This window comes from Quercus lobata, chromosome 2, assembly GCF_001633185.2.
Source record: "Quercus lobata isolate SW786 chromosome 2, ValleyOak3.0 Primary Assembly, whole genome shotgun sequence".
NCBI classification, from domain to species: Eukaryota; Viridiplantae; Streptophyta; class Magnoliopsida; order Fagales; family Fagaceae; genus Quercus; species Quercus lobata.
Genome location: NC_044905.1, coordinates 39,444,861 through 39,589,039, shown reverse-complemented (window position 1 = coordinate 39,589,039; position 144,179 = coordinate 39,444,861). Strand labels below are relative to the sequence as shown.

Genomic DNA, 144,179 nt, shown 5'->3' with positions numbered 1-144,179 from the left:
AAGAGATATATCACTATCCAAATTCATCCACAAGTCACCTGCAAAAAAAAAACAAGAAAAGATACTTTAATCAGTAGCCCAGCACAATTTTTTTACAGGTTAAACAGGATTACACTGCATCACAACACAAAACTCACCTTCTAAACCAAAATATGGTTCCTTAAAAGGCAATTTTCCACTTCAAGATCAGACAAAAAAACAAATTCGAACTCTCCTACTTGTTTCCCAACCCTACTACATACAAACAAGTTTTAAAGAGTAAAACAAAATTACAAGATTATTTTCCCATATTGCTATGTAGCATTAAATTACCAGCATCAAGTTGTTAAACTTAAACTTACCATTCCATAATTGATGGATGAAGAGTTCAATTGGCCAACATTACATTCAATTCATCATAAAACAAAATCAAAGGTAAAGGCGACTGTTTGCAAGAGTCCAAAGATGTATTCAAGAGTTCCAAAGCCTCTTCATAGTTTGACTTCTGTGCAAAATGATGTTAAAGAATGGTGAATGCACAATCTAGAATATATTGGTAAGATATAGAACATGTCAAAACCAAAGAAACTAATGCTAATTGCATCTCAAAGAAATCATTCACAAACAGAAACATTAAGGTATCATTAGCTCATTGGAATATTTTAGCACTGAAAACAACATCAATTGGATGCAAACACTCTCTATATCTCTAATTGAATTACTACTAGGTCCAACTTGAGATGCAAATGCACGGCAAACACTATTTTCATTTCCAAAGCAGGAAACTATCTGTAGAGTTCCGATTAAGCCCATCTTCTTGTACTTCAGATTTGGATTGCTAACCTACCCAGTGGGAGGGGCAGAACAATGAATTTATCTTAACACATAACAGTAACAGTATAAAGACAATGAATACAACCAAAACAAAGATACCAAAATTCAACAAAATGATCAAAAAAATTAGTGTATACATTCCATACCAAAAAGGATTTTACAGTACCTGCTTCCTTATTATCATCAATAGTTTATTTGCAATGGAAGATCCATATGAATCTGCACTTGATCGAACATACAACAAGCCAAATGGCTAAAAGCCTCATAAACCTGCACAAACAGGAAAGCCAGTGAGACAATGTCATGTAGACCACTTATATAAGAAAGTACACAATACTATAAAATACCTACTGCAGATTTTCAACACTAAATCCACCCAAGTAATTCAAAATACCTAAATTTCAGAACAAAGAAGACATCAAGAAATCTTGGAAACAGATCACTTCAGAAAATGCACAAGAATCTAGAAAAAACAAGGCACTAGTTATATGAGAAGAAAAAGGAATCAAATCTTGTGCAAATTTGGAGGCCAGCAGAGTCATAGTCTCCAAAGCAGACTAAACTTTGGAAGTAACACCAGATCCAACATGAGTAACTAGTGCACCTAAAACCTTCAAAGAAACCACAACAAACAATTCTCAGAATCTTTTTCATCATTTACAAACAAAGTAGTTTATTTTAAAATTGCTTACTTCCTGTCTTGAGTAAATATCTATGAACTCTTCAAATAATTGCTGTATTGTCCCCTCCACAACAGTCCCCTGGACCAACAAGGCAAGGATTAAAAGAGCGAAATAAACATAAATGTTTATGGCAGAACTTGTTAAACCTCATATACCTTCATTTTGTCTTCAAGCTTTTCACACAGGACTCTATTAAGTTCTTGCACATCTGTTGCATGAAAGAATCATATGTATCCCATCCAAAAGACTTGGTCAATTCTTTAGTTGCAACACTACTATCATTATATTGAAGCTTATAGAATAAACTCAATAACGCCAAAGGAATGCTTCCTGAGGGCATGTCATTTTCAGTTGTTGGCATATGGTACATAGCCTAATGTCAACATTCCAAAAATAAAGTATTTCTATCTATATAAAATTGACATAATTCACAATGACTTAGGGAAATATGAAACACATTTTGACCTTTCTAAAGTAAGGAATATGGTAGAGAGTCTGAAGAAGAGAGTTCATGTAACATGTTGCTCCTTGGTTCTTAAGTCCAACATAACCAGTCTCCTTCTTTAAGTCATAAGACCAATAATCCAAAACCTTGTGAACAGCAATCTCAGCTTCAATGACGCATGTGTCATTGACAAGGTACCCTTTAGCAGCAACAATATCCTTGTTGGAATAGCTACCTCCAACTAATGTCCCAACTATATCATTCACCTAGTTCCAATAATGTGCGTTAAAACCATATTGAAAACAAAAATAATATCATGAAGTATTCAACAGCAGATTGAAATATAAAAAAGGAATAAGGTATCATTTGAGTTATCTTTTTTGAACCTTACGCTATCTCGTATAATGAGGAGGAGGTATTGCATGTCCTTTGTTAGATGCCTCAAGCCCAGCTTTGTGCCCATGTTTGTGCCCCCTGTCCCACAAGGAGGTGCCTTTGATATGCGTTTCGGCCGACCTTCTGCCACTGTAGGTAACCCAACAGCTTACTCAGCTTGAACATGGGGTGGGTCGATGCCCGAAGAAAGGCTAGTAGACGTACTGTGGGAGGGTGGCTCCTGCTGCATGTCAAGAGGGGTTGGATCAATACCTAGGTCAAAGGATGAAATGGGTGACAGCTCAGGAAAGGACCGTGGGGTGGGTGGATGGATGTCAAACCCAAGACATGAATGTGGGGTGGGTGGAGGGATGGTGGGGCTAAGGGGTGGATGTGGGGTGGGTGAAGGGATGGTGGGGCTAAGGGATAGGTGTGGGGAGGATGGAGAGAGATCGGGGGTAGGGACCACCCAAGGGGTAGCAACAGGTAGACGTTCGGTAGGAGTTGTGCTCGTGCTTGGGCTCTCAGTAGTGCTTGGCATCTGAGTAGCCGCTGCTGTAGGAGTAGCTGCCTCCTCATTCGAGGCCTCAGGGTTTGGAGATTGTACATGGCCAATCTCCTGTACTGCCTTCAGCACATCAGTAATGTCCTTGTGGTCCTCCATGCCCACTGGGTGACACCTCAACAAACGTACGTATCCTTCAATCTGCACATGGAAAAACCAAGTATATTAGTAATGCAATACCAAATCAACAATGCCAATCAATAATAAAATAAATGTTGGTTCTGAATTGGTTCTGCTAGTAATAATTGTTGAGTTATAAGGAGACCAAGTGTTACCTTTGACTAAATTTAAATTATCTTTTCTATTAAATATGTAGCTAGCGGATAGTGTAGACAAAAATGCTAATTAAAAATTCAAATGAGTAGAAAATTAAAAATAATAAAAATGGAAAGAAGAATGTGTACCATAACTCTAAAGGCTGAAATAGGAAATATAACCTTAGAGCATCTCAAATTAGATTTTTAAATCAACAAAGTTCTCTATAAGGTAAATCAACAAAATTCTCTATAAGGAATCTTAAGCAGACAACAGCTTTAAAAGGGAGGTTTGATGCTAAGCAAACATTGGACCACATATATCATGTTCTCTAAATAGTGGTTTCATGCTAAGAAGTACGGTAAGATGTAGAAGACATGGAGAAGTTACCATTAGAATCATTCTAGCATCGGGGACATCGATGAATCTCCGAGTTACCCTTCTGAACCAGTCGAAGTACTCATGCTGTGGAGGCATATCACCAAGCACTGCTTCACAACTCCGTTGAAGGCAATTACCCCACTCCATGATATACACAACATGTTTCCGCATCCAATCAACACCGACCTTCCCCCTCAAATCAATGGCATGAAGCACTGTGTCAGTGTCAACATTGCGGGGAATTTCTTGGATCATCCCAAATTGACGAATGACACGATCCGGTATATATTTCTCTACTAGGTGGAAACTTACAAGCGACACCATTACTGTCCACACGACCCTCCTTGCAACACACCATGTCAGAAGGTCCTCTAATTCAACTTCATATGGCTGCCACACCACCTATAACAGCCCAAAAACAAATACGCAACACATTAGGCAACTATGTATATATTTCAAAGTTCACCAAACGTATATCTTGTTCCTAAACATGTTAAACAAGGCATTTTCATACCTAGCCTGACAATATTGAAGCTATTTGCTCGTGATACCTGTCCCTGAAGATGTGGGCGGGCCTGTTTTTCTTGTTTGGGACCCACAACCACCTACAACAATCAAGAACAAGGGATCAATATTTAGAACTTTCCTACTAAGATAATGTTATGATTAAAATTATAATGTAATCACATATAACTATTAAGATAATCTTATAGATATTTACTCAATTAATAATATCACTAAAATAAGAAATAGTCCTTATAAAAAACAGAGCACATACAAGCCACATGACAGTCACAAAATTAGAGTATATTAACGTAATTATATATATTGAACCTCTGTTTAAAATTTTTTAATGTTGACATAAATAATTCCTAGAAGCCTTTAAAATAAATAAATAGAATCAAGTTACATGATTGTGGGCTTCCATACTGATCACATAATGTATATGACGTGTATAAGGTAGAGACTTTCTTCAGGGACAATGGACCACACACTGGAGGACCATAAGCACCCATTGGCGGGCCACGCTCAACTATCGAGCATAAATAGGGGAACCTAGCACCCACCAATCTGACTGACATCCTTATCGCTTGCCTTGCATAACTCTTGATACAACCATGCAAGGCAAGCATTTCCCCAACTGTACCTTCGTGGGTGGTGAAGGTCTTCCAATTGCTGCACCCACATTAGATGCACCCTATCGTTGAATTTGTCCATGAATATTGTGTCCCCCAGTAGCGCTAGGATGTAGCATCATGCGTACTTATGCAGCTGATCCTCTTCAGCATTAGGCGGCAATGGATCAACAACTTGCTCCAAAAGCCATTTGATGAGAAACCTCTGGCCAGTAAGTTGCCTATGCTCTTGATTTATAAGTTGAAAGCCAAGGAACTCCTGGCACACATTCGCCCAAACTTTTTGCGTGCTCCCTATTATAGCGTCACCATTAACAGGAAGCCCGAGAAGAACCTCCACATCCTGCAATGTGATGGTGACCTCACCATGTGGCATGTGGAAGGTGTGAGTCTCGGGCCACCATCACTCCACTAAGGCCGTTATCAGGCCATGGTCAATCTCTCTACCCGGGGTCCTGAGGAGTCCTTCCAAACCAAGTGCCTTAATGATGTCAACAACTCGATCATCCACCATTAGCTCTCGATTGGACAACTCTTCACTACAGCTACGACAGGTAAGGGACCCTGGATCCTGCACAAAACAGAACCATGGATTAACATAAGACAGCAAGTGCATGTACATTGTATGAATTAAATGCGTGTACATTCGTTAAATCTTTAGTGCTGTGTTTTACCTGCCCATTCCAAATAGCTTTTGACCGATGCTTGGCCTATAAGGTCAACACCGACTGGTCAATAGGGCCAAGCTGTGCGTGGTCAATCTGTCTAGCATTTGGAGCAACCATATTGCTCAAGAATGATAAGCAATTAGCGCGTAATAGACATTATTGAAAACAAAAACAAAAACAATTTAAGAAATATTCTCAAAAAACCGCGTTGTATCCAATGGTTATCAAAGTAGAGACAATTGATGGCAAAATGAGGCAAGAGTTATTCAAAGAGTTTCTAGGTAGTTATTCTTCTGAACATGATAAAGTTCCACAAGATAATCATTCTGGGATTCCTTTCTAATTTAAATAAGAATTTGTTTTTGGAAATCTAAGTGTCAAGAGTTTAATTACAAATTTACAAGGCTAAAAAAGACATTTCAATAAGACTTTGCAAATCATAAATTTACTGCCAATTTTTGAAGCACTCTCAATGGATCCAAGTAAATGATCATGGCTAATTAGTAAATTATGCTGATTAAAATCTACCATTTGATTCTCCTTTGCAAGAAGGCTAGTGTTTCAAAGTAAGGAGTATAAAGGCAAAAACACCGCAGCTCTCTTTTGTCAAAAATCTACTTTCAATGATCCAAGAGTGCAACTAAGATTAGTACAAATGACATTGAAGCCAAAATTTGAACAATTGTCAACCACAGGTTAGAATACTTTTTAAAGGCCTTAAAACTAAGAAAGCCAACTTAACAAAGAAACATTAATAGAAATAACTTTTGAATGATAACACCTATAGAGATGGTAATATTGTTCTGCTCACACCAAACAGAAGAACAAGACAACTTCCAAACTTTTAAAAACACCTTGCTCAAGGTTAAAATGGACAATCATTTGTTCTGGGGAAGGGAAAAACCACCAGAAAGGAAAGAAAACTAATTTTTTTTGTAGCTTTTTTGACAATGAGGAGAGAAGTTTGAAGCAACTTGTAGTAGCTACCATGTAAATGTGGCTTACATAATGAGTGAGCCAAATGAAAGATGAGTACTTCACAACTTTAAATAAATACTAATCCTTTTTCACTTTGAATGAAGGCCTAATTTGCACTTAGAGAGCTTACACAACAGAAAAGCAAAGCACAAACTTGAACCATCAATATTTGCATTCAATAGGTGGCAAAGAAAAAGAAAATTCATTAATCTAGTTTACATACAATCATTTATCATATTAGAATTGATCATACTGTGAAAATTCATGGAGGAAAGGCTTGGTCAGAGGATGAGATCATTTATGCTAATACTTGAGATGTTAGATATAGATTGTTCTTGTGTAAGAATGTAAGAGATAGTATTAAAAACAGAGTGTTGTGTAGTTTGTGGGGGAGTTCCTTTGTCTTTATTTTTTATTTTTTATAAGATGTAGTTTTGTTGTAGCTTTGTTGTTTGGTCTTACTTATTCAACAAAACAAAACAAAACCATAAAAAAGAAAGTTCTAGTTGCAGTATGTGGTGATGCAAACTCAATAAGAGGGACTAATTCTCAGTGACCTATACTTCCATGTGAGAGTTAGTTAGATACATAACATCTAGTAGTTAATGATAAGTGCTTAATGGTTCAAAATCCAAAAACACCAATACAATTCGGGACTCCTAATCATTTTACCAGGTAAAAGTCTTGTTGGCCATTGGTGCATTAATGCAATATAACAATACAAGGGATATGCATAGTTTTGATATATTATATTACTAAAGTGAATGTTAAGGCATCGCTATTAAAGATCGGCATGGCAGTGTCTATAATCCATGCATAAGACTTGGTAAACTCCTAGACTTCGTTAAGGCATTTACTTCACTTGCTCCCACTAGAAGAAATTTTCAAAAAACCAAACAATAAGGAAGGCTTCAGGTTGAGGTTGCTAAAATATGTTCTAACAGAATAAAGAATTAAGAGTAGTTGAGACAATTGATGACTAAAGACACACATTAAGTATATAAAACTACAACCATTGACCATTTCTATTTCCTTTTTTTCTCTCTGGGATACATTCATTGGCCCTACTTCCTCAAAGATTCGAGCTCAGGTGTGGTTGGGTCAAAAACAGATACAAAATTATTATCCCTTTTGGTCTTATCTGTATTAGTTGTACAAACTACAAACGTAACCTTCACAAAATGTACTTTGTCTTTCTGCTGTTTAAATTAAGTTTATTTTCATTATTCTTGACTAATAATCCTTTATCTGTATAGTTGTACTACAAATTAAGTTCACCTTTTTTTTTTTTTTTCGTTCAGCTGAACATGACATGATTTACATTCATGTTAGACAATAATGATTTTAGAAAGAAAGTATATATATTACCTAACATCTCTAAAATCACTAAATCAAAGTATATTTTCTCCAACAAAGGACTAAAATTAAATCCTTAGTAACCTAGCAGGGCAATGTTACTGTAATTGTTAAAAAAAAAAAAAAAAAAAAAGGAAACCAAAGCACACAGGTAGTGTACTAAGGGATTAAAAAAAACAGAAAAAACCATAAAGCAAAGAAATTACAACTATTTAACAAAGAATTAAAAGTAAAAACACCCAAAGCATTTTGTCCACTCTAGCAAAGTTTAGAGAAAGAGCACTAAATCAGAGTAAATTTTTTCCAAAAAACAACTAAAAATTAAATCCTCAGCAACCCAACAAGTATATATATATATATATATTTATATATCCAATTTCTCCATTCTTAGTAACAATTTACCATAACTGGCCAAATCAAACTTAGATCAAAGTAAATTTTGATCAACAAAGCACTAAAATTAAATCCTCGGCAAATATAAACAAACCCAGAAACATAATTTGATTCCACAAACCAATTCAATCTCAAAAAATAATAAAGCTTCGATCTTTTTTAACAGTTCTATTAGAAATTCAATACAGAAACCAAAATAGAAAAAAACGAATTGAAACCAAAGTTTCTTTGATTTTTCCCACTGTTTCTCGGCAACCAAACGGTGAAACACACTTTGCATAAAGCGACTCACCTTTTTTTTTTTTTTATAGTTTTGAGAGACTGCGTAAATTGAAGGAACTCAAAGCTCTGTGAGTGAGAGTGGAGACTTTTATCAAAGCTCTGTACACCTCACTGTGATGAATGTGATGATGAATGTGAAATAGTGGAGACTAAGAGTGGAGATTGAGTGAGAGAAGAGGGTGAGTGTGAGTGGAGAGGGTGAGTGAGAGAGGCGCTCAGAGGTTCTGTGTGAGAGTGAGAGGGTGAGTGAGAGCGTGAGACGACGTGTGAGAGAAAGGGTGAGTGAGAGTGGAGAGTTAGGGTGAGAGGCATTAATTTTGAAAAAACCCCTATTTGAAATCAAGTTTTAGAGACTCGGTTTCCAGGTCTTCCATGTGAATCAACCATGTCACACCCAGATCACCACGTCACATACAAATCAATGCTTAAAGGGTCCGCTTATAAATTGAGTTTTAGAGACTCAATTTTCAGGTGGACGCTACGTGGGGAAAATGCCACATCAAATCTAATTAGATCATAAAAAACCGAGTCTTTGAGACTCGGTTTATAAACCCAAAATTGAGTCTTTTAGGGGCCGTTTGGATTGAGTTTTTTGATAACTCAATTCTCAGTTTCCATAACTCATAACTCAAAAATGGTGGGACCCATAGCAAAAAGGTTGTTTGGCCAAACGATAACTCTATTTCCATAACTCTGTTTCCATCACTCAATTCTCTGATTTTTGAGTTATGAGTTATGGAAACTGAAAACAACAAAAGGCTGTTTTCAGTTTCCATAACTCATAACTCAATGGCATTTCTGTAAATAAACACACATGAGGGACCCACAGCCGCAACTTTTGACCACCTTTTGACTTTTTTTTTTTCTGGGTTGGCGTTGGCTGTGTTTTTTTTTTTTTTCCTTTTTCTTTTTCTTTTCTGGCTTGGCATTGGCTGTTTTTTTTTTTTTTTCTGGGTTGGCGTTGGCTTTTTTTTTTTTTTTTTTGGTTGGCGTTGGCTGTCTCTTTTTTTTTCTTTTCTTTTCTGGGTTGGCGTGGCTTTTTTTTTTTTTTTTTTTTTTTTTTTTTTTTTTTTTTTTTTTTTTTTTTTCTGGTTGGCGTTGGCTTTTTTTTTTTTTTTTTTTTTTTTTTTTTTTTGTTTTAAGTACCTAGACTCACCAAACTTAGTGAAAAAAAAAAAAAAAAAAAAAAAAAAACCCAGACCGAACAGCCAACCCAGGGGGGAAAAAAAAAAAAAAAGCTGCTAGTGAAAAAAAAAAAAAACACTATACCGTGACAGGTGTGGGCCCTCCAAATAGTGTGAAAAATAGTGAGTGATGAAAACTGAGTGATGAAGGCAAACGGATGTGAAAAATTGAGTGATGAGTGATGAGTGATGAGTGATGGAAATTGAGTGACGAAAATTCCTTACCCAAACAGGCCCTTTAGAGTCAAGATATTAGTAAGTAATATACTTTTAAAACCATGCCTACTAACTAAATAGTTGGAAAATCATGGTTAAATTCCAATTCTGACCCTAATTTTCAAGTTTCAAACTTTGATCTCACTGTCGACTTTAATGTCCTTTTTTATCCTATTTCAAATGCCTGACCCACTAGCGTGATTTCATTGCATTCTTCTTTATGCGTTCACTCCCTCGCTACTAGCACTGCTTCTCCTTCTTCACCTCATCTTTCATCTTCTTTCTTCTTTGTTTTTAATCTCACCGAGCCAAGCGGTGCGGCCGGTGGCTCATTAAATTTATTGTTTCATCGTCAAAGATCAGATCACCGGAATGGCGGTTTAGGCCGGCACTGGAGCGATACGGAACAAAGAGTTCTGTTGTACCGGAACGGAATTCAAAACTTTGATTCTATCATTTTTAAAGTTAAAGTGGCTCATAATCATAATTTGAATTGATGAATGGCACATGACATCTCAAGCTCTCTCAAAAACCAAACACCTTCTCACTATTACCGCAGCAGCCCAGTGCGAGTCACTCTTGCGAAGCTATGCGGCCATTCGCTCACTCACAAAAACCAAACAACTCCATGCCCACACCATCACCTCTGGCCTACTCTCCACCCACCTTCGCTCAAACCTCTCCACAGCCTATGCTCTATGTGGCCACGTCCCCCATGCGCGTAAACTGTTCGACGAAATGCCTCACCGAACCTCATTTTTGTATAACATCTTCATAAGAATGTACATAAAAAAAGGTGTTCCCTTTGATGCACTTAGCGTGTTTGTTGAAATGCTCAGCTCGGGGCAGTGCCGGCCTGATAACTTTACGTACCCTTTTGTTATCAAGGCTTGCGGTGACTTGTTGTTGCTTAATGTGGGGCTTGTAGTTCACGGGAAAACACTGATGGCTGGGCTTGATTTGGACACGTTTGTGCAGAACTCTTTGCTGGCAATGTATATGAATTGTGGTGAGAAGGAGGAGGCGAGACAGGTTTTCGATGCAATGTGGGAACGGAGCGTTGTGTCTTGGAATACAATGATTAATGGGTATGTTCGGAATGGGTGTGCAAAGGAGGCTATGATGGTTTTTAGTTGGATGATGGATGTGGGTGTTGAGCCTGATTGTGCCACCATGGTTTCAGTGTTACCAGCTTGTGGTTACTTGAAGGATTTGGTATCGGGAAGAAAGGTTCACGCGTTAGTAGAAGAGAAGGGTTTGGGGAAGAAGATAGCGGCGAAGAATGCGTTGGTAGACATGTATGCTAAGTGTGGTAGTATGGATGAAGCACAATTAGTTGTTGATAAGATGGGTGAGAGGGATGTGGTCACATGGACAACCATGATCAATGGGTACATTTTGAATGGTGATGCAAGAAGTGCTTTGGCACTTTGTCAGCTGATGCAGTTTGATGGGGTAAGACCCAATTCAGTGAGTATAGCTTCTCTTCTTTCGGCATGTGGTAGTTTGTGTTCTCTGGAGTATGGTAGGTGCTTCCACGGGTGGGCAATAAGGCAAAGAGTTGAGTCTGATGTTATTGTGGAAACTGCATTGATTAACATGTACGCAAAATGCAAAAAAATTTACCTCAGCCTTCGAGTGTTTGCTAAAACTACTAAAAAACGAACAGTCCCTTGGAATGCAATTCTTTCTGGGTGTGTTCACAATGGGCTTGCAAGAGAAGCAATAGAATATTTCAAACAAATGCTAATGGAAGCATTACGACCCAATGATGCAACCTTGAATAGTCTCCTTCCTGCATATTCTATTCTTGCAGATTTGCAGCAAGCAACAAACATACACTGTTACCTAGTAATATCTGGGTTTCTTTCAAGCACCGAAGTTGCTACTGGTTTGATAGATATATACTCAAAATGTGGAAGTTTAGAATCTGCTCACAAAGTTTTTAGTGGAGTTCCTGAAAAGGAAAAGGACATTATCCTATGGAGTGTAATAATAGCTTGTTACGGAGTTCATGGTCATGGTGAGATTGCTGTTTCACTTTTCAATCAGATGGTTCAATCTGGGGTGAAACCAAACGAAGTCACTTTCACCTCTGTTTTGCACGCATGCAGCCATGCTGGTTTGGTGGATAAGGGTTTTAATTTGTTCAAATTCATGCTTGAAAATCACAAAATGAGTCCTCGTCCAGATCACTACACTTGCCTAGTCGATCTTCTTGGTCGTGCTGGTCGACTGGATGAAGCTTATGATCTAATCAAGACAATGCCATTTAAGCCTAACTATGCTGTTTGGGGTGCACTGCTTGGTGCTTGTGTGATACATGAGAATGTTGAGCTAGGAAAAGTGGCTGCAAAGTGGCTTTTTGAGCTTGAACCAGAGAACACAGGAAATTACATATTGATGGCAAAAATTTATGCTACAGCAGGAAGGTGGAAAGATGCCGAGAATGTGAGACATATGATGAATGAGATAGGATTAAGAAAAACAGCTGCTCACAGTTTGGTTGAGGTCAGAAATGTGTGATATGGGTACAGATTTTTCGGTTTGAATGGATAAAATATCTCTGCTATGACCTATACCTAAGTAGAGGTTCCAATCAAAAGCCAAGGTGCTTGCCCAAATGGAAGTGTTTGATTATGATGACTGATTGATACCCTTAATTGGAAGATTTTGTTTGATTGACAGAAGGGAATCTGTTTTAGAGACTAGGGAATGCCTTCATATATCACTGCAATCTAACTTATGTTGCAATCAGTTCTAACCAGCGTTGCCATCGTATCAATTACAGTTGGCATGCAGGTTAATTTTGTAAGTTTTTGACTGAAGAGGCAACTTCTTGGTCAAACAGAATGTGCAACTGTCATTATTATGCATGGACCAGTTTGCCATTCCATTTATCTGCATTGTATGGATACTATAGGTAGGCATTTGTATGTATCATGTTAGCCTGCTGGAGGATCAGGTATATTGAATTATATTACTCTTCAAGTGGGATCGAACTGTAGAGTGATGAGAATGTTGGGGATGAGATCTCTCATGACAGCGAGCAGTCTTCATTAGATCACAGGATATGTCTATGTAAAATGGAGTTTGATATGGTTCTTTATAAAAAAAAATTACTTTAGGCTTTGCATGTTAACTTATAATGTTCTTTATCATTTACTATAATTTATTTGTCTTCTTGAGTTTCCTCTCGTCACCACAGATTATTGCATTCCCCCATCTTCAAGAAATGATCAAACATCCTATTTCAGTACTTTGTCAGAATCACATACTCAATTTGAGACCTCAACGTTATCATTAGATTTTAGAGGTTTTGGTTTGTTTTTGAGCTTTTTAATAAATTTCTTTTTTATGATTGAAAATAGGAATGGTTTGGGTTTAATTTTTTATTACAATTATAGTCTGAATTAATCACTTGTAGAGGTTGCCTATTTCTTTTTCCCAATTTTTGCCTTTTTATCTACTTTTTTATTTTTATTATTATTATTATTATTTTTTTTTTTTTTATTTAGCATAGAGTATGTTATGTACTACTTAATCATGGGATTTTATACACATCTTCAAGCATTTAGCATTGTGTATCAAGTATAAGAGGTGAAATGGGTAAAAAGCAAAATTTTACCTATGCTCATACACAATTTTCAATATTTTTTGTACTAACACCTGAAAAAAAAGTTTAAAATGTCTTATATTAATATTGCTTAATATTTATTTTTATTGGTAAGTTATACATGCATTCAACAAGTCTTGAACTCAAAACCTCACACTATTCTATGCCACCAGTTATGGTTTTATAGGAACAAATTGCTCAAGACTCAAGAGTTCCCCTCCCACCACCACATCCATCTCCTTCATTTCACCACCACCTTCTATGCTTGTTCATAAAATAAATGGATTTTTATTTATTTTTCTTTGTTTCACCAACAAGCTTGGGAGTTCACTAACCAACACTACATCCTCCTTTCACCCCAACCTGATCCCCCCTCCATGTGCTTGGTTCAAGATTAATTTTGATGTTGTTGTGAAGCCCAACAATATTTACTTTGTTGTTGTTTGTCGAAATCATTTGGAAAAGAGCACACATGCTTGGATAATGGATTGGTGTTGACGTTCACGGCGATCCTTTATGGGTTGAAGTTGGAGCCGGACTTCTAGATGTTACCTCTACACAGGCTTTGGGATTAAGCTATATTATCTTTGAAAGTAATTCATACAATATTAGATAATGTCTCTTACACATATTTTGTTGCACATACCATACACAAATTATTTTTTAAACTTAAAAAAAAAAAAAAAAAAAAATCATGTTTTGAAGTCACGATTTCAGTTCAAAAACTAAATTGTGTAATACAATAACATACACTACCCTACAATATTATCCTCCATCATTGGTAATTAATGTAGCTGACAAATCATTTCATTTTTGTTAATTTTCACATGTAATTAGATTTACAAATTGTTTAGCCTTTGGGGCTCTGTCCATCGTCAATCTTCCAGCCCATGTTTTACTACTGGAGAAGGTAGATGGGATGTGCCTCTAGCTCTTTTTTTTTTTCAATCTATACTTATTCAGCCAAAAAAAAAACACTACTCTATGTTCATATATTTGAGCCTCTATATATGTGAAGAGGAAGGAATTTAGAGGTGACGGATCCATTTGGATGGGCTTGACAGATTAGGATAAGTGGGCCGAAAGTGAACAGATCGGGGTGTACGGACCAAAAGGTCACGTGATGCTAAATTGGTCATTATGTGGTCTCCAAGAAATCCTAAATGGAAACGACTTGTGTCTCACGATTAACCCTAACCCATAGAATCCCAATATGAATAGAATTCGAATACGAAGAAGATTCTGGAAGATATGCCCATTAATGAAGATCTTCCCTATATGGAAAAGACTTATTGTGTAAACATAGGAGTTTGATTCTACACTACTATAAAAACCCAAAGACCCTCAGAAAACAAGTACGCATAATTCACCCCAGCTTTGACACTCTAGAGTTGTGAAAAGTTCTAACTTGACCTTCGGAGGTTATTTGGCTGACACCACACCGTGCTCTCTGTTAAGTCTTCTCTTTTTATTTTGTAGGTATCGTTTCGAGCGTGCAAGGACTGTGTAGCTCATTGGTGATTTTTCGGCATCATCAGTTGGCGCCGTCTGTGGGGAAAACTGCGACTTGTAAGCCATACAAACGCTTCTCGGACAAAGAGTTGCATGATTCTTACTCGCTCGATGGCGACCACCAACAACGTTCAAGGAGACGAGCCGTGACCCACTGCCCTGGAGAGGCAGGTCCAAACCCTTACAGCAGTAGTGGAACGCCTCACCAAACAAAACTAAGACCTAGAGGAACAGCTACAACAAAAGAACGCAGCGATGGGTACCCAAGAGGACGACCAAGAAGGTGCCAGTGCTGAACGAAGAAACCAAGAGAGGCCGGAGGGTAGTAACGCCCCAAGCAGACCGGAATGACAAGACATGAGCCGTTCATCCATCACTAATACAGCCCAACCCCACATTGTCGTAGAGATGTAGATGATGAAAGAACGGACGGACTTTATGATGAACGCGCTTAGGGGGAGAGTGTCTAGTGACCTCGACGATCTAGTCCATCGAACCGATTCACCATTCATCGTGCTCAACTCCTTTTCCCTACCACAGAAGTTTCGTATACCACAGATAGAAAGCTACAACGGAGACAAGGACCCTCTAAATCACTTGGAATCCTTCAAGACCCTAATGCACCTTCAAGGAGTAGCGGACGAGATCATGTGTAGGGCCTTCCCTACCACACTAAGGGGTCCCGCGAGAATTTGGTTCAGTAGGTTGACGCCCAACTCCATTAGCACTTTTAAGGACTTAAGCGCCCAGTTTGCTTCACACTTTATCGGGGGGCATAGATATAAGAAGTCAAGCGCATGCCTAATGAGCATTAGGCAACGAGAGGATGAGACGCTGAGGTCTTACAAAGCTCGCTTCAACAAGGAAGCACTCTAGATTGACGAGGCTGACGACAAGATCCTCGAAGCAACCTTCACAAACGGGTTACAAAAGGGTAAGTTTTTATTCTCCTTGTACAAGAATGATCTGAAAACCATGTCGGATGTACTTTACAGGGCCACCAAGTACATGAATGCTAAAAATGCGCTACTAGCTCGCGAGGAGAAACCTAAGAAAAAAGAGAGGCAGGAGGAAGCCCGACAGGATAGAGGTAGAAAGATGGCCAGAACAGGAGACAAAAGAGATGATCGACGATCCAAGCCCTCGACAAGAAGGTTCACAAACTTCATCCCCCTGAATACACTGATTGATTAGGTCCTGATGCAGATCAAAAATGAAGGAGCCTTGATATTCCCAAGCAAATTGAAGGGTGATCCCAGCAAGAGGCCTAGGGATAAATATTGTCATTTTCACCGAGACCACGGTCACGACACATTTAATTGTTATGACTTGAAGCAGCAAATAGAGGCCCTCATCAGGCAAGGGAAGCTACAAAAATTCGTCAGTAAGGAAGGAACAGAACAAAACCAAGGAGCACCAGCCCGAAGAGAAAACGAGCGACCCAGGCCACCCATGCGAGACATAAGGATGATCACAGGGGGCAATACTTCTAGTTCCTCTAAGAAGGCACTTAAGGCATACCTACATATGGTTCAAAATATTCAACTAATAGGGTATGCCCCGAAGATGGCGCAGGTTGACAATCCCGTAATTGGGTTCACGGAGGAAGATGCAAGACGTCTCCACCACCCACATGATGTCGCACTCGTAGTCAGTATATGGGTAGGAGACTATAACACCTACAGGGTGCTAGTAGACAACGAAAGCTTCGCTGATATCTTGTACTATCTAGCCTTTCAGCAGATGAGAATAGAGAAAGAACAACTGATCCCAACCAATGCCCTCGCTCGTAGGATTTGGAGGAACAAGGGTGTATCCACTAGGCGCGATCACCCTACCAGTAACAGTCGGAGATTACCCTTAGCAAATCACGAAGGACGTAACCTTCCTAGTCCTTGATTGTTCTTCTGCGTATAACACCATATTGGGACGTCCGACTTTGAATTCATGGAAGGCTGTAACATCCACCTACCATTTGATGATCAAGTTCCCCACTGAAAACGGGATAAAAGAAGTAAGAGGGGATCAAGTGGCAGCGCGTGAATGCTATATTGCCATGCTAGAGATGGATGATCACCAGCAGACCATGTGCATCGAAGAACAACAAACAACAGCAGAGCCGGTGGAAGAACTAGAAGAAGTGACCCTTGATGACTCAAGGCCCCAAGCGGATGACTAGAGTGGGTACGTTGGCTAGTCAGCCAGTACATCAAGCACTCACAACGTTTCTAAGAGAAAATCAGGATGTATTTACCTAGAGTCACGAGGACATGCCAGGTATAGACTCCTTGGTCATAGTTCACAAATTGAATGTATCTCCCTCATGCTTTCTCGTCCGACAGAAAAGATGAGTATTCGCCCTAAAGCGAGACAAAGCCATAGCTGAGGAGGTTGGGAAGTTGTTGGAAGCAGATTTCATTTGAGAAGTGTACTACCCTGACTGGTTGGCAAACGTGGTTATGGTCAAAAAGGCCAATGGAAAGTGGAGGATGTGCGTAGATTTCACGGACCTCAATAGAGCCTGCCCCAAGGACAGTTACCCACTCCCATGGATAGATACCTTGGTAGACTCAACTGCGAGGCATCAGCTTCTGAGCTTCATGGATGCATTCTTAGGATACAACCAGATTAGAATGGAGGAGGCCGATTAAGAAAAGACTTCTTTTGTTACCAGCCAAGGACTCTTCTGCTACAAAGTGATGCCATTCGGACTCAAGAACGCAGGGGCAACATACCAGAGATTAATGAACAAGATGTTTACACACCAGATTGGGAGGAATGTGCAAGTTTATGTAGACGACATGCTAGTGAAAAGTTTACGAGAAGACGAACACTTGAGTGACCTCCAAGAGACATTTGACACCCTCCAGGTGTACAACATGAAATTAAATCCGAACAAGTGTGTGTTCAGGGTTACTGCGGGAAAATTTCTGGGATTCATGGTATCCCAAAGGGGATTGAGGTCAATCTAGAGAAAATACGAGCTATCATGGAGCTGGCCCCACTAAGGACGGTCAAGGAGGTGCAAAGCCTAAATGGCAAAATAACAGCACTAAACAGGTTCGTCTCTAGGGCGACGGAAAAATGCCTACCCTTCTTCCGCGTATTGAAGAAATCGTTTGAGTGGACGGACGAGTGCCAACAGGCGTTCGAAAATCTAAAGATGTATCTTTCGCCTCCTCCATTACTCAGTCCATCCAAGCCAGGGGAAGAGCTCTATCTGTACTTAGCCGTCTTGCAAGTCGCTGTTAGCGCAGCTTTGGTTAAAAAAGAGGATGGGTTGTAGAAACTCGTTTACTTTACAAGCCGAGGGTTTCGAGGAGCAGAAGAGAGGTATCCCAGATAGAGAAGCTGGCGTTCGCATTGGTAACCGCAGCACAAAAACTCAAGCCATATTTCCAAGCACATACTATTGTTGTCTTGACCGATAAGCCTCTAAGAAGAGCTATGAGTAGCCCCGAAGCTGCAGGATGGATGGCGTTATGGGCGGTCGAGCTGAGTGAGTTTGATATACGGTATCGTCCACGTACTGCTATAAAGGGACAGGTGATGACTGACTTCATTGCTGAATTCACTATCATGGAAGGCCAGGGGGTAGAATTAGTTCCGCAGTGGAGCATCCATAAAGATGGATCTTCAAATAAGCAAGTAGGAGGGGCCGGTGTGGTACTCCACACCCCGGAAGGAGATAAGATTAAGTGCATGATCCGCCTGGACTTTCTTACGATCAATAATGAAGCAGAATATGAAGCTTTAGTGGCAAGATTAGACCTTGCGAAAGCAACAGGAGCTGAAAACATGGTCGTATATTGCGACTCTCAAGTCGTAACCAGTCAGATTAATGGTAACTATGAATGCAAGAACGAAAGAATGAAGAAGTACCTTGAGAAAGTGAAGGGTCGAATTAGCGGGCCCCAAATCAAATTTGTCCAAATCCAAGGGAGGAGAACGAGTGCGTCGATCGTCTAGCTAAGGCTACGTCAGCAGAATACATGCTCGTCCCCAATCAGGTACTATCCTTCGTCCAAATCTCTTCACTTATAAATGAGATTACGAGAGTGCAGGAGATAGGTGCTGAATGCAACTAGACCACGCCATCAGTCTCCTACCTAAGGAACGGCGTACTACCAGACGGGAAGAACGCTGCCAGAAAATTGAAGGTCTAAGCATTGCAATTTGGGCCCTGAGGAGGCAGATTTCGTGATGAAAGAGATCCACGAGGGGATTTGTGGAAACCACTTAAGGGCACAATCGTTGGTAAACAAGCTGATTCGAGCAGGATACTATTGGCCTACTATGCAGAAGGAAGCGCAAACTTATGTCAAAGCTTGCAACAAATGCCAAAGATTCAGCAATATCATCAGACAACCGTCCGAAGAACTCACCTCTATGACGACCCCGTGGTCATTCGCTTAGTAGGGAATAGATATCATGGGCCATTTCCTAATAGTAGTCATGCAGCTAAAATTCCTAGTAGTTGGTATTGACTACTTCACCAAATAGGTGGAAGCAGAAGCGTGAGCCACTATCACGGAAAAGAATATTCAGAGTTTTGTCTAGAAGAATATCATTTGTAGATACGGGATACCCAGGGTGCTTGTTTCGGATAACAAAAAGCAGTTCGATAATAGTGCATTCAGAGACTTCTGTTCGGAACTAGGGATCAAGAACCACTACTCATTACCTACCCACCCATAAGCCAATGGACAAGTTGAAGTTACGAACCGATCCTTGCTCAAGATTATTAAGACTCGGCTCGAGGGGGCAAAGGGCATATGGCCGGATGAACTACCAAGTGTTTTATGGGCATACCAGACAACAATAAGGACACCTACGGGAGAAACACCATTTCGACTAGCATACGGAAGCGAGGCAGTCATCCCAACAGAAATAGGGCTCACAAGTTACTGAGTGGAGAACTATGACAAGAGTAAGAATGATGAAGCCATACGTCTGTAGCTTGACCTAGTAGACGAGGTCTGGGCAATAGCTGAGCAAAGGTTGGCATGATACCAGAACCTCATGGCGAAACACTACAACTCCAAAGTCAGACACAAAGACTTCCAGGTCGGAGACCTTATTTTGAGGAAGGTAATGGGAGTAGCTAAGGATCCTACCCAAGGAAAGCTCGGCTCCAATTAGGAAGGACCTTATAGAGTTACGTCATGGCAAAGAAAAGGCACCTACTACCTTGAGACGCTAGACGGGCGAGAATTGCAACACCCATGAAACGCTGAGCACCTACGAAAGTACTACCAGTAGAGATGACGATGTGAAAAGCAACATTCACCAGATCTCCAGTTTACTTTTTTAGTTTAATTTTTGCTACATGTTTCCCGTTTTTCAGTTCCCTATTTAGACAATTTATTTTGTTACTATGATTTTTAAGTATCTTTTTAAGCTTCTCTTACGAATAAACGATTATAATAAGAGGAATATTCAAATATGACTAGTGTGTTTTTTCTACTAAATTTTATCAAGTCCATATAACATGGACGAACCTTAGAGGGTGAAAATAGTAGCCCAACAAGTGGACGGAGCTATCACGAAGTCCATACAAGGGTGGACGGAATCATCCCAATGGATGATAACTACAAAGTCCATACAATTGACGGATCCAACTTAGGACGGATCAATATTGCTAGTCCATAAATGGACGGGTTCTGATTAATATTCAAGTCCCCAATTGGACGAGCTCATCCCAAGGGATGATAACTAAAAAGTCCATACGACGGACGAATCCAATCGAAGGAGGGATCAATGTTGCTAGTCCATGTGACGAAAGGATCCAAATGAAGGTTGGATTAATATTGCTAGTCCAATAAGTGGGTGGATTCCGATTAGTATTCCCAGCCCACAAGTGGACGGACTCATCCTAAAAGGGATGATAACTACCAAGTCCATATAATTGACAAGTTGGAAGAATATCCATAGGAGGACGGAGTCCCATTAATATTGGTCGTCAATGTAATGGACGGGTTCAACTTGAGGTTTGATTAAAGCTTAAAGTCCACAACTGGATGGACTCATCTTATCAGGTGAATATAAAATCCATATAATGGACGGGTACAACCTAAGGTTAGGTAATAACATTAGTACGTGAATAAACGGACTCATCCTAAAGGATGGAAATTGTAAGGTCCATTTAGTGGACTTACCCAACGTAAAATTGATTCACATCAATCCACAATTGAACCCAATAGAGGATGGATCCCACTCATAGTTGAATTAATATTAGTCACTGTGTGGACGGGCTCATCTTAAAGGACGGACCCCCTGTGAAGACAGGTATAAGATCCTTATAACGGGCTCAACGTAAAATTAAAATTGACACTACACATTCACCAGAGGACGGATCCATCTAAAAAGATGGTTTTTAAATCACCAACTACATGTTTAAAGTCATAAAAATAGATAGGCAATAGAGAAGGAATGTTTTTACATGCCACAAGTGACGGATAAAAAGTTAAAAGATTGTTCCCAAAATAGTTACATTTCAAAAAAAAAAAAAATTACTGCTGAGGGGAGGTGTTTTCAACATTCATGGGCTGACGGACATCACCATCAACGGGCTGGGCTTGGTTCTCAATAGGAGCTGACTCCCTGTCGCCAGGAGCTGCATCGTCAGCAAATAAGTCCTCTGTACTCTTAGAGGTGACATGTTGAGCAGTAGCTTGGGCTTGTGTGTCAATATTGAGTTGAGAAAAGTCAAGATCAGGATAAGCTTTCTTGGCCTGACGGACAGCGTCATCAAAGCCGTCCTCATAAGAGGTCCAGAGCTCCTCCAGGAGGGCGTTAGAGTCACGATATTCACGGATTGCTGCCTCCTTTGCCTGACGAAGCTGGTCCTTGGCATCTTTTACCTCTTTTTCCTTGTCCTCCAAGACTTTTCTCAACGTCTCCTATGCTCCTCAAGCTCTTTCCTGACTTTCTTTGCCATAGCAAATTCTTTCTCCATGCCAACCTTCCAGGCCTTGAGACCATTCAGCTCATCCTCCGTCTCGTTGGCCCTTGCCCTAACACGGTCCAACACCATCTCATGGTTCAAACATCGTCCCATCAGCCCTTTCATTATCACCATTGCCTGAAAACAAAGGTTATTAGTGACAGAGTTAAGTGAACGGGAAAAATAGAAAGTGGACGGCATGACTTACCTGGGCAATACAAAAAAGCCCCGTCTCCCTCATGGCCTCCGTGGCATGATTGCTTAAGTCCTCATAGTCGTCGGACAATATGATGGACAAAAGTTTCTCTAGAGCGTATTTGGAATCCTTACGGAGGAGGATGGGTGGCTTTTCTTGGGTGGTAGACGGGCCCTTCATTAAACCCTTTCTAGCTCCATGCTTGGCAAGAGTAACCGTCTTCTTGCCCTCGGCCTCTAATCCCACGATGAGCTCTAGAATTGTTTTGGGTTTCTTGGGGAGGCGACCTTGTTTCTCTGGTAGCTTTCTTTTTGTGGACGAGTTGGATGAACCTGTCTCCTTAGGTTGTTGTCCTTCAACCTCTTTCTTTTTTGCTGCCTGTTGTTTGATGATGGCTCTTCTCTTGGCAGCATCCATTTCTACATAAGGGAAGACAAATGGTTAGAGCTCACAAACAAAGAAACCCAAGGATAGGGTGACGAACTTACGTTGGCAAACTTGGGCATCGTATCGACGGGCGGCTAAAGTTGGCTCTAGTCCGTCGCAATACCAGTGGATAGTGTCTAATGTGACCAACTTTGCTCACGTCCTCTCCTCTAGCTTGGACTTGTTGAAAATTCTCTCGAGAAAACTCCACTTTTCAAGAGAAACTTGTGGACGTTCACGAACTGCAAAAGAAGATGGTTAAAGTGACATGGCAAAATGAAAACTAAGCCAAATATAGACATATACATACCAGATGGTGGCAATATGCCCTTTGTGGTGTCAATGGGCATAAATTCATTGTCACCAGGACGACACATCCATCCGTCACCTTCCATGAAAAAATACCGACTCTTCCAGTTCCTATTGGAGTCGGGGGTCTCACACACAAGCCTCAGCAAAGGGCTCCTAGGTACAAAACTATACATACCCTTTGACTAGGCAATCTCATCAGGACGGTAACAATGTAGGAATTCCCACATCGTCAACCTCCTGGCACCGTCGGACATTGCCCCGTACAATACCTCCACGCCTAGGAAAACCCTCCAGGCGTTTGGGGAAATTTGGTTGACAGATAGGCCTAAGTGTTGAAGGAGTTGATGGTGGAGTGAACTTAAGGGGAATCTAAGCCCTGCCTTTAGCATTTGCTCATAAACCCCGACACCTTCAATACCGTCATAATAACATTTCTCCGACTTGTAAGGTAGACGGAAAGGTATGTTGTCAGGGATTTGGAACTTGTCCCTAAGTGTTTTTAAATGGGTTTCTTTAATTGTGGAAGTAAAGTCATTAACCGTTCATATGGGTAATATGATAAATTTCCTATGTCCATCAGGACCCACAACAGATTGAACTGGGGGTTGAGTGTCATCCAGGTCTTGAATGAAGTCATCCTCTGGCCCTTTCGTCTCTAAACCTTCATCTCTTGAGGAAGGAGAACTAGCCGACGGACTCCTTTCTCCACTCGGAATGTCAAGGTCTTTGTGACCCGACGGATACACTTCATCGTAGCTTGCCCCGTCACGGACAAACGAATGATTACTCGACGCACTAGACATGACCTACACATGATGGTAAATCCTAAGACTCTGACGAGTCTATAATGGATGACGGTAGCATACGAAGTCTACAGAAATGAAAAAGTGCATAAAAAACTTTAAAGGAAAAGAGTGTTTACCTGGTTGAAGCTGGACGATAAAAAGGCGTTGATAACAGATGTAATAGTTAGACGGTATGGTCTGACAACGATGACGGGTGCACTCTGATTGTAGATTTCAGTAGAAAGTAAAAAATGAGAGGAAGAGAGATTAGTTTATATAGAGGGAACGACACGAAAAACGAAGGGGCGCTTCGATCCAAGTGAGCGATCATTTAGCTAATGACACGTGTCCTTCGTCATTAATGATCCTAAGCCAGCCTGTCAAGGCTGGAGGTGTTCCTCAAAAGGTTGGATTGAACCGTCACCCCACGGGTCCTTCCACTTGATGATCCCGAACCCATGGGGTGAGGGGGCAACTGAAAAGGAAGGAATTTAGAGGTGATGGATCCATTTGGATGGGCTTGACAGATCAGGATAAGTGGGTCGAAAGTGAATGAATCCGATGTGAACGGACCAGGGTGTACGGACCAAAAGGCCATATGGTGCTAAATTGGTCATTATGTGGTTTCCAAGAAATCCTAAATGGAAATGACTTGCGTCTCACAATTAACCCTAGCTCATTGAATTCCAATATGAATAGAATTCTAATACGAAGAAGATTCTAAAAGATATGTCCATTAATGAAGATCTTCCCTATATGGAAAAGACTTGTTGCACAAGCATAGGAGTTTGATTCTACACTACTATAAAAACCCAAAGACCCTTAGAAAATAGATACGCATAATTCACCCCAGCTCTGGCACTCTAGAGTTATGAAAAGTTCTAACTTGACCATCGGAGGGTATTTGACCGACATCACACCGGTGCTCTCTGTTAGGTCTTCTCTTTTTATTATGTAGGTATCGTTTTAAGCGTGGCTCACTGGTGATTTTTCAACATCATCAATATGTATAGCCAAAATTCATTAGCATCAATCTCGCGGAAAATGTCTTGAAAAATACCGTGAATCGAATACTTGAAATTGGTTTTGGTCATCAGAAAAGGACAAAGGAACATGAATGAATGATGTAAATTGTAATTAGAAAATGGTGACCGAGGGCTTGAAAAGGAGAACGAAAGTAGCTCACCCAATAGGCATGCATGCAGGGTTCATTCAAAGCACAGTAAAATTTCCTCCCACTCGTCTGGTCTAGTTTGACAACAAATTTTTATTTTTTGGTTCTAGCTAGCATCTTGTTCACTCATGACTCAATTTTAAATGGTACTTTGATCAAATTGTAACACGAATAAAGAGTTGGAAACTTAATTAATGAAATAAGTATGTTTCTAAAACTGAAAGTTGCTTGTTGCTATTTGAACTTCAAGCATTAAAACCGTGTGCTAGATGGTCTCTAGACAGAAACAATAATGGCAAAATATCAGCTGGGTTTGAAAGAGAAACAAATAGAACTGTTGCTGTTGCCAATTGCTGCCATGCACTGGGCAACTGATGGGAATTTTTGACCTCATAGCTTTTTTTTTTTTTTTTTTTTTGACGAACTCCTCATAGCTTTTAGTCTTTTAGAAAAGAAAAGAAAGCATCCATACGTCACCTAGTTATACTTTCAAACCATTGTCTCCAATACACTGCTACATGTCATGTGCTATTACTTTTTTCAATTAAAGATCTGCTCTTGGATGGGCCCGTCCCATGAATATTTCTATTCTAGTGTGCGCATGAATGAGAGAGAGATCATCAGCTCAGCAAAGATGGACACTGCTCGTCTAAGTACATTTACCCTATATGGCTAAAACTAATGCCAATTACGTACTTATATGCTATAAATATGCTAATCTCATTTTTTGTCTCAAATTGTTTACAGAACCAAATGCCTGTGCAACACTGCAAAATATATACATACATACATATATATATATATATATATATATATAAAATAATATCCACTAATTACCACACCATGTAATATTACAGGTAGATAATTGAATATCCTTGGCTCTAATTGGCCAAAAGATATACCTACCTATGGGAAGTGTGACTGGAATCATTTACTTCTATGATATGATGCTAATGCCATTTCTTTCCCTGCCTGTACAGTATAAGGGCCTCATGTCATTGTAATGCAACAAAATCTGTTCATCAGAGATTTATGATTAATTATATTGCATTTGCAGGGCATTATAACATTCACAAATTCTAAGCCTATTATTACCAGTCAGCTGCAATTAAGCATAGACTTGATCATCCAATTAATCACTTTGTACATTTCATGTAATGGAAGCAGTGAAGTTTTTGCAATTTGCAACAAGCCAATAAAGTAGAGACGATTATTAGGCACAACAACATATCAAAAAAGTCGAATGGCCCACAAGTAACCTTTGTTTATTTTTGGTAATCACCTGCTCTCTCCAGCATGCATGTTACCTTCTTGTGCAGTGGCATTAAGAATCAAACTTCTCCCATGTGGAGGTTGCATCATGTAACTAGCTACTTGCATTCCAAATCACTTCAATTACTTTTTACTCTCTGCTCTATAATAGCTCCATTTTTAACTTATTTTTCTTGCATTGTTCTCTTACAGTCTTAAGCGTGCATTTGGATTGACTTACTACTCAAACTAGGTGATAGTCTTTTTCTTTTGAAAAAAAAAAAGCTAAACCAAACGCACCAAACGCACACATATCCCCATTGCCTAAATTCATGGTGCAGGGGAAAGGTGAGCAGATCACATGAAGTACCTTAATCACATGTGCCTCATAATGCAATTGTTGTGTGGATTCCAAGTTCCAAACAAGAAAGGTTTGTACTTTGAATTTCAGAAGACTAGAACACCCACCATAGGCCGGTAGGATTAACACAAGGCATAATTAACTCTATAAATGATGTTAATCCTGGTAAGCTTTTCCTTTAGTTGAACAAAATTAATACTACTGTCTTATTGCTTGTGTATGTTTGATTTTTGAGGGTCATCTGAATATAAATGTATACTTTATGTGGAACAACAAAGGCCATATACCATTTAATAGGTCTTAGTCAATGTTTTCAGTTCCTTGTTGAAATGCTTATAATTTTGAGTAGGGAAGTCCAACTAGATGCATTGCACCAATGCCTCGGTTCAGAAACAAAGCTGATTAAATTCCTGGCAAAGGAGGTAGACAGAGACGATTTGAATGGTCCATTTGGGTCTTGAATCCTGATTCTCTACCTACCAACAAACCTCCCCAACCCCCCCCCCCTCAAAAAAAAAAAAAAAAAGAAGAAGAGGAAAAAATGAAAAGACAATCAGTATGGTTATAACGTTATTGTGAATAGATAATATGATATTATCATATAAGAAAGCCATGGTTGTGAATTGAATATTGAAGATTGCTTTCCTAATCAATCTCATATAATGAATAAAACCTTGATTGTCCCTCCACCTCCCGTGATTATTTGAAACAAGTTCTTAAATGGCTCTTGCTAACCATAACAATAATTATGAGGCCCACAATAGTTAATTAGAATCATAAAACAAGCATATCCTTCATTATCTAACAACAAAGGGCTATATTTCAATATTTATTTTCTTTTCCTTGCTCCAAGTATTTCAGGCATTGTTTGAGCGTCATCCGTTTCTTTTTAAAATCCATTTATTTTAAAAATATAGATATTGTAAGAGTTCAAATGATAATTTAGTGGTAATAACATTAATTGCGATGCCTTCATATTTATGATTTGAACCTCATCTCTTCCTCTCTCACTATTTACCTATTAAAAAAAAAAAAAAACAAACAAAGATTATTTTACTATAAAGATTTTGTTTTTCACGAATCTAAAGCCATGCTTTTATTTTTATTATTATAGGATCATCTAAAAACATGTATGATATCACCTCATTTAAAGTTTTAAACTCAATTCTCATTAATTATTTACTATAAGATAGTTGTTCTTAGAGAGGATCATGATATTTTCCATGGGCTTAATTTGACCATTATCAGCTCATTATTAACAGTCACCACTACGCAATCGCTTACAATAAAAAAACAAAAAAAAAAAACACTACGCAATCAGAAACATTTGAGAAGTTCAACTCAAAATAATATATAAGTCAGCCCAATTAGCCTTGGCCTTAGCCCAACGTTTTCACCTTTTACAGCCCACAAGGTTAAAAAACAAATCCCTGTCAAAGCAATAGTCCATAGCCTATTAATTATTTATTATTCATCCTAGAACCTGTAGTGGAAGTGGTATTCCAAAAATAGTAAAAATGTTTAGCTCAAAAAGTGAAATAGTTTTACAGTGTTACCCCTGAAAAATTTACCTCCCTTCAACTTAAGCTCACCCAGACCCAGGACAGCAACAGCAAGCAAAAAAGTATAACTAAAATTAATAAGCAGCTCTCTTATCCACATAAAATCCCCCAAAGCTTGGGCATAACAATAGGAGAGCTCCCAAATTAGCTCCCAAGCCAAAAATCACACAGCCCTCCCTGACCCCCCCAGCTTTCCTTGTTCCCAAACCCTTCAAGGTCAAACACCCCCACCACAAGTTTCTCTTTCTCTCTCTTTCTACTCTCTCTCCAAACCCAACACGGTTTTGACTCCACAAAGATTTGAAATTTATTACTATTATATAATATTTTTTTTGAAGCCATTACTATTTATTACTATTATATAATTAATATTATATAATTAATAAATTAGTAATTATAACTTACCAAAAAAAGTGTATTTATTAATGGAATTTATGATTATTTTTTAAATATAAAGAATAATTTTAGATCGGACGGCGATCCACCAATGGAAAAGCAATTCACAAACTAAGAAAGAAAGAAAGAAAAGAAAAACACCCCAAAAAAAAGAAGAAAAAACCATATTTTTATTATTATTATTATCATTTTTTTATTTTCTCTCTCTTCCCCTGTTTCTCTCATTCTCTCTCTGTGTGGGGCTTCCTGTGTGTGAAAGCAGTCTCTTTGATCCATGGGAATAAAAATCTGTTCAAAACCCAGATACCAAAATAGGATTTTGTATTGAAATCAGTGATAGGGAGGCCTAAATTTGATTTGGGTCAATCTCCAATGCGGTCTTATAGAAGACCAATAAAAAACAGAGACAACAGCTATTGTTATTATTGCAACAGCGGAAAAACACGGAGAAATAGATCTGAATTGGGTGGTGGGTGTTATAGAGGGAGTGGGCGTGAGCTCGGATCTGATGGTGGAGATTGTTTTGGAAGTGGGTTCAGAGAGTCGGGTTGGGTCATCAAGTATTGAATTTGGCATTAATAATAATATTAATAGAATAATAATAATAGAGGAGGAGTTGGAGGTGGTGGTGGTGGTGGTGGAGGAGGTGGTGGGGCTGCATAGACGACGATGCAGCTTCACTTCTCGCCCAGCATGAGAAGCATAACTATCTCTAGCAGCAGCAGCAATGGGTTTATTGACTTGATGAAGATCAAGGTCGCAGCTCGCCATATCTCTTATAGGACTCTCTTCCATACCATTCTAATCCTTGCTTTCTTGTTGCCCTTTGTCTTCATTCTCACTGCTGTTGTTACCCTTGAAGGTGTCAACAAGTGCTCCTCATTTGGTACTTCATATTTTTCATCTCTTATTTTTATTTATTTATTTATTTTTGTGTGTTATAGATCTTGGTTTCAATTGGCTTGTTTTGTTATGCCCATCTGTGGATTCTTTGTCAGGTTGATTTGTGTAGCTGAATCTTATTGTTTTCTCGATTGATTTATTGGGTTCAGTTTTGGGTTTTGTTGTGATTGGTGTAGCTGAATCTGATGGTTTTGTTAAATGATTTAGCTGGATTTGGTTTAGGATGTATGCCCATTTGGTAATTATTTGTCATTTTGATTTGTGTGGCGATTTTGGTGTAATGCTCATTTGGTGATTATTTGTCATGTTGATTTGTAAAGCTGAACCTGATTGGTGTATTAATTCGGTTGGATTGGCTTTTTGTTCTAATGCTTTTGTGGTGGATTTTTTTTGTCATTTTGGTATTTAAATGGGTTGCATTGGTTTTAAATTGAATTCTATATATTCTGGTATGGTGTAATTGATAATGGTTCATCTCATAAGTTTGATATTTGTTGGTACTTTATGTTGGTTTACTAAGGACTTGTTGGAGTGTTTATATTGTTGAACATGTGAAATGAATAGACTCTTATCAGAAATTCAATTGTTTTGTTTGATTGAATTTGAATATGAATTGAGAATTGATATTTTTTTTAATGATATATGCAAAAAATTGTGATCAGATGATCATTGCATGTTCTTTTTTCTTTTTTTTTTCCAAATCCATAGATTATTTACACATGTTCCAGCATCATGTGATTTTAATATTTGAATTCCATTGTTGGTTCTGTTTTTCTGAATATATTATAATTCTCTGTATTGATATTGAGCTTCAACTTTAGTATTTGCAGAATTTTGAAGAGAAAAAATTGGTTCTTTATTATTATTTTTTATGCATCTTGCTTATCTTCCTACTTGTTCATGATTACTACATAAAGTATAAATTTGGCTGTATTATAGTCTACAATTTCTTATTCAGTACCCTCGTGTTTGCTTTCTCTGGCCTGCTTTTTTCATTCATATGCTAGTTAGATCAGGCTTTAGAATTTTTTCTTAATGATATCATAGTGTTTATGGCAGACTCATAAATTTATCCCTGCTCTTCTGTGCTTCAGATTGTTTAGGTAGGCGGTTAGGACCAAGGTTTCTTGGTAGGGGTGATGATTCAGGGGTAAGTAATACTTCCTTGATACTTTAATTTTGTATTAATTATCAGCAATGAAATTCAGTTGTTCTTTTAAGTCTACAATGCTTGTTATTAACTTATGATGGATCCTTGTGGTGGTGGTGGTGGTGATGGTGCAGCAGAGACAGGTTAGAGACTTGTACAAGATTCTTCACCAGGTGAACACTGAGGAAATCCCACATGGTCTAAAGGTGCCAGATTCATTTAGTCATCTTGTTTCCGATATGAAGAACAACCAGTATGACGCAAGGACCTTTGCTTTCGTGTTAAGGGCAATGGTATGTTGCATGTGAAAGAAATATAAAGCTGTTTAGATAGTATTTTAATACTAGAAGATAGGGTTTTTGAAAACTGAGGTTTCCTCTTTTTTTTTTTCCCCATCGTCTTGCAATTTGTCAAGATATCAATTTTGAGCCTTCTAAATCACTTTAGATCTTTGGTAATATTTTTAACATTTGTAGCTCTGTTGGGAGATTGTATGTTCTTTTGGGATAGTTTGCTCTAAACCATTCAGTCTCCTCATTAATGAAATTACCTAAAGAAAGAAAAAATGTAGTGAAGGAGATGAAAAGTTTCCCTGTTATATGCCCCAAAATTATGACCATCTGGTTCTAATTTTAGTAGACATCCAAAGCATTACAAAACATAATTTAAGTTTCTCCTATCGAAAGTAAGATTGATTGTCATTTTTCCTTTTTAGTGTGACTCTTGTAGTCTTACGAGTTAATTGCAAAAGGTATGTACTAGTGAACATGCTTTATGTTGGATGACTAGATGCCTATAGGTCAACAACAATAACAACTAAGCCTTAATCCCTAAGTTTTAGAGTTGGCTATAGATCCTCAGCAAATTAGCCAAGGTTAAACACATGTATTCTTGTTCTCCATTCTATTCTATTAAAAGTCATACCTTCTCTTACCTTCTTAATTGACATGTAATTACTTCTAATGTTATTTTAGGTTGTCCTCAACTTTTTTTCATTCCCTAGACTCTAATCAACTCACTCTTTCTCATAGGTTCCTTAATTTCTCTCCTTTGCACATGCCAAACCATGTCAATCGATTTTCTCGTCCTTTTATCAATAGGGGTCACCCCTATTATTAAGTGAATGTCCTCATTTCGATACATGTTGATAGGTCGCATGTATAAATTTAAACTTACCACATGACTTCTTTGATTCAAATAAAAGTAGACAGGGTTGTGTTGTGCATACATGATTGAATTATTCTCGGGGATTAATTTGTATGTTTGGCTTTTTGTTCAATTTTGTGGTTCAAGACTCGAGTTCTATGCTTTGGGTCAAAATAGAATAGAAAGGAAAGGAGAGAGAAGGGGGGGGGGGGGTTTGAAAGATATAGATCTCATCAAACTATGGTACTTTACCTTTTGACTTTCTTTGCTTTTGACAAAAATACACATCTTGATGATTAAGAGTAATATGAAAGGCACTAATTTGATGGTCGTTATTTATCAAAAAAGCTAATTTGATGGTCGTTAAACTCTTTAATGGTACCATAGCGTATATTTCTGGGCAACTTGATTTGTTGCGAACAATTCAATGCGGGCATTTGAAAAGTTGTTATGTCAAGAGCCTTGAAGCTCAACTGGTTGGTACCTCTTGGTGTTTCCAATAGAGACATTTAAGGTTCAAATCCCCCCACCTCCATTTTAACTATAAAAAAAAGGAAGCTGTTATGGAAAGTAGGGGATAAATTTAGATTGGTGAAGACATTTTTGAGAGAAGAGAGGAACCATTGGAGGATGTAGGGTGTTTCCATGTCTCAAGCTTTTTCTACAGTATTAAAGTTCAAACTTGCCTGTAAATATATGACTCTGAGCCTTACAAAGTTTAGTAGGAAGTATGATATTACTGTTTTATGGTGAAGATATCTTGAGTTCCTTGATTGGTCCTATCGTATGTGTCTAAAGCTATTTCACAGTTTTATAATTTGTCTGTCGCTCTACAAATCTGAGTTTTAAGTGTTTATTGAGTAGGAAACACAGTATTAGTTTTATAGCCTTATCAGTGGCTAAGGGGTTGTTTGGATTTTTAGTTTCCATCACCCATAACTCTGTTTCTATCACTCATAACTCAAAATTGGTGGGTCCCACGGCTGAGTAGTGTGTTTGGATGTGTTTCCAGTTTTTGTTTCCATCACTCAATTCTCTGATTTTTGAGTGATGAGTTATGGAAATTAAAAACACATTTTAGGTGTTTTCAAGTTATCAAAACTGAGTTTTCATGGCATTTTGGTAATTAAACACACATACATGTGACCCACAATCAAAGCAACATCACACCAGCGCACCTTTTGATACTACTTGCAACAACTCTCTTCATCAATGGGAACCAGATCACTCCTCCATCTTCACACCACCATCTTCTTTTTTTTTGGTAACCTATACCATCTTCATATCACCACCGATCGGAGCTCAAACCCATCATCTTCTTTTTTTTTTTGGTAAACTATACCACCATCTTCATACTACCACCGATCGGAGCTCAGACCCACCATCTTCTCCATCCTTCCAAAATCAAGAAACAAACTTTTCAATTCAAACAATACCCACAAAATTTTCAATTCAAACAATCTCCAAAACAAACCTCAACCCCAACTGCACAAAAAACAAACCGGGTAGGATGTTTGTGTGTGGGTATTGCTGTTTTTCTTCTCCGTTTCCACCATTAGCACCATCATCTCAGTCTTAGACCCATAAAAAAAAAAATCAAGAAACAAACTTTTCAAACAGAACAATACCCACAAAAAATCTTTACAAATTTCACCGATAAAACTTAAGGGATCAATGAAAAATCAAGCCTTGGTGACGGTGGGTTGAGAAGGTGGGAGATCGACACTGCCGCTACATGTTGGAGGAGATCAAGTGGCCCTGGTGACGGTGGAGATTAGCGCCGTAGGTCCGATGGGCTTCTATCTTAGCTAGGTTCGGGTTTTTGTTGGGAGAGTAACAGGGCAATGGTGACTGAAGGGGAAGAAAATGAAATGAAAAGAGTGAGGGTGAGGCGGGTAGGCTAACAGAACTTATGACATGGTGCTCAGGTATGGGTCCCACAAAAAGTAGAAAAAATTGAGTGATGAGAAGCTGAAAATAGTGTGCCAAATGGGTGGGGTTTAGGAAATTGGGGTATTTTTAAGTGATGAATGATGAGTGACGAAAATTCAGTGAAAAGTGATGAGTGATGAAATTTTAAAAACCAAATAGCCCATTAGTCTTGCAATTTAAGTTCTGCATTGCATTTTTTTTGTCACAATATGTTGACCTTTTGTTTGCTTCTATGTAGTTTAATTTCATTTCTATATATGCTCATGAGCATTTATACACCATTCCTCTAGGTTGAAGGTCTTGTGCTATAGTTTTAACTTGGCATTTGTGCTTGCTGAAGCCCCGAGTTTAGTCCTATGTTGTTGGTGAAGAACACAGTGCTTAACCTTTTTCCTTTTGAGCTCAGCTTGTTCATCTATGCCCAACTCTAAAATTTGGAGATGTGATCTTGATGCAGCGTTTGTTGCTGATGGAAACTAATTTTTTCACCTTCTAATGTTAGTTTTCTCTAGCATATGTCCAAAGTTTTTACTATATATATATATACGCACACTTTTGTCCTTCCTTATAATTTTGCTTTACCTGTTGTATATGCCCTGCATACATGGGTGGTGCTTTTGAGCTTTTTTAATGAACTTTACTTATAAAATAAAAAAATAAAAAATCCAGGTCCTTATATTCATTAGCTTGTTACTCAGGGATTCTGTTGTATTGTTACTTTTGTTATTAAAAAAACAACCACCACCAAGCCTTTATCACAAAACTTTGGGGGTGACTATGTTCGGCCACATATATTCTTTATCTTTTTTTTGTCCTATTGAAAGTGATACACTCTATAATCTCCTTAATTAACATGTCATTTTTACTACTTCGACTAATGTTATCTTAGGTTTTCATTTACCTTTTGCGTTCCCTTGACTTGAATAAGCTCACTTTTTTATTAGTGCATTAATTGGTATCCTCTTAACATGATCAAATCATCTCAAACAATTCTCCCTCGTCATCAGTAGGGGTCTCCCTTACCTTCAAGTGAATTTCCTCATTTCAAATCTCATCTTTCCTTATATTCCCACGTATCTATCTTAACGTTCTTATTTCAGCTACACACATTTTATGAAAATATTGCTTCTTAATAGCCCAACAATTAGTGCCATAGAGCATAGTTAGTTCTTATATTACTCTACGATCATACAGTACTCTTGATGCACTTCCACACTTTATCCACCTCATTCTTATCCTATTTTTTACATCCTCTTTAATTTCTCTATCCTTATGAATTATTGATTCTAGATATCGAAAGTATTTTATTGATCCAAGTGGAGGGAATGATAAAAGGTAAAGGAAGACCAACAATCACATTAGTAGAAGTAAGGAAGTAATAGAGCATATGACTTTAGATAAAATAAAATGGAGGAAATGAATACATGTGGCCAATCCTATTTAATTTGCTGAGGATCGATAACCGACCCCAAAATTTTGGGACCAAGGCTTTGTTGTTGTTATACAGACCTTTCTATGAAAAGCCTTTATTTCTCTTTGCATGGTTAGACCACAAGATATTGTCTTGTGTGAGATGCATCTGAGGAAATTTTAAAATGTTTCTTATATACAAAATTAGGAAATTTGAAATCTCTTTGCATAGGCATTATGGGAACTTTAAGTTGGTTGTGTCCTAAGTTCTTAACTACAAGCTTGACCTTTTTTTGAGCTGATAACTCCTGTATCCTATATATTTTGATTAAGATATTCTTGATATTACTTATCAAAAAAAGAAGAAGATATTCTTGATATTGACTAATGGTCCTTGTTTTTGGGTTTTGTCATGATGAGCATTTTAGTCCTTTTTGTTCCCTGATAAGGAGCATAATGAATTTTGGGGCCATGTAAGTAATGGTTCTTTTCATCTAGCTTAAATCAGATGATGCATATGTTTAGATTCTCCACTGAGAATAAAAATTGGACTCAGATGGTTGGAGTATTAAATGACTTTTATGAGGTTCCAAATTTGTTTGTATCCTCTAGGCGTCATGGTGGATAAATACTAATATGGCTGACGCTACTAGTGTCATGTTGGACCTTAGGAAGGGAAAAGTCTAGGACTTCTCTTAGAAATATTTGTGAAGTGATTTGGCTATTGCTATAACTTGGGGAGTACTAATTATTTGATCATGAAGACACGTTTAATGATTGGAGGAACTATCACTATATTTCCTCAACTATTTTTACCTTGGGTGGCATGTCTTGATTCTTTGGTGTTTTAGGGATTTCTTTCACATATTTGGTGTGTGTTTGGATGCCGCTTATTTTGCTGAAAACTTATTGCTAAAAACAATAAAAAAAATAATTTATGGTGGGTTACTGTTCACTGCAAAAACACTGTTCAGCACTGTAGCTTTGCCTTAATGCACTATTCATGTCCCATGAACAGTGCAAGAGGCGCTGGTCAAAAAAAAAAAAAAAAAAAAAAGGCAAAATGCAGAAACGCGAACGCCAAAACGTGATCCAAACGGAGCTTTGGTTTCACTTTTTTGCTTTAGCCCTTTTTTGTATCTTTTCCCACATTCCTCTAATTGTCTTGTTTCATCTGTCTTTTTATAGCTAACTTTTTTGTCTATATTTTTTCTTCACTATTTATACGCTTTATTTTTGTAAGAAATGTGTATAAGGAATCTTTTTTTATTCAAAATATTACTTGTTTGCTGGTGAATCTTGGGGTCTAAATTGACAGGAAGGATTGTAATTTTAAGGAGAATGACCTTTTTTTTTTTTTTTTTGGTAGTGAGAAGTGTTCAAATATTTATCCCTATAAAAATAAGATTACTTGTTTACATATCCTTAACTTGATACTAAATTGTTTATATATCTGTGCTGGAGCTTAATGATTGCATTTGCTGTACTAAAAGTATTGGATGTTGTCATAGGCAGTATGAAGGGATGTTTGTTTAGAGAGAGAGAGAGAGAAAGAGAGCACATTTACTCCTTCCTCTCATTCCCCCTCCCCAGATGGAAAATCTTAAGATAACTTCAGCATATTTTCAACAAATGTTTTGTTTATTTGCACAGATGGAGAAATTTGAAAGGGACCTTAGGGAGTCAAGATTTTCAGAGCTGATGAACAAACACTTTGCGGCAAGTTCCATTCCTAAAGGGATCCACTGTCTGTCTCTGCGTTTGACTGATGAATATTCCTCCAATGCCCATGCACGCAAACAATTGCCTCCTCCGGAATTACTCCCTTTGCTCTCTAACAATTCTTATCACCACTTTATTCTGTCTACTGATAACATTTTGGCTGCTTCTGTTGTTGTCACTTCTACTGTCCAGTCCTCTCTAAAACCTGAAAAAATTGTCTTCCATGTCATCACTGACAAGAAAACTTATGCGGGTATGCACTCATGGTTTGCATTAAATCCCGTCTCCCCAGCTATTGTTGAAGTGAAAGGCGTTCACCAGTTTGACTGGTTAACAAGAGAAAATGTTCCAGTACTTGAAGCTGTAGAGAACCAAAATGGAATTAGGGATTACTACCATGGGAATCATATTGCAGGGGCCAATCTTAGTGATACAACTCCACGGAGATTTGCTTCAAAATTGCAAGCTAGAAGTCCAAAGTATATATCCTTGCTGAATCATCTCCGCATTTATATACCTGAGGTAATTACATGCAATTTGAGACTGTTCTTTTCCCTTATTTAGTTTCTGGAAACCTATAATTTATGATGCTATTAGTTTATTCAAGAATACCCCACCCCCAAAAAAAAAAAAAAAAGCTGTTGCTTGATATTGTAGGCAGTTAATGCTTTGAATGTTTACTCTGCTCCTAGTTGGAAATGTAGGCCAAAATTTTCTCTCATCTCCTTCCCTGCATAACCCTGATGTTATGGAGAGCTGTAGACCCCTAAGTCACATTAGTGATGACAAACAAGTCTCATTAACAATGGTCAAGAATTTCATCAACTAGGATGAAAAAAAACTTGGCATACAACTGGGGCTGTTAGCTATCAGTTTCTTGTGAGTTAAATATATTTACTTAAATTGAGTGTAGTAAATTCTAAAAAAATATTGGATTGCTTTGGGTTGTTTATTGAATTTGTTTTGGGTGGCAATGATTATATAGTGTTTTGTTTTGGATAAATTTTCTTTATTTGTATGACCTTTTGCATTCATCCAAAATAAGTGTGCTGATTATTCCTTTCATGTGCTTTTCTCTGTACACAGCCTGTGCATTGGAGTTGCACCCGTTTTAGATTTTTATGAAATTATTTACTTATTTTTTTTGATAGGTAGAAATTATTTACTTATTATAAAAAAAAGTGTGCTGATCATGTATATTGAACAGCTCTTTCCAAACCTCGACAAGGTGGTCTTTTTAGATGATGATGTCGTGATTCAGCGTGATTTATCTCCACTTTGGGAAATTAACCTTGGGGGAAAGATTAATGGAGCTGTCGAAACTTGTAAAGGTGACGATGAATGGGTAATGTCTAAGCATTTCAGGAACTATTTCAACTTTTCCCATCCCCTCATAGCAAAGCATTTGGACCCTGATGAATGTGCATGGGCTTATGGGATGAATATTTTTGATCTCCGTGCCTGGAGGAAGACAAAGATAAGGGAAACATATCATTCTTGGCTGAAAGAGGTAAACCCAAGTATTCAGTTTTACTGGCAAACTCGTTATTTTTGTTTATCTACTTCAGGAAATAATGTGATTTTCTATCTGCAAGAGTGTCTATGCCAAATATTTTTCCTAACCTCTTTATACGTTCCTTTTAGGTGCTGGGTATGAAGTTTTATTTTGGGTACTTCTTATCAAAGATATTTAATTAATACAGTTTAGGGTCCATCATTCTCAGGCAATTTAAGTTCGTTACTAGTTTCTGGATTTCGAAAATGTCAATTTGTTTTGAAGTTTCTTAGATTATGCAAATTTCGTGCTTTTACCCTATTCTACCCCCTTGTGGAAAAATTCTAGTAAAATGACAGTATTTTTTGAACAATGATGTTTCAACATGGGCCAGAATTTTCAAATGTTGGTTCCTTTTCTGGTGGAGTTCACTGTTGATTGTATTTCACATGGGCAATTGTTCATCTAACTATAGCTAAAGAACAGATGCATTGCCACAATTTAACTTAGATTCTGGTTTTTTTTTGGTGGCAGAATCTGAAGTCAAACTTGACAATGTGGAAGCTTGGAACCTTACCACCAGCTTTGATTGCATTTAAAGGTCATCTTCATCCAATTGATCAATCGTGGCACATGCTCGGCTTGGGCTATCAGAGCAACACCAACATTGAGAGTGTGAAAAAGGCTGCAGTTATTCACTACAATGGCCAGTCAAAACCATGGTTGCAGATTGGCTTTGAGCATCTCCGGCCATTTTGGACCAAGTATGTCAATTACTCCAATGATTTTATAAGGAACTGTCACATATTGGAGTCGTAGTCTATCAGGTAGAGGTGGTTTAAACAACATAGATGGGCCTGGAAAAGACACGAGTGATACAGGTTTCATATAAGTTTTTTTGTGGCTCGGAATTCTTTTCGAGATTTATTTGAGAATGCAAGAAGAAAATTGGCCAAAGGGACAAACCTTGCAAGGTCCAGATTTGCTGTCATCCCCTGCACTGTTGCAGATGAGGACTAGCATCACTAGCACGGCATGAGATTCATTCTTTCAATCTGTAACATAGCAATCCGTCCTTTATTTTTTGGTTGAGAAAAGGATACTACTATTGGTTTTCCATCAGGGGAGTCCTGCCTGATTTCTTAGAGCATATTCTGAAATAAGGTGGAAATATACAAAGATAGAAGGTACTGTTGTTAATGTCATCATGTTGATTGGTGCAAGGAAGAGAAAGGCTAGGATAGACTCCCCCTTTAGCCCAGGAATGTTCTTTCCCTTCATTTCTTTTTGTTGCCTTCATTTTTGTTAGTACCCATTTTTTCCCCTTTCATTTGATATCATCATTTAGGGCAGATCATGAGATTGCTCTGTTACAGGTCCCATTCAAATGGAGAACTGTTCTTAGGTTATATATCGGTATTTGTTATGTACGATTCATGAGAGACATTGAAATGTGCAGAAAATTCTTTTTCCCAACTTTCTTTGTTCTTTCTGTTTCATGATAATTTCAAATTACTGAATTTATTTTATTTGGCACCCAGCCTTGTATTCATAATTTCATTCAAAAGAAACAAAAATAGAAGCTCATTCTTGCCCTAGTGGCCTCTTTTCTTTGATCGCCCCTTGGCAATTATAAATAAATACACTTAATAATAATATCATGAGCAATGGGGTTGGTATAATTTAGATTCTGACAGCTCATGATCATTCAAGGCATTCATTCCATTTATTGGAATTTGAGTTTTCCATTGTGTTTGGCATAACATTCCAAGGGAATCAATTATATATATTGATTATTAGTTTTGTATTTGTATTTTATGCACTGCAGTCTTTGGTCTCACACCATTCCCTTCAACTGCTCTAGGAAACATTGCGTCATTCTAATGTCATATCATGAGGTTGATGTCCAAAAACTTTCCCTTCAATATTTTCTTGCTGATTAGCTGGAGATTTTCTACCATAACAAATTTGATGGAAGATTCTTGTTCGTGGAATTTGGTGAGTCGATGATGACGAAGAAACCCATTTAGAATTGCTGTAATATTTTAACAATCCCCACAGCCGTATTTGGTAAATTCCGGTCTTTCCAGGTACATGGGGATGGGGCCACGTTTCATGATTCATCGACGAAATTGCCCATTTGATTGGACCCTTCGGCATTTTGATTTTCTAATATTTACTAAACCACTTTCATTTTTCAATAAACTATTTGCATGATTGGCACTAGATTGCATTATTCTTCCAAAATCTCAACGGAGAATCTGAATAGTTCTTGGACTGGTCAGTTGCCCATGCTATCAAACATGATGAAAGTACATATATAGTTTCAAAGACATCAGATATGCATGATGCATGCACCAATTTTACTGTCTATCACAACAGAGGGAATTGGTTAGATATTACATCTTGTTCTTTCATAGGATTTGCATTCTGCAAATGAATCATGTCTCTCACAACTTGTGGACTCTATACTACTTGTTTACGAGATAGAATACGTATGTTGGATACACAAGATACCTTTCCTTGGTCAAAATTCACTCACATTATCAACCTTATGACATTAACTTGGATATAGGTTGTTGTACCTTGGGGTATAATGGTATATTGTCCACAAGACTTGTGAATTGGTATAGTGATACCTTGTTTCTTAAAAAAAGAAAGAAAAAAAAGGTATAGTAATACCCGTATCTAAGGATTGATTGGCATCATAAATGCCCTTATCCTTTAGAAATTTAAATGCAAATCTTACATATTTCTTTGTTACAATTTAATGAAGGCTTTTATTCTTTTTACGGTTACTTGCTTTTTTGAGGTTTACCTTCACCTTTTTGCCTTTTCAATTTAATAAGAATATTAAAAAAAACTTAAACCAGGCAAAGTCAAGTCAATAACTTCAAAATTAGGTGGTTGTTAATTTGGTGTGTGTGAAACGGGAGAATTGTATACACTACAAAGAATAGTTAGATACTCGAAAAGATTTGAATATCCTTGTCTGTTAAAAAAAAAAGACAATCCAAATTGTATACCATATGTATATATTTTTATTTGACCATCAAAGGAAAATCATCCTTATACTTTAAATGTTTCAACTATAGTTTTTTTTTTTTTTTTTAATAGATGTTTCATTTTAGTTCTTATCCCTTAAAAATTATTTCAATTAGGTTTTAATGGATGAAAAATACTAACTTGACAAACACAATTTAACAAGGCCAAGAGTGTTATAACTCAAATAATCAATACATTTTAGCATTTTCAATGAAAATATTTAAAGTTTAAATCTTCTGTTCTCCAACTATTGAATTATAAATAAATAAATAAGACAAATTCATGTCATGTTGTAGGTCTCAAAGTGACTTTGAGGCCATCAATTTCGTTTACTATATCATTATTTTTCATATTAGATGACCACAAGGATTTTTTGAAATATTTTAAAATATTGGAAAGATTTTGAAACATATGTGAAAATTTGAGTACCCTATATATGCAATTTTTTTCCTTTTTTATAGATTTTTTTTTTAAAGAGAATGTATAAGACTTTTTTGGCTAAAGGTTTCGAGCTCAAAATCTTATAAATTCAAATTTTTTTTTTTAGGGAGTTGCAACAGTTAAGTTGTAACATGAATTTGTCTGGGACCATGACCATGACCATAAATAAGACCCTGACCATGACCATGACCATGAATGAATGAATGTGTAAAGATAGTGCAGCACGAGCACGTCTAATTTGTGAAAAAGTTACAAAATTTGGTGTTGTTACCGTTTGTAACCTTCCAAGTTAGGAAAAGTAGCAGACTTTAAAAATAAAAAGAGAGCAAAAGCTGTCCATTTCCATAGCCCTTTAGGCTTTTTAGGGGATTAGAAGGAGGCAAAAAGAATGGAGTCATTGACCTCGGATTTAGAAGACTTTTAAAACTCCGAACAGCCTCGTCCCTGGAAACTTATTTGATCTCTTCCTCTGACTCTGTCTTTTAGTATTAATTATTAGAACCTCCTCGACTTCTTCTTACTCTGCTTGGATTTCTTAACCAAAAGTTTTGGCAAAAGAGGAGGTCTCTGATCAGTTTCGGAGCCAAGTAAGACAACCCATTTAAGGTTTTTCAATTCTTTTTTTGATTGTTTCTTCTGGTTTTTGATTGATTTGGAGGTAACCCAGATGAAATTTTTTAGTTGATTTTTGTTTTGTTTTGTTTTTGTTTTTCATTACACACCAATTCGAAGATTTGATGTTCTCTTTTTTCTCTACTGAATACTAGCTGTTAGAGATTGTGTGTGTGGCTGTGGGTGTCACTGTGTCTTTTCTTGCTTTTCCTGGTTTCTGTGTCATACTTTCTATCAGGGTATTTGACTGTATTGGATTATATTTTGGAGATACACCAAACTAGGTAGGTTTGCTGCAGAATTTCATTGCTGGAAAATGGAAATCCCAATTCGGCATAATTATTATTATTGTCATTATTTTTAGAAGTTTCCTTTTTTGTATTAGTTTCCAATTCCAGAATGCTTGGACTTGTTTCTAATAAATATCCTGCACAAACAACACCTCTTTAATTCTTTGGTTTTTAACTCAGATTTGCAGAATACTCTACTGAGAATTTGATGAACTCTTCACGTGTGGAGGGCAATTTAAGTAATCAGTGGGCTATTGATTCCTAATAGCAATCCCAATTGACAAATTGATATTTTAAAGAAGGCCCAAGTGAGGATATTGGGTGTTGAAATTCTGTGTCTTGGATCTTTGAAGATGGCTGGGGTACAAGATCAATTAGAGATCAAGTTTAGGTTGACTGATGGATCAGATATTGGCCCGAAAAGCTTTCCTGTTGCGACAAGTGTTGCAACTTTAAAGGAAAGCATTCTTGCCCAATGGCCAAAAGGTTGGTTATCTTGTTTCTTCATGTTTTTTGTGTGTCTGATTTAATCCCACAAGCATCAGTATTGGCAAGCTTTTATCTTTTCATATTTCTTAATTGTGAAACATATTGTGGCAACTGTTTCATCATGAATTCTGGGGTAAGACTGTTGGATGAGATATTAATATCTATTGTTTCAATGACTAAGAAGTTCTCCTTTGCTTTTTTTTTGGTTCCATCTATGTAGTGCATTACATTTCCTTTTGAATTCACAAACCATTCATTGGAGTGGAACGGTTACAGACAAATTTAGCCATTGCCATGATGATGACAGACTACTATAGCGTCACCATGATATATCCTAGAAACAGACTCAGTAATGCTACAAACAAAATATTTTTCACAACAGTTGACAAGTTTTTTCTAGTTCTCATTTGGGCCCATGAAATTTTTGTGCCTCTAGACTTGTTGAAATGGATTGTATGTTATATCCTCTCAAAGCAACTGACAATAATCACTAGAGAGCCCATTATGGGAAAAAGAATGTAGGGTCCACCCCTACAAGAGATGGTAGTTACATATGCCAGTTACACCATTAACCCTCTCCCATTATGGACTATCTTAAATGCTCTGCGTGATAGGCAAGGGATAATTTCATTTGTATGTGACATTATATTGTCCAAGCGGTTATCAAAAGTATATAATAGCATAAACATGTTGCTGTGTTACTTAATATCATTGCATTGATGAAGGTCAAATTTATTGGAAAATTAGGTTATTGTTTTGGAGGAGCATGCATGGGGCTCTCTTTAGGGAACTTGAGTGGTGATATTAATGAATATAATGATATAAACCAACTTTCCCCGTATGAGAAAAGAAAAATTCATATGAGTTATACATGTCATCTCTCCCTATCTCAGACTTTTCATGGATTTTGTGTTTCTAATTAATCTCATGCTTGAGTTATTAGTTCCTCACTCAAAGAAATTAGGCTGTCTGACATAAAAGAACCAATGAGAGACAGCTAATTTTTTTTGTAATTGAATGAAGGTGGTCTGAAGTGCACTGGCAGTTCCCAAAAAATGCTGGGTTTATGCCCACAAGAGGCAAAGAGTAGCATGTAGCTGCCAATGCTACATTTGGTAATGGTCAAGGAGATTCAGATTTCCTGTTGACAGGCCTTATTTGATGGGCAATAATAAGACAGGTCATACTTGGTGAAAGTCAAGTACCTTATCTAAGTTTTTACTTTTAAGTTGCAGTTGATATCTAAGCATTTGGTAGCATTAGTGAGTGACACTAAAAATGACAGCCTTTAGGTCTTACATTCCATTTTTTTTTTTTTTCTATATTTTGTTCTTTCTTGTTTATTATGTATCCAAGGACCTTTTCTTTTTAAAATTTGTTTCTCTATGAGCTGGAAATTCCTCCATATTTAGCTATCCAAGATATATAAACGTGATATTATCTGATTTTTTTAGAGAAGGAGCATGGTCCGAGGACAGTGAAAGATGTCAAGTTAATAAGTGCAGGGAAAATATTGGAGAACAGCAGAACACTTGGAGAGTGCCGGAGCCCATTATGTGAGATCCCTGGTGGAGTTACAACCATGCATGTTGTTGTTCAGGCACCTTCTTTGGAGAAAGGTATAAGTGTGTTTTTGAGAAATTCCTCGAGTTTTTTTGCTGGTAGTTGACAATGAAGACAGATATTATTCCTGTCTCTTAGGTTAATTTGGTAGAGAGAATTATATTATTCTGTTTTGGTTCTTTTGATTATCACCTTAAGTAGTGATAACTGTGATATGGCTCCATTCTGCTGGCTTCAATAATGGCTACTTCTTAATAGGAAAAGCACTAAACCAGGGTCAAGTGGGCAACTATGTATATACATCTACCTTACTACAATTCTCAGAAAAAAAAATCTACCTAACTGCTCTGACCCGTTCCCCAACTTCTAGAGTTTATTCTATGTAGTGCTTCTACCTCATCTTTGATATAGTGAATCTCTTCCTCTAATCAACAGATAAGAAAGCGGCAAACCAAACAAAGAAGAACAGGTGCCTCTGTGTTATATTATGATTTGCAGTTTTAATAGTGGAGGTAACATAAAGTGAGTATGGATATTTCTATTTTGTTTTGTTTTGGGTATAATGGTGGAGATAATCTCACCAATTTGGGTGTATGTTTCTCATTTACAGGTGTTGGAGCTATTAAGGTAATGAAAGTTGGTGATTGAGGCAGAATTATGCACATTTGGTATATTTTTTACATTGTTAAAGTATACCGGACTCTGTTATGAAATCATATCTCCAATTTTTATCTTGAAATTTTGTGTCATGCCTTATCAAATTTTCCCAATCTTACATCACATGTAAAATTTGTCTCGCCTGGCTTTGTATTCCAATTTAATGTTTGAGGCCATATGTTGCCCAAGTGCAAGAGCCAGAGAATTACATCCCAGAATTTATGAGGATGACCTCCATCTACATTTCACTTTTTATGATTTTGATTATATATATTATCCTCAAATAAGCAAGTGATTTTATTTTTTTGGGTGCTGAATAACAAGTGAATGTTGTTGGAGGATAAAGAATGGTACCTCGTATAAAATTTCATAGTACACAACCTATAACTATCAACTATTTTTTTTTTTTTTTTTTATTGTTATTATAAATTGCGTGCGAATCTCTTGCCAAAATTTGTTGATATTGCAGAATACCAACATCAATGGTAGGCGGTTACACCTTAAGGGTCCGTTTAAATACAATTTATTTTTTCTGAAACGGAAAATTAAAAACACTGTAGCAAAATAATTTTTAAATGTATGAATAGTACCATGGGTCTCATTTTTAATATTTTTTTTGAATAAAGTGGTCATGGGTTTTATGAACAGTATATAAACAGTAAAACTTGTCTCTAAAAGCTGAAAAGCAGTAAAAAAATAATAATAATAAAAAATAAAAAAATAAAACACAAACGTCAATGCAATAATAATTCATATCCAAACACTCAGGAAGTAGAAGTACTTGACTGTCAAATTACATTACTATTGGTTCGGATTCCCAGAGCTGAAACTTGGTGCCAACTAAATTTTGGTGTCCTGAGAGAGTAATGTTGGGACTATTTCTTCCGTTAAATGTTGAGAGAAATTGGTGAAAAGACCACAAACCAAAATTGAGTACTATTCGGATTAGTTTAGTTGCATAACCAATTGGAACATCATCAAAATTTTCCTCTTTAATTATAGATATACTGAAGCCAGGAGACACTATTAGGCTAAAAGGATATATTGTCTAATAAGGCAAATATTAGAGCTGATCAAAATTGCCTCTTTGGAAATTTTTATCTTTGTGGTGCTGTCCCAATGGTATTTCTGTGTGCAAACTCCAAATCAGACAGGTTCATTACTATTTGAATCCCACGCTTTAGGGGTGATTCTAAATTAAAATCTATAATTTTAAAAGTTTCAAATTGAACCCTAGTTAACACTATTATATTTCAAACCTTTTTCTTCTCAAAAATAAATATTTCAAACCTTTTAGTTTTGTTAGTTTCAAATCAACACCTGAACTTCAACTCAACTTCTCTTGCAATAATTTTTGGGTTAATTACACCTTTTCTCCCTTAATTATTTTTCTCCCTTTAATTATAGTACAATTGTAATGTTTCAATAAACTTCTAAACCAAGACATGTCCTCCTGATCAATTGATAATTAATAAGCGTCTTATCACCATAAGTAATTAGAATTTCCATAAAATGTGACACTCCTTAGAATTTCTAAGTAATATGTTTGATTGATAATTAAATTATATTGTTTCTATAAATTTGACGAAAATCCTAAAAATAAGAGATAAAGTGTTTTTTTATTCATTTTATAAATTGATTAAAAAAAAAAAATACTAACATTAGTCTACTTAAAATGTAAGTATTTGTGGGTTCCAATTAGTTCAACTAGTTGTGAATGTCCTTTTTGGACAGTAACCAGGCCCAAGTAGAAACAAGGATCCTAGGCCCTTTAATAAGGATCCTGAGCCCTTTACTTGTTGTTTGGTGTATTGAGCTTGGTTCACCACAGCTAAATGGGGGCTGATTATGAATCAAGTTATGCGTAAGTCACATAAAGCTCCTCAAGGCAAAATGTGATTCCTACTAAGTAATAAAAAAATATCATTATAAGTGTTTTAGTGTCATAAAATGACCGTTTACTCTTACAAAATAAGTAAAATAAGTATTCATAATATTCACAGTGAGAAGAAGATTGAAATAGAATATTTAAGGCTTATTTTTTATTGTGTAAACATTTAAAAGAGTTCCTTCACTTGGTACCCCGGGCGTACTGTCGTAGTACCCTAGACATACTGGGCCTGTAAGAACCCAGAATGTTGATTCTCTGAACTATACGATCTTTCTCCATGCTTATTATGCAATGGAGTTTTGTCCTTTCCCTTACCTCTATAGGTCCTACATAAGAACACGCTATATAATACACATATCTTCAAATAATTGTTAGTTTCTTAGATTAGGATATACATTTTAATACATATACATATATGTAAACGAATTTCATAAGAATGATTCAACCACGAGGATCCTAACCCCAATTCTCACAAACTTAGTACTTTTACACAAGACTTGTGGGATTTGGAACTCAAGTCCAAGTGGCTTTGCTTGGGCATTGCCTTCCAAGATAGTTAGGTGAGAAGGAATTTTGTGGGAGAGAGTGATATCTAATGTGTGCATGCTTTGGCATATGTTTCTTTGGAGGCTAAGTATGTCTAAGGCCCAAGTTAAAGTGAGGACCCCGGTAAAAAGACTCAGCTTTTGGCTGAGTAAAAGGAAAACTAGCAAGTAAGAAAATATGTATTGAACAACCAGAAAGCAGCAAAGAAAAACAATGTTATAAAGAAACACACGAAATAATTGTTAAGGATCCTTAAGTCAATATGAAATATTTCATTATTTTTCTTAATTGTGAATTACAATGTGCTCACTAAGATGCGTTACAAAGTCCAAATAAGCTCAAAAATTACAGACTTAGATGGCTATCTAAGCCTCTAAGACCTGCAAATTTTGAATCCCTTTGAATCCAAGTTTATATTTTATAGTGGCTGTTCTGGGATACCGGGCGCTATTTTTCTACTTTCTTTAAGTTTTTGACAGAGTTTTCTCAACGATTCTTGTTTTGATTCCCTATTGCTGACTCCCTTTTCAATGTTGGCTATCTTCCCCTTTTATAGTGTCATTTTAGGGTTTAGTGTACCACTGATTCCCCTCCTTTGGCTCCCTGGGTACCAGAGCCCCTGGGTTGAAGGTTTTCCCAGCCACTTCCCCTTATAGTTCTTCATTCTGGGTTTCCCGAGATACCAACCTTTTGTTCATGAATTGTCACTCTCCAAGCTTTCTGGTTCTTTGTTGCACCACTGGATGCTTGAGAAGGACATATATGTTCTTCATTTCTTGTATTTCGTGGTACTCCTTTTGAGTTGTCTCAATCCCACTTCAGCTGTGCTACACGTCCTGAGGATCCCGAGCCTTTAGTAGCCTCTGGGTATCCCAACCCAGTTCTTTCATTGAATTTTGCTAGATTTTTAATGGCCTTTTTGCTGGAAATCTGAACATACATAGGGCCTTGATGTTGATTCTTAGCTTCATAAATTGGGCCTTCTTTTGTTAAGACCCATGGCCTTTCTTTACTTTTCATGGAATGAGCTTTTTTGTGAAATTTTGGTCCTCAACATTAGCCCCCCGAGCTCGTGGGTTACCTGTAGCCCACGCGCGAGAAAATAAATTTTTTTTTGGACGCTTTCCTGGTTTGTAGAACCAATGTGTAAATCAAATAATTCTTGAGGGAAACTCCAAAGGAATTGCTACACTTCCTTCATGGGATGAACTAACATGTTGTGAAAGATTAGAATTCACCTTCATGTTAGTATTAAGCTGTAGATTGGTATTCAATAAATTAACTTTGTCAAACTAACAATAATATATGCAAATATATATATATATGTATAACCAAATTATATTGGTATCGCATTTGAAGCAAAGAGTATATTTCTAGCACTAATGTTTTTATTAGCAATTTTAGGATTTGCTTTTTTGAAAGTAGCATACAAAAATCATGTTGAATGCATATTAAATCTTAATATAAGATAGCATAGCTTTGTCAACAAGATTTTGTTTGTTTTACAAAATAGGTTGAATGAGGGAAGCCCCCATGAACTTGAACAAAGATATTCTATGCATTGTAGTACATGCTTGCTATGGCTAAGGTGAATGACACCAAGATGTTTGCCACATGAGATTTTTAGTCCATGGATAGTGACTTACCAATGGGACCATGATATTATAAATCATTGAATCATATAAACATGTTGATTTAGAATCTAATCAAGGCTAGCTACTCTTCTAAAAATGATAGAAACTTCCCTGAGGACATGGCTTAGAAGGCTTAAGAACATCTCCACGCCTTGCTTTAGATAAAAACCTTGTTTTTCTAGTGGGTGCTCTTGATCTTTGCCTTATTCTTTTTCTAGAATGTGAGAGATTGTATAATATTTCAGATTGCAGCAAATTATTCACATACCATGCCACCAATTATATTGTTGTTGAATTGCTATATACCATATAGTTCATGAGCCAAAGAAAATAATAGTGGCTGAACTTATGTACAGTAAAGTTTGCACTAGACTTCTCAATTTTTATCAAGTGAAAGATATATCTAAGGAAAATTTTTAATCTTGTCTTAGCCCCCAGTGTATGCATTGGAAAAGCCAATTGCCAAATAAGATATAGCAATAAAAATTACTTCATGTATTTGAAACCATGTGAGGATTTCAACCACACAAGAATTCCAAATTTTGATTTTTGATAATTGGTCAAGTAAAAAGACCAAAATATTAGAATTTTCGTTTTAATCTACATGAATAAAATATTAGTGCATGGGTGATACCTCTTGCACAACATTTTGCAGTGTTTTGATATATTCAAACATGGTATTAATGAGTGGGCTTACCGAAAGGGTACCTTTCTTTTGTTGAGTCGAAGTACTTTCAGGCCTTTGGTGAGTTTGCACCTTGTAGGAGGAGGGAAATGTCGCTAGCTGGTTTGCAATGTCATTGACTAATCTCTTTGTATAGAGACTTGCAAAAGTATCCATGCTTTTGCGGCTTCGAGTGATGTACTCTTAGAATTTTTTTTTAAGTTACGCACTTCCTTGCTTCCTTAGGCTCCCTTGAACCAATTCCTTTCAAGGAGGTCAATCTTGTGCACTTTATACACCCACTTTTGGGTTTTCATACCCACTCGAGCCTCTTTCTCTTTGTACCCCTCATTGGGCCTTGCTTACAATTTGCACCATTTGCTGGGACGTGCTACGGCTTGTACCTATTGCTGGTACATGCTAAAGTTTGTACCCATTGCTGCTATGTGCTACAAGTTGTAGCCATGACTGGGATATGCTTACAATTTGCACTTTTACCTATTGCTGGTACATGCTACAGCTTGTACCCATAAACTTTTGCTTTTGACCATTTTCTTGGTCGTACTTGGAAAATTTTGCTCTTGGCCAATTTCTAGGCCATGTATTTAGAAAATTTGTTCTATGCCAAGTCTTGGGCCAGGTACATGGAAAGTTTGCTCTTCCCAAGTCCTAGGCCATGTCACTTGGAAAAATCTGTTTTGGTCAAGTTCTGGGCTAGGTACATGGAAAGTTTGCCCTTTCCCAAGTCCTAGGCCATGTCACTTGGAAGATTTCTATTATGATCAAGTCATGGGCTAGTTACATGGAAAATTTTCCCTTTCCCAAGTCCTAGGCCATGCCACTTGGAAAATTTCTGTTTTGATCAAGTCTTGGGCTAGGTACATGGAAAATTTTCCATTTCCCAAGTCCTAGGCCATGCCACTTGGAAAATTTCTGTTTTGATCAAGTCCTGGGTTAGGTACATGGAAAATTTTCCCTTTCCCAAGTCCTAGGCCATGCCACTTGGAAAATTTGTTCATGACCACTGAATTTTTCAATTTTCAGAAAAAGTTCCTTCGTAGCCCCTCATTCTCAAATGGGCTCATTGAACTGATTTCTTTTATTTTCTTCAAAGGGTTGAGGATTTGTTTCCTTTTCTAAGGATCTTCTAAAATATCCCCTCTTGGCTGTGAACAAATCCTTCATGGAAATACTCTTCTTTTATGAGTCATTTAAGGTTGCTATCACTGGTGAACTGGTGGCTAGGAAGAGCTCCACTAAGATGATTCTGTCATGGTGTTTTCTTCAAGTAGGGGATCCTCTTACGGGGATCCTGGAAGAGGAAGGCTTCCTTTAGGCATGCTCATTAGAGGCCGACTTCACATACCTCATAGTCTGTTTCTTTCCAGGGATCTCTACCATTACTACTTTTCTAGGGATCTTCTCACTCAATATGTACTCCTCTTCTTCTGGGAACTAGACCAGTAAGTTTGCTACAGCTTAGCTCTTGATAGCTTCTGGGGATCCTTTAGACCTATGTTGTGTTGGAAAATTAATATTAGCCACTGGGCCACTCTTCAAGATCTCAAGGGTTGATGGAGGAAGGCTTTTATTGGATGAGAGCTCATCACCAATAGGATTTGGTGGCATGAAATGAATGATTCAGTTGTTGAGATGCATAATTTCCATACATGCCCTTTCTATGTTGGGATACCTCATTTCGGTGTCCTTCAATACTTTGTATGTTTGGGATCAAGATCCCAGGTACAATAATAGTGATTTTGCCATGGACTAGTACCAATAAGGTAGGTAAATGACTTATGATCTGTTGAAATTTTATGAAAGACATTTGGTTGCTCAACTCCCCATATGAAAACATTCCCCTTTTTCAACAGTTTGAATAGTCCACTAGTGACCAAGGCCGGTCTTGGTATGAACTTCCTAATGTAAGAAACTCTTTCTAAGAAGTTCTTGAGTTCCCTGATCGCGGTATGCCTCTTCATGGTTGATATTGTTGTTGCCTTAGTTTGATTTATGAGGAGATCGATGTTAGGCAAAGGAAATTTATCCTTTGGACGTGTCTTATTTAATTTGAAGGAGTTCACGCCAATAAATTTTCATATTTTTTCAATACCTCCACCAGTTGCTCTTTTTTTTTTTTGGTACTGATAACTGACTGCTGATTAGGATGGGTCCCGGGTTCCATGGGTCAGCCTTCAAGTTCACCTCTTCTAGTTTTTCCTTTGGTAGGATTTATGCCTTCCTTTCCATATCTGTAAGTTTCTTCGGGATCTTCATAAGCAGTATATTAACCTTCCTCCTTCTGTCTTTTTTTGTCCATGGGTATTGCTTCCTTCTTCTGGGATGGGTGCTCCTCGGGATCCTGGAGATGGGATGTTCTGACTCATCGTATCCCCAGGTTCTTTCAGGATCTCTTCCTGTGCTATCATGTAAGATGGTGGTCCGAGATCCTCTTGTAGGCTACATTCAGGTCCCGCGTGCCTTCATAAGTAATATTCTGTCTTCCCTCCAGATTTCTTCTTCTTCTGGGATACGAGCCCCCGGGGATCCTAGAGATGGGAGCCCCCCAAGATCCTAACAATGGGATATTCTTCAGCTGGAGCCGATTTATCATAAAGTATATTTTCCACAAAGTTTACTTTTGTGCTGGATGAAAGGACTAAGATTGGCAGTGACTTTTGTGGGCTTCCCATCCAATCCCTCTTTCACGTGCTAGTGGTACATTGAGAGGATCAAGCAATATTTGTGATGTTGTGGTTGGCCTTTAGTACTAGTTGTAGGTGTCCTCTAGTGGTCTCTGTATCTCCTCCAAATCTTGTTATTTCCATGGGTGAGCCCAATTATTGAGCTGCAAGAAATGATAGATGCACTGTATATTTGTTGAGCTTTCAATAATGTTGATTTTGCTGCTGACTTGCAATATAGTGTTTCTTTTGATTTTTCTTCAAAATATATTCAAGGTCCACTGCACAATAGGCTTTAGCCCCCAAGACATGAGACGGTTGTTGAATCATGCTTGATCCACCTTCTCTTGATGCTATTGTGGAACTTCTATCCATTTTCCTGATGCCTTCATTTTTTTTTTTTTTTGAACCATTTTACTTTACTGGATCCGTGGGAATACTTTGCCTTTGTTGGAACCAATGATCTCCTAGGCTTTGCTAGAATTGAAGGTGTACTCAGCTTTGCTTTCCTGGAGCCAAGGATCTCCCAGGCTTTACTTCCTGGTGTCAAGGATCTTGTCCATTTTACTAACCTGCACCATGTGATATTATTATCAAGTTGCTGCAAAATTATTTTGCCCCAAAATATGCGACAATTGCTTTTGCTATGTAATTTACATTTCATCAAGCCTTTTTGATTCGCTTACTTCTCTTTCTTCTTTTTCTTTTTAAACAAATGAAATAATATCATGATTTTTTTTATAAAGAAAATACATTAGTCCCCAAATGTGGGGCCATTGCTTTATTATGTAGCTCATACAATCTTTATTTCATCAATCTCTATTTTTTTTTTCACTTCTCCATTTTTTTTTTAGCAATGACAATGTTATGATTATTTAAATATTACTACATGACTCCCTTTTTTTTAAAAAAAGTAGGGCAATGATCCGTTATGTTCAAATTGTAAAATGGAGATAATAATGACGTATAAAACTTATCTTGTATTGGGAAGTTCCCCAAAATTCCATATACAGTCTCTTGGTGGGACGTTCTTTGGAAGAAACCACACTTTTAGGATCTTGATGTTGAATGTACTAAGAGGAACTTTCCTTCCTCTTGGTGTTTCCTAGTTTTGGAGCCATGCTTGCGAAGGGACTGCTTCTTCCCTCTCCTTTTTCCCAGTTCCCAGTGAAGTCGCCAAAATGTGAGGGTCCTTTTTGGACAGTACCCAGGCCCAAGTAGAAACAAGGATCCTGGGCCCTTTAATAAGGATCCTGGACCCTTCACTTGTTATTTGGTGGACTGGGCTTGGTTCACTATAGCTAAATGGGGGCTAATTACGAACCAAGTTATGCGTAAGTCACATAAAGCTCATCAAGGCAAAATGCGATTCCTCCTAAGTAATAAAAAATATCATTATAAGTGTTTTAGTGTCATAAAGTGACCATTTACTCTTACAAAATAAGTAAAATAAGTATTCATAATATTCACAGTGAGAAGGAGATTGAAATAGAATATTTAAGGCTTATCTTTTATTGTGTAAACTTTTAAAAGAGTTCCTTCACTTGGTATCCCAGGCATACTATCGTGATACCCCGGGTGTACTGTCATGGTACCCCAGACGTATTGGACCTGTAAGAACCCAGAATGTTGATTCTCTGAACTATACGATCTTTCTCCATGCTTATTATGCAATGGAGTTATGTCCTTTCCCTTACCACTATAGGTCCTACATAAGAACACACTATATAATACACATATCTTCAAATAATTGTTAGCTTCTTAGATTAGGATATACATTTTAATACATATACATATATGTAAACGAATTTCATGAGAATGATTCAGCCACGAGGATCCTGGCCCTAATTCTCACAGACTTAGTGCTTTTGCACAAGACTTGTAGGATTTTGAACTCAAGTCCAAGTAGCTTTGCTTGGGCATTGCCTTCCAAGATAGTTAGGTGAGAATGATTTTTATGGAAGAGAGTGATATCTATTGTGTGCATGTTTTGGCATATGTTTCTTTGGAGGCTAAGTATGTCCAAGGCCCAAGTTGAAGTAAGGACCCCGGTAAAAAGACTCAGCTTTTGGCTGAGTAAAAGGAAAACCAGCAAGCAAGAAAATATGAATTGAACAACAAGAAAGCAACAAAGGAAAACATTGTTATAAAGAAACACACGAAATAATTGTTAAGGATCCTTAAGTCAATATGAAATATTTCATTATTTTTCTTAATTGTGAATTACAATGTGCTCACTAAGATGCGTTACAAGGTCCAAATAAGCTCAAAAATTACAGACTTAGATGGCTATCTAAGCCTCTAAGACCTGCAAATTTTGAATCCCTTTGAATCCAAGTTTATATTTTATAGTGGCTGTTCTGGGATACCGGACGCTATTTTTCTACTTTCTTTGAGTTTTTGACAGAGTTTTCTCAACGATTCTTATTCTGATTCCCTATTGCTGACTCCCTTTTCAATGTTGGTTGTCTTCCTCTTTTATAGTGCCATTTTAGGGTTCAGGGTACTACTGATTCCCCCCCTTTGGCTTCCTGGGTACTAGAGCTCCTGTTATGCCAACCATTTTGACAGTCGATTCTTTCTCTATTTCTCATAATTTTCCTTTTTTAGTACTGTTTTCCTAAAAGCCACTTGCTGACTTTCCATTCCAGGGTGTCCTTGGAGAGCCAACCTTCACCCTCTCTTCTTTCAAGGCATTTTACCTTTTAGACTCAACTTTTTGGCTGTCCTTCTTGCTGTCATTTTTCCCAAGTAAGTAGAATCCATTCCTGCTGCGTTGAAGGTTTTCTCAGCCACTTCCCCTTATAGTTTTTTATTCTGGATTTCCTGAGGTACCAGCCTTTTGTTTATGAATTGTCACTCTCCAAGTTTTCTGGTTCTTTACTGCACCACTAGGTGCTTGAGAAAGACATATCTGTTTTTCGTTTCTTATATTTCGTGGTACCCCTTTTGAGCTGCCTCAATCCCACTTTAGTTGTGCTACACATCCCGAGGATCCCGAGCCTTTAGCAGCCTCTAGGTATCCCGACTCAATTCTTTCACTGGATTTTGCTAGATTTTTAATGGCCTTTTTGCTGAAAATCTGAACATACATAGGGTCTTGATGTTGATTCTTAGTTTCGTGAATTGAGCCTTCTTTTGTTAAAACCCATGGCCTTTTTTTACTTTTCATGGAATGAGCTTTCTTGTGAAGCTTTGGTCCTTAACACTAGTAAAATTCTCTAATGGTTGAATAAGAGATTTGAGATTTGTGAGAGTTTTTTTTTGGACAGTGTTCAGGCCTAAGTTGAAGCAAGGACCCTGGGCCTTTGAGTTGTTGTTTAAAGGGACTAGGCTTAGTTCACCGCAACTAAATGAGTTGTTTGCAAAACCAAGTGGTGCACAGAGCAAAAATCCTACAATATGTATATACTAGCAAGAATATATATAGATATATATATATATATATATATATATTTATATATTTATATGTATTGAACAACAAGAAACATTAAAGGAATAATGTAATAAAGAGAAAAACAAATATATTGTTAAGGATCCTTAAAACACTATGAAATATTTCATTACTTTCTTTAGTTGTAAATCACAATGTGCTCACTAAGACGCGTTACAAGTATCAAATAAGTTCAAAAATTACAGACTTAAATAGCTATCTAAGCCTCTAAGACTTACAAAGTTTGAATCCTTTTGAATCCAAGTATGTTCTATAGTATTTGTTTTGGGATACCGGATCATATTTCTCTTTCTTTTACTATTTTCTTTAAGTTTTGACAGAGTTTTCTTAATAATTTTGTTATGATTCGCTATTGCTGAATGCCCTTTCAATGTTGGCTGCTTCTCCCTTTTATAGCATCATTCTAGGGTTCCGGGGTACCACTGATTCCCCTCCTTTGCTCCCTTAGGTACCAGAGCCCACGTTGTGCCAGCCACTCTAATGATTGATCATTTCCTTATTTCTCATAGTTTTCTTCTTTTGGTGTTATTTCCCTAAAAGTTTCTTACTAACTTTCCATTCTAGGGTGTCCTTAGAGGGCTGGCCTTCAATTTCTCTTCCCTCAAGGCTTCTAATCCTTACCTTTTTCAGACTCAGCTTTTTTTGCCATCCTTCTTTTGTCATTTTTCCCAGGTGAGCAAATCCATTCTTGCCAAGTTGAAAGTTTTCTCGGCTACTTCTCTTTATAGTTTTTCTTTCTGAGTTGCCTAAGATACCAACTCCTTATTCATGAATTGTTATTCTCCAAGCTTTCTGTTTTCTTTCTGCATCACTGGGTGACTGAGAAGGACGTATCTGTCCTTCGTTCTTTGTGTTTCTTGGTGCTCTTTTTGAACTGTCTCAATCTCATCCTAGCTGTGTTGCACGTTCCAAGGATCCCGAGCCCTTGGCAGCTTCTGGGTATCCCAGCCCAGTTCTGCCCACTGGACTTTCTTTGATTTTCTGATCTTAACGAGCTAGGCTTTTTCCTTTCTTCCCTTCGTTTCATGGGCCCTAAGGCCTGTCCTTTCGCGGGTTATGGGTTTCAAATCTTTCTTTTGATGGACTTGGGCCATCCTTTTCTCTTGTGGTGAGCTTAACCCTTTTATATGAGGTTCACCCACTGTGCTTTTTCTTTTAGGCCTTGGTGCTATAATTTTTTAGACCTCAACAAGGTTCAATCTCCGCTTACACCAAAAATCGACTTGTATTTTAATCTGATGATAAAAAGTTATCATCAGGAGCAGACACTACAAATTGAAACTTTCTAAAAATATATAAATATTTAAACAATTGGCGTGGTCACTACTCTCATACCACTTAAACCCTTTTATATTGCTATGTGGAATGAGATATTCAAGTACTAATAGGACTTACACAGCATGGTTTTAAAAATTGGATTAACTGGCTCGACTAATCAGGGCCGGCTGAAACTATAGGCCACTTAGGCAGTGGCCTAAGGCTCCCACTGATAAAGAGGCCCCCAAATAGTAGTAATATATTATATAATATTATATAATATCCCATCAAAAAATTGTATAGTTTGAAAAAAAATTGTCTTAATCTTGAATATTTTCTCACACATGAAACTTATTCTGATATTGATGGCTTAGATTTATTTTCAGAACTAAAAGTTTTAAAAGAAGTTTTGCAAATAAATGAAAACTCTCTAATTAATGTACTAAATTATATAAAGAGGTTAGAATCTTTTCCAATGCATGTATTGCTTTCAGAATATTACTAACTATACCTGTTACAGTTGCTTCCGCATAAATAAGTTTTTCAAAATTAAAATTAATAAAATCCTATTTAAGATCAACTATGTCACAAGAAAGATTAAGTGGATTAATCATATTACCAATTAAAAATGAAATGTTAGCGAAATTTGAATGCAAAAATTTAATTAGTAATTTTACCTCTCAAAAAGCAAGAAAAATAAATTTTAATTGAAAAAAATATATGAATTTATAATTAAATATAATAAAAGGCTTCATTTAAAGATTTCGCCTAAGATCCCTAAATTCATTGAGCCAGCCCTGCGACTAATTCATTGGAAAGTTGGGTATCAGTCTAATTCAGTAAAAACCTTCATCGGTAAAAATCAGTTAAAAACTGATAACTGAGGGTAAATTTTGTTTTTTTTTTTTTGTTTTTTTATCCATTTCGATTTTTAAAACCTTGTTCGTACTTATTGAACCTACAACTCTCGTACTACTCGTAAAGAGATGTGTACCACTAGAACACCTCACCATAGCGGTGAATGGGATGCCTATTTGTATAACAAGGACTCAGCCACATCACATCACATGGAGCTCTATCATATCCTTAGGCTTCCCACGTGTGTGAACCTCATTTCAATACAACTTAAGAAAGAGAGAGAGAGGCAGTAGGCAGCACAATATGCGGCTGGCCCCCGCGCGTTCCAACAAATTCGCGAGCTTTCGCGAACACTCTCAATCTCTCTCTCTCTCTGTGTACGGCAAAAGCTTTCACTTTATTTATGAAACCCAGAAGATAAACTCAAACTCAAACTCAAAACTCAAACCCAAAAACAAAAATAAAAACAAAAGCTAAATAAATTGAAGTCCCAGCCTTTGTCATATTCCCACGCAAAGCTCTTATCTTTCCATTCTACTCTTCACCATTGCATTCATTTCCTAACTATGGCCTCAACCTCAACAACGGCGTCGTTTTCGGGGCTCAGTCTGTGTCGGACCAACTGTGGCAGCAATAATATAAATACTCTGTTGGCTCATCCACCGCGTCTTTCCCTCCCCCTCACATCCAAATCCAAATCTGCAAAGCCCTTTAACTCGCTTCAACTCAACCGAAACGCTGCCTTTCCAAATGGGTTTCGCAGATTTCGCTCTCCACGCACACTCGTTGTTCGCTGCGATGCTTCATCTGGAACTGGAAGGGTAACTTTTTCTTTTTTAAGCAATGGGATTTTATGTTCATATTCTTTTGTTAATTGGGTCACTCTCTTTTCAGTCATTTTAATCTTTCCTTTTTGTTATTTGGCTATTATCAGCCTCAGTACAATAATTTAGCTTTTAACAACAATAATGTATTAGTAAGACAACTGTTCATGTTAGCTCAATTGGGTCGCCTTCTTTTACTGCTTTTTTGTTTGCTGAATGAGCATCACATCAAAATTAAACAACTTGTTCACATAATTTAGTATTTACTTTTGTTATTCATGTTTCACTAGTGTGGCTTGATTGAAGTTTAGAGAACTATAGTAGTAGTAAAAAAAAATGACATGTCAATCAAGGAGGTAATAGATAGCATGACTTTGGATAGAATAGAATAAATATGACCAATCCTGACCATTCTATTAAGGAATAAAGATCCATAGACGACTCCAAAATTTTGGGGCTAGGGGTTGTTTGTTGCAGCTGCTGGTTTTTTTAAAAAAAATTGGAACCAATTTGTGTTGTTTTCTAGTATTTGTTTTCTAAGTCCAATAAAACTTCTTTGTGGAGATTTCTTTGATTTATTTTATGTTACTTTGAGCTATACTTTGGTCCCAAGAATGCTAAATTGTGTACAATTGGAACATGAGCAAGTGAAGAGTTTGCTGTACTGAGTTTTCTAATATAATGTATAGATAACCCAACAAGAATTTACCGACATGGCATGGCAAGGGATTGTTTCGTCGCCAGAAGTGGCAAAAGAGAACAAGCATCAGATAGTGGAGACAGAGCATTTGATGAAGTCCCTCTTGGAGCAGAAGAATGGGCTCGCTCGCCGGATTTTCTCCAAGGTTGGAGTTGACAATACCAAACTTCTAGAAGCTACTGATAAGTTCATCCAACGCCAACCAAAGGTAATTACTTTAGCTTTGGTTTCTGATTGTGACTCCAGCTCATGAATTTGGTTAAGTTAAAATTTGGCATTAACATTGATTGGCAATAAATACTCTCACTAGTTTTGGGGCCTTTTTATGGGTGAAAGCTCCTTCATCTTGGAAGTAGCTGTACTTATTTTCTCACTTCTAAGTTCTGACTATCAAACCTTACTAGTAGATGCATTTAGTTCAATGGTAAAAGGATTGATCAAGCATTTAGAAATGTTGGCCTGCACTTGAGTGATAGCTAAGTTGCGAATGCTAGGAAGGCCTAGTTGAAGACTTTGGTATTTTTGGACTCCATGAAATTTCTGTTTCCTAGGTATAGGTGTGTTATACACGAGGGTCAGCAACTGTTAAGGGGCCCCTCAGCATCCATAGTGGAATGATATTGGTAGCATCCATTATATATTTGTGTTGTATGATTCTTTTAAGGATTGAGTTAATTGATTTAGACTTTCTATTGGTTTGTCAGTAAATATGTTCTTCAGTCCATCATCTTTATGCTGAGAAGCTATGAAGCTAACTTGTTCACCCCTATATCTGTCTGATTACATTAGGTTCTTGGTGAATCAGCTGGTTCAATGTTAGGACGTGATTTGGAAGCCTTGATTCAGCGAGCCAGGGAATTCAAGAAAGAGTATGGGGATTCATTTGTGTCTGTTGAGCATTTGGTTCTTGGTTTCATACAAGATCAACGATTCGGGAAGCAATTATTTAGAGATTTTCAAATATCACAGCAAACTTTGAAATCTGCAATAGAAGCCATAAGGGGACGCCAATCAGTTATTGACCAAGGTTACATTATATTCTTTCTTTCTTTTTTCTCCCCCTTTTCTTATTTTTATTTTTTTTAAATTACCTATTATATATTGCTCGCTTAGTCACATTTCCATAATTAATGTGGCTAAGTGTACTCTTTTTCTTTTTTCCTTATTATGGGTAGGCCTTTTGGGAGTTTAAAAGAGCATTTTTAAAACCCAAAACTCTAATTTGCAACTACAACTTCTTATAGCTTTTTTACAAATGCTCATTTTAAACTCAAAACACAGTTTTCCAACCGCTTATACAAACACTCCCTAAAAAAAAATTTACACCTACTCACATTTTTTATGGAAAAAAGGAAAAAAATATTGTGTGCTTAATTCTTAAGTGGGCAACAAATTGTGTTTATTACAGATCCTGAAGGGAAGTATGAAGCACTTGAAAAATATGGAAAAGATTTGACAGCCATGGCAAAAGCAGGAAAGCTTGACCCAGTAATAGGAAGAGATGATGAAATACGCAGGTGCATCCAGATTCTCTCCAGGAGAACAAAGAACAATCCTGTTCTAATTGGTGAGCCTGGTGTAGGGAAAACTGCAATTTCTGAAGGGTAAGCACTTAGTTGGAGCTAGAGTCTATTTTGGTCTTTTTTGAAGGCTTGCTATGCCAGACTGGGCACTTATCTTGGAAATTTCTTGTGTGTGTGAATCTAACTTACCTCCTTTAACAGGCTTGCTCAAAGAATTGTGCAAGGAGATGTGCCTCAAGCTCTAATGAATCGTAAGGTGTGTGCTATATCTAAATGTTTGAGCCAATGTCTTGGAGTCTCTGCTCTCTCTCTCCTACCCTTCTTCTTTTTTTTGGGAGGGGGGGTTCAGCACAAGGTGCATACCAGTAGTAAAGTCTAAATATTGGTCTGACCTACTCTCTTTCTCTCTCTCTCTCTCTCTCTTTGCAGCTAATATCACTTGACATGGGTGCACTCATTGCTGGGGCAAAATATCGGGGAGAATTTGAGGATAGGCTAAAGGCTGTACTCAAGGAAGTTACAGATTCAGATGGCCAAATTATCCTCTTCATTGATGAGATCCATACAGTTGTTGGAGCAGGTAAGATGCTTGTTAAATTATGTTCAGATGCCTGATTCTCAAACTTTGGGAAAGCTAGCTGAAACAGCTTTCATGACCTTTTTCATTTAACTTTTAGGAAGCTCTGTTATTGCAAGTTATAGTATCTGTATTTCAGGTTTTATGTTTTTGGTCTTAAATGAGTTCATTCTAACTTACCAGAATTAACCCCTTATACTCTGTAAATTGTGATTAACTTTATGTAAGAAATTTCCTTTCTTGTCCATTGTCCACATCAATTTTGACAGCAGGTAGTCGATTTACATACTAACTTACCAGAATTAACCCCTTATACTCCATTTAAATTGTGATTTAACTTTATGTAAAAAAATTCTATTCTTGTCCATTGTCCACAACAATTTTGACAGCAGATAGTCGATTTCCAATAGTTTGAAATAAAATATAGTTGAAGAATGACAATGCCAATTGTGACAATAAGCTTTGATTTCTCTTTCAGGTGCTACGAATGGCGCAATGGATGCAGGCAATCTCTTGAAGCCCATGCTTGGTCGGGGAGAGTTGCGTTGTATTGGTGCAACAACTCTGGATGAATATCGGAAATATATTGAGAAAGATCCAGCATTGGAGCGCCGTTTTCAGCAAGTTTATGTTGATCAACCTTCAGTGGAAGACACCATTTCTATACTGCGGGGTCTGCGTGAAAGATATGAGCTGCATCATGGAGTCCGCATTTCTGATGGTGCACTTGTGGAAGCTGCTATTCTTTCAGACCGTTACATCAGTGGCCGATTTTTACCTGACAAAGGTAAATATCAAATCATACAACACATGTAACATTTGAAAGGGTCTTGTTTTATTGAAAAACTAATCTATTCATGGTGACTTTCTTTGATCCATTTGTCAATCAGAATATTAAATTTGTCAACTGATACTTCAGCCATGAACTATGCTTAAATGTACAGGCAGCATAAAGATGAGATAATATAAATGAAGCACACCATAATTTCCAGTTGTAAGTTGTAACATTACCAGGGTACTTCATCTTGGAGGGAATGACAACGAAATACATTATAAACATTCGTGTACATATATATGTTTACAACTAGAACATTAGTTACCTTTCCATATACCAACCATTAGGAATAGTCAAACATATATCACACATGTCTAGTAAATAATCAGCAAAATATTACATAACGAAATATTTGTGCTTATTTCCCAGGCTAAGCATTGGACTTCAATTTTATAATCTGTTTCAGAGTTGTATCATTCAACTTTTATTGAACTTTCTGCTGGGTTGTAAGGTCCTGAAAAGTTTGTAACTTTTTGCCCAGTTGGCCAAAAAAAATGATGTTACTTTCACAGAGTTAATATTTAACATCTGTGTGTTAATTGAGAGCTAATATACTTTCAAATTGCAGCTATTGACCTGGTTGATGAAGCTGCTGCCAAACTGAAAATGGAAATTACCTCTAAACCAACTGCCCTTGATGAGATCAATCGTTCGGTATTGAAGCTGGAGATGGAGAGGCTCTCTCTTACAAATGACACAGATAAAGCTTCTAAAGATAGGTTGCACCGGCTTGAGGCTGAGTTGACTCTCCTCAAGGAGAAACAAGCCCAGTTTACTGAGCAGTGGGAGCATGAGAAGTCTGTCATGACCCGCATTCAGTCAATGAAAGAAGAGGTATGTAGTTAATGTGCTCATTTTTCTTGTCAAAAGCTTCTCTCTCTTATGGTGTATATTAGCTTCCTCAGATTAGTTATCATGAGAATATGTTTGTTGTTTTAAATCTGGGAAAAAAAAGTTTTAGAATGGGTGCAACAAACATTCTAATTACTTAGTTAAATCAATTTTCACCAATAACATTGTCAGAATTTTGTTATTTTTGGAAATAATGAAATAATGACAGATAAAAACTCTTATTTGACTAACTTTTCCTCTTATTTATTGCAGATTGACAGAGTAAATCTCGAGATCCAGCAGGCTGAACGGGAGTACGATCTTAATCGTGCAGCTGAACTGAAGTATGGGAGCCTCAACTCTTTGCAACGACAACTTGGAAGTGCAGAAAAAGAGTTGGATGAGTATATAAAATCTGGAAAGTCCATGCTGAGAGAGGAGGTTACAGGAAGTGATATTGCTGAAATTGTCAGTAAATGGACAGGTATCCCTGTTTCCAAGCTTCAACAATCAGAGAGGGAGAAGCTATTACATTTGGAGGAAGAACTGCATAAACGTGTTGTGGGTCAAGATCCTGCGGTGAAATCAGTAGCTGAGGCTATTCAGCGATCTCGAGCTGGTCTTTCTGATCCTCACCGTCCAATTGCCAGTTTCATGTTTATGGGTCCCACTGGTGTTGGGAAGACAGAGCTAGCCAAGGCGCTTGCTTCCTACATGTTTAACACAGAAGAAGCTCTTGTACGAATTGATATGAGTGAATACATGGAAAAGCATGCAGTTTCAAGATTGATTGGAGCCCCACCTGGTTATGTGGGGTATGAGGAAGGAGGACAGCTGACAGAGATAGTTCGCAGGAGGCCGTATGCAGTCATTCTCTTTGACGAGATAGAGAAGGCACATTCTGATGTGTTCAATGTGTTCCTTCAGATTTTAGATGATGGGAGAGTAACTGATTCCCAAGGTCGCACTGTGAGTTTTACAAACACTGTCATCATTATGACTTCAAATGTGGGTTCACAGTACATACTCAATACAGATGATGAAAACTCACCCAAGGAATTGGCATATGAAACTATTAAGCAACGGGTAATGGAAGCTGCAAGATCAATCTTTCGGCCGGAGTTTATGAACAGGGTTGATGAGTACATAGTTTTCCAGCCTCTGGACCGCGATCAGATAAAGAGCATCGTCATGTTACAGGTAACTTTTACCACAATGATGCTTCCTTGAGTTGATGGATTATTTTCCAACACAAGCAGTTCCTTGAAGTATAATCTATTATTTTGGATTTGCATGTAGTTCATTGATTTATGGTGTTGATTATTTTGGCACAAATTCAAAACACCTAACCCTATGTATGTACATGATTTACAGTTGGTACGAGTGCAAAGAAGGATTGCAGACAGGAAGATGAAAATACAAGTAACAGACGCAGCTGTTGAGCTCCTTGGAAGTCTTGGTTATGACCCGAACTATGGTGCCAGGCCAGTTAAGCGAGTGATTCAGCAGAATGTTGAGAACGAACTTGCTAAGGGCATCTTGAGAGGCGAGTTTAAGGAGGAAGACACAATATTAATAGATACAGAAGTTACAGCATTTTCCAATGGCCAACTTCCCCAACAAAAGTTGGTCTTCAGGAGGCTTGAAACTGATTCAGAAAATACAGTTGCAGATGGCAAAGAAGCCTTTTCACCTACTCTCTAAGTCTCTCGTGCTTATTAATTTCACTATACATTAGGTTCTTTACACAAATTTTGGCGAAGAATGTAATATAGTACCTGATAAAATTGTCCTCTTGTATATTTCTTGTTGTTTTCATATAAAATTACAATCTTTGAAATTCGAGTCATTTGGTGGTTAATATAAAGGCTATAATTTACTTATAGAATTGTAACGGGCACATTATAAGTTACCAGAATCATTTGTTCTCTCAGGTACCAAAAATCGTTAGCTTTTGCAACCCGCTGAAGTGAAATTAAGCTATAGATATAAAAGGTACATTTGTATTTGCTTTGAGTTTGCCTCTTTGAGCTTGGCATCACGACTCTAAGTATAGTTTGTACTTGAAAAAAAGAAGTAAGATTTCCAAAAAGTGTACATTGGCAAATAAGCTTAGATTAGTTTGACCAAATGCATTTTCAATATTTCAAACACTCAAGGCTGGGTTTTTTTTTTTTTTTTTTTTTTTTTTTTGGGGGGGTGGGTGGGGGGGGGGGGGGTGGGGGGGTGTCGGGGTGTATAAGAGGATGAAAGGATGATATCATTAAAACTAACTAGCCATAAAAGGCGAAGTTGTGGTTGAAAGCTTTAAAGAGTACAACCAAATAGCATCAGACTCTAAAATACTACATAATTCTTCCGTAGGTGGATAATCTAAAATAACAAAATTCCTTAGAAGGTTGTAGCCTCCCTTGGGGAGATGATCAGTGCATCTATTCGCCTCCCGAAAAGCATGGTTGATCTTGATTCGGTGGAGTTGACGAAGGAGAAACCTGTGGTCATTGGGCAGAGAAGAAAATGACTTATTAGGGGATTTATCAGATTGAACCAAGTCTACAATGACTTTGGCATCCATCTCCACCATGAGTTGGGCTATGCCAAGCTGTTTGCTAACATCAGACCGTTCCTCAAAGCCCACATCTCTGCTATAATGCTAGTTGCTAATCCAATGCGCCTCGTGAACCCCTTGATCCACTTCCCTTAATGGTCACGTATTAAACCACCCCCGCCGGCCTTGCTAAGATTCCCAAGGGATGCTCCATCGGTATTCAATTTGTACCACCCAAGGGGCGGTTTAATCCAGCACACCGGCATCGCAATTCAATGCTTAAATTTCTGACCCTTCCCTACACAAAAGAAATACTCTTCGGCTACATGTATGCACATATGGTGAAGCTTCAGGTTGATCGGGGTGTTGTCAAAGGTGACACAGCTCCTGTGCTTCCACAAAGACCGGCATACCATTTGCTTTGATCTGGGAATTGCACAAGCTATTCTCTTTCAGCCAATCCAGAAGATCAAGACAAAGGAAGTTAGCTAAAACCTGAGGTACTCCCATGCACCAAAATTTCCTTAGAGCGTGGATGATGGACTCTTCCTACCTATGACACAAAGGGCAGCTCGTGCTGCAATTTATTCCTCCGGTATTGAGTACTTGCCTTACTGGGATACTACCATGATGACAAAGCCAAAGAAAGTGCTTGATTTTTGGAAGCGTATCCAGCCCCCAAACCCAGCAACCCGTGAAGGGAGGAGAGTTTGCTTGCTTAGGAATTGACTAATAGTAGGCCGAGGATAGACTGAACTCCCCATCATGAGAGAATCTCCACGTCATGTTGTCCTCTTTTTCACCAAATATTTGAATGGGAATGGCTTGAATTTTGTCCACTACGTCTCGAGGGAAAACAAAGGAGATTTTTCCCAAATCCCAACTCCCATTTTGGTGAATATCAGCAATAGTCAAGGCTTCATCCTGTTGGGTGAGAGGGCCTTCAATAAGCTCCCTAACAGCACTGTCCTTGACCCAATTGCTCTCCCAAAAACTCAGATTAGATTTATTTCCCACATTCCAACAAATGTCGTGTTTGAATATGGGAAATCCTACCTTGATTGCAGCCTAAATAGAAGAACATGGGAGTTTGTCGGATCTTTTGACTGCCTTCGAGGCTGGAAGCAGTACTTATTTAACAGGACTTTGGCCCAAAGTGAATCTTTTTCATGAAATAACCACCAGTTGAACTTGGCAAGTAGGGCAATGTTCTTTGCTCTTGCTGCCTAGATGCCTAAACCCCCTTCCTCCTTCGGCCTTATAATTTTACTCCAACCCACAAGATGAAGTTTCTTCTTTTCCATAGAGGATCCCCAAAGAAAATCCCTGTTAATTTTGTCTAATTTATCACACAAGTGGGTCGGTAGAGCAGCCCCTTGCATGACATGATTTGAGACTGCTGTCATAACAGATTTAATGAGCACAGTCCTTCCGGCAAAAGAGAGGAATCCGGCCTTCCAGCCCGCAAGCTTAGAGATCACCCTTTCTGCTATGAAATTAAATCTATTCCTTGCTGCCCCTTTGTGATTTAAGGGAAAACCCAAGTGTTTCCCCAAGGCCGAAGTCTCAGAGATGTCCAAAATATTGCAAATATCCTCCTTAGTATTAGAAGGGACATTAGGCGAGAAGTAAATGCGAGACTTTTTTGCACTAACCACTTGCCCGGACTCCTTACAAAATTTGTTTAGCACGTCCTTAATTGATTCAGCTCCCGACTTGTCAGCTTTTGCAAAAAGCATGAGGTTGTCGGCGAAAAATAAATGGGAAATTGCCATATTATGTTTGGATGCCTTCAAGGGAGTCCATTCCTTTCTCAAACACTTTTCATTGATGAGGAATCCAAGATACTCCATGCATAGTATAAAAAGGTAGGGGGAAAGAGGATCCCCTTGCCTTATGCCACAGGTGGGCATGAAAGATTTGAGCTTGCCACCATTGAATAAAATGGAAGTACTTGTTGATGACACACAACTCATGATTAATTCCACCAGGGCTTCTGGGAACCGAAAGGCAAAAAGGATGTTGCAAATAAAGGACCATTCAAGGCGATCATAAGCTTTTGCAAGATCCACTTTGATCACCATGAACCCCGCTTTACCCTTTTTCTTGTCTAGAGTGTGGATAAGCTCTTAAGCAACTACCACATTATCCAAACCTTTTCTTCCTGGCACAAAAGCAGTCTGATTGGGGGAGACTAATTTGTCAAGATAAGCACTAAGACGGCCCACAATTATTTTTGTTACCACTTTGTACATGGAGTTGCATAAGCTAATAGGTCTAAGGTTATTTAGACTTTTTGGGCTTGGGCATTTAGGAATAAGGGAGATCAAGGTCTCATTAAGATATTCTGGCATAACCCTTACTTCAAAAATATTGGAGATTTCTTTGCAAACTGAAAATTTAACATCAGCCCAAAAATACTGAAAGAAGCTACCATGTAGTCCGTCCGGCTTGGGAGCTTTAAAGGGTTTCAAGGCCCAGAGCCCCTGCATAATTTCCTTTTCAAGTACTGGGGAGCTCAAAATAGTTCTCTCCTCTTCAAATAGGAAGCTACAACTAAAGGAAGTAACTTCAGAATCACAAGGAGAAGCTAAGAGCCCTGTCTGAAATAGTTCCTGGAAGCTCAAAAAGATAAGATTTTTCACTCCCTCTTCATCAGTTATCCATTCCCCAACTGAGTTTTTAAGGCTCCAAATCTTATTTCTGTGCCTCCTTACCAGAGTAGAGACATGAAAAAAATGAGGTATTACAATCTCCATAAGCTGCCCAATTAAGTCTGGATTTTAGGGCCCAATATTCCTCTTCTTGCTGCATAATAAAGTTACATTCTTCAATGAGGCTTCGTTCTTGCTGAATGAGAAAATTGTTGGGTCCATTAGAGAAGGCCTTTTGGGCTCCATTAAGTCTAGCTAACACTTTTCTTTCAAGCAAAGAGATTACCAAAGACAGACCTATTCCACTGCTTAGCTCTATTTGTGAAATTCCTAATTGCCGAATGGAGATTAATGTTTGACTCCCAAGCCTTCTTCACAACATTAGGGAATTCCGGGTGGTGGATCCACATAGTGTGGAATCTGAAAGGTTTCTCATATGTGGCAGGAGGGGGCCTAAATAATTCCAAAAGAACGAAGTAATAGTTTGAGAACACCCTAGGTAAGTGAGTCACAAAGGCTTCAGGGAAAAGAACCCTCCATGTGGGATTAGCGAAACACCTATCAATGCGCTCCAAAATGAGGTCAGTGACTTGCCTAATGTTAGACCAAGTGTATTTCGGCCTTGAGAAGCCAAGGTCCAGGAAATTGCACTCATCTAGGCAAGCTTTAAAATCCAAAGCCCTACTGAGATAAACTTGCCTACCTCCTAGTTCATCATTCCCATTAAGAATTTCATTAAAATCTCCAAGGAGAAGCCAAGGAAGATTGTGCAAATTAGCTACATGGGATAGGTTAGACCAAAAAATTTTCCTTTCATTTATACGAGGACTAGCATAAACAGAGGAAATAAGCTAGGTAAGATCAGAATTACATACCTTGATGGTGGCATGTATTTCCTGCTTCGTAGAAGCCAACACAAACACTTCCACCTCCTCTCTTTTCCAAAGTAACCAGAGCCCTCCCACATACCCTATGGTATCAATAGCAAAGAAGTCATCAAAAGGAAGGCATTCAATGATCTTGGCAGCCCTATCTCTACCCACTCTAGTCTCTGTGATAACCATTATGGAGGGAAAATGATTCACAGCCATTTTAAACACTTTTCTCTTAAAGTCCCCATTAAGGGCACCCCTACAATTCCATAGTAGAATATTCATTTGGGAGCAATGATTGTTAGGAATTCACATCAGATTAGACCCTATCTTGGCCGATGTAATCATGCTCCATCCCAACCTCCTCAAAAGGTCTTTGGATGCTACCCAATTTGGCTTCCACATTGCCATATAGTTTAGAATCCCCTGAATTTCTTCTTTGCAACACAGGAGTAAGTCGCATCTCTTGACTAGCTTGAGAATCTGGAATAATTTCATCATGGGCATGTTCCCCATATGCGTTGACACTGAACCCTTAAAATCGATCACCCTCCTCTCCTGAACTAACCATCCTGATTCGTCCAAGTGGGGCATTACCAATGGCCGTCTTAGCCTGTTCAACTTCTGAGCTTCCTTCTCTAAAATCAACAGCGTGTGTATGAGAAATTTCCACCAAGGATTTGGTGTCCTTACCCCTGCCTGATGATCCAGCGGGAGATTCCCTATTATTATGCTGGATAGGGTGATTGGGAAGACGTGCTTCCATGTTGTTGCAAGATCCTCTTCGAACCACCCCATTGTGTTCGTTGGTGCCGCACGTATCTGTGCAATCATCTCGTCCAGAATGGCTAATGCCTTGTTCTTATGCCAGATTGCCCAACCCGCTGTGGGAAGAGAAGGGGGGAAGAGGGAGGGGGAAGCCATGGCTATGGTCAGAAGAGTGTACCAGGTTAGAGGGCTTGATGTTGAAATCATAATCGAGGTTGGGACACTTCAAGACTTTAGTGCCTTTGGAACTTGAAGATTTCTTTTCCTAGGTCGATCTCATTGTTAACAATGTAAAGTGAGAGAGAAAGACTGAAGAGTCTGTGTATTGATGTGTATATAATAATGTACAATAGAGAGCCTTATATAGGCTAGATATGTGTGCAGTACAAGTAAAAGAAGTAAATTACAAGTATAGTATACTGGGTTAAGCCTAATGGGCTAAACTAGTCTAAGCTATACATTAACATCCCCCCTCAAACTCGAGGTGGCAAGGAGGAAGCCAATTGGAGTTTGGATATAAGATCTCGAAGACGACCAGGCGGGTGAGTCTTGGTAAAGATATCAGCAGGTTGGTCAGCAGAGGAGATGGAGAATAACTTGAGATTTCCTTTCTTGAGATGTTGGTGAGTGATGTGGCAGTCGATCTCAATATGCTTAGTGCGTTCATAGAAGACAGGTTGAAATGAGAAGGGTGCGGACAACATCAAGAATGTGACGATGTTTTCGTTCTGCACGACCATTTTGTTGAGAAGTGTAAGGACAAGACCGCTGAGGAAGAGTACCATGTCTGTCTAAAAAGGATAGGAAAGATTTATCATTATATTCTTGAGCATTATCTGATCGAAAGACTTTAACGGTGTGATTGAACTGTGTTTCAATCATTTTATGAAATGTTTGGTAAATAGACACAAGTTCAAACCTATGGTGAAGCAGATAAATCCAAGTATACCGAGAAAAATCATCCACAAATATGACAAAATATTTAGATCCCCCCTCAGTGGGAATAGGTGCAGGACCCCAAATATCAGAATGTATAAGATCAAAAAGGACAGAAGAAAATGAGTCACTTTTATTAAAGGGAAATTTTGTTTGTTTACCAAAATGACAGGAAGTACAATCAAATTTTTGAAACTAAACTGAACCTAAATGACCTTGAGAAGCTAACAACTGAAGACGAGATAAGGATGGATGACCAAGACGAGCATGCCATAGATCAGGTGAGGAGGTGGCAGTGGTAGCAGCTGCAGAAACAACTTGTGAAGGAATTTTCAAGTCATAAACCTCAAACATGCGACCAACCTTACGGCCTGTCCCAAGCACTTGACCCGTCTGGGGATCCTGCACATCCACACCATGATTAGTGAATAGAAGATCTATGCCTAATTCGCAAAGTTGACCAACAGAAAGCAAATTGAGGGATAATTTTGGAATATGAAAAGTGTCACTAAGGGATAAACAAGGAGAAGAGATTGTTCTTTTATGACTAACAGGCATAGGAGTTCCATCAGCAATGTAAATGGTGATTGGATGTTCTAAGGGTGCCTTATCAGAAAATTGGGATTCATCAGGAGTCATATGGTTACAACATGTAGTATCAAAAAACCAAGGTTGTTTACCTGAGGTGACAGAAAGGGCAGTGGAAGTGCGGGATAAAACCTGTTGAACAACTGCCTCAATATCAGCTGTAGTAAGTGAGGAAGTCAAAGATGGACCTGTAGGAACCGATGGATCTGAAGGACATACAGCAGCTGCTTGAGGAAGAGAAGTTTTATTCTACTCTTGCACAAATTTCTGTAGCTTACGACAAACAGAGATGTCATGGCCTTTGGCACGGCAAAACTTGCAGTGAATACCTTTGGAAGACTGAGAGGTGGGACGCTCGGAGTTTATTCGCGGAGGAGCAGTGAATGCAGCAATGGGAGGCTGTGGTGAGGGTGTGGCCAATACATGATCAGATGATGTCATGTGATAAGTAGGCCAACGATTCTCCTCAGAAATGAGCTCCTTTACTACAGCATCAAGAGAAGGAGTAGGAGACCGGCTAAGCAGAGAAGCCCTAGTAGGCTCAAAATCCTCACGTAAACCCATCATGAAGTGCATAAATCTACGGCGATCCCGATATTTGACAAAGAGTTCAATGTCCTTAGAACACACCAGTGGAGGATCTGCAGCAGAGAGTTGTTCCCACATAGTAGAAGTCTGAGAATAAAAATCAGAAATAGACTGACCTATCTCTTGGCGCATTTGATAAAGTTTTGATTCAATGTGACACTCCAAGCTTGAATCATTAGTGCAGTTATAGCGATCGGCCAAAAATTTCCAAGCAACCTCAGCAGTTTCAAGACGAAGAAAAAGATTATGAATGGAGGGAATAGAGGTATTGATAAACCAAGACAAGATCTTACTCTGAATACTCTCCCATTCCTCTAGACGTTCTTCATAATCATCTGTTGTAACAGCAGTCTTGGAAGACTCTTCAGCATCTGTGGCTTTGGACTTAGGGTTCGGTAATGGCTTAGGAATTGAACCAGTCGCATATCTCCACAGTTTACGACCCTTGAGAAAGACAGTCATATTCTGAGACCATGCATGATAGCTAGTAGGACCATCCAACATTATGGTGATAGGACGTATGATATCTTGTTCACTTTGTTGAGCCATAATAAAGAAAATGACCAAAAAGTGAGATTTAGAGACCTTAAATGCAAAAACGGAGCCCAAAATCAGAATCTACGCAAAAAACTGAGCAAGACAGGTCCTGTTGAAAAATTTTGACTTGGTCAACGGTCAGGTCTGGTCCAGTCAACAGATGACGTGTGCTGACGTGGCAGTCCGTGAAACAAAGCTAGCGCGTGGGGCGCATGTGTGCGTGTGGAGAGCGTGCTCATGAGGCAAAAAATTCAGGCGGCGCGTGGAGGTGCGTGTGATGTGTTTTCTGGCCGTTCTTGTTTGGGTTTTGCTCGGGATTGTTTGTTCTATCACTCAATGCCTTTGCTTTTACAGTTGGATGAGCAGAACAATGAGATTCGAGAGTTGCTGGGACTGTGGGCGTGAAGGCGGTGACTCGCTTCTGACAGTGGCTACTGGATGAAGACGAAGGCAGCGGAAGAACGCCGGAGATGTCCACAGGAACCAGAAAGTCAGAGGAATGGCTCTGATACCATGTTAACAATGTAAAGTGAGAGAGAAAGACTGAATAGTCTGTGTATTGATGTGTATATAATAATGTACAATAGAGAGCCTTATATAGGCTAGATATGTGTGCAGTACAAGTAAAAGAAGTAAATTACAAGTACAGTATACTGGGCTAAGCCTAATGGGCTAAACTAGTCTAAGCTATACATTCACACTCATGATTCTCATTTTCTTATTTCCATGCTCAAACGTCTGTGAAGGGTGACAAGGTAGCACAGTACTCATCATGCTTTGGCTGACAACTTAGTTCTCTAAACGTGCTTCAGCATGTCTACTTTGTGTGTAACCTCCTCTAAGGTCACGTGGTGTGATGGGAGTCTCAGAAGCCTCAACAACTCTATGGGCAGGTCCAACTTTAAATTGAAAGGTCAAATCCAGTTTAAAAGGCGTCAGGGAGCTCATATTTCCCTCTTTACCCTTAGTTCCCTTAGACATGACATCTGGTTGTTGCTGAGGTAGTTTGGTCCTATAGGCTCGTCCATTCTTGACTAGATTTCTCTTCCTAGTCACTAACATACACTCCCCAAATTTTGGTTCAGTTTGCTCATCTTGCTACACTTCTTGCCTTTGTGGAGGTTCTTAAGTGGCGGCCTTCTTAAGTGGTCTAATACGATGGCAACAATTTTCTTGTCTGTCCCTGACTCTCCCACAACAGAAGCACATAGATGAAATGTCCTCATACATCACTTTTTTTCTAAGGTGTCCCACTCTAACCTTGTTTATCAGAGGCTTGGTGAGGTTAATTCTCTTGACCTGGAAGTTGTATACGAGTCAATTCTCAGCATAGGCCCAATGGCTGAACCGATTTCACAGAGTACCGAGGAATCATAAAACTCAATTGGGAGCTCAGGTAATCTGACCCAAACAGCAACAAAGGAAAAAGTAGCTTTAGAGGCTTTAAAGTATGGTTCCCATGGTTTAATCGTAAGAAAATTTTCCCCGATAAACTAGGGTCCTCCCCGAAGAACTTTGTCATAGTCTGTATCATCATTGAACTTGATGAGGAAAAAATCTTTCCCAAGGTCAACATAATCCATTTTTGCTACAGGCTTCCATAAAGTATTGATTTTGAAAGTGAGGTAACTATATTCCACAGTTTTCCCATACACTTTCACTATCAAGGCCTTAGTCCAAGGTGCCCTGATTCGAGACTTAGTCTCCTTGGAGAGCTTGACATCCACCATACCTTCAACTAAGTCATCAAGCTCTGTGTCTTACTCCACCTCTGGTTCTTCCACCCTATCAAACCTAAAAGCTTGAGCATAAGCTCCAGGGATGTCTCCAAGTAAACTATCCTTATAACTCACCTAAGAACGGGGTGGCAAGAAGGGTTTTCCTATGAGATTGTCTTTGTATTTCTTCACACTCCTCTCTAGCTCAGCTTCTTCCTCACTCGAACTTAAGTTAGCTTGCTAAAACTCAAGTTCCAATGCTAGTTTTGAAATTTCTATTTTAAATTCACTCTCCATAAAAAATTCAAGGCCATAATTAAGGACCGCTACTTGCTTGGTAAAACTTTTTTTTTTTTTTAAATTTAATTTTTTGAAAATAGGCTTAATTTCAAAGACACTCAAGGCATTACCAACCCTTCTATTGGGTCTATTCGTGCTTGTTTCATACAACTTATTTTTTCAGCCTTTTGAGAATGAGCTGAAAAGGCTACACCTTACAAAATGAGGTTTAAAAGTGCTATAATTTGAAAATATAAGGACTAAAAAAGGGATGCAAACTATGAAGTGTAGCCTATAGCCTATTGTATGACAAGGTATACGCATTATTTTTGGGTAAGAAGAACAAATTTGATAGAAAACACCCTTCCATTTATTGTAGATCTTACTTTTGAGTACAAAGAACAAATTTGGATAAAAAACACCCTTCTATTTATTGTAGATCAAGTTAGTCGTGATAAGACTTTTTTTTTTTTTTTGAGAAACAAACACACACACATACACACACACAAAGAAGAGAGAAAGGGGTTCTAACACAAAGACACACTACAACTCAAAAGCCATGGTAACTTTTAAGGGAGGGTGGGACAAATTATACTACACACAACACACTCTCTTAAGCAATGTGAAACAATTACCCATTCTTTTTTTTTTCTTTTTTTTTTTGAGAAACAAACAAACACACACACACACAAGAGAAAGAGAAAAGGGTTTTAACACAAAGACACACCACAACTCCACTCAAAAGTCATGGTAACTTTTAAGGGAGGGTGGGGCAAGTTATATTATACACAACACACTCTCTTAAGCAATGTGGGACAATTACCCTTTTTTTTTTTTTTGGTTGAGAAACAAACACACACACATAAGGGAAAGGGAAAATGATTCTAACACAATGGCACACCACAACTCCACTCAAAAGCATATAATAAAAGCAAAAAAATAAACTATTGAAAGTATAACACATATAACTTAAAGAAAGTTCAGAGGATGAGCCTGTTAGTATATAGCTTAGTCTAGCCTAGCCCATATAACCAAGGTTGTCAAAATCGAGATCCTACATAGGATCATTGAAGGTAGGTGGGATCGTAGATCGTAGGATCAGATCATGAATCATAAAATCCTACATATTTTCAAATTTAAAGCAAAAAACACGTTGATAATGGCTTTGTATATTGAATAATCACATAAATTATAAATTCATCCATAAAAAACTTAGATTTGCATCATATGATGCAATTTGCATGTCATACATCGCTAAGTCTATACTAACGAAACAAATATATTTAAGTTTGGACCCAATGTATTTCAATAAATGTTTAATATTTAGCAACCAAATACCAAAATATTTATCAAAACGTATGGAAAATATTTTCCAAGTTCTAAATTCCAAGTTTGAAATCCAAAATAAATTAGCAAATGGAAACTAGCTAGCTACAATATAAAATCCAAAAGCAAGATGAATATTAAGGTGAAGTGAACATTTAATTATTCTTATTCGAAGGTTCTTATAACCACCGTCCTAAATTTTTAATCATCATCATTCATTTCATCATCTATGTAAATATTATATCTTTGTATACTGCAGCTGCAAAAGACATTAAGATACAATTTCATACTCAACTATTCAAGTTATACCGCTCAGCAACAATTAAAGAGCATGCTCAAAAAAATTAATCAATCAATATACAAATACAAGCATAACTGATAAAATTATATATAAAAAATATTTTAGTAATATTAGAACACAAATTACTATATTGATCAAATAAATTTAACAACATTATAACTTAAAAGCTGTCGGGGACAAAAAAGTTTCCCTCCCGACAAATGATATTTATATTAGGTTGGGGGCCTAAACCAAAACTCGATGATGGACTTGATGCACGGCCCAAAGGCTATTGGTGAAGATCCAAAGAATTCACTATATTTTATGCCTTGGGCCTAGATTGAGATTGACAAGAATGGCCCATAAACAATTCCTACAGTAGACACGTCAGCATGGTTAAAAAACGTACTGTAGGAAATAGTCCAGCAGTAAAATATTTCTATAGAAAATGGCCCAGCGATAAGGTGTTTCTGTAGAAAATAGACCAGCAGTAAAGTAAGATAAAACAGAATAAACCTCCAGGCTCCAGCTATTAGCTATTTCATAGATTAAGGAAAATATCTACACTTTCAGACTCATCATCCATTAGCTCTAGAAATGAGTCTTCTAATACAACGATATGAGAGAAAAATTCAATAGTAACAGTTACATTATAACCATTAATAGTAAATGAATAAGTAAATATCATGAATTCCATTATAACAAATAATGAGGAAAACTTAGTGTGAGATGAAGGGAGAGAGAGAGATCCCAGCTAGCACAGCAAGATCATTATGGTGCCAAGACATGCTCGTGAATATAGTGAGTATTGAGAAACATTTCAAGAAGTATGAGTGGAAAGAGAGAGTTTGTATAGTAAAACTGCTGGGGCTTTCTGCTAGGGGTAGATAAGTGTTTATGAGTAGAGCTATAAGGAATGTTTGTGAGCTAGGAGCTGGGGGACTTAGTTTCTAAGTCTGAAACTAAGAATTCAGTGACTTTTTCAGAGTTTAGAGGAGGCTTAAACAGAGAGGTTAAGGAAGAGTTCTTCTTTCTTGGTGTGTATCTCAGTGTGTTGGTGAAGCATTAATGGAGAGTTCCATTTATATTTGGGTTTTTAGGGGGTAATTAGCAAATAATCTCTGCTAAATCTTTCTCAATCTTCAGAAAATCCTTAGAGAACCATTCCTAGGATTTTAGCTAAGAGTGGTAACCTCAACATTTAGAAGGTTCTTGCCGTTTTGGATAATAACAGCTGGGATTCTGACTTAGCATTAAATGCTTATTGGCCTTGGCTGATGGGATTAAAGCAGGCTTTAGGCTAATGATCTTGGTTATGTTGCTGCTAGAATCAAAACTCCCTAGGGCAATTTGCATCACCCTAAGCCAGGTGTCAACCTTGGAGCCCTTGCTGGGAACTCTGCTGGGATCCCTTTGGTGCCCTCCAAACTACATTTCCCTAAGTTTCCCTATTTGGGGTTCATGTGTTTGGTCCATGAACTAGAGAATACACGTTTTTAATATGAAAATGAATTGATTTCAAATTGTTTCAGGAGCTTTAATGGCCTAGTCATGGCTGCTCCTGGCTCTTGACCGGATGGGTTGGAGAAAAAAGAAGTGACAACTGGCTGAAGCTTCCCAGTTTTTTGTCACGTCACCTTTAACTTTATGTCACATGAGAAATGATGGAATTTCAACTTGTGAAGGAAGGGTTTAACCCCTGATGGACACATGTCTTTTCCTAATCTAATTGGACAAGTTGGGACTTGATTAGAATGGGCTCCAACTATTTAATTGTGCTGAAATTTGGCTGGTTAGCTCAGGTGATCTCTAGCTGCTAGAATTTATGTGTGAGTTGGGCTGGCCAAGCTGGGCTTTGTAGCTAAGCTTCTTTGGGTTTGGTTATCCCTACAAATGAATAGTTTTGCCATAGGTGATATACATGGGTTTTTATAAATCTTGTAAGAGAGGTATTTCTTGAGGGATGAGTAATTATATTTCCCATAAGTGGGGGATTTAGTATATGTAAAACAAGTATCAAAATAATATTTGAGCTTTGTAAATATGTGCCAAAATAGTACTTGGGTTTTATGAAATAGTTGCCAAAATAATATTTAGGCTTTGTAAAATAGGTGCCAAATTAGTATTTGAGCTTTGTAAAATAGGTGCCAAATTAGTATTTGGGCTTTGTAAAATAGTGTCAAATTAATATTTGGATTTTGTAAAAGAGGTACTGTAGGTACTCAAGAATTTTTGCCTTTGGCTTTGGCTTTGGCTTTTTTGGCTTGATTGTCTTGCCTTGTCTTGGCTTGAATTTTTTGTCCCACATTGGAAAGATAGTTTTTCTCTTTCTACCTTATAAGGGATGAACCAATGAGAAAGAGTACCACTAGTTTTGTATCCTTTTATTGTAGGTACTCAAGAATTTTTGCCTTTGGTTTTGGTTTTTTTGGCTTGATTGTCTTGCCTTACTTTGACTTGAATTCAACTAAACTAGTGGTACTCTTTCTCATTGGTTCATCCCTTTTAAGGTAGAAAGATGAAAGCTATCTTTCCAATGTGTGACAAAGAATTCAAGCCAAGGCAAGGCAAGGCAATCAAGCCAAAAAAGCCAAAGCCAAAGGCAAAAGCAAAAATTCTTAAGTACCTACAGGTACCAAATTAGTATCTGGGCTTTGTAAGATTTTGAAAAAATATTGCCATGTAGCAACGGGCTTTTAAGAAGTGTCGTATCGTAACGGGCTCTAGAATTGCCGTATCGTAACGGGTTTTAGAGTGCCGTATCGTAACGGGTTTTAGAGTTGCCGTATCGTAACGGGTTTTAGCGTAATGGACTTTAGAGATGCCGTGTCATAACGGGCTTTAGAGTGCCGTGTCGTAACGGGCTTTAGAGGGCTTTTTGGATTTTCCCACAAGGTAAATGCTTTTGGGCTTTTTATAGAGATGGTATAATTTTGTAGCTCAATATGGTAGCAATATGGTGAGTATTTTTGTGAAAACCCGAGTTGGATAATATGTGGGATATAATAGGTAATATTTGTGAGAGGGCCCAAGGCAATTTATGGGGCTTATATATAAAATATTTATGAAAGCCCAATAACAATATTTGGGTAACATATATGGGGAATATTTATGTGGGCTCAAAATAATTTATGGGCTTGTGTGGGCATTTTTGTGAGTGGGCTAATGAAATTAAGGCCCGAAAATTTGTACCTCAACAAAAGGTAGCAAAGCTAACATCAAATTCTTCATTTAGAATTGATGAAGCATTCCTTCATTTTGATTACAAGTGAACTAGCAATTAGAAAACATTTTCTTAGGTTAACATAATTTTATAAAATAAAAAATAAAAATCCATACCATCACAATATGAAAAAATAAAAACCCTTAAAAGTTTCATCAAAACAAAAAATTTATCCCATAAAAAAAATAAAAAAACCAAAAATTTATGTTTTTGGTAGGATCGGTAGGATCCCATATGATCCTATGATCCTATATGATCCTACACGATCCTACTATTTTTACGATCCTAAACTTTTTGGTGAGATGAGATCATAAAATCGTACGATCCTACGATCCAAATTGCGATTTTGACAACTATGCATATAACTTAGCTCAGTATACTGTATTTATAATATACTCATATTACTTGTACTTCACACCTACTTAGCTTATATAAGACTCTTTATTGTACAGTGTTACACACATAGAATATACATCATTATACAAAATATTCAATCTTTCTTTCTCTCACTTTATATTCTTAACATGGTATCAGAGTCATTGCTCTGACATTTTGGTATCGATGGTCATCTTTTGGTATCGATGGTCATCTTTGGCGTTCTTCCACTGCCCTCGCCTTCATCCAGTAACCACTGTTAGAAGTGAGTTATTGATGTCACGCCCACAGCCCCTGCAACGCTCGAATCTCGTCATTCTGTCAATCAAACTACCAAAGCAAAGGCATAGCATGACAGATTGGCCACCAAAAGGTCCAAAACTCACTCGTCTGGTCGTTTTCGAGATCTTATATCCAAACTCTAGTTGGCTTCCTCCTTGCCAGTATATAGCTTAGTCTAGCCTAGCTCATCGAACTTAGCCCAGTATATTGTACTTGTAGTATACTCATATTACTTGTACTTCACACATACTTAGCTTATATAAGACTTTCTATTATACAGTGTTACACACAAAAGAATATACATTAATATACAAGACTATTGAGATTTCAGTCTTTCTTTCTCTCACTTTATATTCTTAACAGAGCCAATGGCAATAGCATAGCAACAAAGATTGGAGGGTTGAAGGGCAGCCCATAAGCTTGTCGTTTGGAGGAGCTCAATTTAGCATGTCGTTTTAGAGCAATGACTTGGTCGTTTGGACCAAACCCCTATCCGTATGTATGTATTGTATTCAAGTTCAGCTGTCCACCAAGACCAAGGCTAACATGCGAATCATTTTTACGGCGTCGTTTGAAACGCAGCACCTCTTTTTCATATATAGTCAGTCACTCGAGACGGGACCGGCTAATTCCTTCGCCAAGGGAAAGGGAAAGGAAAAGGAAAAGGAAAAGGAAAATTTTCTGAGGATTTGATTAATGGGTACTCATTTTTTAAGATTGTTTTTGTTTTTGTCAATGAAAGTTTATTTATTTGTTTGGTTATAAACAAACAAACTGTACGTTTAGCAGAGGAAGAAAGAGGAGCAGAAGCAAAGAAAGGGAAGAAGGAGAAGGAGGAGGTGATGGAAGGAGTGGCATCAATAGCACTGTTGCCATGTGGCTCCATCTCTGGTCATTTCATCCAACTTCCCCATTCTATCTGCTATGGCCTTCATGGCACTGGTATTTTTTCTATTCATTTCTATATTTATTTGTATTTGTATCACATTCACACTCTACTTTTCCTTTTCTATTTCTACTTTCTAGGCCGAGAATTCAGTTATAATCAATCATTCTTGTGTTTCTTGTATAAACTGGGTTTTCTCTGGATTTACTTTTTCATTCACTTCTACGACCATATGGTTGGATTGGTTGCAGCATAAGTATTTGTAATTTTGTGGTTTGGGACTATTAATGTTAACTTAGTGGGCTTGGGAAATGTTGTGAATTTGCAAATGTGCAGAGTGCTTATAGAAGTAGGGAATGTAAGAAAACTTGAACATTGTTGAAAGGGATACACTAATGAACACATGGTATTCGTAAATGTGAAAAGGGGGTATTGTATCTTTTTTGTCGTTGAAAAATGTTGTTTCTTGTCTAATGTATGCCTATAGATTGCTTTTTTTTCTTTACTTCTGTTTCTATGATTTTGGAGTTTGGCCAACTGCCACAGATATGATTGATAACTCATCCATGAATTTTAGCCCTGAACGGTCATGCTTAGAAAAATCTTGGTTTTACATTATATCAACATTGTTTAGTGTGTTGGGTCACAAATATTAGTAATCCAAAATAACAATCACACACAAAACACAAACATTTACGTGGAAAACCCTTTCTCTTTGAAGGGAAAAACCACGGGACAAACTCCGAATAATTTCAATATTATCAAATCAATTACAATAGTTCTTGTGTATGTCTCACAGCTAAAGAAAAAAATCTCTATTGTTTTCTTTGCTTTCACACACACTAATTATCTTTCTCAAAGGCGGCAACACTTTGCACTCTCCTTTCTATTTTCTTCTTCACGCACAGCTCTCTCTTGGCTGTCTTCTTTATCTCTAAGCGGCTCCCTCTTGGCTGCTCTCTCTTTTTTCTTGTGCGGCTTCCTCTTTCTTTTCTTTCTCTACAACATGCAGCACTCTTTTGTTGCTGCACTCACCAATCCTTATGCAGCACACTAGTCCTTGCCTCTATAAGCAAGTCTGCCGCCCCACATCAATTCAGGAACACATGGATTCCTAACACCACCTCAACTAGAATTCTTGTCATGCATTAATTATTCAACACACTAACTCCTATACAAACATGAATTGGAACTCATGTGGTCTCCTATTTCTAATAGTAGTTTTCCACTACATGACCCTCTTGCCACAAAATCGGGCTGGACCCACAACATAGTGTACCTATATGTCTTTATTAGTTGATAAAATAAACTTTTGCTTAGGAATCTTTGGCACTTGAGGTGAAATAGGGGTAGTTAATTGGTGCATCAGTAATTGAATGCTCACTGGATACTCAAAATATTTCCCTGTTGGACCTTTTTCTTTATCAGTTTTCTCTGACTGAAAAACCTATTAGACTTGTTGTCATTGGACATATATCTGGTGCCAAAATCAGTCCTACACTTAATTGATGTGCATACAGAGACATTAAAGTCAATGCGTCCACAATAGTGATAGAAACTTTTCGGAAATTGGAATTTAAATTTTTACCATCATTGAATTTGTTTTCTAGGCAAGTAATGTCCTTATGCGTTTAGCCTTTGTGGATTTTCCAGCCAGTACACTTCCTCACCTTGGCTGTTTTCATGAATGGAGGATTTCTTGGTTCACTTTGTCCAATGTCCTGTCGAGGCTTTTCTGGGAACCTCTCTATAAATGTCTGCCATTACTATATGTTGATACTTATTCTTTTTTCCTTTTTCTTTTTTACGTGGTGAAAGAGTTGGCGTGTGAAAGAGAGTGCAGCAGGGGTGAGGATTACCGCTTGATCAAGCTCACAATCATAGACTACAATGTAGGAGCTTTTTGCCTCTTCATTTATTTTTATTTATTTACTTACCTTTATTCTCCTTGTTTCTTCTTTGTTTTTTTTTTTTTTTCCTCAATTTTTCTCTAACTGTTCAAGGCATAACAGAGAAAGAAAGAACAAAATGTTGTTGTGGAGTGTAGAGGTCACGATGCTGCCCGCTTCCACAGCATTGATCAAGTTCATGGGTAAGCTGTCTTGGCTGATCTTGCTGGTTTTCTGAGCAGGGTAAATTATAACTTCGATGCTTCCATTAGCATTCTTTTGTCTTTGTTTGATACCAGAAAATTCAAAAAAATTGTTTAGTCTGCTTACACTTGGATTTTATTTTTCTTTTTAGTCAGCTGATGGCTTCTGTCTAGATAAATATTAAATTTCCATCCAAATGTATTATATATTTAAGTTTGAAATGACTTATACTTTTATCTTTGATATTAAGTCCCAAAAGATTATCTATCTTTTTGTTAACATCTCTTGTCAATACTCATCATCATTGCATGTGATGATGTGAATATCAATTCACATTCTATGTTCATATTTATTTGGAGGCAGGTGGGAGAAGGATGTTGTGAGTATGGTTGAACAAAAGGATGGAAAGAACAAGATTTTTGTTTCTTTTGTGTGTGAGACATTGAAAGCTGAGCAAGCAGCAGAAGACCATATCAGACAGTTTATGCCAAAGTTAGCTGGGGTAGATGCTGTTGGTATGTGACGCAGTCTCTTCTTGTCCTCTCCTTTGCTCTCCCTCTCTCTTTTTGAATCTCTGTTTTATAAGTTGTATGAAAGCTTAGGCACTGGTCTAGGCTTTCCTACCTGCTTGGTTTCTTTACGAACAACAGTTTAAATATTATTATCGACTCAAAATGTTTTTATTTTTTATTTTTTTATTCTCTACTCTTCATTCAAAAAGATACCTGTTAAAAATTTCAGCCATTTTTCAGTGCACAATTTGCATGTGTAAGATTCCAAAGTGATGTGAACTTCCAGTCACCATGCTTTTGACCTTTTTGGAACCAAAAGTCAGATTAGATGAATATCATTGCATAATGGATGTTATACAGCGAATATGGGAGAAATTAACTTCTTATAGCCACAAGGACAGTTTTGGCCTGCTTATGTATTGAGCATACCTAAATGCTTCCTAGATTTTCGATTGTCATCCTTTAAAATGATTATCTGAAGGTTTCTCTGAATAAAATAATTTCCTCGTGTTTTCTTCAGTCTTTTATTTTCATGTTAGCTAAAAATAAGATAAGACCCTATAATTTTTCTCCTTTGCAAGTGGATATGCCTAAAATGCAACTTAGTTGAAAGTTTCTTCTTCAAATCAACTCACTTTTGACTTTTCCAATGGAAGCAGGCTTTGTATGTTGATTACTTTGGCAATTAAATTCCCTGAAGCTAGTCACATGAAACTTGATTTAGGGTATTTTTTGGATGCAATCTCTAGGATATGATTTTGAAGGTCACGGCAATGATTTTTAAGTCCTATTTGGAGAACATATTTTGTACAATCAGAATTGAGATTATTGCAATTGCACTAGCAGCACGTCACATCACTTTCATACTGTTCAATTTTCCATCCCCTACCTCAAGCAGGAAAAAAAGGTATTGTGCACCCATTTTATTATACTCAGCAAATACCATTTCTCCAGCTTGAGCTTGTGCTTGTGCTTTTGCTTTAGTTTCACAGGAGCACTACAGTGTACCTCTATTGTGCTAGTGAGTCTGCAACTTCTGTTCAATACTTACAGCTCTTTTATATATTGATTTCATGTCAAAATTTTATACCTTGAAAATTGATATTCCTTTCAAGTGTCAAGCACCTTATTTGAGAACTAAAACCTGCAGTTAACATCGGCCCAATGAACATTACAAGGTTGGACTTTGAAGAAGAGGAGCCAGAGTGCCAGACGCTATCCAAATAAAAAAGGAAGAGCCGGACCGTGGGCTGGATATTTGATCCTTTGAATATATTAATATCCTTGTTTATTCTAACTTTTATTGTTAAACCCGACAAGGTGAAATCAATATGATGCATGCAGTAATAAACTGCATTTGTATTTCTTGTTTTTTGTTTTTGGTTCATTTTGATGCCTTTTGAGTTCTGGTAATACCAAACTTATTTCTCCCCACGTTAAGATGAATTCTCTACGTCAAAATGCTGAGATAAAGCCATGCTTCACTTTATGACCCTCTACATGATACTGATGTAAACATCATACTAGTTTGACTCAATGGTATTGCCTGTCCTTTTGGATAGAATCTGACTTCGAATTTCTCAATTGAATTATCTTTCATAAAACAGATTCCCCTAATGCGGTCCAGTGTACTTGGCATAATAGTTTGTCTAATGTTGATAATCACGACTTTAAGTCATACTTCCAAGTTCCAGGGTTATGCTCGATGATTCCACATTAAAATTGAATTTGATTGTCAAGGTACATAGATTGGAAAACCACAAATTACTAGGAGAAAATGAGCATTTGTCACTAATTTACAAATTAAGTAGCAAGATGCCCATTTTTTGAAACTATTTAACAAAATGCCACTGTTTGTAAAACTCGATATTTTCAAAATCGAATTCTATGTATATTTTTAAATGGAACTCGACATTAGCAATATCAAGTTCTACTTAAATTTTTGAAAAACTTTAAGTGGCAAAATATGCATAGAACTCAACATTGCTAACGTCAAGTTTCACCAATAACTCGATTTTATTAAAATCAAGTTTTAAAAACAAGGGCATTTTGCTGCATAGTTTGTAAATTAAGGGCTAATGCCCATTTTTCCCCATATTACTTATTCTAGAGATTGTACCACAAAAGCAAAGTGCAGGTGCTTCAGAGTGCAATGCATGTCAGAATATTTGACTCAAATACCATTCACAAGAGGAAGGATGGAACCTTAACTGAAATAGAATTCTTGGAGAAATTACTCAAACTAGATAACTAATTCATCATAAACATGTGTATAGATTATTTCAGAAACCAATCCAACAATGAAATACACTCATGGGCCTTACATAAATGTACACAATAGTACAATTTACGTTAACATTCCATGTAAAGGATGAACAGTTTATCACATGTTTGAACAACCCAACTTTATACTTGCAAATGATTAGAAATCTGCACAAGGAAAGGATATGTCTCGTTAGAATTATAACAAACAATTTCTTTGCGGAAGAAAGTACATAAACTACCTTAAAGATGTTACCGCATAATAACTCATTTAGATAAACACTGAGTTAAGGTATATGAAAGTTTAGTATGCAACTCAACTAATCCTTAATCTAAAGTAATTGGAGTTGGCTGCATGGATCCTTTTAGGTATGAAAGTCTAGTCATTTAAGTAAATTTAAAAAGAGAGAGTCTTCTACATAGGCTATAACAGACATCACCATAAGCTAGGATTAACTTTCAATATCAAGGCAATATTTGTCCATTGAAGGTGCTGCATCTTAGAGTAATAACACCTCCTATTGCAGAGTCCCAGGTGACGTTAGGTATGAGTATCACAGTAGGGCTTCAGAAGATGCTTTATGCGAACACCAAAATTTCAAATCAGTGAGATGTTAACGAGCTGTTGTTCTTTGTCTCACAACTTATAGTTGATAGCCATGCCATTGACCAGCGTACATGAAGAACACACACCTGAAAAGGTTCACCATGAATAGGTCCCACATAAAAGATCTCTGGTTGTTTTATAAACCTATCCAAGATATTTCCTGAGAAAATTTTAACCTCGTTTCTTTTATTATTTATCTTTGTGGTAGAGACAGTCTGGTATTAGAAATGTCAACAAAAGAATGCTAAGAATCATTCAATACTGATAATCTGATATTATAGAATAGTTTCTTATCCAAAATATATATATATATATATATATATATATACTGATATTATAGCAGTATAAATAAGCATATAAATGTGGATGTGCAGCTGTTTAAAAAAATATAAATATTGCTGATGAACTCTAGCTCAACTTGCCAGGTGGAGGGGTGAGGTTGTGGGTTTAGGACCCGTTGGTACATGTATAACTTACCAATAAAAAAAGTATTAACTATTAATTTCAGATCCCCCCAAAGCCTTTTCCAATATAAATCAAAATAGTTGGTGCAAGAGGATACCTGAATTTCATTCCAACTATCTCTCCAACTCAGATGCCTCTTCCGAATCAGACAAAGGTAAGAGAGTGCAGATCCCAAGCATATGTCCATTTAGACACACATAATACTCAATGCAATCCTCATATGAACCCAATCTACAGCTGGCACTTTGAGGTATCATCTTAGCTTGCAGCATGTTCCACAACTTTGCCTTACAGTAAGGGCACACCTCTGTTGGATGAAGCCGGGCTTCCCTTTTAATTAGCATCTTCCGGACCTTCGACATTGAGAACGACTTGAAAACTCCGCGAAAGAATCCCACATCCCCTTCCTCCCCTTGATCAAGATGTTCACAAGGATCAGACACATACAAAACATCTGTTCTGCATTGTGGCAAAAGGAAACTCTTCCCTGATGTCCTAGAGAACCGGGTCCTATGAACAAAATGGCCTGGAATTTGAATGCTATTGAAAAGGCCACCCTTCTTACATCCTGAACAGTAAATAAGAAGCTTCCCAAGCGCTCTCCAGTTCCCATCTACACTGTGACTCCCATTAGATTGCAGATCAAGCATCATCTTTGGTGCTCTAGTTCGGCAAAACTCCTTCCATAGTACTCTCTTAGCTAGATCATCAAACCACTTGCATGCACAGGACAGAGCAGCAATTAGCTTAGGATTCCAGTTCAACTGTTGGAATACTAGGAATATCACATCTTCACTTAGATGCCCTTTTGTGCATTGACAGCTTGATGAGTGTATGCAACGGTACTGCTTTGTTAGAATCATTGTCAGCCACCTATTAACAATTATCATAAATCCTTGTCATACACACAATGAAGAAAAGTTGCTTAGTTGATATTTTACACTGATGACCAAGTTTTTCAACCAGACAAAAAGATCCAAACAAAACATTATCCAAATGGAAGGACCTAGCCTAGAACTATGCAATTTATAACACCAGAAGCTAAAGGCAAGAACATAGTTCCAGCAGTCACATTTCAAGCACATAACAAAAAGCAATAACATCATGCAGCCATTCAAAGTATACTCAAACTCAAGAACAAAGAGCTATTCAAGGCATATGATTCAAAAGTTTCACCTTCCAACGTAGTACCTACATAAGAAGCAAGTCTAAGTCATAAACTAATAATGACAGTCTATTTTAGAAATGCTAGAGAATGTTGCAGCAACACACCTTCCCCAATTCAAAGTTGATAAGAAAACTTGTATGAGGAAATATTTTATTTAATAGGTGGAGTTTCTCCCCCATCCTTTGATTCATCAAAATACTAAGAGAACAGGGAAGGAGGAGGGGGAAGAGAGAAGAAGGGGGAGGGGGGGGGGGGGGGAGGTGGGTTCTCCCTATTGTTTACGCCCCACAAATGCAGATATGAAAAAACACTATATAAGAAACGATAAAGTTGATGAGAATAATAAAATATCAGACAATCCTACAGCTCCATGGTAAACTAGAAATGTAACTTCTTGCCATATGGATCTTATTCCATTTCTTTATGGACCTCTCTAATTATCCATAAAAAGATCGAATCCATGTTCATGTAGACATAAATTGAAGGCTATATAACATCTAAATTTGTTGCTAGCAGCCACAAAAATGGTGAGCTCTTATGCATATTTGATGAAGAGTATCTACCAGGCAATAACCTTAAGGTAAAAACATAAAGTCTATCAAAGTCCAAAAATAAAGTATATGAGAGCTCAAAAGGGATTTTTGAGCCCCACACAGCAATAACATGATTAACTCACACGTAGATTACTTCTCTTACTAGCATAAGCAATGATGCAATCCAATAAAATCTCAATAGAATAGGACCCACCTTTAAATTCTTCAAATTCCACAATGGCCACCGATTATGAAATTTCCAAAAGCAACCTGGCTTATCAAAAAACAAAGAGAGAGCTTAAACTCGTATGTGAAATGGGTAGCTTTGCATTTGACTAGAATTTAGTTGTAACATATATCAGAACATAAACCAAAATTTTACTCACTAAACCAAACACAAACAATTCAAAGCCAAAAAAAGAAGAAGCATTTTTGTTCTAATTTACACTAATCCAAACATTTTCAGTCACACAAAAGAATGAACTTATATTTCAGTTTATTTTCTCAATGCATGCCATACACTTGTAAAATTCCAGATCCACAAGCCCTTCACATCAAAATTCCAAGCAATTAAATAAAATTAAAAAAAATTAAAAAAAAAAAAAAACCCCACATAAAGTCTCAAACTTTACAGTTTCCCTAGACACCCAGAAACGAAAAATGAAGACTTTACAAAACCCTAGAGCCCAGCAAAACCAAACAAAACCATAGAAGCAAAAGAATCTGAAACTGGACTAGATCGTAATTAAGAAGAAATCAAAGACCCAAAATCCTCACCTCAGCTTATACTCCCAGAAAGCCTAGCAAACTCAACCCTCCACAAATGAAAGTTCAACACAGAGTTTAATAGTCATAAAGAAATAAAACAGAAAATTAAAAATTTAAAAAAAAAAAGGGGAAAAACAATAAAACAATTACATATAAGAAAGAAAAAGCATCTTGGAATTTGGGGTTCTTTAGGGGCAGAAGAAGAAGAAGATAAAAACAGTCACAACACAACAGCGGCACCGGAACTGAAAAGGAAAGCAAAAACGCAGAAAATGGGACTCCGAACGAAGAGAGAGAGACGAAAAGAAGAAGCTTTTTTTTACTTTATGTTGTCTGCTTCCAAATAGAAGAAGAAATTTACTGAGAAGGTTAAACATACAGTGCAGCTGTTTTGTTAGTCGAAGGACAAATGAAATTTGGCCACGTACACAGAGTTTGTGGCTAGAATTTAATAGTGGGACCACATGAATCTCACCTGTCATTCAGATAGTGGAGGGTCATTTTGAGAGAAGATAAAGGTAGTGTCTGTCAAGTATGGAAGTAGTGTTTTTACTGTTGGTAATTTTTAAATTGAAAAGAAAGAGCAAATTGTTTTGTGTCGGGACCTTTAGGGGTATATGTCAGAAGACAATTCTGTCCGGCCAGAGATTCTTCTTTTTTGGAGTGTATACGTGCCATCCATTTATTGGCTATCTCTCTCAACTTGTTTATAATTATCATACCATTCTCTCTCAACTTCAGAATGGTCTGTACTCTGTTGTAGGAAGAGATGTTACTGAACGACCGTTGTAGATAATTATTTGTAGCCAATTTTTTTTTTTTTTTTTTGGCTGAAGATTATTTGTATCCATCTACTCCCTAAGGTAAATTCAACATATACATATATATATATATATATATATATACGGCCTGTTTCGTACGTATGTTTAAACAACAGTTTTCAATTTTTTTAAGACATACATGAGTGAAAAAGTGTGTGAAAATACATGTAATGTTGTTTAAAAACTAAAAATATGTGTTTAAACTTGCATACTAAATAGAGCTTAATACCTTTAATCTATGAAGTTTCATACCCTACAAAATAGAAACATTATTGAGATTCATCCTATGAACTTATCTTATTATATATTTGTTTGAACTTTGAACTCGTTACAAAAGATCCTCCTTACAACCCATTGAAGGTTTATCTCTCTATTGTTACTTCTACCTTACAAAATGCTTTTATACATTGGACATTTTAATACGAATAATGCTTTCATTGCTTTTTAATTATTACACTTAGTGTTAGCTCGAAGATATGGAAAGCAAGCAAGGTAATATGACTGTGAAATTGGATATGAGTAATGTTAATGATTGGATTAAATGAGATTTCCGTTTTTCAATCCCTACCTACATATATCATTAGTTGCTTCATGGTGACATTTGGATTGTGTAAAGATCTACAACGTATAATATGTTCATATTAGTGGGGGCAATAGCGCAAGATGAAAATCTTATTAATTGAATTAGTTGGGAGAAGGTTTGTAGGCCTAAGGAGTGTGGACAATTGGGTTTTTCGAGATATGGAAGGATTTAACACTTCAGATATGGAAGGACGAAAAAAAAAAAAGATCTTCAAAGGGTTATTGGGTTATAGACAACCAAATAAAAATAAAATCATAAAAATTTAGTTCACAATCATATTCTACATTCTATTTTTATATTATGATTGCAAGTCATTTTTGCATTTCTAATTGTCCCATAGAAGATGAGTAAATATATTTAGATGAAATGCGTGTCTTGTAGAGCTTGTATGATATGATCCAAAATTATGTGCAACTAGTTGCTAACCCGTACAATGCACAGGAAAATTACTAAATATGAAATCTAATGAATGCAAAATACCATTTAAGTTAAAAGACAAATATTAGTGAATGTCGATCCTTATCTATTTGTGTTACATCTAGTGTTTCATATCTAAATTATTACAATACTACTTGTAGTAACTAAAGCTCACAATATAAGTATATTATATGAGGCCAAAACTTATACTATCTTCAAACTTCCCTTAGCCTTACAGAGTCCCTAACAAAAAAAATTTTGTATTGAATTTTATTTCAGAGGACTTATTCAAAATTATTTGAATTAAACCTCACAAATTAGAAAGAAAAATAAATAACATTACAACATTGTAACTGATTAATGTATACCAATTTAACACAATAAATTACTATCAGTAATTTAGAAAGAAAAAATTAACAAAATTAAAGTTGTTACCCATTTCACCTAAAACTTTTCATATTCTAAAGTTGTCAATCACCTATTAACAAATAACTATTAATATAAAATATTCATTAATTACTTCAATACCGCAAGTTGTTTATATTGTAAAAAATTTGAGAGAGTGACACAGTAAGCATCTTAAACTCTTTCTTGCTTGGATCTTATAAAACAATATATATATATATATATAGAGAGAGAGAGAGAGAGAGAGAGAGAGAGAGAGAGAGAGAGAGAGAGAGAGAGAGAGAGAGAGAGAGAGAGAGAGAGCGATGGAGACAGTACATGCCATTAAAGAGACAACCAATAATGATAGTGTTGGAGGCAAAGTAAAAGATTAAAAAAATTGAAGAAGCAAGCGGTTTGGCTAACATACTAGCTAGTTAATTTATATCAAAAGATAAAAAAATCTTACAATAAAATAGAATACATAAGTAAATAAATATATGTGATACAATTAGATAAATAAAAGGTTTGTCAAGATGATCAAGTTTGACAATGAAGAATAAGCAACAACTATTGATGAGGGTAATCTCTATCTTAAACTTGTGATAATGATGAAGATGCAACAACTACTAATTATGCAGATCTAACATAATCTTATTTTGGGAAAATTATTAGGTACTCCCGGAGTACCATAAATGCGTACTCTCTCTTTCACATGAATGGTGGGTCCCACCATGAATTTAATTAGTGGGATCCACCATTTATGTGAGAGGAGGGAATATGCATTTATGGTACTCTGAGAGTACACAATAATTTTTCCCTTATTTTGATTCAACTACAACAAAAATAACAATAATTACCATAAAAAGATTATATCAAAAAACAATCTTTTATAATATAGCCAAGAGTACAATCAAAGCAAATAGAAGGAATTTTTAATCTATTTCAATGATGAAGGAGGGATTCACTTAAATGAGGAGACCAAGAAAAAGGGAGAAGTGTCATGTTATAAGTATAGTATTGAATTTTAAACTCTATAATTCAAATTGATAACTACTAAAATACCTTAACAAATTGAATTTTTGCAATTATGGATTACATCATTCAATTGAATTTCTATAGGCATGGATGCTACTAAAACTCTATCATTCAATTTTCTAACTACTAAAACTCTATTACACGGATATTACTAAAACTCTAGCGCACGGATTACACAATATAAACCAATAATGTTACCGTCTTAAACATATAATAATAATAAAAATAATAATAAAATAAAACCAAATCAATTTAAAACATAGAAACAAACAATCATATATTAGTACAAATACCCAACCTAAATACATAAAAACTCATATATGACCCGCAACACAAAAAAAGGTAGTAACAAAATTATATATATATATATATATATATAAAATAAAAACAGCAATAAAAAAGAACAACACTATTAATCTAATCCTTACGTTGAATTATTATGCAGACATCCACAAGAATTTAGATCAAGAGCAACTGGGATTTAGAGATACATAAACTAAATCATCCAGCTTTTTAGTATTAATATAGTGTGAGGAGAGGAAGAGATAGAGATAGAAAGCCAAAGTCAGTTAGGAAGCTGAAGGGTTGTCGTTTGATATTGTAACCATGGAACACAAAGGGTTGCTGTTTAAAATTTTAACCTTAGAATACAAAGAGTTGCCATCTAAAATTGTAACTGTGGAATACAAAGGGTTGGGAATTATTTTCTTTTTATTAGTATTTTTAAATTTAAGAAAACTAATTTTAAATTGTAGGACAAATTCAGGAAAAAGAATGGGAATGATGTGGCAGTTGATGTGGCTCAATCTGAGCGTAGCAACATTAAATACTACGCTTCAGCTTTTAGTAATATATGGATTCGAGAATAATCGTTAGTGTTACTTTGAGTATTATCTAACTGATTTTTCCTTCTAAAAGATCATGTCTTGTTAGGAGCAATGAAACATGGGAATCTATCACTTGACCTCATTGTGGGGTCTTCTAGTGTCACAGACATATATCTGTGTCTGGAGATTTAAATAAAATGATCATATAAAAAAAAAAAAAAAATATATATATATATATATTTCTTTGTGGTTAAAAAAAAATGCTAACAAATAGATATTAGTTAACATTTTAATCTAAATCTTCATATGAAATGAAATTTTAATTTTTTGAATCATACATATAGGAAAGCAATTTTTTGTGCAACTAAAGAATACCTTCAAAACTTGCTACAAAATTATATATCCATATCTATATATGATTAGTATGTAATTGGATTATGAAAACTCTTAAATTACATTGGAAACTTAGTGAACCAAACACGAATTTTATATAATACAATAACATCAGGGAGAAAAAAACTAAATTGAAGAATAGAACACAAAATATTTCAAAGTTAAAACTCAGAATAGAACTGCATATGCAATTCCAATATGGAGCAACAAATATATACTAATTAAACAAAAAAAATGCTTTACTAGTTCATCATTTGTATTGCAAACTCATTAATTATTCCAACAACTTCTTTTATACCTACATCTAAATCTTCATATGAAATGAAATTTTAATTTTTTGAATCATACATATAGGGAAGCAATTTTTTGTGCAACTAAAGAATACCTTCAAAACTTGCTACAAAATTATATATCCATATCTATATATGATTAGTATGTAATTGGATTATGAAAACTCTTAAATTACATTGGAAACTAAGTGAACCAAACACGAATTTTATATAATACAATAACATCAGGGGGAAAAAAAAACTAAATTGAAGAATAGAACACAAAATATTTCAAAGTTAAAACTCAAAATAGAACTGCATATGCAATTCCAATATGGAGCAACAAATATATACTAATTAAACAAAATTTTTTTTTTACTAGTTCATCATTTGTATTGCAAACTCGTTAATTATTCCAACAACTTCTTTTATACCTACATCTAAATTTGGTCCAATAGGTCAAATAATTGCTCAATAGATATTATGCTTTCCATATCTATAAGCTTAGATATTACCTTTTCATTAAGCAAGGATTTTCGACAACTAAAAGGCTGCATTTGGCACAACTTCATATTAGTATCTAGCTCATTAAAATATTGATACTGAATTTAATATCATAAATCTTCAAACTTCTTATCACTAAAAAAAAAAAAAAAATACTAATATCAACTAAAGTGGAGGGAGGGGGGAGAAGAATATAAAAAATCTAATACCACAAATCATTAGATTAAACAATTAAAAATAATAATGATACTTTTTGTCATTTATATTTTTTAGAAAATTCAAATTTAGAATAAGTACTATCAAGTATCAACCCAAACCTATCTTTTCCCATTTTTAAGTAAGTGCATTGAAATGAACTAAATTGGACTGAATTGGACCAAATTGGACCAAATGGAACAAATAGGCCAAATTGGACTGAATTAGACGAAAATGAATAGAATTGACCGAAATGGACCGAGGTAGACCAAATGGATCGAAAGAAAAGTATGAAAGAAGTTCTTTATAAATGAAAGTATATGAATGGTAAAAGCAACATATACGTAAAGTTAAAATCGTTCAAGATATTATTAGGAAAAAAAAAAATCCATCCTAAAGTCAATCAGTTAATATATTTAATATTATCAAAAAGAAATTAGAGGAACAAATCAAAAAAAAAAAAAAAATGGTGAAGTGGCTGATGATGTGGCTCAATAAGAGCATAGTAACATAAAATTTTCTGCTTCAATTTTTAGATATTGTATATATATAGGTGTTGAATTTCTATCATTTATGGGCTAAACTCAAAATTCTGCTCAAGCAAAAGTGATTTAAAAATCCATTGGAACATTTGAGCCTTTAATTCAATGAAACATCGAAACTATCAAGCTATACTCTTTTGGAGAGAGAGAGAGAGAGAGAGATTGTAAAATCGGGACTTCAAATCATGATTTTAGTTAAAAACATGTGTAAGAATTATTACTTTTATACATAATACACTGCCCCCTCACAAAATGTGTCTCCCAAAATGAAGGACGGGAAAAAGTCAATTATTTTTCTTTCATCTAAAATAGGAGAGGATGCATGGTGCAATTTTTTTTTTTGAAAATGAAGACCGTGAAATATCATTAAAATCAGCCATAGTCGGCGAACAATACAGAATGGAAATGTGGAGGAACATCCTCCATCCACACCTTAAAACCTATGACATGTCTTGCATGTTTTGCTGTTATGAGCAACAGCGTTGCCAATTCTACGAGTATGGGAAAAAGTAATACAATTGACATCTGTTAAGGTTTTGGCCGAACCTTAAAACCTATGACATGTCTTGCATGTTTTGCTAAGTTATGAGCAACAGCGTTGCCAATTCTACGAGTATGGGAAAAAGTAATACAATTGACATCTGTTAAGGTTTTGGCCGAACCTTAAAACCTATGACATGTCTTGCATGTTTTGCTAAGTTATGAGCAACAGCTTCTTTTGGCCGAAGCAAGAATGTGGCCAAAAGAAGATAGGGAGTCATCTTTACTTTTGAGAGCTTTTATCACCACTTCGGAGTCACCTTCCAATATGTAGTTGGCGAAACTGAGTTCATGAGCAAATGAGATTGCCCGTGCCGCTGCTAGTGCTTCAACCAGGTCGGAGGAAAAAGGCATCTGGATCTGTTCCAATAAGGATGCAAGTGTACCTGTCCATGGTCATTACGGATAACAACACCCAAACCGGCTTTGTTAATATCTTTGAAAAGTGCCCCATCAAAGTTGATCTTGAGTGAGTTTGCTGGTGGTGGGATCCAAGTAACCCGGTTTGTGCTAGATACCGTGGCTTGAAGTTGTTGGACTCTGTTTGCACGATGGAAAACAGAGAGGGCTTGCCGAGCATTTGGAACGACCTGGGCTATGGGGTAAACATTTTGCTGCACTCTAATCTGGTTTCTACGGGACCAGATAGTCCACATTGTTACCACCATCAACTCCAGATTTTTTTTCTCTTCGTTGGCAAAGAGTAGCAGCTCCTTTGTGTCACGGAAGGAACGGTTAGAGATTGTGGGTTATGTAACCACCCCTCACCGTAAATGACAAATTTAAATGGAGAATGTTACTCTCGTAACAAGTCAATCCATAAATAGACTGTTAGAAATAGTGGGATTATTTTAATTGAAGAGTGTAAAATTGGATCTTGGACTTAGTTATTGGCTTGTCATATAGACGACTTAGTACGCAACTGTAGGTATCGGGCATTGTTTAATAACATTATGAAGCTAAAGCCACAGGCCCACAGTAGTCAAAGGATTTATATTATTTCAATGGCTAATGTCATGTCTCATTTCCTCGATAGAATGCGTAAGCCTCACCATTGTGTTCAGCCTTTTCACAAGCACTTTGCAGTTTGCACATTCCGGTAGCTCTGATAAGTTTCTTCAGTCAGGTTCATCATTGCTTTACTTGAACTTTCCTGAATCTTCTGCGTCAATGCTGACCTTACCTATTCTTCGACTTCAAGTTTTTTTTTTTTGATAGCATTGTTCTCTTTTGGGCATGACATGCTTTGTGTTTGCCTAAATAGCATGTTTCCTCATTTAAAGTAGATGAATCTTTGAGATGATGAATGCAAATTTTCTTTCGGACTAATGGACTATGGCTATGGCTTTAATATAAGATCATTGACATATGAAGAGAAGAAACAGATATATCTTATTATATGTAATTGGAAAAATGAAACATCGACGACAGAAACAGAATATTAACTTGGGGCTCAGCGCTTGTGACATGTTATTATCAAGCAAAGACTTGTTTGAAGTTTGAACAAATAATGCCTGCAGGACTTTCATGTTCATAGTGTGAAAGCTTAAGTATAATATTCTGGAGATGAATCTGCTTGAGATCATTTCCACTTACTCGTCCAATAACAAGGTTTCCAATAATAGCATTTTCATTTTCTTATTGTACCTTTTCTGATGGGTACGAAATGAATTTCTTTTTTGTTAAACAAATGGTAATTGTGAACAAGAAAAGTTTCCCCATATATAAGGCATCCCCATGCCTGGAAACCTAGTGCCAATGAGCTCTACCATGTCAAATGTCACCTCTTCTCTTTGTAAAAGTAAGGTAGAGGATGAGGTCATGGGTTCAAGATCTGCTAAGTGCGTAACTTACCAATTAAAAGAAGAACAAGAACAAGAAAGTACAACATCTCACCCAGAGCATCCTTGACATCAGGTGACACCAAATATGCAAAAACTATGCTGCCTGAACAAATTCAGACCATTGCCAAACAAATGGAAATGACCAACCAAAACAAAGCAATCTTGAACAAATTAAATAACATTAAAATACTGCCATTCATCATATTCGAAGAAGGAAAAGAAAAAGTCTAAGAAACGCACATATACAATCAATTCTTAAACAAAAAGGAAAAAGATACAACTAAATGATGAACAATTGTATAGTTTTTTTTTCTCCCACTCAAAGAGTAAAGTACATGAAGTCAAGGATATGCTGGATTTATTCACAAGATACAAATCAATCACACAAGGTATGAAATTCAAAAGGAAAGCAAGAAGCAGCATACCCTTCAGAAACATGTATATGAAGCATGTTAAGATCAGTACACACCACACTCTCCACTAAACTCTACACCCAGGCCTGTAATGTCAATTGTAGCAATCTACTATTATGCTGCTGCAGCTTCATAAGCTTGTTAATTCACTTCTCCATTACAAGCTTAGATTTATTTTCCTATCATTCCTTTACAAAACAACGAAGTTACAGAATGTTAAATTTTTTTTTTCTTTCTCTAAAACTTAAGCAACAACGTTTGCAGGTTTTTTCTCTTGGAGGGAGATCACAGTTTCAAAAGCACCAACCAAGGCCTTAACCTTGCTCTTCCGGGCTTCAACAAGTTTACTTGCCGTTTCTTCTATTACATTATTAAACAAACCCTGAGCATCTTTCTTCCCCTGCATATCTTGATGCCTCAAAACAACTTTTGGTGGATCAGCTTCCATACTCTTTGTGTCACCATCACCTCTACCTGTCCTTTTAAAGCCTCTCCTTCGGGCATTGGCCTTGACAATTTGGTTCTCCCCCAACATTCTACCTTGCCTAAATTTGAGCCTCCTTGGACTGTTATTTGCAGACTGAATATCAACCACCTTCCCCTGCCTGAACTTCAATTTTGAAGGTTGGGAATTTTTATCTTCAGAAAAAACCATCCCAGCCTTTCTGGGCCTCCCTTTGTATCCCTCTTCCAAGGTGTCTGCTTCTTCAGTATCCTCAAGTTCACTATTTTCCAAGGGTGAGTCATCTTCTGCTTCACTCATTGTATATTCAGACTCCTCTTGATATTCTTCTTCATGGGTTGAAGAAGACAGAATATTTGGGAGGGATGTAGACTTCAGTGATGATGATAGAGCATGTGACAGTTCAATTGCAATTCTTTCATTTTGAGCAGATTTCAAAGGTTTGTTCTCAGTTTCCACCTTGATGACATACAAGGTTTTCTCTGGGACCTCTTCATTGTTGGGTTGCTTAGGTTCAGCTTTTCTAATCTTGTTCTGATTCATAAGGGGAGACACAACTTTCTTGTTCCTGAGCTTTCTTTCATTTGAATTTGCAACTCTATTGACAGAAGAATTTGATGACAATGAGGCTCGTGTGGAAGCCAGGCCTTTCTTTACAGCTACTCTATTGACAGAAGAATTTGATGACAATGAGGCTTGTGGGGAGGCAAGGGCTTTCTTTACAGCTACTCTATTGACAGAAGAATTCGATGACAACGAGGCTTGTGGGGAAGCCAGGGCTTTCTTTACAGCTACTTTTAAGGTCCCCGTCATCTTGCCAATCTTGACATCACTCTTTCTTAGGCCACTTATACCTCCTGAGGAATTAGGAGAAGACATTGGTTTCACTGCCACAGATTTTGGCTTCAAAGGGGTAGCATGTTTTGCGGACAAGTTTAAATCTTTAGCTTTTGATGAACCTTTTCTCGAAGAAGCTTCCACCTTTTTGGGAGACGATGACACTTCTGCCTTCATGGGTTTTTGGGTATTAGATTTATGTGTGTTTGAATAAGGGGAAGATTTAAACTTGACCCCTGACATCTTCTTCCTCTCTGTCAGAAATTTACTTTCTCCAGGATTTTTGCTGCCAGGTGATTTTGTTGACACTTTCTGTTTAATGGTCTGAGGAACATCAGATAAATGGGTTTTGGAGTCAGGTGAAGGCTCGAGCCTGACCACTGTCATCTTCTTCATCTCTGGCAGATCCACTCTCACTAATGGGTTTTCGCTGTCAGGTGGTTTTTTTACAACTTTTTTCAGTATAGGACATCTTGCCTTTCCTTCAAATGCATGTTTCCTCCCATATTTACAAAAATCATGACAGGAACCAGTAGACACCCTGAGATAATGAGGAACAATTTCTCCACTGTTTAAAGAGCTTGCTTTTCCCGTAGAGTTTCCTCTCAAACTATTCCCATTTGGCTTAATTGTCTCTGGGGTCGCTGGTAAATTGACATTCTCCTCAGCCATCAGGTAGGAAAGAGATATACAGAACAAAACTCACAAGAGAAAACCCTGATAGCCAACAGAAAGTATATTATATTAAGGCAAAGGAATAATACATGAAGAAAAATCAACTAAGCTAATTGAACAGGATATGATTGTGGTCAAAGAAGAAAAGTATATATATGTTGCATTAAAATAGAATATACATACCAAGATCTAGTCAAAATTTTGAATTATAGACAACTCCAAGCAGGAAATATTTCCACAAGATCTTTAACCTGAAAACAAGAATAAAAGATAACATTACATCTATGAAGTCATCTTATAAATTAAAACAAATATTGTGTTTTAAATTTTGAGGAGATTAGATACCAAATGAAAAAGGTAATAAAATTATGAGCTTCCAAAAGAAGAAGAAGGAGAAGAAGAATAAGAAAGCTGTAAGCATTCAAAACCAATTCTATATTATGGCTGAAAATTTTCCCAGAACACTAATAATAATAAATACTTCTTGTATCTCACTTCTGAATTAAATATTCTAGTTGGCAATATCAATGGAAAAAATCAAACACCTCTGGCACATTAAATCTTAAAAGTAGATATCAAAGGAAATTTACATCGTTTTCTCTTTCAATTTCATTTTTTTTTTCTGCCCAGTCTCTTTGGACCAAAGAAGAGCACAATAGACACTTAATTCTTGTATGATCAAGTATTTACATGTAGCGTATCAAAAAAAGATCAAGTATTTGAATGTAGAAACAAATGAGTAAGCGGAAAGTAATATTAAACAGAAGAGATAGACAAATGGGATCCTTTAACAACCGCAGAAAAAATCATTAAAAATCAAGAACAACTCAAGTATCAAAACGAACACCTCAAATATCAATCAGTCCCATATAACAATATAACCCACTAATAAAATGTTGGATCCATCATAATTCTGCAATTTTCAAGTCCCCTACAGTATAACACATTACAAATAGTTCCACAAACTCCATTGGTTTAATGAAAGGCAATTCTTCCTAAATAATTGAATTGAATTCTCAGTGAAATGAACATCAAAAGATTCATTTCTTTTAACAAATATCAGGGAAAAAACAACAGAAATTGAAACATTCATCTTAGGGGAAACAAAAAATATATATGCATCTTTGGTTGCATTCTAGGGAGCAAAGAAGTCGGTGTTAAATTTAACAAATACCTATCAATGAGAACTGTGCTACACCAACGATATCACACCCAGACCAACACAAATCAATTACCAAAATATGATTTTTCTTCAAACCCATCTCCAGAAATCAGAAAGTGATCACAACCCACATCACAATATCATTAAAAAAAGAACATAAAACAGCTGTTCATAGCAAGAGTCAAAGCTAAGTATATCCTTCAGAGAAGACAAAAAAGAACCATTCTACAAGCAAAACCCAATTCCAAAAACCCCACAGAGAGAGAGAGGGAGAAAGAAAGACCAGATTGTCAAGAAAACGCACCCACAACACGAAACCAATAGTGCAGAAGCGGTGGTGCCTTGTCAAAGCTTTATGTACACCCAAACCCACCATCAAAATCTCAACTTTCAGCGAACCCATGTGTGTAAAGGACGAAAAGAAACAAAACACATGAAATTCTATAAATAAATAAAAGGCTTTATAAGTGGGGCAGAGAAGGCAGAGCCTGACCCTGAAAACACGTACAAAAACAGATATACACAATACAGAAGATACTTCTTTTATAGGTTGCCTCAGCTAAAAAGGCTGCTTCAACAAGAAAGCGAAGAAAAAGCAAAACCGAAAATATATGAATGAACGCAAATAAGGCCTACCTGAAACTGAAAGGGAACGATCGTAAGAGAGAAAAGCCACCCTCTTTTCTTTTCTTTTTTGCTTTATCTATAATAAAGAAATACTACTATTATATATATTTTTGGGATTTGCTTAAAGAGATCGTGCAAGCAAGCAACTGTTTCTGTTGATATGCTATGCTATAGCTTCTTTCTATTTTTCTGGTTGGGTGGCGTTTTCTTCTCTGCTCTGCTCTTCTCTCTCTCTCTCTCTCTCTCTCTCTGCGCGTATGTTACAGAATCCAAGACACAGAGAAACAGGTCCCACAGGGTAACTGAAGCATGGGTTTAACTGCTTATGACCAAATTTATAATGTGACAAAGTGTTTATTTCAAGGTTTATTTTATTTTATTTTTATTATTATTAATTGATAGTTGCCGAGTGAGAATTGAAAATATCTTGAAATATCATATACGTTTTTCTTTAGAAAGTTTTTTATTTAAAGGAAAGTTACCATGTTTTTGGTATATCTAGATATTTAGTATGTGTTATATCTATTTTTTTTTTTATAGGAATTGTTAATTAGATTCACCCTTCTACCATATACATAAATATTATTCACACATTTTATGTGCATTTCTAATCATTTTTATTTTTTTACTATAACTGATATAAATAATTAAATATTAAAAAAAAGTTAGGGACATAAATTTGTAAAGAAAACTCTATATTTAGGTGACCATAATGACATTTATCTGTTAGGGGTTAATATCTTAAAAGTAAATAAAAATAAGTTGGATGGTGAAAATTTTGGTGGATGACAACTTATCTTGAAGATGAATATGAATTTTGTTTTGGAGGATTTTCATATTTTTATTGGCATAATCTATTATTAATGGCTTGAGTTTTCAAGAATGGTAGAATGATTATATATGTTATCATCACATGATGTTGTAAAATAGTTTATAACTTTAGCATTTTCTTTTAAGGAGAATTTTAAATAAAAATTATTTCCAAAAACATTTTGCCGAACATACTTTCCACATCAATTTTGGTTTTTGTTACCGTTGATTCGTTGAACCTTAATACTGATACAAATACTATTAGTTCATGTTAATTCACATATATATCATATAGGACTATTTATCTGTATTTTAAAAAAATCTGTATTTAGAAAAAAAGACAAAGAGATTGTTTTAGAAATATCCCACACTAGAACCTCTGAAATTTGTTTAATTAATGGCTTGTTTGGATAGAGGGGGGAAAGAGTGGGAGTGGAGATGAGTACAGTAGAGTTGACTAAAAATAAGCTAATTTTATGCTAAATCTACTCTATTCTCCCTCTCTCCTCCTCCTCCTCAATTCAAACGGACTATAAATGATATTTCAAAAAGGTCGTGACAACCATTTTTTTTAGGGTCTTTTTCATTTTTAATTTCGAAGTTACTATTACGTGAGAATAGGGCTTGTTTGCAAATCTAACTAAAGATGAATCTTCAGATCTAAATTAAAGTCAATTTGGAATTAAAAACTAAAATGTCATTGCTGAGATCATTTCATTTTCTTTTTGTAATTAATAGGTTAAAATGCTAGAAAGCTATGTTTTAACATTTTTTAAAGGTGGCCTTTTTTATATTAGAGAAAAATATATCTATTTCTATTTCTAAGATGCTTTCGACATAATTGAAAACAATACATATTTAATTTCTACTCGTCATTATTAAAACAGTTTTTCTTTTTCTTTCTAATCACTAAATGTGCACCTTCATTGTGAAGAAATTGATACGAACCCCATTTATTTTTATAAGAGACGCTGTAGACAATAATCTTTTCCTTCATGACTAAGAAAAATATGATAGACGAATATTTTAACAACGTGATACACACACAGACACACTATATATGAAAATTAAGTTGCACAATGGTTTCATTTTTCCTCCCTAATTAGAGTCAAGCTTTTTATTATATTCCAAAAACTTCTTTTGCAATTGCATTTAGAAGAGTCATTTTCTAGCTGCTGGCATTTCTTAGAAAATAACAAGTGGGAAACATATCTTCTCCCTTCCATCTTTTTTTCTTAAAAAAATAAATTATTGCTTTCTTTTTTTGGTATTTCACACCTTTGATCTTTATATAAAAGTTGAAAATTACAATTTCACTTTATATTAGGGGGGGAAATCACCATTAAAAACAATTGGGAAATTTTATTTCTTATAGTAGGTTACCCTCCCTTTTTTATTTTTCCCTCTTGTTTCAAAAGCAATTTTGCAAATTGAAGACTGTAGTAGTTTAATTGTTAAATTTGTAATACAACAATACAAGGGGGTTGGGGGTTGTAGTGTAAAGGGAAAACTGGGGTAATTTTGGAGGGCTTTCGCAATTTTAAATATATTATTTGGGCGGCTGGTGTCCCCCTCATAAAAGCAAGGTGTGCATATTTACATGCTACCATGTTCTTTCTTATTAAATATTCTTATTTTAAAATATTATACCGTTATATTTATAATTTTTTCCTTTCATATTCTAAAGTTCTTAGGATAATTTTATTATATAGTTCTTAAAATTATATCAATTCATTTTATAATTTATGGAGTAGTTTTCACAAAGTCAACAATATTTATCAATCACTATTTTGACATCTATTTTAATAAAATTTAACTTACTAATTTCAAAATAATTGATATAATCTTAAGAACTCTCAAAGATATTAATTTAAATTGCAAACTCTAAGATTTGAGGCAACATCCTTATAGAATTTAGGGCAGGAAAATTTTTTTATGACTTATTTCATATAATTTGTGATTAGTGCAATATTATTTCTATATAAATTTATCATTAATTGATACTACTTTTATTTATCAATGATTATAATATGTCACTTCAACGAATATAATTTTTTTTAAGAACAATGATGAAAAATTGTATTTCATTTGAACTTATTGTAAATTTTACCATCATTGGCAGTTGGCAATGATAATATTATATTTTGTAACCAAAGTTTCACGGTCTGGTCCTAGCTCTCATTCATGTGGACCAACTTATCAAATTTATGGAACAAACGGGAAAGCTATGGAGAAAGGAAAATAAGTAAATAAACAAACAAATAAAGAAGAAGAATAAATCCAGAACTGCAATTATATATAAAATTAAATTAACGCAATAAATCTTTATATATATACATATATATATTTATATATACAAAGTAGAAATTCTACTATAATCTAATTTAAATGTATATGTATCTGAAACTTCCTTCTGGAGACTTGAATTCCGATCCTTACCCCTCACACTCCATAAACATTTATATGTAACAAATCTTTGATATAGTTTCTTATAAATATTAAAATTTGACCCACTTGCTCGGTAGCAAATTGTGAAATACTGTTATAAAAATACTATATAATTAGGAGTTTGAACAGTTACCTGTTAGTATTTCTTTCTTTAATCAATCCTTAATAACTGAGATAATGTTAGTCACGTTTCAGTTTTTTTAATGCTTTGTCGTAGAGCAAAACTTGAAGAAACAGGATCTCATCAATCAATTTTTTTTTTTTTTTTTTTTTTAAAATTTCCTACGATTGCAATCACTAGGGTAATTAACTAATTATTATTATTAAATAGACAGCTCACAAGTCATACCTCACGGATACTTAAATATTATTAAAAAATTTAATCACTTGCCTAAAACTTAGTTGGCAGCATTTTGAAAGTATATTAGGGAAGAGAAATTCTAAGTTCAAACCAGTAGGAATAGAACTTACCAACAACTTAGATGGCATCATCTTGAAATTTTGAACTTTATTTTTACCTTTTAATTTGACTTCTACATGAATTGTATGCACATTTTTGCCTAGTTTGCTTAATCTATTTCCTTTCAATAAGATCTCCCATTCAAAATTTACTAAGATCCAAACTCCAAATTACTTCGAGTTCAAAGTTTTTCCCCCTAATGTATGGTTTCTCTCTCCTTAAATAGGAGCACATATGTTAAGATTGTAAACTTATTTAACTCCAAGAAAAATTAAGTGACTTTGCCATTGATTATAATAATTATATAGCATTTCGATATGCAATAGTACTGTTTTTTATAGGATTTTTTTTTTTTACTTTTTTTTTTTATGAAACTTTTGTAGGATTTTTTAAACATTGATGACCATGGCAGTTAATTTCACAATCCTACCTAAGATAGAAAAGACCTTTAAAACTATATCATAAAATTCTACCTAAGATAGAAAGGGTCTTTAAAATAGTATAATAAAATCAACTCAAGGATCATAAAATCTTACAAACTATTAAAACGCCTAGTTGTAATATAGCAATAAGATATTACATTATTATTATTTTTTAAATTATTTTTTTATAATTCAATAATTGGGGTGGAAGAATTCGAACATCGGATTTCTTATTTAGAAATACTAAAATATGTCAACCAATTGAGTTACAAAACTCTTAGTCAATCACAACTTTAGTACCCAAATTTAATTATATGGTATATAATATATGATGTTTTTTTTTTTTTTTTTTTGAGAAAGTGTAATATATGATGTTAGTGACCCATCGCACGTAACATAAAAAATAAATTTAGATTATTTGTATTGAATGATGTCATTTCAAAGTTTTTTTTTCTTCATTAATCATGTATTTAATTGGCGTTTACCTAATTATCTAAGGCCAAAGAAAAATCCTTTTTTTTTTTTTTTTTTTTTGAGAATCAAGAAAAATCCTTCTTTATATTACAAAAAAACAGATCTAACCCTGTACATAGCTATAAAGGTATAAAGTTGTACTTTAATTGATGAATAAGACACAATGAAAACACACTTAATTGACTTACTGCTACATCATTATCATCAAAATCAAAAACATGATTGGAAGTTCGCAACATAAAAATCTAGATAACACTTTCTAGTGTCTGCTCCATTTTTAGCATCCAAACCTATGTGGGAAGGACCTTCTTGGCCTATGTAACCATATCGATTTTCTTGGCAAGTTTTAGCCTATATTTTCCACCACCCAAGAAAAAGGAAATACGTGATGTTTGATGTTCAGCATCTCACAATTCACAAACTTGGAGGATGTGAACGAAGGAGAAGGACCAGGTGGGGTTTCCAAGGAAAGTGATACCTTTCTTTGTGGCAAAAAGTCGTGTTCTTTAAGGACGGAGGACCAAAAAGAAGGTGGTTGCATCAGTATGGTATGTGAAGGGCATGCCCGAAAGCTTTGAGAAAGTTGTGACCAAATGGTGATCAGATAAGCAGAAAAGGCAGAAAAGAGACAAAAGAGTAATAGGAAAATCACCTTGGATTCTCACTTTCTCTCTCCAAAGCTTCAGGTCTAGCATGTTCGTCAATATAATTTAATTATTACAGTACATGAGAAGCCCACTCTTATCCATACTTCAAAGTGCAGGGCCACAATAAAACTCAAACTACTTATTTGTCCATTTATTTATCATAAGCCTACCGACATAATTTTTTCAAAGCTGCTGAAAACGGATAGGAGTTGGAGCTCAGTAATTCATTGCCTAATCAATAATTATCAAGGACTTGGTTCAAGACTAGCTCTCCATTGCACTAGATTGGTCACGATGCCAATATGTATCTACTTTTGGCAGTGTCTAGTGCACTAAACCTAAGCTTTACCGAATTATTAATGGATCTTGTTATCGGGTGCCTTAAGGGCAATCATTAAGATAGAATTTTCAATGTAGTCGATTCACTTTTTCTAGATGGTCGAGCAAACTAACTTTTACTATTTATCCTGCTTCCCAATATAGATGGGATTCATTTTATGGTAATGTTAGTGAGTGTCTTAAGGGCACAGATTAAAGACTAATAAATACTAAATTATAAGTTGTAATGCATAATTTAAAAAAATAAATAAAATACACATATTAATAATTCATTGACTTACACGCACAAATTTATTGTGGCAGTGTGTATTTTTTTGGATATATGTGTATAATTTGACTTTAGTTTTAAAAGTGTATAAAAATATTACTCTATTCGTCCCATTTTGTTTGTCTTGTTTAAAAAGTCAAATTTTTTAAGGGAACATCATTTATTGTCTTGTCTACCTTTTAAAAATGTATAAGTTTCCAAAAATACCCTTAAATAAATTTATCAAAAAATTTAATTATTAATAAAATAGGGGTATAATAAGAACATTAGTAAATTAATAACTTTTATTTTTAGAAACAGGACAATATTTTGGGACATATCAAAATGGAATAGAGGACAAACAAAGTGGGACGGAGGAAGTATTTAATAAAGCATTAAATGCATCTTAACCAATGCCCTTAAGACATTCATTAATAAAATCCTTCATTTTATTCTTCTTAACAATTATCTCAAGAGCATCTGATAATATTTTTCATTGTCAATTGTTCTAAGAAACGATCAATTTAATCGATTAATCATTATTCTAGCACATGTCACTTCCTTAAGTTATGAAAAATGTTATAAAGAAGGTTGTCTATTACATTACCATTCATGTATATTTTATCAAATAGAAGAACTCTCCCTCTCCCCCTTATGTTTATTTATATTTATTATAAAAACATATGGTGTGTTTGTGTTTGTGTCCGTGAATGATGCACGTGTCCATCAAATTTTTTTATTTTTTTTATTTTTGGCTGCTTGTCCATCATCAGCAAATTGAAAATGAAATAAAAATGTCATTGTATTTGGTATGAGAATTTAGTTGAGGTGGATGACCGTCCAACTAAAAGTAGGTTTATTAGGATCAAGAAAATCAATGCTTTCTTTCTTCCCAATTGATTTCTTTTTAGACATGTTAAATGGTCATGAATTGCATTCACTAGAGTAGATTTCCTTTTCCTTAACTAGGACAAAGGCTTAATTATTTTGCAGAGAGTAAACGTTGACCAACTGTGTTTACTTCTTGTGTTGAATGTGTCTTCCATTTACCCGCAAAAGGTGTAGAACATGTGTTAGACTTGAACCCCGTGACAGCATAACTATGTTTATCTATAAGCACCTAACTTCCATCAATTTATAATAAGTATTCAACATTCAAGAATTGCTTATAAATTTTATCTGCAGTCTGAAGATTTTATTAAGCCTTTTGAAGGTGTGTAGTAATCAAAATGCCATTGAAATCAAACTTCAAAAGTGTTGAAATAATAATAAACCATGAGTCCATTCTATGTTGCTATTATGTTTATTAAAACAGAACATAAAGCATTAACGACCCAGGCCAGGACCAGTGAAGTAGGAAGGGATATGCACATACTCTTGGTTCTTCTTATGTGGGTCTTTGTATGCAATTATGCAGAGAATGTCCTGAAGCTTTGTATGCTTAACAATGGTAAGGTACATAACCAGGGCCCCCTACCGGAAAGACCCAATGTAGTTGGGCTCCTACCAACTGCTCTTATTCTTTATTTGGTTGGTGGGTAGGTCATGAAACATTGAGAGGACCAGACTTGTAAAGAAGAATTTCCTTTCACAAGCAAAACACTCTCGGTATTGGAACTACTTTTCACATTTCAAATTTAAGAAAACAGAACATTGGTTAAATAACATCCTTATAACCTAAATATACAGGAAAAATTGTAACCCTAAGAGGTGCAATCTTCACAAGTAAATTTTAATTCATTGTGTGTCATCGTTTCCTGCCTGAAACAGTCTTCTTTACGGCTCCCACTGAGACTAAAAACTGATCAAGGGATGATAAGGTCTTCATGTCATCTGGAGGGAAGTAACTGGCGGCCTTTCCCATAAGTGATGCGAAGAGAAGAGAGAGTGAAGGCCATGTGGCATAACGCTCACCCAAGAGGTCATCAAGAAATGCGAATGCAGCTAAGAAATCGGACCTGCTTGCATTTATTGGAGCAGCAAAATGAGCAGGAATTACTCTCTTGAACCTCCAGTCCCGTGCAATGCCATCAATCCAGTCCCTGACCTGAATTTTAAAGCACATTCGATTGTCATACACTCTTTTGTTTCAGTGAAATGACGGTGTACTTTCAAATCACCATTAAAAACTCAGTCACAACACTCAATTCAGTTTCACTACTATAATTTAGTGTGTCCTCATGAAAAACATCCAAGGGTAATTAAAAAAAAAATCCACAAATCCTCTCCTTTAAATGCCTCTTTTGGTTGGTTCAGTTGCAATTAAGTTATAGTATTCAACATCTAGGCATGAGTGGTAGTTCAATGTTTCTTATGAAATGCTAAGGCATATAAACCACCCTGTTATGCATATATTTGGTGTAAAAATGATAGGTAGCCACACTAACCAATGTTTGTCAAAGAGAGGAGCAAAACCTGGCACCCCCATCCAAACCCCCCCCCCCCCCCCAACAAAAAAACATAAAACAGGAAAAATTATCTGCATTGGACTAGGGTAGCTACCTTTTCAGGAACTTTGCTGAACACCAAAGTCTTTACAATAGGTGAAACAATCAACTTTTGTGACATCTTAGCAAAGCTAGCATTAGGCTCCAACAGATTTGATGGACCAAGAAACAAAATTTGTAGAACCATTCGTTCCCACCCTGCACCAAAACTCAAGTCTAACTTAATACTTGTGATAGGTACATACACTTAAGTTGCTTTCACATTTGTCTTAAATCCACTAACAAACACCAAAGAATGTGCTATTTGGATTTCAATAGAGGACTAACCTTTTTGACGGTTCCTCATGTTGTCAACAATTGGTTCCTCTGGAACTTCCTTTCCTTTACTAAGAATTTTAACAGCCAAACCATTCTTTGCAGATGCTAACAAGGATTCTTTACTTATGCACTCTGGTGGCTGCCTCGGTACAAAAATTACAGCATCTGTTACAAGTAGTGTTCTTGAACGCTTATGATAGAATGCTACCTCCACATATGGCCCAATTCCTGAAATACTCCACAAGCAAATCAATTATCACTACTTTTGATTCATGAAAACATAGTTAAGGTAGTTGATGCATAGTTTACATTACCAACTTCTGGCGAGCTTAGAATTTTATGTTCAATCTCATCAGCCCACGGGGTTGATGAGTCCTCATCTTTCAAGGTTTTAGCACGAAAAATACCAAAAAACTCAAGTGGCAAATTCAAGGGCCAACTCCATTGCCTTGGGGCCACCCATACCTGAGCCCGAGGGAACTTTCTAGAAAATGGGCCAACAAATATTTTATGCTCATAAGCAAAAGTAGGCAGGACAATGTATTCTACAGGAGCTCCTAACTCCTTCACAAGCTGGCAAAAGACCAAGAGGTCATCAATAAGACACAAGAAATCCATAGAAATGCAAGATATGCAAAATTTTGGAGGCCAAGACTAAAATAACTTAGATTGAAAGTGTAAAAAAGAGGGATTAAATTAGTATATTGAGGAAGATCTTGTATATGTGATAATTATGACTATTGACTTTTCCTGGACCAGTCAATCTTTCTTGACGAACAATTTAGATTTTAGAGTAGGTATCACGTAAGGGGCTGGTTATATTGCATTTTGGAAATACTTTTCTTCCTTTTGAGAGAGAGAATAGTTAACTTTGTTTTAATGAAAACAGGGAGGCATTATCAAAATGTTTTGTAATTGATGCCCATATAAGTGATTAGGGTCTTGCTGTGCTGATTTTAATGTAAAAAATGTGACCATGATATCTGTTTAAGTGATTAAGATCTTGCTATGATGATTTCAGTGCAAGAAATGTGACCACATTTTATCTATTCACACTCCCTATTTATAAATTATAATACATTGCAATCAACTCAACTAAACAAAACTTTATGTAAAATATTTGGACATAGCTACATAATTCTCTGTTGCCATTTTCCAAAGTGGAGTTCTTAGATAGCCTTGAAAGAATGACCGGTATCATTCAGCACAGACATTAATTTGATAATAAAAGATCCTTTTAAGTATTTAAATTTATTCAACAAAAAATGCTGTAAACAACCCAAATAATAAAACTAATTATTCAAAAATCTGAATTACAAGTAGCCAAGTTTTACATGCCAAAAAAAGAGTATAAGAAATTTTTTATGCATTTGTATTTCAATTGCCACCAATCTTAATAGTATTCATATTATATAGATTAACAAATTTAAAGAAAAAGATGGAACCTGAATACACTCCTTGGTTGGAGCAATCGGGGCATGGACCCATAATCCACCAGATTTGAGTTTAATGATTGTCATTCGAATGTTCGTGGACACACTGCTGAATCCTAATGCTTGCTCTTGTTCGAATAGCCATATGCAGCCCTTCACAGCCTAAGAAAGATATTAATAGAAGGGACATGTTAGTGCATAAAAGCAGAACTTCTAACTACAGTATACATTATCATATGATATGACCAGTTTATTACTTCAAGTTACGGTTTACTTTTCAATTTGGAACTAGGCTCTTAGCATGCTTAATGAAATATCAACCTAGCATTTGAAAACGCAAGCAGACAAGGAGAAGGAAACCATTCTTTGTTTAGGCATATTTGTTCCTTTTTTCTTGTTCATTCCTCTGGTACTGCTTGTATTCAACTGTATCTAATCTATTGTACTTTTCAATCAAGATTGCACCATTTGATACAGATTGATGCAATGATTTCTGATTCAGGATGCTGAACCTACCGATCTAGAAAAATTCTTATCATCCTCATACATTAAAGCATCATATAGAAAAACTAAAGCACACCACGATCCCAACCTATAGAGTTTACTTAGGCTACCATCAAAGGTTCCTCAAAACAAATAAAATATAGAGGCTATACTTAAGGTACCTAGAGAGGTTATGTTAAGTGGTGGCTTTGGAAAAGAAAGTCTAAAGTAAATAGATTTGACTAAGGATATGCATGATGGAGATATAACTAGTGCTACAAGAAATGAAGGCATCACAAATAAGTGTCCTATCACCATTGATTTGCATTAAGTTCATATCTTTTTGCATTGGTAATGAATGAGCTCACTAAAATCGATTTAAGAGAAAGTCCCTTGGTGTATGCCTTTTGAAGTTGATATAGTTTTAGTGGATTAAACAAGACAAGGAGTAAATCTCAAGTTAGAAATTTGGTAGGACGCTTTGGAATCTAAAGGGTTTCGATTAAGTAGGACTAAAACAGAGTACATATACGTTTTTAATAAAAGTAGAAACAATGATGAAGGGGCTATAAGACTTGATGGTCAAGAGGGTAACTTTTGATATCTTGGATCAATAATTCAAAAAATGGAGAGATTGAAGAGAATGTGAACCATAGGATAAGAGTAGGGTAGATGGAGTGGAGAAGCACATCAAGAGTATTGTCAATTGTGTCATCGTAGAATACCTATTAAGTTAAAGGGACAGTTTTATAAGACTTCTACAAGATCAGGTATGCACTATGGGTTGAGTGTTGGGTTGTTAAGAAGCAATATATTCATAAAATTAGTGCAACTGAAATGAGATATTAGGGGTGGCTCCTATTGATACAAAAAAAAAAGGAGAGAGAGTTGCTTTAGATGGTTTGGTCATATTTAGAAGAGAGCGATTAAATGAACAAGTGAGTTGATTCAAGTTGAGGTAGCAAAAAAAGTGCATAAAGAGCAAAGAGTAAATATCACTTGAGTTCTGTCAAGAGCAGGGCAAGGAAGGGAAATTCAACATAACTTTCGTACTATCAGCTTGCATAATAAATTTCCATTGTTATAGAGTTAAAAAGTAAATTTCTGCATCTTAAAGATGATAGATCCTCCATGATTAAAACTTGCTTAGCTGTTTTGACAGAGAATCATTAAAATATCTGGCAATCAACCAAGTGGTACTTGGACAAGCTGTAACCTATGAAAGAAAATGGAAACCACTTTCTATGTATCGGACCAACAAAGTATGCAAGAAATCATGCGCAGTGACTGCAGTGGTTAAGTGAGTTCATAAACCATTTTTTGGAAACTCTATTTCCAAAATCATGTTTAAGGAATAGTAAAAACAATATGTGGTAAGTTGCGATTGGTAGTGTATAAAGTGGAACACAAAAAATGGACGGAAGGATTTGTATTCATGTTTTAGAAGCCTTGAAATACTGGCAAAATCTTACCACATATAGACACCACACTATCTCCCCCTAGTAAAATCATATGCTTGCCAAAGCCATAATTTGGATTAACTAAGCAAGCATAAGGGAAACCATGACAAAGAGAAAAGTGATAAACTGATAATAGACAAATCACAAACCACAGAAACTTATTAGACCACTCAGTTGAACATAAACATATAATACAAAGATCTTAAAAGATAGAAAAACAGTACCCCTTCTTCATAAGTGAAGCCAATAAAGAAACAGCAATCAAAGCAATACAGACAAAGGCAATAAAATGAGACAAAGCCAGCTTGGTAACAATGAGACAAATCCTAAGAAATTCAATATTGGAATCTAATTCCAATAAAATGAAGAGAAAACAAAGAAGAAATTAAGAAAGCTAGCTAAGAGAAACATTAAAATGAATAAAGTGAAGTTGAAGGCAAAGAAGCAGACCTCAGTCCTTAGAGTGCTCCTGTTGAGAAAAGGGCCAAGAGGGAAAGGAAATCCAGTGAAGTTGAAATAAAACCTGCCACCACGATTGGTTGTGGTTGTGGTTGTGGCTGTGTTGGTGGCGAGGCTTGCTGAAGGAACCACCAAACTGATGGCATGATCTGCATCTCTTCTCTTGTTTCTGGGTTTTAGCTGCTTCAAGGAGGACCCACCAAGGAAACTACAATTTGGGTCTCTCAGAGAGACTGGGTTCTGCTTCTGCAAGATAGAGGATTTTGGGGAAGGAACAGCAATGGTTGCCACCATTTTTTTTGAAACCCAAGCCCTCTTTTCTTTACCATAAACTAACCAACCAACCAGTTGGACTAACTAACCAACCAGTTGGACTGTTGGAGTTTGTACACAGCAGAATCTAAGGTTTCAATTCCAGGTTGTGTTTGCGACACGTGGGTGATCTATGTTGGAATGTCCTACGTGGATTTTTAGATTTATTGTGGATGATGGAGGGAGAAAAAAAAGAAGAAGAGATCACGTAGAAATGGAAATCAGCAGAACTTTCTAGAACCGTGATTTTAAATTTTTAAAATTTGTTTTTAACACAATTGTTAGATCCTCAATTCTTCATAAACTGCAACTAAATAATGTTATGGAAACAATATTTTCTTAATTGTCGATATGATTTATTATAATTGGAAAAACATTGCTTTCATTTGAGTTATTACTAACACTATTTTTATTATGTATCAATCACATTAGTAGTTTGTGAAAAAAGTTGTATGGTTTACAACCAAAGCAAAGCATTTCTTAGTATTATTTGCTTCTCGCTCTAAAGATTGAACTTACTTTGCACTTTGCACGTTATTGAAGGAAATGTTATCTCTAATTTTTATTCAAAAGTTTGGTAGGATGTTGAATACATGCATAGCATTACATATTTGCCTTTGGCTTAGGTGGAGATTTGTCTTAAATGTGGAAAAGCAATTGGTTAATGTCTGTGTCTAAATGAGGTCATAGCATCATACCAAATACAATTAAGACCAACAAGAAGCAAATTTTTTTTTTTTGGGCGGACAAGATACATATGGGAAGGCAATGCACACAAGTTTTTGATGCATGACAATCAAGTGGAAAATAAAAGAACAATAAAATTAAAAGATAAACCCTAAACAAGAAACTTAGGCATCAACATCTAAGGCGTTTGGAATTAGTTCCCATTAGAAAATCTCCAATCTAAAATTTCATTAATCAATCGTCTATCCTCGAATATAAAATAGACCAAAAGTTTATACAGAGTTAAAGCTTCTAGGAAGTAAAAAGATGAAAGATAACAACTATTGGAAACTAATTCTAATTGAACTCAAATACTGATCTCTATCTAATTTCAAATCTAACCCTTATTTGAATAAAAATTTACAACTATCCAATTTCCTACGAGATAAATACAAAAATCTGAAAATATAAATTCTAAAATAATTTTGGTTTTGCTCTTACATCGGTTTCTACTTGTTCAATCACTGGAACATTTAGTCAAAATTATAGCAGATATCTTGGAGCGTCTTCAATCTTTTTCTTTTTGGAAAGCCTCTCATCTCATGTACATAGGCAGTGGCACGCAATATATATATATTTTTTTAATTTCCTTCTCTTGCTAGTTGGGCTTGTGATTGTTACTTTCCGTTTTGGGCACCTCAGACGGAGACGGAGATGAGTAGTATTCCCGCTTTGATTATGGAATAAGAATAAAGCTTCTTATTAGGCAAAAAAACAGGGTCAAGATGTAGCACTGTGCTAGCCACAATATTCATGGCCTCCACTAATACAGCTCATTCCTGAATTCAAGGAATTACCAGATTTATACAATGGATATATATGACCTTTTCCCCACACCAGAGCTAGTTGAAGAACCATGGTCAAAATTACACACTGTTCAATAGACAAGCTGTTCAAGGGAAATGTTGTTATACTGCTGCAAATTTTTAATGAACCAATCTTGCTCAGACTAACCAGACATAAAATACAGCAACTAAAAAACAAAACTATAGAATCATCAGAACAGCTTTACCTGTCGCAACTTCAAATTTCATAAATCCAGTTTTACAACATCCACCATGACCTCTATTTTCTTTTTGAAAAGTAAAATAATTTCATTTGAGAGGAGCCAGGGCAAATGCACAAAATGTGCAATAAACCACTCTTAAGAAACTATACTCTAAGAATTAAATGATCTAAAAACTCCAGAAAAGAAGATACAGGGTTCCTACCCAAGGTAGTCATCAAATGATTCAAATCATACAAAGATCTTAAAGCAAATTGCTTAAGAACATGATTTAAAAATTCAACCCCATCAAAAGTTCGACTGTTCATCTCTCACTAAATTGTTCACAATACTCATTGATACAGCTTTCCATTTCTTGAAACTTATGTTACAATAAAATCTTCCTAGCAAACATTCTAGCATCCATTGCAGTCTCTGGCATAACCCAAACCACCCTGAATAAAGTACACACAAATGACCAAATATCCTGAGCCACTGACCTATGCTATGAAGTAGAAGGTGCTCTATGGACTCCCCTCTATTCTTGCACAATCACAAGACCTTGTTTTCAAAGATTGTCCACTGACGACCCTCGGTGATTTGCCCAATATAACATCAAGTAAAACAGGAAAAGAGAAAATAAAAGAAAAGAAGAAGCAACCTTCTGAGGCACCTTAGCACCCCAAATGCTCCTCTAAGGAATAGAACTCCTCTGGACCCTCTCAAAAGATCATAATACAAACTAATTTCAAACTTTCTACAAACTGATCCTCTATTTGACCAGACAGAAAGTTGAATACAACAAATCAAACAAGACAAGAACACAAACAAATCCAGTAAGCTATCATCTACAGCCACAAAGTCATTCAGGAGGTGTAAAATGCAAAGAACTCTGCCTGTGACTTAAACAAATAATTATAAAGAGGACATAAACCAATATTAAGTTGCTTGATCCCAAATCTATCATCAACCAACTATAATTAAATTACATAACAAATATTCCATACAAACAAACACCCAAGCTCTTCATAAATGGTCTTCATGCTAATTACCTATTACAACTGTATAAATAACCTTAGGATATCCACAATCCAACCATGTCTAGGAAAATGAAAATTCAGTTCAAGAATTGGATGCACCAACACTACAAAATTTCAGTAATTAATATCACAGCCATCATACCAGCCAGTTTCTAAAAGCACTAAAAATGAATCTGAAAATGAAAGTCTTGAATGGTACTGACATTGAGTGTCTTTCAAAGGGAAGCATTGGGGCAGCCTTACAATGGAAAGTCGTCGAATTATAAGTTTCATGGTTCTTTGGATAGAGAGGATGCATTTTTATAGGAGCAAACATCTATTCACAGCACTTGCAAACCCCGAATAGCATCTCAAGTGATGATTTCTCTCACAAGCCAATCCAGACTAGGATATGCAAAGTACAGAACGAGAAATGACGGGAGAGCAAACAGAACTGTGACAAGTATGTACAAAGCCAAGATGGCTGCACTAGCAGGTATTGCATAGAGGACGATCAGAAGAAATATAACAACCAACGGGAATTTAGCCGTCAAATGAACAAAGAAAATCAGCGACTTCCGAAGGGAAGAGTGTAACGTCTCCACACTGAGATAATTACTGAGACGACCATGGTCATGGTGGGATCCTGGTGGCTCAGGATGACGAATATATTGTCCCCTCCTGAGGTTACCATTGCTTACTTGACCTCCCATTGGCAAATTTCCATTTGTAGGCCAGAGTGATTGTTGATCCCTAGCGAAGGAAGAATGAGACTTCACTCTGTCACCATGCATGCTCTCAACCATCCAGAGAAGAAAGTAATTCTTGCGAGGAAACTTGAGATTTCCCCTGTAAACCAGACGGAAGGATAAGAGATTGCACCATGGGCAGGAGATAAAGAGTGGAAGCTGAATTGGTAGAGTGGGAAATTTCACAACAGCCCATTGCAGTCCCAGAATGCAATTTTTACAAAGGGTATGGCCACACCATAAGACATACGGTACATTTTCAACGATGTTAAAGGATTCCCAGCATATTGGGCACTCTAGTCCTTCCTCTCTGCTAGCAATAGAAGAAGCCTCATCATCAGAGCATTCAGAAGCAGCTTGGGTTTGGTTAATAGAGTCATTTTTCAGTCCAATATTTCCAGCTATGCAATTGGATGCAAAACTCCACATTTTAGTATTTGAGGAACAATGACCATAAAAATAACATCACTTGCTAAGTTTGCCACAGAAACCTTGAACCAAGGTGTCTATTACCATAATGACAACTAGAAACACGTTGCTCCAGAAACTTAACCTGAAAGAGAAGATACAGTCAAGCAAATCATCTAGTCTGCAGCATATTGGTAAGAGATAAATTACTGATACACGGTAGTTTAACATGGTATCAAAGTAAGAAGTCCCGAGTTCGATTCATGTCTACTCCACTCTAGCTCTCATTTAAAATCTCACGTGTTGAGCTTCACCTATTAAAAGGGAGTTAGAGCCCACATGTGAGAGAGTGTTAGAATTATGCAGTTAAATGATTAAATTTACCATTTTCATCTTTAAACTTTTGGAGGAATCAGTAAATTAACAACTACATAAGAAATACTAGTAGTTGCTTCAGATCAAAATTCACAATTCCCAACAACATATACTGCAACATCTAAAAGATCCCTCTATCAAAGCAACGCCTGAACCAGTTATCAGTAACCTAATTTCCACAACAAAACTAATCCCCCAATTCAATTTCTAGAACCACAACCAAGTTTCAAATTGACACAAACTACCGAAGGGTCAAACTTCGAATCAATAGTGCAAAATAAAAAAACAGTTTTTTGTTCGTTTTGACGAATACCCATTTCAAAATCCAACCCAATTCCAATATGGGTCTTTGGAAATTAGCCTTTCCAAAAAAAAACCAATGCAGAAACGCAAGAAATAATCACCATAATAAAAGCTACAAAGCCATACCTGAAAATCTAGGACAGAAATGGAGCCAAAAAAAAAATGAAATTGGCAAAGGATCTGTACAATTCAAAGCATGATAAACCATTATTAATAGTAAAGCTAAAAAGCTCAGAGTATGAACAGGTAAAAAGAGAACTGAGAGACGATCTTATATTCTTACCGATTTGTTGGGTTGAAGCGCTATTTTGCTAAGAGAGAAAAATAAAATAAAATAAAATAAGCTCAAGCGGGTTCAGAATCAATTCAAAACCCCAAATCCAATCTCTCTCTTTCTTTATTTGTTTGAGGACTGAGAATCTTGGGCTATAGCTGAAACTTGTGAGAGCGTCGACGATACGAGGGATAAACTACTTTTTCTATTTCACTCATTTTTCAAAAGCACTTCTTTTACACTATAATTTCATTAATTAGAATATTACTTCACTGTTAAATTTTTTTAATATTACTTTACTGTTAAATTCATATTATTACACTGCTTCCATCTCTTCCCTTCAGCAACTGTGCGTCCTCCCCCCTTTATGGTATTAGAGCCACTCTTTTCTGGCCGGTGATAGCGTGATTGTATTCTCTGTCTCTCTATTTGTGTCTACCCGAAACTTTGATACCCCTTTGTTGTGTTCCCTTCTTACCGTCATTGGTGCCACCCTAGTCGTAAAGAATTTCTAGAACTAAATTGTAAGGCCCATTTGAGCTAAGAGTGGGCATGTAGGGCATGAGAGGTATAAGGTTGGTTAGAGTATGTGTTACAAAATACAATGGTTGTGAGAAAAACATGATAACTGAGTGTTGAACCTAGGATAGTATGGATAGATTATGGAGATCCAACTCCTCTGTTAGCTCTAGGACTGGTTGTCCTCCTGATATTGTAAATGAAGAAGATCACACTATTGATGATAATGAGTTGATCCCTGATTTTCGTAATTGGAATATTTCTAAAGTTGATACAAAAACTGTTTATAAAACTAGTTTTGTTGAGAGTGCTTTTTATTCTGCTTACGAAGTTAGAACTGTTGAACAAATATTCTCTATTTCAAAAATTCATGAAAAATGTTGTTTGTTTTCTAAAAGAAATATTAATGAATTCCTTGCTGCTAAAAAATTCATTTATTTGCATATTGATATAGTTCAAGTTGCTATTAAACCACTCACCCGAAAGAGTATAAATGCTTCTGTTCTTATGTGTTTAAGAGATGCTAGATTTAAGATCTTTAAAGATATCATTCTTGGTATGATTACTGCTTCTATATATGATGGTCCTGTTTATTTTAACTGTTAACCTAATCTTATTCTTACTTTGGATGATTCTAATATTGTTAAAGTTTTGACATTAAATATTACTTCATCTGGTTATCACATAGAAGAAGGTAGTAAGCCTTTTGCTTTGATTTATAGCATTTATTATAGACTGTTGGGTACTCAAAAAATTTCAGTTATTTGCATATTGGTATGGTTCAAGTTGCTATTAAACCACTCACCCGAAAGGGTATTAATGCTTCTGTTCTTATGTGTTTAAGAGATGCTAGATTTAAGATCTTTAAAGATAGCATTCTTGGTATGATTACTGCTTCTATGTATGATGGTCCTGTTTATTTTAACTGTTAACCTGATCTTATTCTTACTTTGGATGATCCTAATATTGTTAAAGCTTTGACATTAAATATTACTTCATCTGGTTATCACATGGAAGAAGGTAGTAAGCCTTTTGCTTTGATTTATCGCATTTATTATAGATTGTTGGGTACTCAAATAAACCCTAGTGCTGGGATTCCAAAAGAACCTTCTGGTAAAACCATGTTAATTCAATGTTCAACCCCTGATGCTAAAATTCAAGTTCCAAAAAATGATTCAATGGCAAGATGTTAAGCTTCCTAATGATTGGTTGTTGGAACAAGAATCCCCTCCTACTAAACCTGTTTTTGATGAGCTATATCTCACTCATATTCAACAATATCTTGATGGTACTGTTAAAATAAATTTTCAAAACAATCCACCTTTGAGGATCAACAAAGGAAGACATTCATTTGCTGGATCTGAAAGTATTTCAAAAAGAGATCAAGAGATTAATGAATTTTTGCAAAGGAGTTTTGAAAAACCCACTGATTTAAAGATGAAAGGTGTTTCAAGTGATAAATCCCAAATTAGCACTCCTTTTTACTCCACCAAAGTAGAATCTTCCTCTCCATATGGCAGAACTGCTAGTGAAGAAGAAGATGACACTAAATCTGTTTGTCTGTCTGATTCTGATTTTCCTCCTATTGAAAACCCTGTTTACCAAAATCAATTAAGAGTTTTGACTATTTTGGATGAAAGCTTTGAAGTTGATTTGGTTTCCTTGTATAATGAATTTATGCTTGCAAAAAACAGAAATAAAAGAAAATATTTCCAAAATAATTTTGCGTTGTCTGAAAAAGACCGTGTTAAAAAAAATGGTTAGAAAAGATGAATCAATTGAAAAAACATATATATATTTTTTTATTTTCTTGTAAACCATTATGTTTCAAAAGATGAAGTTTCAATACAACATTTAAATGTGATAAAAAAAAAATCAAATTTTGTTAAAGAAAATAAAACCATTGTTAAGTCTACTCATCCTCCTCTTGAAACAATTTTGATAACTACTAAGAAGGATGAAGTCAAGGCCTCTCCTTTCAAAATTGCTAATGATCAAACTCCCATTGTTAGTCTTATTGAACAAAACAATTTTATTAATGAATCTTTGCATATTATTGGTCAACAGCTTGACCGTATTGAAGAAAAAATTATTGCAAAACTGTTTCTCTTGAAAAATCTGTTTCTGTTAAAATTAAGAAACCTTTGATTGATTTACCCAGTCAAAGAGAAAAAGTTATGTTTAAAACTTCTCAGTCCAAGACTCTTGAAATTGTTGAAAAAATGCTTTATGATTTAAAAGTTAAAACTGAGGGTACTTCTACAAGTACTCCGGTTGCTCGAACCACTACGAGTACTCCAGCTGCTCGAACTATTTCTAAAAATGAAATTATTTTTGAAGAAAATACAGATTCTGATACTGTTTCTTCTGTTTCTGCAAAAAGGATTTTTGATGATGATTTACCAGAAATTAAAAGATTTGTTGGAAATTCCAAACCCATGTCTTTTACAAAGAACTGGTATTCAAAACCCACTCCTCCTGATATACAGTTTGAAGAAAGATCTCTTCAAACACAGTTTTCTGTCTCTACTGATAAGCTTTATGAATGGAATATTGATGGTTTGTTTGAACAAGAAATCATTAATAAAATGAGTCATATGTCTATGGTTGGTATTGTTTATCAAAATAACCATGATCTTGATCATCCTGAAATTGTTAATTTACTTGTTACTGGTTTTTCTGGTACTCTTCATGGATGGTGGGATTCATATATTACTGAAGAATCCAGAGAGTCTATTAAACATGCTGTTAAAAAGAATGATGAAGGTTTGCCTATTTTTGATGAAAGTATTGGTCGTGGTATTCCTGATGGTGTCAATACCCTGATCTATACTATTCTCAAACATTTTGTTGGTACTCCATCCAATATTTCATCTCGTGTTTCTGATTATTTAAGTAATTTGAGTTGTCTTACTATGTCTGATTACAGATGGTATCAAGATGTTTTTACTTCCAAAGTGATGCTCCGGAAAGATTGCCACAAGTCTTATTGGAAAGAAAAGTTTATTTATGATTTTCCTCCTATCTTTGCTCATAAGGTAAAACAAGAGTTAATGGGTAAAAATGATTCTATTGATTATGATAATTTAACCTATGGTGATATTTTCAGTACTATAAAAAAATTTGGTATCAATATGTGTAATGATGAAAAATTGTTAAAATACCAATTAAAGAATAAAAGAAAAGCTAAATATGAAATGGGTAATTTCTATGAACAATATGGTTTGCCTCCTATTGCTCTTAGGCAAAAAAGTAAAAAACATGATAAAAGCCATAAAAAATATAAAAAATACAAAAACAACTTTGTTAAACCTAATGATTTCTATGCTAAGAAGAAAAATATTTCTAAAAGATATGATAAACAAAGATCAGGTAAAGGTAAATACTTTAACTATGGTAAATCTGGACACTTTAGTAAAGACTGTAAGGAAAAACTTGGTAAGTTGAAAAACAAGTTCAACATGTTAAATATTGATGATAAAGAGCAAGAAGAATTATTCAGAATCCTTGACTCAAACAACTCGTCTAATTCTTTGGAAGATAATTTTTCTTCTTCATCCGATTCTTCCTATCAATCTGCTAATAATTCTTCTAGTTTACCTAATATTAAAATTCGTTGTAGAGATTCTTGTTGCAATATTGTTAAAACTATTCTTGTTGCAATATTTTTAAAACTATAAATACTCTCAGTAAGAGTGAAGAAGATGAAAAATTAACAATTCAACTGATAAATCAAATTCAAAATCCTGAATTACAAAAACAATATTTTGATAAGTTTAAGAAAAATTTGATAAAAGATGAAACTGGTAAAAAGCTAAAATCAACTATAAGCTTTGAAGAAACTTTGGAAAGATTTAATAAAAAGAAATCCAATGATTTAACTATTAATGATCTTGAACATGAAATTAATATTGTTAAACAAGAGATAAATGAATTAAAACATGAATTTAAAACATTAAAAGTGATAACAATAATCTCAAACAAGAATTGATAATGTTAAAAATTGATAAAAATCTTAATAAATCTGATAATGAACAAGATGAGCACAAAGATGGAGATGAATCCAGTCAGTCAGGCTCTTCTTTCTGATAAATGTACTATTGATAATTCTCAACTTAGTCTTGTTAATAAATTGCTTCCTCCAAAATGGTTTACAAAAGCTAAAATTGTTGTTTCTCATGATTATCATTTTACTGTTATTGCTATGATTGATTCTGGTGTGGATATGAACTGTATCCAAGAATGATTAATTCCTTCAAAATATTTTGAAAAATCCACAGAAAGATTGACTTCAGCTAATGGTTCCCAAATGAAGATCAAATATGAATTGAATAATGCTCATGTTTGTCATGATAATGTCTGCTTCAAGATTCCTTCTGTTCTTGTTAAAAACATGACTGATAAAGTAATTCTTGGTTTGCCATTTGTAAATGCTTTGTATCCTTTTCTTGTTGAGCATGATGGAATTACTACTGATCCTTTTGGACAGAAAGTAAAATTCAAATTTACTTCAAAGTTTGAAATTGATGTTGATGCTTTAACCCTGATTCATGTTAAAACTAAACATCTCAACTTCCTTCAACAAGAAGTTAGATACAAGAAAATTGTTGAACAAATTTCTGATAAACTGTTACAATAAAAAATTGATAATTTTTAGAAAATGCTGATTAATGATGTTTGCTTTGATGTTTCTAATGCTTTTTGGCATAGGAAGAAACATATTGTTGACTTGCCATATGTTAAAGATTTTGATGAGAAAAACATTCCCACTAAAGCTCGTCTTATTCAAATGAATGCTGAAACTATTGAATTTTGCAAAAAAGAAATCCATGATTTGTTAGAGAAAAATTTGATTAGGAATAGTAAGTCTCCTTGGTCTTGTTCTGCTTTTTATGTCCAGAAAAATGCTGAGATTGAAAGAGGAACCCCTCGATTGGTAATTAACTACAAACCCTCGAATAAGGTTTTGGAGTGGATTAGGTATCCTATTCCCAATAAAAATGACTTGGTCCATAGGTTGAGTGAAGCTGTGGTGTTTTCCAAATTTGACATGAAATCTGGGTTCTGGCAAATCCAGATTAGTGAGAGTGATAGGTACAAAACTGCTTTTACCACTCATTTTGGACATTATGAGTGGAATGTCATGCCTTTTGGTCTTAAGAATGCCCCGAGTGAGTTTCAAAACATCATGAATGATATTTTTAACTCCTTTAGTCATTTCACCATTGTTTATATTGATGATGTTCTTGTTTACTCTAGTTCTATTGATGAACACTGGAAACATTTGTCTTCGTTTCTGGATACTATCAAAAGAAATGGTCTTGTTGTCTCTACTAAGAAAATCAAATTGTTTCAAACAAAAGTTCGTTTCCTTGGCTATGACATCTCTGAAGGACAGATTCGTCCCATTGATAGAGCCATTCAATTTGCTAAAAAGTTTCCTGATGTTATCATTGATAAAAAACAACTCCATAGATTTCTTGGGTCATTAAATTATGTTGCTGATTTCTACAAGGATATGAGGAAACAATGTAAACCCTTGTTTGACCAGTTAAAAAATAATCCCCCTCCTTGGTCTGATATTCATACTTCCCTTATTAAGCAAATCAAATCCCATGTTAAGACATTGCCTTGTCTTGGTATTCCTACTGTTGGTGCTTTCAAAATTGTTGAAACCGATGCCTCTGACATTGGTTATGGTGGTATTCTGAAACAAAGAGTTTCTCCTGGGTCACCTGAAAAAATTGTTCGTTTCTATTCTAGGATTTGGAATAATGCATAGTTAAACTATAGTACTATTAAAAAAGAAATTTTATCTATAGTACTATGTATTTCAAAATTTCAAAGTGATTTGTTAAACCAAAGGTTTTTTGTTACGTATCGATTGCAAAAGTGCTAAATATGTTATTGAAAAAGATGATGAAAATATTGCTTCGAAACATATTTTTGTTAGATGGCAAGCTATTTTAAGTGTTTTCGATTTTGATATTGAGTATATTAAAGGATCTCAAAATACCATCCCTGATTTCCTTACTCGTGAATTTCTGTAGTGTCATAATGGCAAGTAGAAGGTAGAAAAATAAGACACCTGCCACTATTGGTCAAATTGTTAAAAAAGAACCTGTTTCTCCTCTGGAGATTGTTAACCGATTCACCCCTCTAGGTACTATTCCCAGACCTAATTATTCTTCTGTCTTAGCCATACCTTATGATCCTTATGCTTTGACCACTGTTAACCAACCTATTAAAACTGTTTACCCCAAAGCTTCCAATGCTTCACAGTATGCTAAAAAACAATCTCTTCAAAACTTGTTTTCCATAGAGCCTAATAAGGCTTCCATCACTGATCCCTTTTCACTTGCTACTAGCTATTTTCCTCCACGATTTCATTGGATCCCTGAGCATGGTGAGACTACTGTGCAATATTATTCTGATATCTTGCGCCATGAAAATTCAATCACTATTAAAGCCATAACTGATAAGACCAACACTACTAAGATAACCTATCAAAGTGTTTTTCTGAATTATTTTATTTATGAAGAAATGTGGGGCCCCAACCTTGCCGCCACAAGAAGACTACCAAAATCTCCTATTCCCTATTCATACCATGATTATATTACTGCCTGGTTCAGATTCATGCTCCACCAAAATGAAAATATGTCTCATTCATGGTTTGTTAATTTTGATAAAGATTTCAATTCTGAATTCCCCCTATGGTTCATCTACTGGTGGTCCCAGTTTAGTTCAAGTGTTGAAATATTCCCTGCACCCTTGAAGGATTCTTTCCAAAATTTTACACTAAGGTTCAGAATTGATGTTCATGGAGCTAAGTTCACTCCCTTGCTCCATTTTATTAAGAAATATAAGGTTCCTTGGATTCTAAAATGACAGTATGCTAAGGAAGGTGATGTTCTCACTCGATGCTGGTTTGTTAAGTGGTGGGATAAGTTTCCCCACACCCAATCCATCATTAATAATGTTGCCAGAGATTTCCCGTTCCCAAGTGCTTCCCCAACATTAAGAATCACTACCCCAGTGCAAAAGGCTGAAATGGCTGATGCACCTGCTTCCTCATTTGCTAAAAATGTTAAACCACCTATTAAGCCTAGAAAGAAGAGTTCTCCTTTGGATGAAATCCGTAAGGACCCTGATGCTTTGTATGCCCACATCTAGATGATTACAAAAGAAAAAGAAGCTGCCGATTCAGAAGATGAACGGTCCTCTACAGCCTCTGTTACAAAAGACCTTATTACCCCTATAATCAGGAGTGGTTTGGTCATGATGAAGAAGATGCTGATGATTTAGCAAAAGATTGATTGATGCTTAATTCCTCTATTTGTCTGGCCTACATAACGGCCAAAAATGCTACACTATTTACTTATGGGTAAAATTCCACTATTGTTTTTCACCTCTGATGATGATGTTCTGAAAAGAAGATTCCCCATATTTCCCGAAACTTTTAGTCACACCAAGATTACTTTCAGCAAACTTTCACTGTTCACTATTCACTGTTGACTTTTACTATTCATAGTACTGTTCAGTAGAATTTTGCCTATTTAAGGGGGGTTGTCCCTTAAGCTTTTACTACAAAATTTTCTTTCCTTAGAACTTCTTCCCTTAGAAGCCTTCTTTGAGAGAAATTTCTTGCTTCTACTACCACTATTTCCTACTACCTTACAATCTTGTATCTAGGACTAGAACAAGCTTTGTAACTGTTAACCTGTAATTGTTGAGATCTTGTAACTACTACTACTACTGTAAGTGTTTGTTCTACTTTCAATAACAAGTATTTTCAGATTTCAGTTCATTATACTGCTTGTTGATACCGCCATCTTGGACGGTTCTAAATTTTTTTTACTTATATATATATATACTGCTTGGCTGGTTCTACCGCCTTACTATTGTTTTAAATTACTTTGATTAAAATTGTTATATTGCCTACTTGGCTGGCTCTGCCGCCTACTTGGCTAGTTCTACTTTGCTGTTACATTATCTTTACATTCTACATATATTATTATTGTGCTTCCACTTCATCTTGGTGTCTTTCCCCCTTTATGGTATCAGAGCCACTCTTTTGTGGTGTCTTTATATCCTTTTCTTGTTGAACATGATAGAATTACTACTGATCCTTTTGGACAGAAAGTAAAATTCAAATTTGCTTTAAAGTTTGAAATTGATATTGATAATCTGTCTTATGAAAAAGACTCCCCCATGAATGCGCTTATTCAAGAACTAATGATAAGTTCTTGCCAATATTTCACAGATGATTTTAAAGGTAATATTCATAATGCCAAAATGTTAAGTACTATCAACTGTCCTAACATTATCAATGTTTCTTTGCAGGAATCGGCGCATGTCTCAAGGATAAATACCACTAATAAATGGAATAATACTGATACTTATACCATTAGTAAGTGGATTATTATGACTTCCTCGGCAGAGAGGAAGAAGAAGGGAAAAGCACCAGCACAGGGCAATTCTCAAGAAAAAAGGCTCCCAGCGGGACAGCCTTTTGTAATGCATGAAGGCGCATCTTCTGGAGTAAAATCCAGTAGATCAACATCCCTTCAAGAATTTATGCATGAAGGCGTATCTTCTGGAGTAAAATCCAATAGATCAACATCCCTTCAGGAATTTGTCCCAGCAAAGGTGACGCCAACGACGGTAAGAAGGGAACACAATAACGGAGTATCAAAGTTTCAGGTAGACACAGACAGAGAGACAGAGAACACAACTACATTATCACCGATCAGAAAAGAGTGGCTCTGATACCATAAAGGGGGGAGGATGCATAACTGAAGGGAAGAGATGGAAGCACAGTGTAATAATATGAAAGTAATGTAAATAAATAAGTTAGAACAATAATAAGTTAGTAGAACCAGCCAAGCAATATATATCAAAATAATTCAAAGTAGCAACAAGTAGTATAATGAACTTAAAACTGAAAATACTTGTTATTGAAAATAGTACAAAACACTTACAGTAGTAGTAGTAGTTAATACAAGATCTCAAAACAGGTTGACAATTACAAAGTTTGAACTAGTCCTAGTTACAAGGTTTGTAGGGAACAAGGTAGTAGTAGTAACAAAGTAGTAGAAACAAGGAATTTTCTCTCTAAGAAGGCTTCTAAGGGAAGAAGTTATAAGGGAAGAAAATTCTGTAGTAAAAGCTTATTTTAACTTAAGGGACAACCCCCTTTAAATAGGCAAAATCGGAGTGAACAGTGTCATGAACAGTAACAGGTGAATAGTGACAGATGAATAGTAAAAGAGAATTTTTCTTCTTTTTGACTCAAGATTGTGGGGAATCATCCGTAGAGATCAGCAAGAGGCCTACAAATTTAGGGTCTAGGCCACACATTATTGGTATCCTTTGGTGCCAAAAGAAACCAATAAGCATTATCTTTCAGAAGCATTGGCATTTTTGTCTTCAAATGAGCACTAGTATTGGGAATCTTCAGAAGCATCATATTGGTGGGAAATAGGCTTTTAGTAGTAGTAAATATTGGAGTGTTTTGGCCGTTGTGCAGGCCAGACAAATAGGAGAATCAAAATCTTTCGCCAAATCCGGGGTATCTTGAAATAGTTCTGGATTTTCAGCAACATATTCTTCAAAGACATTGAAGTATTTTGGCCTATGTGCAAGCCAGAAAAATAAGGGAAAGTAACAGTAGTCTCAAACAATAGTAACCTCAGGAGTTCAATCAGTGGAAGGAGCATCGGATGGATAACCATCATAAGGATCCCATGGAGCATCATCACACGCATGCTTATAGCATATTTATTACATAGTCTGCAATATAGAAGTGGCTCAAGCCTTGGAGTTTTTCCTGGGATGAGAAGACTTCTTGGATTAGGATGATTTGCTATCTGTAAGTGAACAAGGGCATTAGCAAAGGGTTTGGGACCAAAAACAGAGATTCTATCTGTGCTTCCTATGAAATGATAATTTTTCCATAGATTCTGAGCAACTTCAAGAATTTGATTATTAAAATAATTTCTCCAACATTCAGCAAGAGCAAAAGGATTTTCGAAGGACAATTGAGAATTCCCTTCAAGCCATTGCCTTTGGTGAGTGTAACCATTAATGAGAATGAGATGTTTTGAGGATTGGACATTCATCCAATTATCTCTTTCCCATATTGGCAAAAGTGCTCTAGCATCTGATGGAAACAAAAGGTCTAGTGGAAGAACTTTCAAATCCTTTAATAGCAGTTTGAATAATCTGTGGAAGCTGATTGGCCTGTTTATGGCTTGTTAATTTTACGAACCTAATAAAGCCATATTCAAACATTTGGGAAAGCCAGCTAGGATTCCTATCATCCTCATCATCTGAATCTTCATCAGTAAAATATGAACCATCATCATAATCAATCAGGAGACTAGGAAATGGATGTTTCTTTTCATACACTCTGAGATTACTCCCAAAGTGTTCTTCCCATTCAAGTTGAATAAAGACATTATCACATTCGTCTAATTCATCAGGATTAGGAATAGTGGCAGTAACAAGTTTCTTGAAATACTTGAACCATAGGTCAAAAGACCTAAACATAGCCTCGCATTCTAGAATACGGAATCGTATATCTGAAGGCAAGTTGGCAACAACACTTCTTAACATAGATTGGGTCTTAAGACTCAATCTAGCATAATCAGTGCCCATTATAGTCTCCTTATCCATTGAATTGATTTCCTCTTTGCCAAAGAGTTGACTAATGTAGGATTTAAGACGGCTTTTAAGAGCCTCTTTTTATGAAACAGAGGTATTTTCTAAAGCAGAGTTATTTTCTGAAATAAGGTTATTTTTTGAAACAAAGTTGTTTTCTGAAGCAAGATTATTTTCTGGAACAAGGTTATCATAGTGGCTTGTATAAGCCTCATTTTGAGCAGTAAGGTTAACAAGGTGGATTTTAAGGGCTCTGAGGGTTTTCTGGAAAATATTATGGTGGTTTCTAGTAAAAGCAAATTGAAGGTTATCAAGAATGAATTTAATAGAATCTGGTAATTCTGAATAGGTTCCATTGTGGAATTGTAAATTTCTTGACAAAACTTCCTGTAAAGTAATAAACATACCACCATTGGAATATGTCACCTCTGCCGGGACAAATTCCTGAAGGGATGTTGATCTACTGGATTTTACTCCAGAAGATGCACCTTCATGCATTACAAAAGGTTTTCTCGCTGGGAGCCTTTTGTCTTGAGAATAGCCCTGTGCTGGTGCTTTTCCCTTATTCCTCCTCTCTGCTGAGGAAGTCATAATAATCCACTTACTAGTGGTATAAGTATCAGTATTATTCCACTTATTAGTGGTATTTATCCTTGAGACATGTGCCAATTCCTACAAAGAAACATTGATAATGTTAGGATAGTTGATAGTACTTAACATTTTGGCATGATGAATATTACCTTTAAAATCATCTGTGAAATATTGGTAAGAACTCATCATTAGTTCTTGAATAATTTCATTCATGGGGGAGTCTTTTTCATAAGACAGATTATCAATATCAATTTCAAACTTTGAAGCAAATTTGAATTTTACTTTCTGTCCAAAAGGATCAGTAGTAATTCCATCATGTTCAACAAGAAAAGGATTTAAAGCATTTATAAATGGCAGACCAAGAATCACTTTATCAGTTATGTTTTTAACAAGAACAGAAGGGATCTTGAAACAGACATTATCATTACAAACATGAGCATTATTTAATTCATATCTAATCTTCATTTGACTACCATTAGCAGAAACCAATATTTCAGTTGATTTTTCAAAATATTTTGAAGGAATCAATCCTTCTTGGATACAGTTCATATCCACACCAGAATCAATCATAGCAATAACAGTGAAATGATAATCATGGGAAACAACAATTTTAACTTTTGTAAACTATTTTGGAGGAAGCAATTTATTCACAAGACTAAGTTGAGAATTATCAACAATACCTTTATCAGAAAGAAGAGCCTGATTGACTGGATTCATCTCCATCTTTGTGCTCATCTTGTTCATTATCAGATTTATTAAGATTTTTATCAATTTTTAACATTATCAATTCTTGTTTGAGATTATTGTTATCACTTTTAATGTTTTTGAATTCATGTTTTGACTCATTTATCTCTTGTTTAACAATATTAATTTCATATTAAAGATCATTAATAGTTCAATCTTTGGATTTCTTTTTATTAAATCTTTCCAAAGTTTCTTCAAAGCTTATAGTTGATTTTAGCTGATGATTCCTTGGATATCAGTGGGTTGACAAGACTCGAGCGATGATCTTTAGGCTATCTTCTGTAATACAAAGAACACTGAATCAGAGGGGACCGGCCAAAAATCCTCCAATGATCAAGTTAGTTATTTTTGAACTCTCTGTATGGAAGAAGTATTCTCTCAAAATGAAATTGTCTGAATCCCCTTACCCTTCATCGAAGAAGCCTTATATAGTATGTGTGGAACGGTTATCTGTTTAGTAACCGTTCCCAATGTCGAGGAGTCCGGAGAATTGGGGGTAACTTCCATAACCGCTGTGGAAGTTACCTGGGTTGGACGGGCTGATGAACTCGTCCATCCTTAGTAAAGATGGACGAGACTTCCACGATGAGCTCGTCCATCTTTAGTGAAAGATGGACGAGGCCATCTTGGAAGGCTTGCCCTGCGTAAATGATGAGTAGATTCCATGAGGTATTGTTCGTCCATATATGGACGAGGTTCGCCAGAACGCTTGGAACTTTTTCTTCGCCTATCGTAGCTTCTTTCGTTGGACGAGACATATGGACGAGTTATGGACTTGGATGATTTGTGACACCATCAGTTGCCCCCTCGTCCATGTGAGTCGTCCAAAGGGTTGGACGTCCTTGGACGTATATATAATTGGTTAATAATTACTGCACCACGTGTCATTTCTTTATTGGCGATTGGTTCCGTCGATTTATTTTTCCGAGGTAGATGCCACGTGTCGCTTTCGTATTTTTTGGGTCGTTTCGAATACCCAGGTCAGCATCCTATAAATAGTGGAATGCCTCCCTTAACCCTCCTCATTCCAGAGGTTTTCTTCCTTGACATCCATCGTCTAGAGCCTCGTCTAGGAGTTCCTCTGCGTCTAGAGTCTTCTTCTGTCTAGAGCCAGGTACTCTTCTTCTCCTCGTCTTTAGGTTTTAAGTTTCTTGTTAGAGATGTCTGTTGCTTCCTCGTCCACTGATAGCCTTAATAAGGCTATAGACGAGTACTGTGAGGATATTAGTGATAGGTCTAGTTCTAGCAGTGCTAGTGATGATAGTGGAGGAAGCACGGACGAGAATTACTCTTTTGGGGCCCCTGGGTTCCCTATTGAGGTCGTCCAAGAACAGCTTAGGAGAGCTTCTGGCTCTCAAGCTGGTTCTCCGTCCAATCCCACAGACGAGGTAGAAACCATCTTTAGTTGCGCTGTAGGCGTCCATTCTAAGACGGACGAACAAAGGTTAAATAGTCTTAAATCCTGGTATCAAATCCCAGACGAGTTTAACCCTAGGCTGCCCGTCCGTGGAGAGTGGTGTTGTGAACCCCGTTTTGGAATAGGCATCTATGAATCTTACTTCCTAGGTGGCCTTAGGTTTCCTTTAAATGCCTTCGCTAGAGAGTTATTAGTCAAGTTAGGTTTAGGTGTTTGTCAATTCAATCCTAATGCATGGAGATTAGTTATCTCCATGCAAATTTTGTGGAGGGAAGTTTTTGGTGGGGACCATCCTCTTACAGTGGACGAGTTCCTTTATTGTTATAAACCTTCTGCCATAAGTCAATCTGAGGGTTTTTATCAGTTTACTGCTAGGGGGAATGATTGTAGGTTAATTAAGTCCCTAGCTTCGTTCGATAGGAAGTGGAAGACGGAGTTCATTTTTGTTTCAGGCTTCTGGGCAGGGAACCCTGTGGACGTTGGCAGGGATCCCTTTCCCCCTTACACTGGGGACCTAGGGAACCATCGTCCAGAAGGTACGTCCCTTCCCCTTGTTTATTTTTATTCTTTCTTCTATTTGGTACATTTACAATCTCTAACCTTTGTTTGTTCATTGTGTTGTAGCTGTCAAATGTCCGTCCCTGGGAAAATTTCACCGTGACCGCGTCCACAGGGCTCATCTTCATACAGACAGGAGCTTTTGTTCTCTTGTCAAGCTTAGACGTCTAGCCAAATGGGGTTTAGGTCCTGAGCCTTCAGACGAAGCTATCGCCCACGAAGTTACTGTGCGAAAAAGTAAGTTTTTAGCTAAACCTCATTTTCTTTTTCTTTTTTATGTATACATTCCTGATTTGTTCATCTCGTCTTAGGAATGTCAACAATGAAAGAGAACAAAGGGAAGGAAATTGCAGGAGAGGGGAAACGTCCTAAGGGTCAGGCCCAGGATCGTCCTGAGGGTCAGACACGTCCAACGGCTGGGGACAAAAGGAAGTTCTTGCCAAAGAACATTGACTTGGAGGGGCTCCCCAGTCGTAGAGACAAAAGGGTTAAGCAAGGCTCGTCCAAGGTGGTCAAGTCTAAACCTCCTCAGTCTTAGCCTGCCATCCAAATAGTCGATGTGGACTCGTCGACTCCAGTTGTCTTGAAAGTGGTCTTGAAAGTGGCTATGTGATCAAACAGTTCACGTGTTCCATCATATGAATCCAGAGAAGGCAACTTGAACTTTGATGGTAGGGGGTGACCGTTGATGGAAGCCGTAAAGGGAGAATCAGTTCTGTGAACCAAATCTTCTATTGGATTCGCCCTTCTCATATTCTCCTTCATTTCCTCCATAACTCTCTTCATTTGGTCCATTTCTTCCTTCAAGTGTGGTACCGTTCGTGAAGTGGTGCCTCTAAACTGACTTCCAATTTCGGTATTCTCTCTACCGCCATGACTCTGCGTTTGTCCTCCTTCACGTTCTTCATGTGTTTGCCTCCTCATATTAATCTCCATTCATAATTCTTGGTTTTGGCGAGTCAACTCCGCCATAGCGTTTGCCATAGATTGCGCATGTTGGACAGATGACGCCTGCATGACCGGTGCAGACTGGCGATCGCGATGCAGGTTGCTGCTCCCCTAACGGCCTGGGCTAGTAGCCCTTGATCTAGTCCGAACCATCAACCCTTTGTCACGGAGAAGTAAACTGTGAAACAATCTCTTTCCCACAGACGGCACCAACTGATGATTCCTTGGATATCAGTGGGTTGACAAGACTCGAGCGATGGTCTTTGGGCTATCTTCTGTAATACAAAGAAAACTGAATCAGAGGAGACCGGCCAAAAATCCTCCGATGATCAAGTTAGTTATTTTTGAACTCTCTGTATGGAAGAAGTATTCTCTCAAAATGAAATTGTCTGAATCCCCTTACCCTTCATCGAAGAAGCCTTATATAGTATGTGTGGAATGGTTATCTGTTTAGTAATCGTTCCCAATGTTGAGGAGTCCGGAGAATTAGGGGTAACTTCCATAACCGCTGTGGAAGTTACCTAGGTTGGACGGGCTGATGAACTCGTTCATCCTTAGTAAAGATGGACGAGACTTCCACGATGAGCTCGTCCATCTTTAGTGAAAGATGGACGACGCCATCTTGGAAGGCTTGCCCTGCGTAAATGATGAGTAGATTCCATGAGGTATTGTTCGTCCATATATGGACGAGGTTCGCTAGAACGCTTGGAACTTTCTCTTCGCCTATCGTAGCTTCTTTCATTGGACGAGTCCACATCGACTATTTGGACGGTAGGCTGAGACTGAGGAGGTTTGGACTTGACCACCTTGGACGAGCCCTGCTTAACCCTTTTGTCTCTACGACTGGGGAGCCCCTCCAAGTCAATGTTCTTTGGCAAGAACTTCCTTTTGTCCCCAGCCGTTGGACGTGTCTGACCCTCAGGACGATCCTGGGCCTGACCCTCAGGACGTTTCCCCTCTCTTGCAATTTCCTTGCCTTTGTTCTCTTTCATTGTTGACATTCCTAAGACGAGATGAACAAATCAGGAATGTATACATAAAAAAGAAAAAGAAAAGGAGGTTTAGCTAAAAACTTACTTTTTCGCACAGTAACTTCGTGGGCGATAGCTTCGTCTGAAGGCTCAGGACCTAAACCCCACTTGGCTAGACGTCTAAGCGTGACAAGAGAACGAAAGCTCCTGTCTGTATGAAGACGAGCCCTGTGGACGCGGTCACGGTGAAATTTGCTCAGGGACGGACGTTTGACAGCTACAACACAATGAACAAACAAAGGTTAGAGATTGTAAATGTACCAAATAGAAGAAAGAATAAAAATAAACAAGGGAAAGGGTTGTACCTTCTGGACGAAGGTTCCCTAGGTCCCCAGTGTAAGGGGGAAAGGGATCCCTGCCAACGTCCACAGGGTTCCCTGCCCAGAAGCCTGAAACAAAAATGAACTCCGTCTTCCACTTCCTATCGGACGAAGCTAGGGACTTAATTAACCTACAATCATTCCCCCTAGCAGTAAACTGATAAAAACCCTCAGATTGACTTATGGCAGAAGGTTTATAACAATAAAGGAACTCGTCCACTGTAAGAGGACGGTCCCCACCAAAAACTTCCCTCCACAAAATTTGCATGGAGATAACTAATTTCCATGCATTAGGATTGAATTGACAAACACCTAAACCTAACTTGACTAATAACTCTCTAGCGAAGGCATTTAAAGGAAACCTAAGGCCACCTAGGAAGTAAAATTCATAGACGCCTATTCCAAAACGGGGTTCACAACACCACTCTCCACGGGCAGCCTAGGGTTAAACTCGTCTGGGATTTGATACCAGGATTTAAGACTATTTAACCTTTGTTCGTCTGTCTTAGAATGGATGCCTACAGCGCAACTAAAGACGGTTTCTACCTCGTTCGTGGGATTGGACGGAGAACCAGCTTAAGAGCCAGAAGCTCTCTTAAGCTGTTCTTGGACGACCTCAATAGGGAACCAAGGGGCCCCAGAAGAGTAATTCTCGTCCGTGCTTCCTCCATTATCATCACTAGCACTGCTAGAACTAGACCTTTCACTAGTATCCTTACAGTACTCGTCTATAGCCTTATTAAGGCTATTAGTGGACGAGGAAGCAATAGACATCTCTAACAAGAAACTTAAAACCTAAAGACGAGGAGAATAAGAGTACCTAGCTCTAGACGGAAGAAGACTCTAGACGCAGAGGAACTCCTAGACGAGGCTCTAGACGATGGATGTCAAGGAAGAAAACCTCTGGAATGAGGAGGGTTAAGGGAGGCATTCCACTATTTATAGGATGCTGACCTGGGTATTCGAAACGACCCAACCAATACGAAAGCGACACGTGGCATCTACCTCAGAAAAATAAATCGACGGAACCAGCCGCCAATAAAGAAATGACACGTGGTGCAGTAATTATTAACCAATTATATATACGTCCAAGGACGTCCAACCCTTTGGACGACTCACATGGACGAGGGGGCAACTGATGGTGTCACAAATCATCCAAGTCCATAACTCGTCCATATGTCTCGTCCAACGAAAGAAGCTACGATAGACGAAGAGAAAGTTCCAAGCGTTCTGGCGAACCTCATCCATATATGGACGAACAATACCTCATGGAATCTATTCATCATTTACGCAGGGCAAGCCTTCCAAGATGGCCTCGTCCATCTTTCACTAAAGATGGACGAGCTCATCGTGGAAGTCTTGTCCATCTTTACTAAGGATGGACGAGTTCATCAGCCCGTCCAACCCAGGTAACTTCCACAGCGATTATGGAAGTTACCCCCAATTCTCCGAACTCCTCGACATTGGGAACGGTTACTAAACAGATAACCGTTCCACACATACTATATAAGGCTTCTTCGATGAAGGGTAAGGGGATTCAGACAATTTCATTTTGAGAGAATACTTCTTCCATACAGAGAATTCAAAAATAACTAACTTGATCATCGGAGGATTTTTGGCCGGTCCCCACCAGTCCCCTCTGATTCAGTGTTCTTTGTATTACAGAAGATAGCCCAAAGATCATCGATCGAGTCTTGTCAACCCACTGATATCCAAGGAATCATCAGATTGAACTTTCAGCTTTAGCTCAAGATTTTTTTGTAGCAATCATCAAATGTTTCTTCTCTACATGGGTATTCAAATTGGTTGTTTTTTGGTTTTTTTTATGGCCCAATTTAGTAAGTGTGTCTCTTTTCTGGTCTTTGGGTTGCTACTGATGGCTATAATAAATTTTTGGACTTGGATATGTGACTTTTTGTTAGGATAATACACCTATTGGTATTTGACGCAAGTTTCCTAAAGTTTATGTTGGTTGAAACTTGGATTCTTATTGTTGTTAATTGTTTTGCTAACAGGGAGCATTTTGATTTTCTTGGTAGGATTGCAAAAATATGTATTTAACTTGATGGAATTCCCGCGCAAAGATGTAATGATAGTGTTGGGTAGTTGGGGAAACACCACCTTTGAAATTAAAAAAGCTTTAAGCAATATTAAAAAAAGAAAAAAAAAAAAAAAAGGGGCTTTAAGCCACGGGTTAAATAATATTTGCTGCCTCTTTTTGCCTGAGCCATAGTTTAAATACAACTATGAAAAATTCATTTAAAGCTATTAAAGCTGTGTGTTTGAGACTTATTAAGTTATGTTACATGGTTAATATTTTATATCAATATTTATTTGTTAACATGTGTTTTAAAATTTTACGATAAATGAGTTATAAATCAATTTATATTTGGGTATTTAAATCAATTTGTTAGCATGTGTTAAATAAAAAAATTGAAAAATTTTGTTCTTTCATTCAAACTTTCAATTTGTTAGCATGAGTTATAAAGCTTTCAATTTGAAACTTTTGTTGTGAAAAATAACTGGTAGTGATGTTTGTGGCAAATTCGAATTTAGGATTGAGGTCAATCTTGATGCCATGGTTAGTTTTCTATATCGTACATACTTTGCGTATGGTTTATTGTTTATGATGCTTTGTATACTCACCTATTTAGAGTAATGTTCATGTTACAGACACATCTAAGAATTTGGAAGCCTATTTTGAAGAATGCTAGCACTCTTGATTAAATCATGTATGCATGCACTGATTTCCTTTGGATTTTCTTCATTGATAATGTTTGCAACCTCTTTATCAAATAAAAGTTATTCTTAGGGAAAAATGTCAACAAAAACTTTTATTTCTCTCAATAGGTTAATTACTTTTTTTTTTTTTAAATAAATAAGAAGTAGGTTAGTTACTTTGTTCTTCTAATTGATCTTTTCTTTTCTCTTTATATTTAATTTTTGTGTGCAAATTGGTTTGTACTATTATCGCCGTAGTTGGCTGCATACACTTTAATTTATTGAATGTGACCTAATAGACTCCAAGTGATTGCCTACTTTTTCTTTCTATAATGCTAAAGGGATTTAAGTTCTACAAATTTAAGGGTTTTGACGGCATGAGTTGTTTTCAATTTAAACTCCACGCCAAGAGCATTCCAATTTTGTTGGCAAAGTTCTGCCTCCTTTGCCTTTTTTACTAAAATCTTTTTGTTGAAAAAAATATACTCAATTCTATGTAACCCACCACCTTATAGAATCTAAACAATGTTGTATGTGGTTTCTCTTACCCAGGTTTGTGTTGTGGATTCTTATTATTGCCCACAATCTATTCGTTGATCCTTGCTTGTGACTTTGGAGGTTGGAAGAAAAGGAGAGGGCACCCCTTTTGTATTCCATTGCTATTTTCAACCTGGTAAATAGAAGGGATTGTTTATGATGCTTTGGGCATTAACTGCAAGGCCGTGAAAGTTCTTAAATGGAAAGATTTATATACACAAATGATCTTTGTTAACTTAAATTTGTTAAGAGTTTCATCCTCTTTTTAGAATTCTGGATCAAAGATAAAGAATAAAAGTTCATAATATGCTTTGAGTCATATTTTTGAATAGAAAGTGAAACATATTCGTGTTGAAACAAATATTTATTTGAGCAAAGTAAATATATATAAATTTCATTAACTTATCCCGTGTATCGCACGGGTTAGTGACTAGTTTATTATAATTTTGTTTCCATATGGAACAAAATTGTGAGGTTTCAAAAACTAATGGGGTACAAACAAAAAGTCAAACATTGTTTATTTATATATTCTAGTAGTATGGATTATTTAAAACTTTTATGTAAAAGAAAAAAATATTTTAGAAATTTTATTAAAATTTAATAGAGTTTCACCTATATTAAACTCATTGTTGTAATATATATATATATATATATATATATATTATAGGTAAATGAAAGAAAATATTTTATTAATATTATTGAATTTCTTTCAAAAATTAATGAACCACTTGAGTAAATTAACAATTTTAAAAATTAATGAGTCACGTGAGTTAATTGCATGAATTTTATATGTAATACATACATATATTAAGTCATTTGGCATAACTAGAGCATATACTTTATCAGTTTGACTATTTAAAATGCATAATTATGATTTTTTTTTGAGGGGAAATGCATAATTATGATAGATAATAAAAAATAAATAGAATAAATATTAAACTTTAATTTAAGACTTTTGAAAATTTAAGTAACAAAATTGTACTCCAACAAAAATTTTGATGTTCTTGAAACTTAGCTAAAGTAAACTACTTTAATAATGAAAGAAAATATAACTACTTATACCTCATAAATGCTTTTCTTGTATATATCAGGTGTGAAATGTAAGTAACAAAGTAACAATTGTACTAACCTCAGGGGGTTAACTTAGTTGTTCATAATGCCTCATAATATCCATGAGATCTTGGGTTCAAACTTTTTTTTAGTATTTTGGAGTCACTCTCAAGAGATTCTTTCCTGCACATGTCACATGTTTGAGAGAATAAGTAAATACTCGAAGAGGTTTAGATATCCTAACAATTATATTGTATTGCCAAGACGAAATTGAACAATAGACCTTTTGTTTTTACTTTTTTTCTCATATGATTACCAAACTCGAAAACAGTGAAATGTCTTCGTAGTTCATATGAGAAGAAACTGGGAGAACTTTATTGGGCTTAAATATAGCTACCTCCTCAGAAGCTGGCCATGAATTGGGCTTGAGCAGGCACAAGCTAGGACGTGGTTAACTGCTTAATTAAGGCCTTTGATTTATACTGTTTTTTTTTTTTTTTTTTTGGGTTGTTGTTGTTGTTGTTGTGTGTGTGTGGGGTGGGGTGGGGGGGCAGAAATAAGTTTTTACTCTTGGTAATGAGAACATATTTGCCGCATTCTTTTTTCATTTTTTTAATCTTTTTGCTAAACATGATAAGACGCATTCAATAATTTCCGCATTTTTCCTAATATGGTGTAATTCAAGTGATTTTTGTTATATAAAAAAAAATAAAAATAAAAAAACGGTAAAAAGGAGGCCTAAGCTAGGCCATAGGCCAGGGTGTACAATGAAGTAATTGCTTGTATATTATTCTCAGGTCTGGAGCATGGGCTTTGAGCTGAGCAAGTCAGAAATGTCTTAGAATGCTAATACTTTCTGGGGTGACAATTCATAAAAGTTAATGTGTTGATAGTCCTCTAAATCCCAAATAGAATGGAGACAATTCGGTTTGAGGAAAAAAAAAAAAACTGTCTAATTATATGCTATTAGTTGATATGGTTTTAATATGGAAATTATAATAATCCAAATGCACTATTGGAATAGACAAAAACCAAAAACCGATTAATAGGGGATAAAAAAAAATCTTTTTACAGGAAATGATTTTGTCTAACATAAATGGAAAAAGGGATTGAGCAGTGAAAAGTGACAAGGAGGGAAAGAGGGAAACGTTATCTTAGTCTTAGATATCGTATCACATGCCAATGGTTATGGTTATGGACAAGACGAGCATTCACTAATCACCAGTACCGTAAATTACAGGACGTACGAACCTGTGCAGTGCAGTGCAGGTCCTTGTTGTATTTGTATTCAATCAAATTCAAACCTTCCCTCATCAGGGCTAACCATGTGCTTCCTTTCTCCTCCTCCTTGTTCTGGTCTGGTGTGACACTCAAATGGACAGTGACTTCAATCTATATATTGACGATAGTTACATTACATGCTTCATCCACTTTCCGTGAAACTGGATGTGTCTCCAAGTTTAGCTTACTTCCTAGTTCTGTCGCATTATGATCCTATATAAAGCCACAAATATGGGGTTTGGTCTTAATTGGAGACAGGCTGAAAGCAAATGAACTGGCTTTTGCCCTTTCCCCATCACATATGATGGTATATACACTAACAAAAGGAATCCAACAACATCCCTCTCCAGCATGAGGTGTCTCGTGAAAAATTATTAGGTCTTCTTGGTGGCTTTCCCCTCTCGCAGTGATGGACCTCTACGTAAGATCCACAGACAAGACCCACCCATTCAATGAGAGGGAGGAAGATTCCACTCAAAAGACTTAATAATTTCTCGTGTAGTTTTATAAAGTGACTCCATAATTCATTCTCTTCAAAGCATGTAAGACCATGAGACCCACACTCTCACATGTTGGGAGAAATTAATTTAATGAAATACCTCGTTGAGATAATTTTTTCTTAACTTTGGAGCCAATTTGGCTTTCCTTTGTAGTTGGATAACTGATTGACAAAAATATTGGAATTGCAAAGCTTGGTTAAGGAAAGAGAAAAGATATATATCATATTGTTAAAGTACTTTTATAAAATTATGCATGTCTATTTTGTTATAATTTTTTATAAAGATTTTTGGAATTAACTATAATATAATTATCAAAACTAAAAATGCAAGTTTTTATGGAAATGAATTCTATTGCTTAGTTACTTATCAAAAAATTAAAAAATTTTCTTTTAAACTAAGAATTTGTGGGACACATGAACAACAAATTAGTGGTTGATATCTTGGCTACAAAATGTGGATAGACTTGAAATTGGACCTAGGAGCTAGATGCAAATGCGTGGGGCAGGTGGGTTAGCATTTGACTATGTACAAGTTGGATGAAAAAAGATTAATATTAATAATAATTTATTTAACTTTTTACTAAAAATATCGTAAATAAAATAAGTAGAGAATTCATGTGAGATTCGTAAATATTAGGGAAAAAAAAAAAAAAGAGAAACAATAAGATAGTTTATAATCAAGATCTAAATGCATATTTTCTTGGCTTTTGATAGGTTGGGTCAACCTAGTATGTCCTATATCTTTTCATATTAAATCTACTAACTATATAAAAAGTGTTAATAGCCTCAATCTACAGTAATTTTTGGTTTATTCAATAGGGTGAGGCAAAATTCACCATTTTGCTTGAGCCGGCCCTTTTTGTTGTTGTTGTTGTTGTTGTTGTCATAGTATGCCGGTGTTTTAGTTTGTGCTCTTTTTGTTTTTTTCTTTTAAATATTTATATGTGCAGACACAATATTGCTATACTGGCTCAAAATATTCTTACAATATTTTCACAATTATTGAGATGTTAATTTTTTATAGCTCAAAATAAAATAATAAAATATGAGACTAGGACCAACTATAATTGAAAATAAATATATTATGAAAATATTATAGCATCTTGTTGTTGTCACAATATTTTCATAATTGCTGAGATCTCAGTTCCTTATAGATCAAAATAAAATATTAAAAAAAAGCTAAGTTCATAACATTTTCACGATAATTTTACAACAAATTCTAAGTGGCAAGGTATTATTGATGAATAAAAAAGTGATATCAATAATGGACCTGGTTTAAAACTGATAACAATTTGTCATCGAAAATTTGTTGTGAAAATGTTATGGAGGTAACATTTCTCTAAAATAAAATAATAAAATATCAGATCGGGACCTACCATAGCTGAAAATAAAGGTATTGTGAAAATATTATGACATTTGGTTGTGTTCCTAGACTTTTTTTTTTTTGTCAATTTGGGTGAGTCAAAATTCATTATTCACGCACAATTTTCTTGTGTTGGTT

At 36.2% G+C, this 144,179-nt stretch overlaps 9 protein-coding genes across 16 annotated transcripts; 5 read left to right on the top strand and 4 right to left on the bottom strand.

Annotated features, from left to right (window-relative positions):
- The first annotated feature begins 9,902 nt into the window (after positions 1–9,902).
- Positions 9,903–12,872, top strand: LOC115975581 (pentatricopeptide repeat-containing protein At5g39350-like). Its single transcript, XM_031096425.1, has one exon. It carries the CDS (start codon positions 10,238–10,240, stop codon positions 12,254–12,256), a length of 2,019 nt encoding a protein of 672 aa, XP_030952285.1. The 5' UTR covers positions 9,903–10,237; the 3' UTR covers positions 12,257–12,872.
- A 15,558-nt stretch (positions 12,873–28,430) lies between these two features.
- Positions 28,431–39,554, top strand: LOC115975580 (probable galacturonosyltransferase 14). Of its 2 annotated transcripts, none has more exons than XM_031096424.1 (6): positions 28,431–29,153; positions 30,265–30,320; positions 30,458–30,613; positions 36,462–37,052; positions 37,738–38,040; positions 38,560–39,554. In XM_031096424.1, exons 1-6 carry the CDS (start codon positions 28,937–28,939, stop codon positions 38,842–38,844), a joined length of 1,608 nt encoding a protein of 535 aa, XP_030952284.1. In that variant the 5' UTR covers positions 28,431–28,936; the 3' UTR covers positions 38,845–39,554. The 2 variants fall into 2 exon arrangements, with proteins under 2 accessions (XP_030952284.1, XP_030952283.1); XM_031096423.1 differs by having other exon boundaries at positions 30,455–30,613.
- A 2,281-nt stretch (positions 39,555–41,835) lies between these two features.
- Positions 41,836–45,426, top strand: LOC115975579 (membrane-anchored ubiquitin-fold protein 1-like). Of its 2 annotated transcripts, none has more exons than XM_031096422.1 (5): positions 41,836–42,098; positions 42,594–42,899; positions 44,357–44,521; positions 44,901–44,977; positions 45,076–45,426. In XM_031096422.1, exons 2-4 carry the CDS (start codon positions 42,767–42,769, stop codon positions 44,954–44,956), a joined length of 354 nt encoding a protein of 117 aa, XP_030952282.1. In that variant the 5' UTR covers positions 41,836–42,098; positions 42,594–42,766; the 3' UTR covers positions 44,957–44,977; positions 45,076–45,426. The 2 variants fall into 2 exon arrangements, with proteins under 2 accessions (XP_030952282.1, XP_030952281.1); XM_031096421.1 differs by having other exon boundaries at positions 41,838–42,098; positions 44,901–44,987.
- Positions 45,427–58,387: 12,961 nt separating this feature from the next.
- LOC115975578 (chaperone protein ClpB3, chloroplastic) lies at positions 58,388–65,249 on the top strand. Its single transcript, XM_031096420.1, has 10 exons — positions 58,388–58,931; positions 59,624–59,842; positions 60,424–60,661; positions 61,043–61,238; positions 61,359–61,413; positions 61,587–61,737; positions 62,213–62,521; positions 63,138–63,403; positions 63,674–64,600; positions 64,775–65,249. The coding sequence occupies exons 1-10, from the start codon at positions 58,677–58,679 to the stop codon at positions 65,102–65,104; spliced, it is 2,946 nt and encodes a 981-aa protein (XP_030952280.1). The 5' UTR covers positions 58,388–58,676; the 3' UTR covers positions 65,105–65,249.
- Positions 65,250–80,958: 15,709 nt separating this feature from the next.
- Positions 80,959–85,227, top strand: LOC115975576. 2 transcript variants are annotated; one of them, XM_031096417.1, is made up of 6 exons: positions 80,959–81,074; positions 81,164–81,316; positions 83,079–83,152; positions 83,273–83,352; positions 83,717–83,868; positions 85,016–85,227. In XM_031096417.1, the coding sequence occupies exons 1-6, from the start codon at positions 81,071–81,073 to the stop codon at positions 85,090–85,092; spliced, it is 540 nt and encodes a 179-aa protein (XP_030952277.1). In that variant the 5' UTR covers positions 80,959–81,070; the 3' UTR covers positions 85,093–85,227. The 2 variants fall into 2 exon arrangements, with proteins under 2 accessions (XP_030952277.1, XP_030952276.1); XM_031096416.1 differs by having other exon boundaries at positions 81,161–81,316.
- An 871-nt stretch (positions 85,228–86,098) lies between these two features.
- On the bottom strand, positions 86,099–89,991 carry LOC115975575 (EID1-like F-box protein 2). Of its 2 annotated transcripts, none has more exons than XM_031096414.1 (5): positions 89,819–89,991; positions 89,678–89,715; positions 89,115–89,170; positions 87,297–88,072; positions 86,099–86,820 (listed from the first exon to the last, which is right to left on the bottom strand). In XM_031096414.1, exon 4 carries the CDS (start codon positions 88,060–88,062, stop codon positions 87,313–87,315), a length of 750 nt encoding a protein of 249 aa, XP_030952274.1. In that variant the 5' UTR covers positions 88,063–88,072; positions 89,115–89,170; positions 89,678–89,715; positions 89,819–89,991; the 3' UTR covers positions 86,099–86,820; positions 87,297–87,312. The 2 variants fall into 2 exon arrangements, with proteins under 2 accessions (XP_030952274.1, XP_030952275.1); XM_031096415.1 differs by having other exon boundaries at positions 86,099–86,295.
- Positions 89,992–98,300: 8,309 nt separating this feature from the next.
- On the bottom strand, positions 98,301–102,516 carry LOC115975574. Of its 4 annotated transcripts, XM_031096411.1 has the most exons (4): positions 102,212–102,516; positions 101,880–102,016; positions 100,597–100,664; positions 98,301–100,455 (listed from the first exon to the last, which is right to left on the bottom strand). In XM_031096411.1, exon 4 carries the CDS (start codon positions 100,408–100,410, stop codon positions 98,683–98,685), a length of 1,728 nt encoding a protein of 575 aa, XP_030952271.1. In that variant the 5' UTR covers positions 100,411–100,455; positions 100,597–100,664; positions 101,880–102,016; positions 102,212–102,516; the 3' UTR covers positions 98,301–98,682. The 4 variants fall into 4 exon arrangements, with proteins under 4 accessions (XP_030952271.1, XP_030952272.1, XP_030952268.1 ...); XM_031096412.1 differs by lacking the exon at positions 101,880–102,016; XM_031096408.1 differs by lacking the exon at positions 102,212–102,516 and having other exon boundaries at positions 101,880–102,175.
- A 7,125-nt stretch (positions 102,517–109,641) lies between these two features.
- LOC115975573 lies at positions 109,642–114,980 on the bottom strand. The gene is made up of 6 exons (XM_031096407.1): positions 114,641–114,980; positions 112,260–112,409; positions 111,129–111,387; positions 110,824–111,042; positions 110,552–110,694; positions 109,642–110,096 (listed from the first exon to the last, which is right to left on the bottom strand). Exons 1-6 carry the CDS (start codon positions 114,941–114,943, stop codon positions 109,797–109,799), a joined length of 1,374 nt encoding a protein of 457 aa, XP_030952267.1. The 5' UTR covers positions 114,944–114,980; the 3' UTR covers positions 109,642–109,796.
- Positions 114,981–118,027: 3,047 nt separating this feature from the next.
- On the bottom strand, positions 118,028–119,978 carry LOC115975572. The gene is made up of 2 exons (XM_031096406.1): positions 119,810–119,978; positions 118,028–118,993 (listed from the first exon to the last, which is right to left on the bottom strand). Exon 2 carries the CDS (start codon positions 118,867–118,869, stop codon positions 118,063–118,065), a length of 807 nt encoding a protein of 268 aa, XP_030952266.1. The 5' UTR covers positions 118,870–118,993; positions 119,810–119,978; the 3' UTR covers positions 118,028–118,062.
- Positions 119,979–144,179: the final 24,201 nt, after the last annotated feature.

Coding starts and splice junctions, on each gene's coding strand:
- LOC115975579 (XM_031096422.1), top strand. CDS start 42,767: ATGGCTGGGGTACAAGATCAATTAGAGATCAAGTTTAGGTTGACTGAT. Junction 42,900..44,356: donor TCTTGCCCAATGGCCAAAAG/GTTGGTTATCTT, acceptor TGATTTTTTTAG/AGAAGGAGCATGGTCCGAGG. Junction 44,522..44,900: donor GGCACCTTCTTTGGAGAAAG/GTATAAGTGTGT, acceptor TCTAATCAACAG/ATAAGAAAGCGGCAAACCAA.
- LOC115975575 (XM_031096414.1), bottom strand. CDS start 88,062: ATGATTCTAACAAAGCAGTACCGTTGCATACACTCATCAAGCTGTCAA.
- LOC115975578 (XM_031096420.1), top strand. CDS start 58,677: ATGGCCTCAACCTCAACAACGGCGTCGTTTTCGGGGCTCAGTCTGTGT. Junction 62,522..63,137: donor CCGATTTTTACCTGACAAAG/GTAAATATCAAA, acceptor TTCAAATTGCAG/CTATTGACCTGGTTGATGAA. Junction 64,601..64,774: donor AGAGCATCGTCATGTTACAG/GTAACTTTTACC, acceptor CATGATTTACAG/TTGGTACGAGTGCAAAGAAG.
- LOC115975580 (XM_031096423.1), top strand. CDS start 28,937: ATGCAGCTTCACTTCTCGCCCAGCATGAGAAGCATAACTATCTCTAGC. Junction 29,154..30,264: donor CAACAAGTGCTCCTCATTTG/GTACTTCATATT, acceptor TCTGTGCTTCAG/ATTGTTTAGGTAGGCGGTTA. Junction 30,321..30,454: donor GTAGGGGTGATGATTCAGGG/GTAAGTAATACT, acceptor GTGATGGTGCAG/CAGAGACAGGTTAGAGACTT.
- LOC115975581 (XM_031096425.1), top strand. CDS start 10,238: ATGACATCTCAAGCTCTCTCAAAAACCAAACACCTTCTCACTATTACC.
- LOC115975574 (XM_031096411.1), bottom strand. CDS start 100,410: ATGGCTGAGGAGAATGTCAATTTACCAGCGACCCCAGAGACAATTAAG.
- LOC115975576 (XM_031096416.1), top strand. Junction 81,317..83,078: donor CTATGGCCTTCATGGCACTG/GTATTTTTTCTA, acceptor ACGTGGTGAAAG/AGTTGGCGTGTGAAAGAGAG. Junction 83,153..83,272: donor TCACAATCATAGACTACAAT/GTAGGAGCTTTT, acceptor AAGGCATAACAG/AGAAAGAAAGAACAAAATGT.
- LOC115975573 (XM_031096407.1), bottom strand. CDS start 114,943: ATGGTGGCAACCATTGCTGTTCCTTCCCCAAAATCCTCTATCTTGCAG. Junction 112,410..114,640: donor GGAGCACTCTAAGGACTGAG/GTCTGCTTCTTT, acceptor TATCTTTCTTAG/GCTGTGAAGGGCTGCATATG. Junction 111,043..111,128: donor TCTAAGCTCGCCAGAAGTTG/GTAATGTAAACT, acceptor GGAGTATTTCAG/GAATTGGGCCATATGTGGAG.
- LOC115975572 (XM_031096406.1), bottom strand. CDS start 118,869: ATGTGGAGTTTTGCATCCAATTGCATAGCTGGAAATATTGGACTGAAA.